The 144,179-nt window shown below is 40.8% G+C and overlaps 4 protein-coding genes and 1 long non-coding RNA gene across 9 annotated transcripts; 2 read left to right on the top strand and 3 right to left on the bottom strand.

Moving 5' to 3' along the window:
* Positions 1-13,678: 13,678 nt before the first annotated feature.
* On the top strand, positions 13,679-69,830 carry LOC307124231 (sialoadhesin-like; the record flags this gene model as incomplete). Its single annotated transcript, XM_079813280.1, has 18 exons — positions 13,679-13,721; positions 13,819-14,169; positions 14,259-14,507; positions 55,891-56,148; positions 56,244-56,501; positions 58,979-59,236; positions 59,365-59,622; positions 59,718-59,975; positions 62,543-62,800; positions 62,895-63,152; positions 63,281-63,538; positions 63,667-63,924; positions 64,020-64,277; positions 64,373-64,630; positions 65,656-65,904; positions 65,987-66,068; positions 66,374-66,419; positions 68,570-69,830. 18 exons carry the CDS (start codon positions 13,679-13,681, stop codon positions 68,579-68,581), a joined length of 3,870 nt encoding a protein of 1,289 aa, XP_079669406.1. The 3' UTR covers positions 68,582-69,830.
* An 8,317-nt stretch (positions 69,831-78,147) lies between these two features.
* Positions 78,148-85,835, bottom strand: LOC307123012 (B-cell receptor CD22-like). The gene is made up of 10 exons (XM_079811383.1): positions 85,819-85,835; positions 82,043-82,111; positions 81,542-81,898; positions 81,204-81,452; positions 80,869-81,117; positions 80,705-80,786; positions 80,488-80,533; positions 80,268-80,339; positions 80,084-80,116; positions 78,148-79,877 (listed from the first exon to the last, which is right to left on the bottom strand). The coding sequence occupies exons 1-10, from the start codon at positions 85,820-85,822 to the stop codon at positions 79,851-79,853; spliced, it is 1,188 nt and encodes a 395-aa protein (XP_079667509.1). The 5' UTR covers positions 85,823-85,835; the 3' UTR covers positions 78,148-79,850.
* Positions 85,836-89,912: 4,077 nt separating this feature from the next.
* On the bottom strand, positions 89,913-102,061 carry LOC307123006 (B-cell receptor CD22-like). 4 transcript variants are annotated; one of them, XM_079811374.1, is made up of 14 exons: positions 101,846-102,061; positions 101,499-101,687; positions 101,380-101,415; positions 101,067-101,144; positions 97,227-97,293; positions 96,784-97,131; positions 96,437-96,685; positions 96,092-96,349; positions 95,722-95,964; positions 95,563-95,635; positions 92,434-92,473; positions 92,214-92,285; positions 92,001-92,059; positions 89,913-91,878 (listed from the first exon to the last, which is right to left on the bottom strand). In XM_079811374.1, exons 1-13 carry the CDS (start codon positions 101,948-101,950, stop codon positions 92,015-92,017), a joined length of 1,803 nt encoding a protein of 600 aa, XP_079667500.1. In that variant the 5' UTR covers positions 101,951-102,061; the 3' UTR covers positions 89,913-91,878; positions 92,001-92,014. The 4 variants fall into 4 exon arrangements, with proteins under 4 accessions (XP_079667500.1, XP_079667502.1, XP_079667501.1 ...); XM_079811376.1 differs by lacking the exon at positions 101,846-102,061 and adding an exon at positions 101,263-101,296 and having other exon boundaries at positions 101,499-101,685; XM_079811375.1 differs by lacking the exon at positions 101,846-102,061 and adding an exon at positions 101,263-101,293 and having other exon boundaries at positions 101,499-101,655.
* Positions 102,062-107,473: 5,412 nt separating this feature from the next.
* On the bottom strand, positions 107,474-126,969 carry LOC307123011 (sialic acid-binding Ig-like lectin 14). The gene is made up of 10 exons (XM_079811382.1): positions 126,710-126,969; positions 126,479-126,548; positions 125,461-125,808; positions 125,114-125,362; positions 124,778-125,026; positions 124,620-124,692; positions 114,058-114,103; positions 113,829-113,900; positions 107,982-108,042; positions 107,474-107,847 (listed from the first exon to the last, which is right to left on the bottom strand). The coding sequence occupies exons 1-10, from the start codon at positions 126,758-126,760 to the stop codon at positions 107,843-107,845; spliced, it is 1,224 nt and encodes a 407-aa protein (XP_079667508.1). The 5' UTR covers positions 126,761-126,969; the 3' UTR covers positions 107,474-107,842.
* Positions 126,970-138,691: 11,722 nt separating this feature from the next.
* Positions 138,692-140,525, top strand: LOC307124297. 2 transcript variants are annotated; one of them, XR_013816247.1, is made up of 4 exons: positions 138,692-138,780; positions 138,895-138,954; positions 140,243-140,365; positions 140,459-140,525. It is a non-coding gene; the product is annotated as an uncharacterized lncRNA (long non-coding RNA). The 2 variants fall into 2 exon arrangements; XR_013816248.1 differs by having other exon boundaries at positions 138,707-138,954.
* Positions 140,526-144,179: the final 3,654 nt, after the last annotated feature.

Here is a 144,179-nt window from a genome sequence, read left to right as displayed (position 1 = left end):
ATAAATATATGTGTGCGTGTCTCTATTGATTCATTCAGCCTGTCAGGTACAATACACATGTATAAATGTGTACATATGAAGACTTCAGATGTAAAAGCCTCTAAATGCCGTCTGAAATTTTCTTCTAAAATGACAATTTTATCAAGCACGTATGTTTAGGTTCAGTAATTTAATTTTAATGGCAATATGTCCTTTTCACTGTCATTACATGATATGAACATGATATCTTCAGGTAAAGCGAGTCCTCATAACTCTTTTATAATATAACTGTTTTTATTTAGAGGATGAAGTTAGAAATATATATTTGTCATTACAGTGAAATAACTGAACGGAAATATACAAGCTCAATAAAAATGATAATTCTATGAGAATTACAGATGGCACCTCAGAAGACATCTAAAGTCTTCATTTTTTATATACATATATACACACATACATATATATATATATATAAAATATACACACACACACACATATATAATACACAAATATACATAAGAAATTGTATCATATACATATAAATTATATTTATAAATAAACCAACACAGGAAACAAGTGTCTTCAAGTGTATTAAAACTCTATTCTAAAATAAAACTATATACACATTTACAGATTGTGAGCCCTACAACCTACTGCCACCTGAATGCTGCTGTGCCAATTCTTTGGCTGTATTTTGAAGATGGAGCTGACCTCCGCCCCAACCTCCGACTTTCACGGCAGTCCATCCAGTCCCTGATTGCGACCACGGCTGGGAAAAGGACATCGAGGTGCTGGTGTTCCTTAACTGGCTGGCCCATGCAGCATTCTGTGAAAGTTACCTTACTGAAACTGTTGAAGTTCATTTTCTTTCCTCATGATGACACTATAATAAAAAGTTTTAATACTTTTTCTTTTGGTGGTGTTGTAAGCTCTATTATACTACTTTATGCCAAAGTTATGTGATTTTGTTTTAAGCTTTGTATCCTGCATCCATTTGAAATTTAAATACACAAAAATAAAGCAAATAGATTTGAATGGTGTCTGGATTTTTCTCTACAGTGCAGCGCTCATATTCAGAGTCAGACAGCATATTTTTCAGTTATAAAACCATCTGGAATCTGCAACAAAATAAGGACATACACAAAACACTTTAAAAATTATATTTTACTCAATGCCACATATTAAGCACTTTAAAACTGACAATCTAGATACTGTAAATCCCTGGGAATTAAGTGTTTTGTAATATAACTTGCTAAAACAGCATGACACTGAACTTACAAACAAATAAATGGAAAGAGAGTGTATCATTTGATTTCTTTATTAACATTATTTTTAGCAATTATTTCTAGTAGCTGAAGGAATCTTTCCTCTCTCTTTTGTCTCCCTTTCTCTCTCTCTCTCACTTCTCCCCTGCAAAATCAACACAGATTTTAACATGTGATGAACAACCATGGTCAATCTATTAATGTTACATGGACAAGCTGAGGTAACTTACACTTGTTAACAGTAGTTTGCTATGTAGCCAACAAATATTTGATAATATCAACACTGTTAAAGGAGAAATAAAATCGTTTTAATTTACTGAAGTTGTGTAACTATCTCATTAAACTGCTAAACAACGAACGTCGTTGTTTAATGAAAACAGTATTAGCTAGCTGATTTACATTAGCTCGGTCTAATAATGATAAAACTATAATTTTTCTGGAAAAGGACACCCTCAATTTACATTATTTAAACTTTTAACAATCAATAGTTTACTTATATGATGTTAAACAAATACAATTTAACAACAAATAAACAAAAAATTGTTTCTAAAGAACTTACACTTGAAAACAGCCGCATCTCCGTTTTCAGCCATTTTCAAATATGACGACAACTCCGCTCTCCCGTGGCATCATGGGATAGTAAAGTGTCCATCGTATGCGCACTTCAGAATCTCGCCGGAAGTAGTAGGCCATCCGGGTACTTTTCGCGTACTGTTTTTCGAATTCTATGAATTCGGACATACTACTCTGCTCGCGTACTGTTTTTCGCATACTATATAGTATGGAAGTACGCGATTTCGGACGCAGCCCAAGTGTCGAGGTGTCCATGAGCAAGACACCTAACCCCAGCTGCTCCAGACGAGCTGGATGGCGCCTTGCATGGCAGACACCGCCGTCGGTGTGTGAATGGGTGAATGTGAGGCAATATGTAAAGCGCTTTGGATGGCCATTAGTCTGTTAAAAGCGCTATATAAATGCAGTCCATTTACCATTTACCATTTAAAATGTTTTAGTTTAAAAAATTCAGAACCTAGATAAAACTCCCCCTGCTGCTAGTCTGATTTGCATGTGTGTAGCTCACAGCATGCTCATTTACATGATAAAGCCTCCCCTAGAATGAAGGGGAGGGGGGGTCATGGGGGGATAACTGCCAAGCAAGGCCCACGTCAATTTCCGACAATTTACGGCAGTTTTCGGGGTTGCCTGCAAATTGCCGTGCACAGTCGTAAACCTGAAGTTTCGCGGCAATCTACAGTGCCACATACTGACGAAAATCCCACTTTTCATGCAGTGATAAGTGCATTGTATCAAATGATTAATTAAAATGTTAGTACATAGTAGTTAAGGCCACCTAATATAAAGTGGGTCCGATTATTCTTCCCACATGTATATTGCAGGTTTTTCCACAAGCAGGACAAGATCATGGCATGTGTGTCCCTCCACATCTGCCGCATTTACTTTTAGGGGTTTTCACCCACTGCTGTCTTTGTTTTGTTGACTGTTTTGTGCGCAGCTCCTCTCTTTTTACAGCATGCACTGCAACATAATCTCTATGCAGTTCCAGGGCTTGTGCACGTGTTATTTCAGCAGCTCTACACATATTGACAGCTTTCTCTAATGTCAGAGCTGGTTCACGTAGCAGTCTTTCACTGAGACCATTATCGGGAATCACACAGACAATTCTGTCTCTCACCAGTGAATCTCTTAAATCTCCAAAGTCACAAGTCTTGCTCAGTTTGTGCAGTTCAGCAAGGTATTGGTCAAAAGTCATTCCTTGTTTCTGATCAGCAGAGAAAAATGTGTATCTCTCAAACGTGACATTCTTGTCCGGCACAAAGTATTCTTTCACGAGTTTGCACTTACATATAATTTATAAAGAGTAATTAAATGCGTATTTGGCGTGCTGTCCGGGGTGAGGGCTTCGAGCTCGGAATTAGGCCCGAACCCAGAGTACCCCCCGTATATGTAAGTGGTTTTAGAGTTAAAAGGTGTGCCAAAGGGGTGGTGGAAGGGTTGCTGATAACTGTCAACAAACGGAGGTAGGACTGCTGCGTGTATATATACCTCTATTATTGATTAGCTGAGTGCTCTCCACCTGTGTCAATTATCTGAACGTGCTTCTCCCGAACCTTGTTAATAAAACATCATGTGTTAAATCTGCCTCATCAAGTTGAAAGCTATTATATACACTGTAAAAAAAATTCAGGTCTCCAATTGAAAATTTTATAGTGAGCGATCACATCTAAATTTTTCAGTAGGTCAAATTGAATTTCTGTGAATTGATGCAATTTAATTCAATTAAAATTCAAGAAATTCAACTGGCCTACTGAAAATTGGCCAACTGAAAATTTTAGATGTGATCGCTCACTGGAAAATGTTCAATTGGAGACCTGATTTTTTTTTTCAGTGTATATCAAGTGCATCCTCACCTATGACATGCAGAAAGATCAATGCGTTTAACTCCGGGATGGTGCACTTTCCAGAACTGCCCAGTCCGCAACACAGTACCGAACCTAAGTTGTTATCAGACATCACAATAACCATACAACATTTGTGTTTTCTTGCCATAACGAACACAGTTACAGCAGCCAGAGAAAAACTAATGTTAAAAAGTCAAGAGTCAAACTACCAAACTAAAGCAAACACTTATCACCATAATGGTGTCTTAACTACAGTATTAGGGGTGTAACAGTTCACAAAACTGACGGTTTGGTACGTACCTCGGTTTTGAAGTCACGGTTCGGTACGAGTTTGGTACAGCAGTTTTACAAAATTGCTTTTTATTTATTTGTATTAAACAGTGGTTTACTGAGAAAAATGTGTCTGTCCTAAAATGTATTCAATTATGACTAAAAGTTTCTTAAAGATATTGCTGTAAACTATATAAGGAGCCCTTACTTACACATTGCTATTAAAGGTTAACAACAGAGCCCAAACCAGAGATGTTCACAAGTCTTTCATCTGGAGTCCGAGTCAAGTCTGAAGTTTTTAAGCTGGAGTACGAGTCAAGTCTGGAGTCTTTATCACTGGAGTCCGAGTCAAGTCTGGAGTCTTTTTTCACGAGTCCGAGTCGAGTCTCAAGTCATTTTATGTCTTACAAAAAAAAAGACATAATATTCAAAAATCAAAAAAAAAAAAAAATGTATAGACAAAATGTGATCTTTCTATAATCTGTTTTGTTTGTAATAAAAGTCCTAAGATGTAAGGGATACATCCAGCCGTACGTTTTAATCCATTATAATGTGAAGAAAAAAAGAAAAAAAAACTAGTCCTGGCAACAAGACAAGTGGTCATTTTCAATACAGTCGCTGAGTGGACACAAGATGGCGCCATTCACGTTTGTTACACAGCGTTGTTATTGACGACAGACATTATCAGAAAATAATCAAACCGAAAGTTTCTAGTTGTTTCAAGTCAATAGAAAACTTTTCAGCATGCTGATTGCGATACGTTAAAATATGCGCTTTAAGCAATAAACGGATTAACATCTTTCTATCTCTCTCTCGTGTCTACATTTAGAGAGAGAAAAGCTGCAAAAAGATTGATAAAAGTAAAACGTAGTGCTAGGTTTAAAGGTTAGATTTGATTCATGTTTTAACAGGCTGGCAACCCAAAAGAGCCACTCGGCTACAACACAGTAAAACAGCTAACGTTACACTGTCAGCTGTGTGAGTTAATGTCACTAACCTTTGTGGATGCGATGTCTAATAAAATTATGTTCCTGCGTCTTGAATTGTTTTCCACACATTCTTTGCATCTGGCAGATCTGACACGGTAACAAATCCATATGTGAGAACATATGGCACGATGGATCCTGTCATGTTTCATAGGACTCTTATGGCGTGCGCAATACACGGACATCCATAATTAAATTCTATTACAAGGGTCCGACCTACCACGTCAAGTACATGTGAAGCAGATATTATAACGTTCAAATAAAGATTTTTTTTTAAAATTTACGATAGATAAGGATTAAAGACTTGAGTTGTTTTTAAAATTTCACGAGTCTTTTTTGTCGACTTGAGTCAAGTCTGAAGTCATTTCAGGTTGAGTCTCATAAAATGCAACTCGAGTGCCCATCTCTGGCCCAAACTATTAGCCTAAATTCAGTTCCTATTTATTTTTAAATATAATAATCAACATTCTTCACATAAGGCAGTTTTTGTATTATCTTCTAAATCTAATTATATTTTTTTCTCCCTCCAATTCGTTGTTGAAATATAATCCTTTATACACAGTGTCAATAATTTTCATGACAGATTTATTTAAACATACATTAAATAAACAAGACATCACTAACAGGTTAAGTAGAATATAATGAATATATAGGCTAATATAGGTCATATATTTAGTGAAAGAGTTTGTTTCTCTAGTGAACTAACAGCTGTGGACTCTGAATGACGCCTGAGGTAACAGTTAAATGATGCTACGTGACATTATTCTCAAGCTGTTTTATTGTCTTTCCGCGGTTGAAACTCAGATTGAGTTGTAATGTATCCTCAACATACCTTAAGAGATGTTATTTTATGTTTATTTTTTAGGAAGAGATGATCGCGTTCACTCGCGTGCCACGCTGCCGCTTGAAGTTGAACTGACACGTCTATACAGCGGCTATACAGCCACATCACATAGTGCCAAAATGGCATTTATCAACACACTTAAAAGCAGTGGCGGATCTAGAAAATTTTACATTGGGAGGGGGGGCAAAGGTGTGGCAAGAGGTCTTGGCAGGGTGGCAGGGGTAGACGGTACATGGAAATCCCTATATGTGAATTGCTTTAACAAAACAAACACAAAACCACTTTTAAACTACAGTACTTATTGTTTAATCATGCCCTTACACACTACAAAGGTTTTTAATACACAACAGGAAAAAGGCCAGTGTTCAAACAAAACAAAACAGTAAACTACTGTATACTTCAGCTACTTTCTTCAACTACTCTTGCCTGCAAAAGTCAATATGTGAAAACCTCTGGTTATCCTTGTATTACATTACACCGTAGGGCCATGTAGGTAAAAAGTAGCCTATATAACAAATATAAAATCAGAAAGATTTATCACATGCACGCACCAGTTATAGACTACTTAATCCTATTGTATTTGTTATTTCTCCAGTTGTAACCTGGTTTCATTGCTGTGATATCTGAGAGGAATTGGATTTAATAGGACTGCTTAGCTAAATCAAATGTAAAAAAGTAAATAATTGCATCACAATAAGTGTATTGTGATTGTCACTAACATTTTAGTAACAACTGAATTTTATTAGGTTTAGTGACAACATGTTACAGTGTTTACATGGTACAATGTCTGGTAAGCTACGCTTTTTTGTTATTTAAATTCAATTAAATTATTGTGATTTGATTTAATATTGACTCATTTGGATAAATATTAGGCACACAAGATGTACCTAATCTCAAGAAAAAACAACTCACCTAATGCTGTAAACATACAGAGAGCCCTATCAGCTGGCAGTGTTTTTTAAGGTTAAAATTAACTCAGATGACATATAATGCGTTTTTTTTTTATTATAATAACAACTTTATTTAATGATATAAATAAAAAACAATAAATATGTAACATGGTACTCTACACATATTTAGCAAAATACTCTCTATAGCTCTTTTTTTCTAGTCAACTAATGTGCTATAGCCTATTATGGTCATTAAATGGCTTTCCTGAGGTAAATGTTATGTGACATAATTGTTCTCCAGTTGTTTTATTGACCCCTTTGTTAGATTGATTGGTCGATATTATGTATGAGGAATATACATTTAGGTAAGTTGTAGGCTACTGTTTCTTTCAATATTGTCCATTCGAGTTTATTTACTATTAGCTAGTAGAGATGATCGGTCCATGTGCAGCTAGGGATCTGTCACGTAACATTTACAAGCGCCAAAACGGCATTTATTGTTTGAATTTCGTAATAAAAGTGACAGAATCTGAGAGCTGAGATTTTTTTTATATCATAAGGCTAACCTGCTCTGTCTAGTCTGTCGGTCTCCGTGTCCTCTTTGCTTCGTGATTTTTCTGTGCGTGAGAAAATGTATGTGTGGCGTGAGCGCGTGAAAAGTGTCAATTGCGTTGCATGTACGAATCACAACCGCTGATTTTGGCTAATAGACTCGCTGTTTTTGCTGATGCTGAGTCGTCTTTAGCATACAATACATTCATTACAAATGTAATTTTAAGTTAAAAGTGTGTTAAAACTACACCTGGGGAAACTAACTTCACCTTCAGGGGCTCTGGGGCAGCTCGGTCTCTCCAGTCGGTTTGTAGGGCCACCGCACTGCAGCAGACTCGCTGTGTGTGAGCCAGACTGAGCGAACGCCGCTCTGCACGTTTGAATCAGGGACGTAGCTAAGTATTTGAGGGGCGGGGTATTTTATGTATTTTAATTTTAATACATTTAATATTACAAATTAAATGGTTTACTTTTGGTAAATGTATTGGACATACTGGCGGGTTGTTTTTACAAGTACAGTTTTTGGATCATCAAAGTTAGGGGGGCAGCTGGGGGGGGCAAGGCTCTACAGTGCCCCCCCCCCCCCCCCCCCCCCCCCCCGCCCCCCTGTTGATCCGCCCGTGCTTTAAAGAGAAGACCAGAGAAAGGCTAAATTGTTCTTCAGTTGTGTGTATGCTCTAAACCTGAATTTGTTTACTAAAAAAAATGCAAGAATGTTGCCTTCAAACTTTAGTTTTGTAAAAAAGTGAAACTGAGATTAGGTTGTATTAACATATAACTTTAACTGTATGCGGTAGAAAAATTGGTTTCCATTAGTAGTCATCCCTCAAGATCTTTAGGTAAAATAACCCAGACTCATTTGATGACATAAAATGTTCTTATCAACTGTGCTAAATCAAACATATGGTGGACAAGTTTAATGTGCTTAAGGAATGTCTTCCCAGCATCTGTCATCTAGTACAGCCTGCAGAACATATGAAGGCCAGCCTTTTCTATTGACAAAATCTTTATAACCATCAGATGGAGGGAGGATTTCATCATTCATCATTCATCATTCCCATTCATCGTTCCCTTGAAGACGATACACACAGACTTTTTTACTGTGCTCTTGTGAACACTGTATTGATTTGCCACAACTTGATATTCCGCACAGCTTCCGAGTTTGTTTAAAACAACCATGACACATAATTAGGGGAATTGGATTTCTCATGGTCTATCTGGGGCCATAAATCACTCTACCAGTCCACACAAGCATGTGAATGACCGGCGACTCATGCTAAAGTTTAGTTTCCATTCCAGGTCACTAAATTCCTAGCCTGGATGCCAGCCGAACTTAGCCCCGCCCACAACATTTGAGTTCGGGAAGTTCGGTCTAGACTTGATCTGTTGTGGAGCAACTATGCTGTGGAACAGAAGCTGTTCGGACCAATGAAATTGTCAGGGCGGGCTTTAGACGATGATGGACAGATGATAAACAATAACGTAAGCATCCACGTCACCAAAGAGCGCTTGGGTTGAATTTGTTCTAATCTTAAACGGAGAACTTGTTCGTATACGCGTTCACCTTCACTATTTCTCTCAAAAATGATGATCGTGTTGGTAAGTACTCTGTGTATTCTTAAATTATTTTTTACAACACCGGCAAACATTGTTTACACTCACTTCTTCCAGCGTGCTGCAGACAGGGTTGCCAAGTTTTCACAACAAAACCCGCCTAATTGCTACTCAAAACTAGCCCAAAACAAGCCCAATAGCTTTCCGGGGGGATTCTCTGGAAAAAATTATGTTTGGGGGGTAAAATATGTGTTTTTTTGGCAGGGTTGCCTGGGTTCCTGGGTCTAAATATCACATAATCGAGGTCGCTTCAACCCGCGGACACTGTGTGCAGTTGAGTTCTGTTGACATTTGACAACTAACGTTATGTGTCGCTCTTTCCTGGTTCGGTTGAAACACGCCCCATAATCACAGCCCAACGGAGAAGTATCAGACTCATATTCTGACTAGAATTGAGGCTATTAAATTCCAGCAATACAAACCGCTCCCACCAGTCCTTACTACGGACCTTCATCCACACGCTTCTGCTTTTCGGAGGAGGGAGGGGTAACACTAGTATTGAGATGCTCCTTTTCCTCATACCTTCCAGCAGTAATATGCCTACAAATTCACAAAATCCCATTCCCTCTTGCAACCAATCCACTCCTTTGTTTTCATGAATTATAAAGTGGTAATGTTGTGGTTCTCTTAAAGGTCCCGTTTTTCGTGTTTTTTTGAAGCTTTGATTGTGTTTACAGTGTGCAATATAACATGTGTTCATGTTTCGTGTGTAAAAAAACACAGTATTTTTCACACAATTTACTTATCTGTATACCGCTGTTTTCACTGTCCTCAAAGCGGCCTGAGAATTTCCTCGTTCTATGAAGTCCCTCCTTCAGAAATACGTAACGAGTTCTGATTGTGCCAGCGGTTCCCGTGTTGTGATTCGACAGCAGCTTAGTGCACGTTGCCCGGAAAGGTCACGCCTCTTACCATAACAGAGATGCATGCGCTCAATGATCTCTAAGTACAGCGTCCCTGGGAAAGCCAAACAAAGGTGATTTGACTCCGGGTTGAAAATAACAGCGTCTCGATGACATGGCGACAAACACACTCTACGAACGCAACCGAACGCAACACTTCCTCTTCTCCATGCGGGAGCAACAAGACCACGCCCCCTTTTTAGGATTTGCATACAAGTTTAATGCAGTTCACAGACCTCTTATAAACACACAAAAGAGGAAGTGAGACTAAGGGTTTTAGTAAAGATGATCTTATATAGTCCCATCAAACTCAAGAAAAACGGTTGCATTTGTTCACTCATTATCTGTGAACAATCCTGTCTGTGAAGAAATAAAAAGTTCCACTGCATGTGAAAATCACACAGGTCTTAAAGAAAAGCTTTGAACGTGAATAACTTTGCATATACTCAACTTTTTTCACTTCCTCTTTCTTACTCCGTTTGGCTCATTCTCTTGCATTGAGGGATGCTGATCATTTGCCCTGTCCATTTTATGATGAGGTTTTTTCTTATGTTACAAAAAGTTTTCTTTATGTTACAGCAAGTTTCAAGAGAAAACATCTTAGTGTTATAAACCTCCGTTCTCACTGCATTGTTTCATCGCTGAAGAATTTCTCTGTTTGTAGTTTAAAAAGTTACGTTTTAAAACTAAAATAGGAATTATCCTTGTTATCTGCATGTGTTTATGTTGCATGTTGGAAGTTTTTATAGATTTTTACTGATTTCTGAGATGGAAACTCTGTCAGTACTTCTCAGTATTTTTTATTGACTATACTGACTAAATAGCATTTTCATAGAATAAAAGCTGTTGTTTACTCAAATTTAAATCGCTAAAAAATGTCAAGTCATGTTTTAGTCGAGAATATTAAAAAATATACAAAATTGCATAATAAATTGTTTTTAAAGACTGTTTTAATTTTACTGTAATAATGACCTGATTTTGTTCTTGATGAATTTCATGAGACTCACCTTCACAGAAGTCAAAGTAAGTGACTGTATATTGATTGTGTTGTAGATGTTCCATTACGGAACAAAATATATGGAAATATACTGCAAAATATTAAGCAATATATTACATTTCCATATATGGAAACTATTGCTTATATTTTTCAATATACTGCAATATATGCATTGACCAGGTATGGCTGTATATTGATACATATAAAATATTTAGAACTGAAGACAAAAATAGCATTACATGTAATATTAATAAAGTTTTATCCACTTTATCAGCCAACTTAAAGTTTTAACCTTTATTGTGTACATATACTGCACAAACATGTTCCCATATTAATGTGAATGTACACACATATTTACTCACATTCACAGAATGAGTTACAGCTAATTTCTAGTTCCCAGCATGCTTTGCTTCTGACTGTTAAAGGAGAGTAAATGTTGAAATTAAGTGTTATTTCACACGATTTGCTCAATATTAATATGGGGGAGATCTGTTAGTGTTTTAAGTTGAATTATTTTGTAATTTAAATGGTTTTCTGGTATGTGTGAGTTTTTGGGTTACCATTGATCTGAAGAGTAGAGCCTGTGGTGATGATGATGATGATGATTGGCTGAACACCATTAAGACGGTACCAACATTCTCAATAAAAGATCAGTTTCCTCAACCTCTGCTTCCTCACTCTCAGCCACCCCTTCATTCGCCAAGGACAGGGAGTCTGCGTTTCGAGGACGCACTGCCTCCTTACACCTCCCTACCCAGTCCCTGGTGCTCAGGCACTTCAGCCATCTGGGGCTTTCGGGTCAGCTGGGAAAAGAGCAAACTCTCCCCAGTGCAGAGCATCTCTTTTTTTTCAGGTGGAGTTGGACTATCACCAACGAGTGTAGTCAGTGCTAATCTGGCTGAATACATACAGGCGGAAGACAGAGGCTCCTGGGGCATATGGCATCCGCGGTAACGGCACTCGGATTGATGCATATGAGAAAGCTACACAGCCACACCCCGAGATGGGCATGGCGCCATGACACGCTTCGTGTGGTGATCACACTGAGCTGTTGCCAAACATACAGTCCGTGGTCTGACATTGCCCTTCTATGGGCTAGAGTGCCAGAGTGTTACAACAGATGCCTCCAGAACTGGTTGGGGTGCTGTGTGCAATGGCCATTTAGCTTCGGGTCCAGGAAGGGACCTCGACTGCACTGGCATATGCCTGGAGTTACTGGCAATGCTGTGTGCCCTGCGCTTGCAAGCACATGTATATGTGTAGCCACCCCATAGTTTCTTCACTTTTGGCAGGGTGTGGTCTCCGTAGCGTCCATCTCCATTGGACTAGACACGCTTCTCCAGAGTTAACAACAGTGGTCATGGCTGAAAAGCAATGGGAATTGAGATCTGAAGCATTCTTCCCTGTGAAATGCCGATATAGGGACAGCAGCTATGATCATCCCCAGAGTAAGCTCTGTCCCTTCCATCCCTTGTGGAATGGAGGATAACCTCCACAGGCTTACATGGGGTGCTGGGTAGGTAATGACTGTGTGAGGGCAGTTGCCAAAAGGGCTCGCCGCGGCTTGCCGGCATCTGCGTCTCTAACACTCGTAATACAGTTCAGTGACTATGGTGCTTTCGTTTGGGATATCCATTGGCTTGTTTAGTTACCACTTGGAGGTGATTGGGCTCCCAGGCAAAACCCCACGACGTCAGTCCAACAAAACATCTCCATTCCCTCCTTCAGGGAATGGGGGTTACCTAAGTGATTCCTATATAATTCTATATGAAGTGGCTTATAAATAGACATAAATACTTATTTTTGAGTTAAGTTGTGGATTTGGATTTATACTTAGACATTATCAAAAACTACTTTTAGTCAAGGTTTAGTAGATTTTTTTATGTTTATTTGAAGCTTTTGCATTTATTTTACTAGAATCAAACTTAAACACAGAGGATGGCATTTTGTTACACATAACGTCAAAATTCATTAAAAATGTAGTTTGAAAAAATCCCAAGTTTGAAAATATTATTACATGAGCATCTGTATGGACTGACGTAAAGTTAATCTCAGTTTAACTTTTATCCTCAGTTTAACTCTGTCAGCCAAAACTCTTCTTTTGCTCGATCTGCACTATAGTTGAGGTGGCATAAGTTCATATTAAAAATATAATGTGTTAATCACGTGTCATTCAGTGTTAAAACGCCCATACTGCTTCCAGCCTGATCATTTGTAGTGCTGTCACTGGTCACGGGTGTTGGTGAAACGGGTAAGAGCATGATTTTATAAATGTTCTGTCAGATATCTTAAGTCTGGGGGATTTATGGGAGATGGGTTTGGGCTAGTTGTGACAGGGCTGTGTCTCAGTAACTAAATGGTAGAAAATAAAAAGTCCAACAGCACAAATACGTTTTCTCTCGCAGTGTTTTGCATGTGGGTGACAAAAATCTACTTTAATATTTTACACAACAGATAACTATATAATGAAGGCTGCTGTCAATTAAAAGGGGGCGGGAAAAAGATGTTGGACAGTTCTGAAACCATGCAATGCAAACATGAGTTTTTCTGTAATTTGATTAGACTTGGATAAAGTATTTATGTGTGCATTAAGCAAATAACTAGAGCTTATTTCTCTTGTGGGTTGTTCTCTGTTCAATCTCAAAATGGATGGTGCTCAATTTACACTGACATGAAAGAGGAAGATAAGGTCACTGATGCTACATTAGACGAACCACACACTAGTAAATGCGCAGCTACAGTCAAGATACAGTGGGTCTATGTGTAGTTGAGCTAGAGTCTTCATCTGTGTGTCCATGAATAGTATAACACATATAGTATATTTGATTTAAAAAATCTAATGCAATGAGGCATGACATTAAATACAAGAATATGTAACAGAAACAGAAATAACAAGATTAAAATTAAAAAATAATCCACTGTAAATTTGTTGTAGGTGTTGATAGTGACGTCAGTCAGAATGGCTCCTCCTCTTCCTCTGATCGTTCTGCTTATGATTCACGGTGAGACAATGCAACACTTCAGAAACACTCAAGAGGAACTGGAATTTTTTTATGCACATGCTGCTGCTAAATGTTCTTGATGAATTCTGTGTTTCAGGGGTTTCTAGTGCTGATATGGGTGTGAGTTACAGTCCTTCACACATCTGTGCACTAAAGGACTCAACAGTGATAATGAGATGCTCTTATACATACCTTACTGGACATCAGATCATGAAAGCGTTCTGGACCAAAGGCCCTTTTAAATTCAATGTAGAGCCTCCAGATCTGTCTGAGGACCCTGAATACAGGCAGAGGCTTCAGTATCTGGGAGATAAACAGCAGAACTGCACCGTCAGACTGAGTCATGTGACAATGAAGGATTCACGCATGTACTATTTCAGATTCATCACTGATAAAGACAAATATTTTGGTAAACCAGGAGTGACTCTTACTGTCACAGATGAGTTTGGTGAGGTTTATCTCTTGTTCTGTGCATTATGTTGAATAATAATCAGTGTATGACAGCAGCACTAGATATAATGTGTGTGTTGTGTTCAGATCTTCAGGTGGAGTCTCCTGAGAGAGTGACAGAGGGAGATTCAGTCCGTCTGACATGTAAAAGCAGCTGCACTCTGACTGACAGAGCAACATTCATCTGGTCCAGAAACTCACAGCCATTAACTGAGAGAAGAGACAGAAACAATGAACTCCTGCTGCAGTCAGTCAGAAGAGAGGATGCAGGCAGATATAGCTGTGCTGTACACGGACACCAATACATCTCTCCTGCTGTTCATCTCAATGTCACGTGTGAGTACTGCATTACTCTTTAAACACAAGCAGTTAGTTTAAGTGCAAATATTAAGTTTATTACATATTGTTATGTACTAATCTGTAATATATTAAATAAGGATGCTTAATGAAGATGTTTACAACTTTGTGATAAGATCCACCAAAGAACGTCTCAGTGTCCATCAGTCCATCTGGTGTAATAGTGGAGGGAGATTCAGTGACTCTGAGCTGCAGCAGTGATTCAAACCCTCCTGCTCTGAACTTCAGCTGGTTCAAAGGAGGAACGTTTGTAAGATCTGAAAGAATCTACAACATCTCAAAGATCAGCTCTGATGACAGTGGAGAATACAAGTGCAAGACCATCAATGAACATGGAGAGAAATACTCTGATGCTGTGATTCTAAACGTCATGTGTGAGTAACTGTCAAGTCAACTTGTCAAGTCAACTTTATTTATATAGCGCTTTTAACAATGCAGATTGTTTCAAAGCAGCTTCACAGTGTTAAACAGGAAAATAATGCAACTGAATTTTATTCAGCCTTATTCTGGAGAAAACGGTGATGTCATCAGCTCATTTCAATTATCATACAGTGACAATGTGGGCATTACAGTAATTAGATCAGTAATTTAGTTTATATGGTTAATTTACTTTAATAATTAGATTTATTTGGATATTTAGTTGAAAAATTGAGTGTCCCCAACTGAGCAAGCCAAGCCAGAGGCGACAGTGGCAAGGAAACCAAAACCCGATTAGGTGACCTAATGGAGAAAAATAAACCTTGGGAGAAACCAGGCTCAGTCGGGGTGCCAGTTCTCCTCTGGCCATTTATTAAACAGCGTATGATTATTATTCTGGCAACTTTACAGGTCAGAGGTCATAATAGATCGGAATATTCGAAAGATCGGTGGCAGCACGCCGGAGACGGGTTTATTGAGGATGATGTGTTGATTAAATAATTATTAAATAGGAATAATCGAAATATCGGAGTCATCACGCCGTACACGGGTTTATTGAGGATGCTGTATTGATTAAACAATTATTAAATTGCAATATTCAAAGGATCGGAGTCATCACGCCGGAGACGGGTTTATTGAGGATGCCGTATAGATGAAACAATTAGTTAAGTGCAATATTCAAAAGATCGGAGGCAATACGCCGGAGACGGGTTTATTGAGGATGACATATCAATTTAACAATTATTAAATTGTAATATTAGAACAATCGGAGTCATCACGCTGGAGACGGGTTTATTGAGGATGCCGTGTCGATGAGGCAATTTTAGGGGGAGTCTAATTGACACGGCCTCTGCAGACACTTCAGGGTCATGCGTTGGTCTTCTCTGGGCGCAGGTCCACCATCTGAACTGGATACGGCCCGGATCCGACTGACTGCAGTAGACCTCGGGATAGAACAGAGAGACTATCATTAGCGTAGATGCCATTCTTCTGATGATGTCACGAATACATCAGGTGTTATGGGAAGTGTTCCCGGTTCCGGCTGACCTAGTTAATGCAGCCTAACAATCATTTAATTGAAAAAGTATTTTATGTGTATGCCATAGTAGAGATGTGTTTTTAGTCTAGATTTAAACTGACAGAGCGTGTCTGTACAATGTTAGGAAAACTGTTCCAGAGTTTAGGTGCTAAATAGGAAAAGGATCGACCGCCTGGAGTTGATTTCGATATTCTCGGTATTATCATCTGGCCATAGTTTAGATCGCAGTAGACGTGATGGAGTATAATGTGTTAAGAGCTTGCTCAAGTACTGGGGAGCTAAACCATTTAGTGCTTTGTAAGTAATAAGCAAGATTTTAAAATGTATGCGATGTTTAAGGCGAGACACGGCAGGTGAAAACATCGTTTTTTCATGCAGTGGTCAATTTTGAGATTTTGGGCCAGTTTGCTCCCTTAACATGTAAGTTTTCATGTCAAAATAAAAAAATTTCAACATTACACATTAAGGTGGCTATTTCATTATATTTTGTCACCGTGCGCCTTTAGATTTCTACCCAAAATCATCAAAAGTTATTCTAGCGCGATCTCTCGTGCCTTCTCCATTCACAGAAATGTGTCATGCTTGGTATCATTGTAAAGCTCTCAGTCTCACACACAGCGCTGGCTAATCCAAATATGGCAATTTCCTTTGTAGAACTGACCAACCGCGAAAGTTTGCAGCCGAAAACCACATCTGATTGGTCGATGTGAATTTCTCACGCGCTGCCGCTTGCTTGTGTATTCTCCACCTCAGAGAAAGTGCAGACAACGCTGAAATCGGCTCATAAACGCTCACAGAAAAGACCTAGTAGCAAGAGCTAGTAAAAAGAAAGTAAACAACAACAGATTAGACGACGAAACCCCGTCAGAAATAGATTCAAATAGTTATAGATGGACCAATACAACAAACAGGGGCAGTTCGTCTGCAGTTTTTGTGACTGGTGTTTGTTAAGATAGTTCTCTTAAGGTAGTTCTCTAATAGCTATTGCTATTAATAATTTATTCATTTATCAATTTCCACGTGTTTTAAATATTATACACTACTGATTTTAATTAACTGAATATATATTTTGTTTGTAGGTTGGGGGTTTTATAGAAATGTATGCAGTTATACAGTATAAAACTTTAAAGGCCGTTTTCTCAAAATTAGTTTTTCCTCACACTCAGAGTCCGATATATCCACTTCAGTAGTACCTACAAGCACCAACTTTTGCAGTCTTATACTGAACTATATTCTGAAGGCTTTTACTGAGGGATTTGTTGATAGATCATTCCTATCCTGAGTTATAGGTCCTTTAACTCCAAAAAACATAGCGAAAATTGATTTTTTAAGGCTATTGTCAGTATTCTCTAATTTACTAAAGCACAAAATAAGATATCCAGAATCCCCTCTGTAAAAGCCCTCTCATCTAACACGTCAACAAATAGAACCAAGAATTTTAAACATGGTCCTTTCCAATTTCCAGATTTTGTTTTTGGAAAAGTATGCAAATGAGCGTATATTTAAGTATATAAGGCCTCATTTGCATATTAAAACATTAATTTACACAAAACTTGTAATACATTTTTTTCTTATGTTTATGCCAGTAATAAACTGGAGAAGTTTCACAGTGATATCTTGTAATTAAAAAAAAATCCCTATTCACCTGTAGTGTCTCGCCTTAATAGGGAGCATGTGCAGTGTTGACAGAACCGGTCTAATATGGTCATACTTCCTGGTTCTAGTAAGAACTTGAGCTGCTGCGTTTTGGACCAGCTGGAGTTTATTTATTATGCGAGCAGGGCAACCACCCAGTAGAGCATTACAATAATCTAGCTTTGAGGTCATGAACGCATGAACTAACTGTTCCGCATTTTGCATTGAGAGCATGTGCCGTAATTTAGATATATTTTTAAGATGGTAGAATGCAGTTTTACAGATGCTAGAAGCGTGGCTTTCAAATGAAAGATTGGTATCAAAGAGCACACCCAGGTTCCTCACTGACGACGAGGACTTGACAGAGCAGCCATCAAGTGTTAGACAGTATTCTAGGTTACTACTTGTGGAGCTTTTTTGTCCAATAATTAAAAATTAATTTTTTTCTGAATTGAGTTGCAGGAAATTACTGGTCATCCAATGTTTTATATCAGCTATGCATTCCGTTAATCTTGTGAATTGGTAAGTTTCGTCAGGGCGTGAAGAAATATAGAGCTGAGTATCGTCAGCATAACAATGAAAACTAACGCCATGCTTCCTAATGATATCTCCCAGTGGTAGCATGTACAGGGTGAAGAGCAACATTCCTCACACTGAGCCCTGCTGTAATCCATACTGAACTTGTGATCGGTGTGACATCTCTTCATTTACTGCTCTAAACTGATAACGGTTACATAGATATGATTTAAAGCATGCCAATGCAATTCCACTAATGCCTACATAATTTTTTTTTTTGTCTATTCTAAGATCGAGTAACACTAATAGAGAGATACAGCCACGACCGGATGATAAGAGTAAATCATTTGTAACTCTGATGAGAGCAGTCTCAGTACTATGATATGGTCTAAATCCTGACTGGAAATCCTCACAGATATCATTTCTTTCTAAAAAAAGGAACATAATTGTGAAGACACTGCCTTTTCAAGTATTTTTGACAGAAAGGGTAGATTTGAGATTGGCCTGTAATTGACTAATTCTGTAGGATCAAGTTGCGTTTTTTTAAATAAGTGGTTTAATAATAGCCAACTTAAAAGTTTTCGGTACATATCCTAATGACAAAGATGAATTAATAATATTAAGAAGAGGATCTATGACCTCTGGTAGCATCTCTTTTAATAGCCTAGTCGGTACAGGGTCAAGCAAACTTGTTGTTGATTTCGATGATTTAAGGAGTTTAGCCAATTCTTCTTCTCCTATAGCAGTGGATGAGTGTAATTTTTTAGTGACACTACAATGCTCTGTTTGATGTGATACTGTAGTAGACGGCTGCATGGTTAAAATTTTCTTCCTAATATTATCAGTCTTACATGTAAAGACGTTCATAAAGTCATTACTGCTGTGCTGTTTACAAACATAAGAAGTTGAAGCTTTATTTTTGGTTAATTTAGCTACTGTATCAAATAAATACCTACGGTTGTGTTTGTTTTCTTCCAAATGAGTCGAGAAATAAGCAGATCTAGCAGGTTTTACGGCCTTTCTGTATGCGATCATGCGCTCTTTCCACGAAATACGAAAGACCTCTAGTTTTGTTTTCTTCCAGCTGCGCTCCTTTTTTCTGGCTGCTGTTTTAAGGGCTCGGGTGTGCTCGTTGTACCACAGTGTTGGACTTTTTTCTTTAATCTTCTTTAAGCGCAGGGGAGCAACCGTGTCTAAAGTACTGGAAAAGAGAGAGTCAATAGTTTCTGTTGCAACATCGAGTTCTTCTAAGCTATCTGGGATGCTGAGGAGATGATACTGATGAGGAAGATTATTTAAAAACTGTGACACGAAAGGCTTTAAAAATAGCCAGTGATTTCAAATGTATTGTGATTTCTAATGATATAGATGTTTTTTTTTTCTGTTTCAGACCCACCCAGGAGCGTCTCAGTGTCCATCAGTCCATCTGGTGTAATAGTGGAGGGAGATTCAGTGACTCTGAGCTGCAGCAGTGATTCAAACCCTCCTGCTCTGAACTTCAGCTGGTTTAAAGGAGGAACGATTGTAGGACCTGGAAGTATCTATAGCCTCTCAAAGATCAGCTCTGATGACAGTGGAGAATACAAGTGCAGATCCATCAATGAACATGGAGAGAAATACTCTGATAATGTGACTCTGAACGTCATGTGTGAGTTCATTATACAACATCAGATGCTGTAAAACATTTCAGCATGTTTAATATTATTTTCATCAATAATTAGTTGTACAAAAATGTTTTATGATTCTTGTCACAATAAGTTTGATGACTGTTTTTAGACCATCCCAGGAGCGTCTCAGTGTCCATCAGTCCATCTGGTGTAATAGTGGAGGGAGATTCAGTGACTCTGAACTGCAGCAGTGATTCAAACCCTCCTGCTCTGAACTTCAGCTGGTTTAAAGAAGGAACGATTGTAAGATCTGGAAGAATCTACAGCCTGTCAAAGATCAGCTCTGCTGACAGTGGAGAATACAAGTGCAAGTCCATCAATGAACATGGAGAGAAATACTCTGATGCTGTGATTCTAAACATCATGTGTGAGTAACTGTGACATTAAAGCATTTAAACATAGCCAGTGATTTCAAATTTATTGTGATTTTTAATGATATTGATTTTTTTTTTCTGTTTCAGACCCTCCCAGGAGCGTCTCAGTGTCCATCAGTCCATCTGGTGTAATAGTGGAGGGAAATTCATTGAGTCTGAGCTGCAGCAGTGATTCAAACCCTCCTGCTCTGAACTTCAACTGGTTTAAAGGAGGAATGTTTGTAAGATCTGGAAGAATCTACAGCATCTCAAAGATCAGCTCTGATGACAGTGGAGAATACAAGTGCAAGTCCATCAATGAACATGGAGCGAAATACTCTGATGCTGTGACTCTAAATGTCATGTGTGAGTAACTGTCAAGTCAACTTTATTTATATAGCGCTTTTAACAATGCAGATTTTTTCAAAGCAGCTTCACAGTGTTAAACAGGAAAATAATGCAACTGAATTTTATTCAGCCGTATAGCCGTTCTGGAGAAAACTGTGATGTCATCAGCTCATTTAAATGATCATACAGTGACAGTGATCTGATCTGGATACAGCCTGGATCCGGCTGACTGCAGTAGACCTCGGGATAGAACAGAGAGACTATCATTAGCGTAGATGCCATTCTTCTGATGATGTCACGAGTACATCAGGGGTTATGGGAAGTGTTCCCGGTTCCGCCTGACCTAGTTAATGCAGCCTAACAATCATTTAATTGAAAAAGTATTTTATGTGTATGCCATAGTGAACACTGCATGAAAAAAGGTGTATCCGGACCAGGATACTCCTGTATACACTGCTGAAATTCGGAAGAATCCAGGAGTATACTGGCCGGATAGGTCAAATTCCATGGATCCGTATATGTCCGTATTCATCCGAAATGGTACCAAATCGGATGTATGTTGTGGCCGTATACTCCCATGCTACAGCCATTTGTTGCCATGGCAAATAATCCCATCAAGTTTTTCCCAGGAGACATTAGGCTTGTTCGACTTCACCCAGCGATGCGCAGACCGATCGGCGGCTGACTTGAAGCAGTGCATGCCGGTTAGAAATTTTGTCCGACTTGAGGCAGCGCCGACGCCACGTGACAGTGACGTATGTCAACAAAGTGCCGCGAGAGCGATTCGATAGCAGCCGGCGATTACAGCCGCTGCAGTTTCTCCAGAGCAGCTGCTCGAGGCTGCACGGGCTCTGATGACGACACAGCCGTTCCACGATTGGCCAGATTCACCGCATGACAGCGATCACGTGTGTTTCGTGTTTATTCTAAAACCTTCAGCTCCACTAATGCGCACAAATCTGTTTTTTATAACAGTAAAACCTCCTTTCATGTAGTCGCGATGTTATATTGTCATGTTTATCAAAATATAACTGATTAAAAACATAGACCCCCACTTCATTGATAGTGTAGGCTTATATGTTGAACTTTATTCTTGTAAAAACACACGCTGTATTAAGCAGTGCATAAAGTATTACATGACAATAATGTCTCTGAAACATCTGTGTATTGCCAAATATTGCATTTATTTCACTTTAGCTGATAAAGTGTGCAAACACAGCGCGAGCGTCACCGCGGGAAGCAGAAAGTGTCCGACTTCACATCTGTGTTTGCAGCTCCTCCCCGCCTGCACGCGGCTACTCTCGCCGATCAGTTGCATCCAGCCGCATCCGATGTCGAACACACCTATTTTCACACCTCTAAACAGCTTTGCCTTCCATCCCCTATTGGTCCTTCATCTCAAACTGGATTGGTTGTTTTTTTTAAAACCACTCCCAAAACCCAGACTGCTATTGGAAGACAGGACGCATTGAAAACCCAGTCAAGTGACTTTATTGGGTACTTCTAAGGCTAAGGGTGGGCTAGGTTTTGTAGCATAGGGACTTGATTGGTTATAGGCCAGCTATGCAGATTTTGCTCATTAATATATAATATATATATAAAAAATAATCCCCTCTCCCCCCCCCAAAAGAAAAATACACACAAAACAATTTGAGAAAGTCTGAAATATTTATTAAAAAGGTATAAAAAAATAAATAAAAAAACATTCTTAACAGCATTATAAACGAACATTAAAACAATGGTGAAACAAAAACAAGTGTACTAAATGTATTTAAAAGGGATGAAAATGTAAAGGAACAAATGTAAAAATATAAACAGTGCAAAGAACATAAATATACGTTAAAATGAATTGGTAAAGAAACAAAAAGGGGAAAAATGAACAAAATGCATTTAAAAGACAGAGATGTAAAGGAATAAAATACACAGTGAACATAAAAAGGAAAAGAATAAATATACAAAGTATACAATATAAAACGAGACAAAGAAATCTATAAATTAAAAAGTGTATATAAAATATATGTAAATGTTCTATATATGGGACCCAATAAAAGTATAAGTATATAAACATAGGAATAAAGAAAATATAAAATGGAACAATTGAATATTAAAATTATAATTTTAAAATAATTGTGACCAACTCTAACACAATGTTGTTTGAGTTTTGAACATTTTTTCAAACTGCCGTGATGGGCTGGTGATGTGATGTGTAGTGTGGGTCAGCCTAGTCTGGTTTGTAGTAGCTAGCCTAACCATCCACACTGGCCTTCCATCAACAACAGCATCATCTTCATCTTCATCAGGTCTATAGTTGCGGTCTTCCACAGGTTCTGTGTTGGTTTGTGCAACCCTGGACCTGGTCTCCAGCAACTGCAAAACATGACAGTAAATTAACCACTAAAACTCAGAGAGGAGTATAGTAACATTCTGGAGGGAAAAAGCTTAACCGGTTTCTTAACTTACCCGTCTCTTTCTCTGACGGTTCTGTGTGATGTTCTTCATAGTGTTTCTTTTCTGGGCCTTTTCAGACTGAGCCAAAGAATACTTCCTCAGCAAAGTCTCACAAAATAAAATACATCTTGCGACCTGCCAAATAATACATTAATAATATATAGTTAATGCCAATAAAAGTAAGTAAAACTGTCACGATTCTATGAGAGAGGACTCAAATGCAGGAATGAGTGATCAGGGGTTTATTGACAAACAGCAGACAAGACAAGAAATGGTGAGGAGGTGAACAGTCCAAACAGTAGGCGGGTTAGGAGCACAATCACAGGCAGGAAGAGCAGCCACAATAACTAGCTCCAGAAGGTGGTAGACGGGAGAGCATTTCTGACAGAGCAGTATGAGACCAGAGGATACCAGCGATGGTCAGGCAGGATTCCTAGGGTAATGCAGTCAGGTCATATCAGGAAACTCAAGCTTTCAGCTAGGCAAGGAGAGCAAGCTGCCAGGGAAGCTCTACTTGCAGGACAGAAACTAGAGACAGAAAACAAGAGGAGACAAGACCAAAAGGCAGCACAAACACTTAGCACTACTAGTATAACACACGTAGGTATAACGTATAACGAACCAGCAACCACATGAGGGAAAGAACACACCTTATAAAGGGAGCAGAGAACAAGAGGAACAGGTGAACACACTCAGACAAAGAAGGAGCAGAAAACATGAGGAATAGGTGAGCACACAATCAGTTAATCAATGAGGACTAGACAAGGGGGCGTGGTAACAGGAAACAAGGAGGCAGGAGACAGGGAGCACATGGCAAACACAAACCAAGACAAAGCCATGTGTTCATGCACAACACAAACAAAGACACATTAAACAAAGACAAAACATACAGAGCTGTCAGAGGAGAACCCTGACAAAAACAATTCAATTAAAATGTATTTGTATAGCGCTTTTCACAATATATATTCAGGGTTTTTCCTGGGTCAAAAATGGTCTTCGGTGGTGGCTGACAGACATGGTCATCCATACACACACACACGCACGGTAAAAAAAAAATACCCTACCCACTTGATCTGCAAGCGCAATACTGACAATAAATTTGAAATAAATTCAAAGAAAGTTTGTAACTTTTGCTTATCTTATTTTGATACCTTGATGTTTGTTTTTGTTCCTCATTTTTACACTATTTACTGATAATTGTTTTGGTAATCATATCAATATTAAAAAATAGTATTAAAAAAATGAACAAATAGCCTAATTTTCTGCCATATACAATTTTCTGCCATATACAATCAGCTAGCTAACAACAAATTTGTTCTGGGTTCACCTCACTCCAGTCTAAACTAAATGATTTTAGGCTATTTATTTTACTACACATTGTCCACATAAATAAGCTGAAAGACTGTTGATAATTAAAAATAATTCTTACTATCCACTCTTGCTAAATTGGGTAAGCAAACTTGTGTTCTCATTTCAGGTGTTCTGAGTAAATGATTAAACTAATTCGTGAGTTCAGTGTTGGACAGATCAGTTCTAACCAGTCGTTAAAATGATTCGGTTCAAAGGAGTCATTAGGTCGCGAATCGGACATTAGCAGACGCGTTGTGTGTGAATCCCGTCTTTAGAACATCGCGAAAGATTTGTCAACACACAGAAAACACTTCATAACCGGATAGGATTTGTTTCCTGTTTATTTAAAGTATGCTTTATGTCAGCTGGTCAGAGAATCAGTCAATGTTTTTTGAGCGCATTTCACACCCAGCAGTAATTAAAGGAAGACGTCTGATAGCGCCACGTGCAACATGGATTCGGTCTTCCGACCTTTTGATTTTGATTAACGTAAAATGTGAAACATTAGAAAGCTAAGAATGCTTATTTTGAAGACAGAGAGAGTGCGAGCGGGGTAGGAGCTCACTGGTCGTTCTCTCTGTCACTCAGTTAACTCAAGTGCAGCACTCATCTGTTCTACATCACTCATAAATCACAATAACTGATCAAATAAGGCTTTGGCGGGACAAAAATTTGTTTTGGCGGCCGGCAAAAAAATTTCAATGTAGGAAAAACCCTGATATTGTTTCAAAGCAACTTCACAGAAAATGCATGAGTCTACATTACAGAAAAAAACAGAGAACATTAAAATAATGACAACATTTTTAAGATTACCTTTTACACATTCAGGGTCAACATCTGTGAAAGTTCTTCAGGATCATGGTTCCAAAACTTCTGGATCATGAGGGGGGAAGAAACATGCACACACACAAATTAATATTAATTTGTTTGATAAAACATTAATATTAATTATCAACTTACGGACATGGACTTCCAAAACATACTCACCAGGCCCATACAAAAACTTCACAGTAGATCCAAAATCCTGGTTTGCATATAATTCTTCAGAGTCCAAGGATGGTGGATTCCTGTCCTCTCTGCTGAATGAGTACATGATCTCAGATTAATCATTCCAAAGCTCCTTTACATTTATGACAAGCTTGATCTTGACGCATGTGGCAGGGCATTCAGGCCATCAGTGACTACAAACCCACCCACTCCACCCCCGCAGCCACTGATGTCAACTTCCTGAACGAGCTAAATTACTTTTATGCTCGTTTTAAAAGAGACAACAGAGAAACTGCCACCAAGCTCAAACCCTCAGCTGACCCACCAATCACACTCTCCTCCACAGATGTCTGCAAGTCACTGAGCCGGATCAGCGCGCACAAGGCTGCTGGACCAGACAACATCCCTGGATGTGTGCTCAGGGCATGTGCGGAGCAGCTCGCTGGGGTTTTTACAGACATTTTCAACCTGTCTCTTGCCCAAGCAGCTGTACCTTCATGCTTTAAACGCACTTCCATTGTGCCAGTGCCGAAAAGCTCTAGCCCGAGGTGCCCTAATGACTACCGCCCTGTAGCACTCACACCCATCGTTATGAAGTGCTTTGAGCGGCTGGTCCTGGAGCACCTAAAAGACTCTCTACCATCCACATTGGACTCGCACCAGTTTGCCTACCGCAGCAATAGGAGCACAGAGGATGCAGTTTCCATGGCACTGCACTCTGTGCTCACCCATCTGGACCATAAGAACACGTATGCACGGATGCTGTTTGTTGACTTCAGCTCAGCATTCAAAACTGTCATCCCATCCAAGTTATTTGCCAAACTTGGAGACCTGGGCATCAACACTTCAATGTGTAACTGGATTTTGGACTTCCTAACTGACAGACCCCAGAATGTTCGATCAGGATCCACCTGCTCCACGTCCATCACACTCAACACTGGTGTACCACAGGGCTGTGTGCTAAGTCCGTTTCTCTACTCCCTCTTCACCTCCGACTGCAAGCCTGTGTATGGATCTAATTCCATCGTCAAGTTTGCGGACGACACTACGGTGATTGGGCTCATCAGCAACAACGATGAGACTGCCTACAGGGAAGAGATCCAGCACCTGGCCACATGGTGCGCTGATAATAACCTGCTCCTCAACACCACCAAAACGAAGGAGCTCATCGTGGACTTCAGGAAAGAGTCAAGAGGCACACACGACACCATCCACATCAATGGAATGGCTGTTGAGCGTGTCTCCAGTTTCAAGTTCCTGGGGATCCACATCTCGGCGGACATGTCGTGGACGACCAACACCTCCAGCCTGGTCAAGAAGGCTCACCAGCGCCTCTTCTTCCTGAGGACACTGAGGAAGAATCAGCTCTCCTCGGCTATCCTGGTGAACTTCTATCGCTGCGCAATAGAAAGCATCCTGACCAACTGTGTCGCAGTATGGTATGGGAGCTGCTCTGTTGCGGAGCGCAAGGCACTGCAGCGGGTGGTGAAAACTGCCCAGCGCATCACAGGGACTCCACTGCCTGCCATCGAGCACATCCAGAGGAAACGCTGCCTGCATCGAGCTCGCAGCATCCTCAAGGACTCCTCTCACCCAGCCCACAGACTGTTTTCTCTCCTGCCCTCCGGCAGGCGTTTCAGGATCCTCCGGACCAGGACCAGCAGACTTAAGAACAGATTTTTCCCCAGAGCTGTCTCTTTATTGAACTCAAACCCCCGTTGATCCACTTCCCTCATAAACTGCTAACTCTCCTACCTCACATCTTCCTTCACTTTGTTATTTGCACTACCGACTGTTTATTACAGTAACAACTGTTTACATATGCATCTTGCACTGCCATATCTTAACTGGATTATGCTCATTTGCACTGCCGACTGTATTTATAGTACCAATGTTTACATTTGCATTTTGCACCGTACTTCTAACTGTAATATGCAACCACTTTCCACTGCACTTTCCACTTTTTTTTTCCGGATAGCTCTGTCCATAATTTATTGCACTACCCTAATCCACTGCTATATTCCTCATATTAGCCTAACATATTATTGTATACCTCTATCTGTAAAATTCTGTTTATAGTAATAGCCATCTGTATATTATATTCATAGTACATATTCACCTGTAAATTCTGTTTATAGTAATAGCCATCTGTATATTATATTCATAGTACATATTCACCTGTAAATTCTGTTTATAGTAATAGCCATCTGTATATTTATTCACTGTACATATTCACCTGTAAATTCAGTTCTGTTTAGAGTAAGAACGTCTCTCTATTTATACATATTTATATATATTCAGTACATATCCATGTCCTGCACTTACGCATCCATTGTATATCCTGCACTTGCTGCTATTGCACTTCTGGTTAGACCTAAACTGCATTTCATTGCCTTGTACTTGTACTTGTGTAATGACAATAAAGTTGAATCTAATCTAATCTAATCTAATCTTAAAACTAGCTGACAGTAGGGATGGGCATTATGACCATATAATTATACATACATGAGAAATTTTATTTTACAATAACGATATCACAATATATTTATTTTGATGGATATTTTATTAAAATGCTACAGAATAATACTGCTTTAAAAGTCTTCACTGTATGATATTCAATTAATTAATATCACTTGATTCTTAAAGAAGCAGAAGGTCTTCTCTATTCTTTTGTTTTATTAAAATTATGACAAAGCTGCAGCCCCTTTAAGAACGGATGCACAGAATGACACACATCCGGGATTCCCCACGTTAACTTGAACTGTTTGACTTTACTTGAGACATAACTGACTAAATCAAGTGAATACCTCACATGACAAGGTTTCTGAGATAATTGTGTGCATTTTACAGAAAGATAATTGATTTCGGGATCGCCTGCTGTCTGAGAGAGGCTTATTTTAACACATGCATGTCCCGTTCATTATTCTACATTCATGCATGTTTCCTTGTCAAAATGTCAAAAAGTTTTAGTACAGTCAGTGCTGCGTTATATACGCTATATTCCCATTCCGCAATATAAAAAGGTAATGTTAACGTTTACAACAAAATCGCTAACAATAGTCAGTATCATCAGATCGCCATAACACCCAGCCCTATCTTAACAATATTACAACACAACAAAACACAGAAACAGAATATGTAAGTTAATCACGATTAGCATATGACTTTAATGCACTAACGATATATCTTGATGAGCAGTAGAAAAAATATAAAGGGATTTACGTTACCTTCTGCCGTCCGCCATTGGAAACTTAGTCTGTTCGTATTCATGTTTTTTCGTTCTCAGTCAACATCCCACAATCAAAATTCGTCCAAAATAAGATTTTAACTGGTTTAAATGGTCCATGCAATGCCATTAATAGACTGACAAAGCAGTCCTGTTGAAGATTAGAAGCTGCGATCGCGTCGCGTCCCCGCGAGCCACGAGCAACTCCAACGACAACGGATGTATAATTCAAACTGAAGGCGCGCACTGTCATTGGCCAGATTTCTGGATGACGTTCAGATTGACCAATCACGCTCAAAAGAACACGGAAAGACAGCAAATAGCCTTGCAAATATAGAAAGTTAGAAAATGTGTATATTTATTTTTATTTGCTGTTATATTTAATTAATTGGTCAAATGGTGTTTTGTGGTGCGGGCAGAGGCCTGGAAGTTTCAACCTGGAGAGCAGTGCAGATTTGTACTCTTTAAAAACAATTATTGTTTTATATTTAGTTTGCTATATATTTTGTTATATTTGTATCCAGAATTGAATGTAAAACCAGTTTGAATGTGAAAATACACCTTCACTGTAAAACAGAAAATTAAAGTAAAATATCTTAATTTAAATAAGGAAAAATCTGTAAACTAATAGTGTTTTCTCTAAAACGTTTAATGTAAATTTCTGTGAAGTTTTTTAACTTTATTTGACTTAAGATATTTGACTTTAATTTTACGGTTTTTGTTTTGCAGCTGTAGCTGCTGTTTTTTTAGGTTTTTATTTTTACAGTGTAAATATAAAACTTATAATATTTACTTTAAAATGACAAAGAATAATGTTAAATTGTTAGTATGGACATAAACATAAACCTTTAATATAATGAGCTAAATATTGTATTACAGTTGTTAATTTACAGATATTGTTTGTAATTTTGCATGAATTTGTTATTTATGAAAACAGAAAAATAATACAGTGATGTTCCTGTATAAAAAAATGAGAATTACTGTAATTTGTCATTAATGATATAATCCTTAAAATAACAGTCAAGTTGTTTATTTAGATATTGTTTGTAATTTTACATCGTTTTAAACATAATTCAAAATTACAAGAAAATACTGTAAAAAACGGAAGTTTTTTTCTGTAAAATTAGGATTATTTTTATTGGTTGCCTTATTTTTATTGGTAACCTTATTGGTTGCACCTACATCTATTGTGAGTGGTGGATTTCAAACCTCAAAACGCCCCTCTTTTGCAGCGTGTTTAAGTTAAGAATCTTGGAGTGACACTTTTTGTTAACAGTTGCAGAGCTGAAAGATCTGCTTGTGTTTCTGTGTTTCTTGAGCAAGTGAATCCCTGCTCTTTTTTATTCCATATTTTTATTTTGAGCATATCAGTTTTTGGTGTTTTTAAAACAAACTTTTTCATTTTCCACATTTCATCTCATTTTTATTTAATTCTATTATTGCCTACAATTTGTAAAACTTTGCAAAAATTGTTTGGGGATAGTCTAAAATGTTTGGTTAATTATCCTTTGTTAATTCCATTACATTTCTTTGTTTATTTCATTACATATTCAGATTATTTTGTGAACGTATATGTTCAGACAGGGTTTTTATTTTGTACTGTTTTTATAAAAAATATTTGATTAAGAGACTCTTTTCATGCAGTGGCTTTATGGCCCTGACACACCATTCTGATGGTTTGGCCCAGACCCAGGCAACGTGAACCCACCCCACAGTCGGCTTTAGTCATTGCTAGTTCAGTTTAGTGTTTCAGGGCCTTAAGAATTCTTTTTTCTGTGCAAAAAGCTTGTTTGCTGTAGCCTACACTAGAGATAATTCTCAATCCTGAAGTCCTCCCCTGCCCCCCCTCCTTCTTAGAACAGCCAGCACAAGTGTCAGTCATTAACATATGAAAGGTCTTCTTCACACCTAACAGTCTTCAGTCCTAGCACACCCAGCAGTGTTTCAGCTGTATATGTCCGTGAAATTTCACGGATTCCTGTATACGTCCGCATACGTGAGGTTTCCGGGTTTTTCTGGAAATATACTGTTCCGTGTTACTCTGATCCGCTTTTTCCCACATACATCCGGTAAACATCAAATTACACAGGAGTATACCATGCCCGGATAGTGCCGGATTTCAGTGTTTTCATGCATTGAAAGAGATGTGTTTTTAGTCTAGAAACTGACAGAGCGTGTCTGTACAATGTTAGGAAGACTGTTCCAGAGCTTAGGTGCTAAATAGGAAAAGGATCGACCGCCTGCAGTTGATTTCGATATTCTCGGTATTATCATCTGGCCATAGTTTAGATCGCAGTAGACGTGATGGAGTATAATGTGTTAAGAGCTCACTCAAGTACTGGGGAGCTAAACCATTTAGTGCTTTGTAAATAATAAGCAAGATTTTAAAATGTATGCAATGTTTAATAGGGAGCATGTGCAGTGTTGAAAGAACCGGTCTAATATGGTCATACTTCCTGGTTCTAGTAAGAACTTGAGCTGCTGCGTTTTGGACCAGCTGGAGTTTATTTATTACATTTACATTTACATTTAGTCATTTAGCAGACGCTTTTATCCAAAGCGACTTACAAATGAGGGCAATAGAAGCAGCTAGAGCAGTCGAAGGGCAACAATATCAGCAATATGCAAGTGCTGTAACAAGTCTCAGTTAGTCTAGCACAGAACAGATTTTTTTTTTTTTTTTTTTTAATAAATTAGTTAGACAGACAATGAATAGAATGATAAGTGCTATTCTCGATCGGTCAGGTGTTGCTGGAAAAGATGTGTCTTTAGACGTTTTTTGAAAATGGCCACAGACTCGGCCGCACAAATTGAGATAGGCAGGTCATTCCACCAGGTGGGAACGGTCCAGGAAAAGGTCCGTGACAGCGATTTCATGCCTCTTTGGTATGGCGCCACAAGGCGTCGTTCACTGGCAGAACGCAAGTTCCTGGAGGGTGTGTAAGTCTGAACGAGCGAGTTTAGGTATATTGTTGCAGAGCCAGTGGATGTTTTGAAGGCGAGCACCAGTGCCTTGAATTTAATGCGAGCGGCTATTGGTAGCCAGTGCAGACTGATGAGGAGAGGCGTGACGTGTGCTCTCTTCGGCTCACCAAAGACCAACCTCGCAGCTGCATTCTGGATCAGTTGCAAGGGTTTGGCAGTGCATGCCGGAAGGCCCGCAAGAAGAGCATTACAGTAGTCCAGTCTGGAGAGAACGAGAGCTTGGACCAGTAGTTGTGTGGCATGATCTGATAGGAAGGGTCTAACCTTCCTAATGTTGAATAGTGCAAATCTGCAGGACCGGGTTGTTGCAGTGATGTGGTCAGTGAATTTTAGCTGATCATCAATCACAACCCCAAGGTTCCTGGCTGTCCTGGACGGAGTTATGGTTGATGAACCTAGCTGAATGGAGAGATTGGGGTGAAGTGCTGGGTTGGCTGAGACCACAATCAGTTCTGTCTTTGCAAGGTTGAGTTGCAGGTGATGTTCCTTCATCCAGGGTGAAATGTCTGTTAGGCAGGCAGCGATACGAACACCAACCGATGGATCATCAGGTTGAAATGAGAAGTAGAGTTGAGTGTCGTCGGCATAGCAGTGATAGGAAAAGCCATGTTTCTGAATGACCGATCCCAATGATGACATGTAGATGGAGAAGAGAAGTGGTCCAAGCACTGAGCCCTGGGGAACTCCAGTAGCTAGATGATGTGACTTAGACACTTCACCTCTCCATGACACCCTAAAGGACCTACCTGAGAGGTAAGACTTGAACCACTGGAGAGCGGTTCCTGAGATGCCCATCTTCATGAGAGTTGCCAGGAGGATCTGGTGATTAACTGTGTCAAAAGTAGCAGACAAATCCAGTAAGATAAGTACTGTGGATTTGGAGGCTGCTCTTGCCCGTCTCAGTGCCTCCGTAACTGAGAGCAGGGCAGTTTCAGTTGAGTGGCCGCTTTTGAAACCGGATTGGTTGATGTCCGGGAGATTGTTCTGTTCAAGAAACGTAGAGAGCTGATTAAACACAGCCCGCTCAAGTGTCTTTGCAATGAAAGGTAGAAGGGATACCGGTCTGTAGTTTTCTAAAAGTGCTGGGTTTAGAGAGGGTTTTTTAAGCAGTGGGGTTACCCGAGCCAGCTTAAATGCTGTGGGGAAAGTCCCGGTGTGAAGAGAGGTGTTGACAATTTGAGTGAGTGCAGGAGTAACAGAAGAAGAAATGGCCTGAAGGAGGTGAGTGGGGATAGGATCAAGCGGACATGTAGTGGGATGATTGGAAAGGATGAGTTTGGAGACATCTGCTTCAGAGAGCAGAGAGAAGGAGGGAAGCGTGGGTGTGATGGTCGTTGAGATCTGTGTGTCGGTTTGTGGTGTGGAGAATTGGCTGCTGATGGAAGAGGTTTTGTTTGTAAAGAATGATGTAAAGTCATCAGCTGTAAGGTTTGACGAAGGAGGGGGGGGAGGAGGACAAAGGAGCGAGGAGAATGTTTTGAAAAGTGCACGAGAGTTGGAGCAATTGTTGATTTTGTTGTGGTAGTATTTAGTTTTAGCAGTGGAGACATTAGTAGAGAAAGAAGCGAGAAGAGACTGATACAGGGTTAGGTCAGTAGCGTTTTTAGTTTTGCGCCACTTCCTCTCTGCCACCCGGAGTCCAGAGCGATGTTCACGAAGAACATCGGACAGCCGGACAGTATTAAGCGAGCAGGGCAACCACCCAGTAGAGCATTACAATAATCTAGCCTTGAGGTCATGAACGCATGAACTAACTGTTCAGCATTTTGCATTGAGAGCATGTGCCGTAATTTAGATATATTTTTAAGATGGTAGAATGCAGTTGTACAGATGCTAGAAACATGGCTTTCAAATTAAACATTGGTATCAAAGAGCACACCCAGGTTCCTCACTGACGACGAGGACTTGACAGAGCAGCCATCAAGTGTTAGACAGTATTCTAGGTTACTACTTGTGGAGCTTTTTTGTCCAATAATTAAAAATTCTTTTTTTTCTGAATTGAGTTGCAGGAAATTATTGGTCATCCAATGTTTTATATCAGCTATGCATTCTGTTAATCTTGTGAATTGGTAAGTTAGCCAATTCTTCTTCTCCTATAGCAGTGAATGAGTGTAATTTTTTAGTGACACTACAATGCTCTGTTTGATGTGATACTGTAGTAGACGGCTGCATGGTTAAAATTTTCTTCCTAATATTATCAGTCTTACATGTAAAGACGTTCATAAAGTCATTACTGCTGTGCTGTTTACAAACATCAGAAGTTGAAGCTTTATTTTTGGTTAATTTAGCTACTGTATCAAATAAATACCTAGGGTTGTGTTTGTTTTCTTCCAAATGAGTCGAGAAATAAGCAGATCTAGCAGGTTTTACGGCCTTTCTGTATGCGATCATGCGCTCTTTCCACGAATTACGAAAGATCTCTAGTTTTGTTTTCTTCCAGATGCGCTCCTTTTTTCTGGCTGCTGTTTTAAGGGCTCGGGTGTGCTCGTTGTACCACGGTGTTGGACTTTTTTCTTTAATCTTCTTTAAGCGCAGGGGAGCAACCGTGTCTAAAGTACTGGAAAAGAGAGAGTCAATAGTTTCTGTTGCAACATCGAGTTCTTCTAAGCTATCTGGGATGCTGAGCAGATGATACTGATGAGGAAGATTATTTAAAAACTGTGACACGAAAGGCTTTAAAAATAGCCAGTGATTTCAAATGTATTGTGATTTCTAATGATATAGATTTTTTTTCTGTTTCAGACCCACCCAGGAGCGTCTCAGTGTCCATCAGTCCATCTGGTGTAATAGTGGAGGGAGATTCAGTGACTCTGAACTGCAGCAGTGATTCAAACCCTCCTGCTCTGAACTTCAGCTGGTTTAAAGGAGGAACGATTGTAGGACCTGGAAGTATCTATAGCCTCTCAAAGATCAGCTCTGATGACAGTGGAGAATACAAGTGCAGATCCATCAATGAAAATGGAGAGAAATACTCTGATAATGTGACTCTGAACGTCATGTGTGAGTTCATTATACAACATCAGATGCTGTAAAACATTTCAGCATGTTTAATATTTTTTCATCAATAATTAGTTGTACAAAAATGTTTTATGATTCTTGTCACAATAAGTTTGATGACTGTTTTTAGACCCTCCCAGGAGCGTCTCAGTGTCCATCAGTCCATCTGGTGTAATAGTGGAGGGAGATTCAGTGACTCTGAACTGCAGCAGTGATTCAAACCCTCCTGCTCTGAACTTCAGCTGGTTTAAAGAAGGAACGATTGTAAGATCTGGAAGAATCTACAGCCTGTCAAAGATCAGCTCTGATGACAGTGGAGAATACAAGTGCAAGACCATCAATGAACATGGAGAGAAATACTCTGATGCTGTGACTCTAAACGTCATGTGTGAGTAACTGTGACATTAAAGCATTTAAACATAGCCAGTGATTTCAAATTTATTGTGATTTTTAATGATATTGAATTTTTTTTTCTGTTTTAGACCCTCCCAGGAATGTCTCAGTGTCCATCAGTCCATCTGGTGTAATAGTGGAGGGAGATTCAGTGAGTCTGAGCTGCAGCAGTGATTCAAACCCTCCTGCTCTGAACTTCAGCTGGTTTAAAGGAGGAATGATTGTAAGATCTGGAAGAATCTACAGCCTGTCAAAGATCAGCTCTGATGACAGTGGAGAATACAAATGCAAGTCCATCAATGAACATGGAGAGAAATACTCTTATGCTGTGACTCTAAACGTCATGTGTGAGTAACTGTGACATTAAAGCATTTAAACATAGCCAGTGATTTCAAATTTATTGTGATTTTTAATGATATTGATTTTTTTTTTCTGTTTTAGACCCTCCCAGGAATGTCTCAGTGTCCATCAGGTCATCTGGTGTAATAGTGGAGGGAAATTCAGTGAGTCTGAGCTGCAGCAGTGATTCAAACCCTCCTGCTCTGAACTTCAACTGGTTTAAAGGAGGAATGTTTGTAAGATCTGGAAGAATCTACAGCATCTCAAAGATCAGCTCTGATGACAGTGGAGAATACAAGTGCAAGTCCATCAATGAACATGGAGAGAAATACTCTGATGCTGTGACTCTAAACGTCATGTGTGAGTAACTGTCAAGTCAACTTTATTTATATAGCGCTTTTAACAATGCAGATTTTTTCAAAGCAGCTTCACAGTGTTAAACAGGAAAATAATGCAACTGAATTTTATTCAGCCGTATAGCCGTTCTGGAGAAAACGTCTCAGGTTACGAATGTAACCATTGTTCCCTGAGAACAGGGAACGAGGCGCTGCGTCAGCTTCGACGCTACGGGGAACGCCTCCAGCGTGACTGGTGCCTGAAATCACATTGAATCACGTCAATCCTATTGACCGGCGACAGCCTATGATGTCATCAAGGTGCGACCAGGAAGTATATAAGGGAGCCTTGCCAACATGACAGTATCTACTCGTATGAAGGGACTGTTTTTCGGCAGGCAGGCCCTGCGGCATGGCAAAGGGACGCAGCGTCTCGTTCCCATTTCTCAGGGAACAATGGTTACATTCGTAACCTGAGACGTTCCCTTTCGAAAGGGAACTCGCGCTGCGTCAGCTTCGACGCTACGGGGAACGATATACCCACGCCGCCATGCCGACGGGAGTGCATGCCCACTGGCAGTGACAAATGGCAGCAAATTCTGCTGAAATGCCTGAACCACTCCCCTTCTGGTCACGTTAGGCTGTCAGTGACAGCGCTCCCTATGGTCATAGCCCAAGCTTATCACCTGAGAAGGAAACCTTCACACACATGAGTTCCTCCCCAGGTCTTGCTCAAAGGCCTGGAACCAACCCATTCGACTTAGAAGGGGTTCCTTTAAGGGAGCGTGGCAAGGGAACTACGAGGGAACCCTATGCCAGCCACTATTCGGGAGGTTTTCACCGAATGCCACCAGGGAGACCTGACCTGGTGACCCAGTCTGCTATAGGACACGTAATACTGTCAACCCTGTCTGTACAGTACAGAGCCTCTGGTACTCGCCTCCGAAGAGACATCCCGCTAGGGTGCTGCAAGAAAGGCAGTCCACCGACTAGCCAGACCTCAGAGACGGGTTATCCCGGAGAGCAGCGCTCAGCGAAGTGCTTTCAAACCCTTACTAGCGAGGGGAGTCAAGCCGCTCGATCCTCGGATCTACCAAGCACTTATTTTAAAACGTGCTTAGGAGGCCAAAAGGCCTTATAGGCTGAATATATCGGGAGGGGCCCCTCGGGACCTACCACCAATAGATCAGCGCCAGGAGGCCGTAAGCTCACAGCAGACCCTCACTTGAGAGGAGCTCATAAGCCTGCCCTGTAGGCAACCATGCCGTAGGCATACTATGAAGGTCCCGTCCTGTCGGGACCGCATAGCCGCAGTGACACCTCGTCATGCTAGGGTAAGAACACCGCCTTCAGGTCTCGCAAACGGCCAGAGACCGGCGCCAGATAGCGGGTGGCCACTAGCTGTCAGCATAAAGCCAGTTGTGTGTTCCCGCCTGGGGAACTCGTCCCCCAGGGAGGCCGAGAGAGGCCTCCACCTGGTAACCTGTACAGACCGCTTGCGCATCCAACAGCAGCGCTCGTTCTCAGGAAGGCCAAACGGGCCTGATACCTGATCGCAGTCGTGCTAGCCCTCGAGGTAGCTGGGAAGACCAGGGACTCGCTTCATCAGGGAGGCCAAGCAGGCCTACCAACTGCAAAAATATTGGGCACTCACAGCCTAGCTGAACGTGCTACTCATAGCACTTCATGCTCACCACAGCGACTGGGGACCGGGAGCTCGCTCTCAGGGAGGTACCATGCCTACCGTCTGACAGCAGAACGTGCCGCTCATGGCACTTTACGCTCACCACAGCGGCCGGGGAGACGGCCTCTGCTCAGTGACTGGACCCCTCCAGAAAATCACGAGACCAGAGCGTGCCCTCAGAGGAGGCCACGTGGGCCTACTACTCCAAGCGAATCCCCTCAGGGAAGCCCGTGCAGCTTTTCCTGATAGCAGCCCATGCTACGCTCCGTTACCGAACCTGGGGACCAGGGAACGATTCCAGGGAGGCGCAATGCCTCCACCTAGTAGCAGAACATGCCGTCCGTAGCGCTTCTCTACGCTTTCTCCCTCCAAGGGGGTCACTCAGGGAGGCCGGATGAGGTCTACTACCTACTAGCACTCGTGCTAGTTAAACAGTGACTGGGGCCCAGGAACGCCCTCCGCAGAGGAGGTCGAGTGAGCCTGCTTCCCCACAGCAGGCCCATAGGGAGGCCCGGTAGGGCCTACCACCTATTTAGCAGCTCGTGCCAACCGTCGAGGGACTTGATGCCTATGGTGCCCCCTCGGGGGAGACCAGGCAGTGCGTGCTGACCACAGCAGGCTCTCAGGGAGGCCAAACAGGGCCTAGCTCCTGAGCGAAGGTAACCCAGACCGGGAGCCTACCCCTCAGGGAGGCCTGGCAGGACCTACCCCCCCTCGAATAGGGGGTCTGCAGATTCCAAGGATCCTGCCGAGATTTTAAGAAGGCTGGCTGCTGCTACCTGGGCTGACGGCAGCTGTCTGCTACTGACGGAGGCCTGGAAATCCAGTTAACACCTGGGGACTCATCCCCAGGGCCAAATGACGGGTCACTGCTGACGTCGACACCGGTGGAGAAGGGTGTCGGGACTCCATGGTGTCGGGACTTTCCTGCAAGGAGGCCGGTTAACGCCTACTACATGTCTTGAAGTCCAACTGCCCAGACCGCTCAAGCTGGCCACTAAAGGCCAGCTGGCTCCTATGCCCACACCTGGGGCTGGCTCCATCCCAGAGGCAGCTAGGTACAACTGCTTCGCCGTGTCCTAGGGCCCCCAGGACGGCGCAGTATCTCGGGCATTGCCTACAAACATGGACCTAATCACATTGCCAACAGCAGTGTACTCAGCGGAAGTGCTTAAACAAAGACCCTCTAAAGCGAGGGGAGTACAACTTACGTCACTTGCATAGGGGCGGCTGCCTACTTTCCATGCAGCGGCCACATAAGTGCGAGGGCGTCAGCCATTGGCAGTGCTCGGGCCTCAGGGGAGCATCCGACCAGAACCGTACAGACAGAAGGATTATCCGATGTTCAGCTCGACCCGGGCCCTAAAGGAGGTGGAGCAGAGACATAAAGCAAGGGAAAATATCACAGAAATATGAAATCCGCCGGCCGAACCATCCTCCAGGAGGAGGCCGGGGGCCGCCAGCAGATGGCGGCCACCAAGCTCCGAAAGGCGGAAACAGCAGATAAAGTCTAGTCGCAAACCGGCGAAAGACGCTTAATTCCACCCCACGACCACTGGCAAAGTCGCTGTCTCCTGCAACACCTCGTCTGCATTACACGTGACCCCAGAACGCAGAGAAGGGGGCGGGCCTTGGCCGGACGACTCTGTAACAAGAGGAGGCTGAAACAAGGATGCATAAACAACGCCATGTTCTCAATAAAGGACAGGCTAGAGGCGACCAACTTCATTAGAAGGGAACGCCCCCATCCTTGACAAAGCCTAGGCCAAGTGGTGCGACATTAGTCCGCACTAGATCTACTCAGGGCCCGGGAGAGAAATATTATCACCTCTAACAATATACAATGAGGCCCCAAAAACCCTTTTCCCAAAGCCCCGCAGAGCTGGGCGCAGATCTCACTACAGCTCGTGCATTAGCGCGTACCCGGTCTTCAGCTACTTTTCACTTTACGCTAGGAAAAACACAGCTCGCCCCCTACGATACATGCCCTCAGGCGAGAGCGCAATACAGTTTCATCATAATGGGGAAACATAGCACGGAGAGGCAGCAAACTCTCTAGCAGAAAGTGAAGTATTTACACACAACCATCATAATGTTGCAAAGAAGATCGTTCTTAGCTTACTCACGGGGAGCTGCAGGCCCTGCGAAGATCCAGCGGCGATCCAAATTTCCCCAGAAAACCTCTCAGGCGAGCGAAGGTATAGGAGTTTTGAAAAACATAGTTTTGAAAATGTTTCACCCTCAGAGAGGGGGACTCACCAATCGCTCCCAGCGGTGCTTCCAGCCAGCCATAAGGCTAGTATCCGCCCGCCATCCTGAGGGGGGCGCTTTCACCAAACAAACCAGGCGAGCCGGCAGAATCTTACATTTTCTGCTCATCATAGGCCACCGGCCTGATGTAAAAGCGCCCGGGGGAAAAACCAGAGGAAGGGAAAAAAGGCAGCGTTCATCTCCGCGCTCCTCGGGGGGTGGAGTCTGCTGCCTGAGCTGGTTCCGGTTACCAGCCCCGGCTTCCTTCCTCTTCCTGTCGCGGGTGTCCCGCCTCCCCTGCGCCCCAGTCCTTCGCGGCGGGGCGCTCGAGAGGCGACGCTGGCTCACTATTCCCGTCTCCAGCCCTCAAACTGGGACGGACCGGGGACACCCGACTGCCTGGGCACGGTCCCGGACCTCAGCGGAATGCATGTCCTGAATGCCGCCGAGCGCGCCTTCGCCTCTCCGAACTTTCCCACCACCGCCTCTACGGAGGTGCCGAAAAGTTCAGATGGCGAAACCGGGGCATCAGGGAGAAAGGATTTTTTCTTTCTCCCCGATGTCCAAACGGTTTAACCACAGATGTCTCTCCGTGGCCACCCTCGCCGCCATCGGCGCTATCTGTACGGTGGCCCGGAGAGCGAAAACCGCGGTCCGGCGCGACTCGACTACCGCCTCAGGGGGTCCCTCCACCCTGATCGAGGTCCCTCAGCAGGTCTGCCTGATAAGCCTGCAACACAGCTGTGGTGTGCAAAGCCGCTGCAGCGCGACCCACTGACATGTACGCCCTGCCATTCAGGCGTTTAGACCGGCAGGGTGGGAGCCACAGTGTCGCCGGCCGCCCAGAGGCGAGATAAACATAACATCTCGTCCACGGGCGGCATCGACACATACCCAGCCAGGCAGTCCCTCGACATCAGCGACATTTAGCTCGCCGATGTCGACAGATGCGGGGCTGAGTATGGTTTCTTCCATCCCCTCGAGATCTGCTGATGGAGATCTGGAAGGAATGGAAGACTCCCAGGAGTTGGGAGGTCATGGGCGGAGAGAAACCGATCGTCCGAACTGTTTGGACGCTCAGCCTTTCTCCTCACGCGCCGCAAAGGCAGCTGCAGTCTACCCAGCCGTTCCCAGATGCTGAAACCTCTCCCCTCGAGAAGAGGTCCCACCGAGAGCGGAGTGTTTCCAGAGGACAACGCTCACAAATACTTTCACAAGAGGTTCGCAAACCTCTCATGCATGCTCTTCTCCCAGACAGTAAACGCAAAGTGTGTGTGTATCCAAAGCGCAAGATACACATTCAAAACACACCTGCAGAAGTGGCGTTCTCAGCACACTTCATTGTTATCCTTCTTGTAGACGTTTCACGTGAAGACAGGCAAAACAGTCCCTGAAGACGAAAAGATACTGTCATGTTGGCAAGGCTCCCTTATATACTTCCTGGTCGCACCTTGATGACATCATAGGCTGTCGCCGGTCAATAGGATTGACGTGATTCAATGTGATTTCAGGCACCAGTCACGCTTTTTTTTTTTTTTTTTATAAATTAGACAGACAGACAATGAATAGAATGATAAGTGCTATTCTCGATCGGTCAGGTGTTGCTGGAAAAGATGTGTCTTTAGATGTTTTTTGAAAATGGCCACAGACTCGGCCGCACGAATTGAGATAGGCAGGTCATTCCACCAGGTGGGAACGGTCCAGGAAAAGGTCTGTGACAGCGATTTCATGCCTCTTTGGTATGGCACCACAAGGCGTCGTTCACTGGCAGAACGCAAGTTCCTGGAGGGTGTGTAAGTCTGAACGAGCGAGTTTAGGTATATTGTTGCAGAGCCAGTGGATGTTTTGAAGGCGAGCACCAGTGCCTTGAATTTAATGCGAGCGGCTATTGGTAGCCAGTGCAGACTGATGAGGAGAGGCGTGACGTGTGCTCTCTTCGGCTCACCAAAGACCAACCTCGCCGCTGCATTCTGGATCAGTTGCAAGGGTTTGGCAGTGCATGCCGGAAGGCCCGCAAGAAGAGCATTACAGTAGTCCAGTCTGGAGAGAACGAGAGCTTGGACCAGTAGTTGTGTGGCATGATCTGATAGGAAGGGTCTAACCTTCCTAATGTTGAATAGTGCAAATCTGCAGGACCGGGTTGTTGCAGTGATGTGGTCGGTGAATTTTAGCTGATCATCAATCACAACCCCAAGGTTCCTGGCTGTCCTGGACGGAGTTATGGTTGATGAACCTAGCTGAATGGAGAGATTGGGGTGAAGTGCTGGGTTGGCTGAGACCACAAGCAGTTCTGTCTTTGCAAGGTTGAGTTGCAGGTGATGTTCCTTCATCCAGGCTGAAATGTCTGTTAGGCAGAAAGCGATACGAACACCAACCGATGGATCATCAGGTTGAAATGAGAAGTAGAGTTGAGTGTCGTCGGCATAGCAGTGATAGGAAAAGCCATGTTTCTGAATGACCGATCCCAATGATGACATGTAGATGGAGAAGAGAAGTGGTCCAAGAACTGAGCCCTGGGGAACTCCAGTAGCTAGATGATGTGACTTAGACACTTCACCTCTCCATGACACCCTAAAGGACCTACCTGAGAGGTAAGACTTGAACCACTGGAGAGCGGTTCCTGAGATGCCCATCTTCATGAGAGTTGCCAAGAGGATCTGGTGATTAACTGTGTCAAAAGCAGCAGACAAATCCAGTAAGATAAGTACTGTGGATTTGGAGGCTGCTCTTGCCCGTCTCAGTGCCTCCGTAACTGAGAGCAGGGCAGTTTCAGTTGAGTGGCCGCTTTTGAAACCGGATTGGTTGATGTCCAGGAGATTGTTCTGTTCAAGAAACGTAGAGAGCTGATTAAACACAGCCCGCTCAAGTGTCTTTGCAATGAAAGGTAGAAGGGATACCGGTCTGTAGTTTTCTAAAAGTGCTGGGTTTAGAGAGGGTTTTTTAAGCAGTGGGGTTACCCGAGCCAGCTTAAATGCTGTGGGGAAAGTCCCGGTGTGAAGAGAGGTGTATAGATGATATAGATGTTTTTTTCTGTTTCAGACCCACCCAGGAGCGTCTCAGTGTCCATCAGTCCATCTGGTGTAATAGTGGAGGGAGATTCAGTGACTCTGAACTGCAGCAGTGATTCAAACCCTCCTGCTCTGAACTTCAGCTGGTTTAAAGGAGGAACGATTGTAGGACCTGGAAGTATCTATAGCCTCTCAAAGATCAGCTCTGATGACAGTGGAGAATACAAGTGCAGATCCATCAATGAACATGGAGAGAAATACTCTGATAATGTGACTCTGAACGTCATGTGTGAGTTCATTATACAACATCAGATGCTGTAAAACATTTCAGCATGTTTAATATTATTTTCATCAATAATTAGTTGTACAAAAATGTTTTATGATTCTTGTCACAATAAGTTTGATGACTGTTTTTAGATCCTCCCAGGAGCGTCTCAGTGTCCATCAGTCCATCTGGTGTAATAGTGGAGGGAGATTCAGTGACTCTGAACTGCAGCAGTGATTCAAACCCTCCTGCTCTGAACTTCAGCTGGTTTAAAGAAGGAACGATTGTAAGATCTGGAAGAATCTACAGCCTGTCAAAGATCAGCTCTGCTGACAGTGGAGAATACAAGTGCAAGTCCATCAATGAACATGGAGAGAAATACTCTGATGCTGTGACTCTAAACGTCATGTGTGAGTAACTGTGACATTAAAGCATTTAAACATAGCCAGTGATTTCAAATTTATTGTAATTTTTAATGATATTGATTTTTTTTTTTCTGTTTTAGACCCTCCCAGGAATGTCTCAGTGTCCATCAGTCCATCTGGTGTAATAGTGGAGGGAAATTCAGTGAGTCTGAGCTGCAGCAGTGATTCAAACCCTCCTGCTCTGAACTTCAACTGGTTTAAAGGAGGAATGTTTGTAAGATCTGGAAGAATCTACAGCATCTCAAAGATCAGCTCTGATGACAGTGGAGAATACAAGTGCAAGTCCATCAATGAACATGGAGAGAAATACTCTGATGCTGTGACTCTAAACGTCATGTGTGAGTAACTGTCAAGTCAACTTTATTTATATAGCGCTTTTAACAATGCAGATTTTTTCAAAGCAGCTTCACAGTGTTAAACAGGAAAATAATGCAACTGAATTTTATTCAGCCGTATAGCCGTTCTGGAGAAAACTGTGATGTCATCAGCTCATTTAAATGATCATACAGTGACAATGTGGGCATTACAGTAATTAGATCAGTAATTTAGTTTATATGGTTAATTTACTTTAATAATTAGATTTATTTGGATATTTAGTTGAAAAATTGAGTGTCCCCAACTGAGCAAGCCAAGCCAGAGGCGACAGTGGCAAGGAAACCAAAACCCCATCAGGTGACCTAATGGAGAAAAATAAACCTTGGGAGAAACCAGGCTCAGTCGGGGTGCCAGTTCTCCTCTGGCCATTTATTAAACAGCGTATGATTATTATTCTGGCAACTTTACAGGTCAGAGGTCATAATAGATCGGAATATTCTAAAGATCGGCGGCAGCACGCCGGAGATGGGTTTATTGAGGATGATGTGTTGATTAAATAATTATTAAATAGGAATAATCAAAAGATCGGAATCACGCTGTAGACGGGTTTATTGAGGATGCTGTATTGATTAAACAATTATTAAATTGCAATATTCAAAGGATCGGAGTCATCACGCCGGAGACGGGTTTATTGAGGATGCCGTATTGATGAAACAATTAGTTAAGTGCAATATTCAAAAGATCGGAGGCAACATGCCGGAGACGGGTTTATTGAGGATGACATATCGATTTAACGATTATTAAATTGTAATATTCGAACAATCGGAGTCATCACGCTGGAGACGGGTTTATTGAGGATGCCGTGTCGATGAGGCAATTTTAGGGGGAGTCTAATTGACACGGCCTCTGCAGACACTTCAGGATCATGCGTTGGTCTTTTCTGGTACACCATCTGATCTGGATACAGCCTGGATCCGGCTGACTGCAGTAGACCTCGGGATAGAACAGAGAGACTATCATTAGCGTAGATGCCATTCTTCTGATGATGTCACGAGTACATCAGGGGTTATGGGAAGTGTTCCTGGTTCCGCCTGACCTAGTTAATGCAGCCTAACAATCATTTAATTGAAAAAGTATTTTATGTGTATGCCATAGTAGAGATGTGTTTTTAGTCTAGATTTAAACTGACAGAGCGTGTCTGTACAATGTTAGGAAGACTGTTCCAGAGCTTAGGTGCTAAATAGGAAAAGGATCGACCGCCTGCAGTTGATTTCGATATTCTCGGTATTATCATCTGGCCATAGTTTAGATCGCAGTAGACGTGATGGAGTATAATGTGTTAAGAGCTCGCTCAAGTACTGGGGAGCTAAACCATTTAGTGCTTTGTAAATAATAAGCAAGATTTTAAAATGTATGCAATGTTTAATAGGGAGCATGTGCAGTGTTGAAAGAACCGGTCTAATATGGTCATACTTCCTGGTTCTAGTAAGAACTTGAGCTGCTGCGTTTTGGACCAGCTGGAGTTTATTTATTACATTTACATTTACATTTAGTCTTTTTGCAGACGCTTTTATCCAAAGCGACTTACAAATGAGGGCAATAGAAGCAGCTAGAGCAGTCGAAGGGCAACAATATCAGCAATATGCAAGTGTTGTAACAAGTCTCAGTTAGTCTAGCACAGAACAGATTTTTTTTTTTTTTTTTAATTTTTTTTTTAAAATAAATTAGACAGACAGACAATGAATAGAATGATAAGTGCTATTCTCGATCGGTCAGGTGTTGCTGGAAAAGATGTGTCTTTAGACGTTTTTTGAAAATGGCCACAGACTCGGCCACACGAATTGAGATAGGCAGGTCATTCCACCAGGTGGGAACGGTCCAGGAAAAGGTCCGTGACAGCGATTTCATGCCTCTTTGGTATGGCACCACAAGGCGTCGTTCACTGGCAGAACGAGGGTGTGTAAGTCTGAACGAGCGAGTTTAGGTATATTGGTGCAGAGCCAGTGGATGTTTTGAAGGCGAGCACCAGTGCCTTGAATTTAATGCGAGCGGCTATTGGTAGCCAGTGCAGACTGATGAGGAGAGGCGTGACGTGTTTTCTCTTCGGCTCACCAAAGACCAACCTCGCCGCTGCATTCTGGATCAGTTGCAAGGGTTTGGCAGTGCATGCCGGAAGGCCCGCAAGAAGAGCATTACAGTAGTCCAGTCTGGAGAGAACGAGAGCTTGGACCAGTAGTTGTGTGGCATGATCTGATAGGAAGGGTCTAACCTTCCTAATGTTGAATAGTGCAAATCTGCAGGACCGGGTTGTTGCAGTGATGTGGTCAGTGAATTTTAGCTGATCATCAATCACAACCCCAAGGTTCCTGGCTGTCCTGGACGGAGTTATGGTTGATGAACCTAGCTGAATGGAGAGATTGGGGTGAAGTGCTGGGTTGGCTGAGACCACAAGCAGTTCTGTCTTTGCAAGGTTGAGTTGCAGGTGATGTTCCTTCATCCAGGCTGAAATGTCTGTTAGGCAGGCAGCGATACGAACACCAACCGATGGATCATCAGGTTGAAATGAGAAGTAGAGTTGAGTGTCGTCGGCATAGCAGTGATAGGAAAAGCCATGTTTCTGAATGACCGATCCCAATGATGACATGTAGATGGAGAAGAGAAGTGGTCCAAGCACTGAGCCCTGGGGAACTCCAGTAGCTAGATGATGTGACTTAGACACTTCACCTCTCCATGACACCCTAAAGGACCTACCTGAGAGGTAAGACTTGAACCACTGGAGAGCGGTTCCTGAGATGCCCATCTTCATGAGAGTTGCCAGGAGGATCTGGTGATTAACTGTGTCAAAAGCAGCAGACAAATCCAGTAAGATAAGTACTGTGGATTTGGAGGCTGCTCTTGGCCGTCTCAGTGCCTCCGTAACTGAGAGCAGGGCAGTTTCAGTTGAGTGGCCGCTTTTGAAACCGGATTGGTTGATGTTCGGGAGATTGTTCTGTTCAAGAAACGTAGAGAGCTGATTAAACACAGCCCGCTCAAGTGTCTTTGCAATGAAAGGTAGAAGGGATACCGGTCTGTAGTTTTCTAAAAGTGCTGGGTTTAGAGAGGGTTTTTTAAGCAGTGGGGTTACCCGAGCCAGCTTAAATGCTGTGGGGAAAGTCCCGGTGTGAAGAGAGGTGTATAGATGATATAGATGTTTTTTTTCTGTTTCAGACCCACCCAGGAGCGTCTCAGTGTCCATCAGTCCATCTGGTGTAATAGTGGAGGGAGATTCAGTGACTCTGAACTGCAGCAGTGATTCAAACCCTCCTGCTCTGAACTTCAGCTGGTTTAAAGGAGGAACGATTGTAGGACCTGGAAGTATCTATAGCCTCTCAAAGATCAGCTCTGATGACAGTGGAGAATACAAGTGTAGATCCATCAATGAACATGGAGAGAAATACTCTGATAATGTGACTCTGAACGTCATGTGTGAGTTCATTATACAACATCAGATGCTGTAAAACATTTCAGCATGTTTAATATTATTTTCATCAATAATTAGTTGTACAAAAATGTTTTATGATTCTTGTCACAATAAGTTTGATGACTGTTTTTAGATCCTCCCAGGAGCGTCTCAGTGTCCATCAGTCCATCTGGTGTAATAGTGGAGGGAGATTCAGTGACTCTGAACTGCAGCAGTGATTCAAACCCTCCTGCTCTGAACTTCAGCTGGTTTAAAGAAGGAACGATTGTAAGATCTGGAAGAATCTACAGCCTGTCAAAGATCAGCTCTGCTGACAGTGGAGAATACAAGTGCAAGTCCATCAATGAACATGGAGAGAAATACTCTGATGCTGTGACTCTAAACGTCATGTGTGAGTAACTGTGACATTAAAGCATTTAAACATAGCCAGTGATTTCAAATTTATTGTAATTTTTAATGATATTGATTTTTTTTTTTCTGTTTTAGACCCTCCCAGGAATGTCTCAGTGTCCATCAGTCCATCTGGTGTAATAGTGGAGGGAAATTCAGTGAGTCTGAGCTGCAGCAGTGATTCAAACCCTCCTGCTCTGAACTTCAACTGGTTTAAAGGAGGAATGTTTGTAAGATCTGGAAGAATCTACAGCATCTCAAAGATCAGCTCTGATGACAGTGGAGAATACAAGTGCAAGTCCATCAATGAACATGGAGAGAAATACTCTGATGCTGTGACTCTAAACGTCATGTGTGAGTAACTGTCAAGTCAACTTTATTTATATAGCGCTTTTAACAATGCAGATTTTTTCAAAGCAGCTTCACAGTGTTAAACAGGAAAATAATGCAACTGAATTTTATTCAGCCGTATAGCCGTTCTGGAGAAAACTGTGATGTCATCAGCTCATTTAAATGATCATACAGTGACAATGTGGGCATTACAGTAATTAGATCAGTAATTTAGTTTATATGGTTAATTTACTTTAATAATTAGATTTATTTGGATATTTAGTTGAAAAATTGAGTGTCCCCAACTGAGCAAGCCAAGCCAGAGGCGACAGTGGCAAGGAAACCAAAACCCCATCAGGTGACCTAATGGAGAAAAATAAACCTTGGGAGAAACCAGGCTCAGTCGGGGTGCCAGTTCTCCTCTGGCCATTTATTAAACAGCGTATGATTATTATTCTGGCAACTTTACAGGTCAGAGGTCATAATAGATCGGAATATTCTAAAGATCGGCGGCAGCACGCCGGAGATGGGTTTATTGAGGATGATGTGTTGATTAAATAATTATTAAATAGGAATAATCAAAAGATCGGAATCACGCTGTAGACGGGTTTATTGAGGATGCTGTATTGATTAAACAATTATTAAATTGCAATATTCAAAGGATCGGAGTCATCACGCCGGAGACGGGTTTATTGAGGATGCCGTATTGATGAAACAATTAGTTAAGTGCAATATTCAAAAGATCGGAGGCAACATGCCGGAGACGGGTTTATTGAGGATGACATATCGATTTAACGATTATTAAATTGTAATATTCGAACAATCGGAGTCATCACGCTGGAGACGGGTTTATTGAGGATGCCGTGTCGATGAGGCAATTTTAGGGGGAGTCTAATTGACACGGCCTCTGCAGACACTTCAGGATCATGCGTTGGTCTTTTCTGGTACACCATCTGATCTGGATACAGCCTGGATCCGGCTGACTGCAGTAGACCTCGGGATAGAACAGAGAGACTATCATTAGCGTAGATGCCATTCTTCTGATGATGTCACGAGTACATCAGGGGTTATGGGAAGTGTTCCCGGTTCCGCCTGACCTAGTTAATGCAGCCTAACAATCATTTAATTGAAAAAGTATTTTATGTGTATGCCATAGTAGAGATGTGTTTTTAGTCTAGATTTAAACTGACAGAGCGTGTCTGTACAATGTTAGGAAGACTGTTCCAGAGCTTAGGTGCTAAATAGGAAAAGGATCGACCGCCTGCAGTTGATTTCGATATTCTCGGTATTATCATCTGGCCATAGTTTAGATCGCAGTAGACGTGATGGAGTATAATGTGTTAAGAGCTCGCTCAAGTACTGGGGAGCTAAACCATTTAGTGCTTTGTAAATAATAAGCAAGATTTTAAAATGTATGCAATGTTTAATAGGGAGCATGTGCAGTGTTGAAAGAACCGGTCTAATATGGTCATACTTCCTGGTTCTAGTAAGAACTTGAGCTGCTGCGTTTTGGACCAGCTGGAGTTTATTTATTACATTTACATTTACATTTAGTCTTTTTGCAGACGCTTTTATCCAAAGCGACTTACAAATGAGGGCAATAGAAGCAGCTAGAGCAGTCGAAGGGCAACAATATCAGCAATATGCAAGTGTTGTAACAAGTCTCAGTTAGTCTAGCACAGAACAGATTTTTTTTTTTTTTTTTTTTTTTTTTTTTTTAAATAAATTAGACAGACAGACAATGAATAGAATGATAAGTGCTATTCTCGATCGGTCAGGTGTTGCTGGAAAAGATGTGTCTTTAGACGTTTTTTGAAAATGGCCACAGACTCGGCCACACGAATTGAGATAGGCAGGTCATTCCACCAGGTGGGAACGGTCCAGGAAAAGGTCCGTGACAGCGATTTCATGCCTCTTTGGTATGGCACCACAAGGCGTCGTTCACTGGCAGAACGAGGGTGTGTAAGTCTGAACGAGCGAGTTTAGGTATATTGGTGCAGAGCCAGTGGATGTTTTGAAGGCGAGCACCAGTGCCTTGAATTTAATGCGAGCGGCTATTGGTAGCCAGTGCAGACTGATGAGGAGAGGCGTGACGTGTTTTCTCTTCGGCTCACCAAAGACCAACCTCGCCGCTGCATTCTGGATCAGTTGCAAGGGTTTGGCAGTGCATGCCGGAAGGCCCGCAAGAAGAGCATTACAGTAGTCCAGTCTGGAGAGAACGAGAGCTTGGACCAGTAGTTGTGTGGCATGATCTGATAGGAAGGGTCTAACCTTCCTAATGTTGAATAGTGCAAATCTGCAGGACCGGGTTGTTGCAGTGATGTGGTCAGTGAATTTTAGCTGATCATCAATCACAACCCCAAGGTTCCTGGCTGTCCTGGACGGAGTTATGGTTGATGAACCTAGCTGAATGGAGAGATTGGGGTGAAGTGCTGGGTTGGCTGAGACCACAAGCAGTTCTGTCTTTGCAAGGTTGAGTTGCAGGTGATGTTCCTTCATCCAGGCTGAAATGTCTGTTAGGCAGGCAGCGATACGAACACCAACCGATGGATCATCAGGTTGAAATGAGAAGTAGAGTTGAGTGTCGTCGGCATAGCAGTGATAGGAAAAGCCATGTTTCTGAATGACCGATCCCAATGATGACATGTAGATGGAGAAGAGAAGTGGTCCAAGCACTGAGCCCTGGGGAACTCCAGTAGCTAGATGATGTGACTTAGACACTTCACCTCTCCATGACACCCTAAAGGACCTACCTGAGAGGTAAGACTTGAACCACTGGAGAGCGGTTCCTGAGATGCCCATCTTCATGAGAGTTGCCAGGAGGATCTGGTGATTAACTGTGTCAAAAGCAGCAGACAAATCCAGTAAGATAAGTACTGTGGATTTGGAGGCTGCTCTTGGCCGTCTCAGTGCCTCCGTAACTGAGAGCAGGGCAGTTTCAGTTGAGTGGCCGCTTTTGAAACCGGATTGGTTGATGTTCGGGAGATTGTTCTGTTCAAGAAACGTAGAGAGCTGATTAAACACAGCCCGCTCAAGTGTCTTTGCAATGAAAGGTAGAAGGGATACCGGTCTGTAGTTTTCTAAAAGTGCTGGGTTTAGAGAGGGTTTTTTAAGCAGTGGGGTTACCCGAGCCAGCTTAAATGCTGTGGGGAAAGTCCCGGTGTGAAGAGAGGTGTATAGATGATATAGATGTTTTTTTTCTGTTTCAGACCCACCCAGGAGCGTCTCAGTGTCCATCAGTCCATCTGGTGTAATAGTGGAGGGAGATTCAGTGACTCTGAACTGCAGCAGTGATTCAAACCCTCCTGCTCTGAACTTCAGCTGGTTTAAAGGAGGAACGATTGTAGGACCTGGAAGTATCTATAGCCTCTCAAAGATCAGCTCTGATGACAGTGGAGAATACAAGTGTAGATCCATCAATGAACATGGAGAGAAATACTCTGATAATGTGACTCTGAACGTCATGTGTGAGTTCATTATACAACATCAGATGCTGTAAAACATTTCAGCATGTTTAATATTATTTTCATCAATAATTAGTTGTACAAAAATGTTTTATGATTCTTGTCACAATAAGTTTGATGACTGTTTTTAGATCCTCCCAGGAGCGTCTCAGTGTCCATCAGTCCATCTGGTGTAATAGTGGAGGGAGATTCAGTGACTCTGAACTGCAGCAGTGATTCAAACCCTCCTGCTCTGAACTTCAGCTGGTTTAAAGAAGGAACGATTGTAAGATCTGGAAGAATCTACAGCCTGTCAAAGATCAGCTCTGCTGACAGTGGAGAATACAAGTGCAAGTCCATCAATGAACATGGAGAGAAATACTCTGATGCTGTGACTCTAAACGTCATGTGTGAGTAACTGTGACATTAAAGCATTTAAACATAGCCAGTGATTTCAAATTTATTGTAATTTTTAATGATATTGATTTTTTTTTTTCTGTTTTAGACCCTCCCAGGAATGTCTCAGTGTCCATCAGTCCATCTGGTGTAATAGTGGAGGGAAATTCAGTGAGTCTGAGCTGCAGCAGTGATTCAAACCCTCCTGCTCTGAACTTCAACTGGTTTAAAGGAGGAATGTTTGTAAGATCTGGAAGAATCTACAGCATCTCAAAGATCAGCTCTGATGACAGTGGAGAATACAAGTGCAAGTCCATCAATGAACATGGAGAGAAATACTCTGATGCTGTGACTCTAAACGTCATGTGTGAGTAACTGTCAAGTCAACTTTATTTATATAGCGCTTTTAACAATGCAGATTTTTTCAAAGCAGCTTCACAGTGTTAAACAGGAAAATAATGCAACTGAATTTTATTCAGCCGTATAGCCGTTCTGGAGAAAACTGTGATGTCATCAGCTCATTTAAATGATCATACAGTGACAATGTGGGCATTACAGTAATTCGATCAGTAATTTAGTTTATATGGTTAATTTACTTTAATAATTAGATTTATTTGGATATTTAGTTGAAAAATTGAGTGTCCCCAACTGAGCAAGCCAAGCCAGAGGCGACAGTGGCAAGGAAACCAAAACCCCATCAGGTGACCTAATGGAGAAAAATAAACCTTGGGAGAAACCAGGCTCAGTCGGGGTGCCAGTTCTCCTCTGGCCATTTATTAAACAGCGTATGATTATTATTCTGGCAACTTTACAGGTCAGAGGTCATAATAGATCGGAATATTCTAAAGATCGGCGGCAGCACGCCGGAGATGGGTTTATTGAGGATGATGTGTTGATTAAATAATTATTAAATAGGAATAATCAAAAGATCGGAATCACGCTGTAGACGGGTTTATTGAGGATGCTGTATTGATTAAACAATTATTAAATTGCAATATTCAAAGGATCGGAGTCATCACGCCGGAGACGGGTTTATTGAGGATGCCGTATTGATGAAACAATTAGTTAAGTGCAATATTCAAAAGATCGGAGGCAACATGCCGGAGACGGGTTTATTGAGGATGACATATCGATTTAACGATTATTAAATTGTAATATTCGAACAATCGGAGTCATCACGCTGGAGACGGGTTTATTGAGGATGCCGTGTCGATGAGGCAATTTTAGGGGGAGTCTAATTGACACGGCCTCTGCAGACACTTCAGGATCATGCGTTGGTCTTTTCTGGTACACCATCTGATCTGGATACAGCCTGGATCCGGCTGACTGCAGTAGACCTCGGGATAAGAACTTGAGCTGCTGCGTTTTGGACCAGCTGGAGTTTATTTATTACATTTACATTTAGTCATTTAGCAGACGCTTTTATCCAAAGCGACTTACAAATGAGGGCAATAGAAGCAGCTAGAGCAGTCGAAGGGCAACAATATCAGCAATATGCAAGTGCTGTAACAAGTCTCAGTTAGTCTAGCACAGAACATAATTTTTTTTTTTTTTTTAAATAAATTAGACAGACAGACAATGAATAGAATGATAAGTGCTATTCTCGATCGGTCAGGTGTTGCTGGAAAATTTGTGTCTTTAGACGTTTTTTGAAAATGGCCACAGACTCGGCCGCACGAATTGAGATAGGATCATCAGGTTGAAATGAGAAGTAGAGTTGAGTGTCGTCGGCATAGCAGTGATAGGAAAAGCCATGTTTCTGAATGACCGATCCCAATGATGACATGTAGATGGAGAAGAGAAGTGGTCCAAGCACTGAGCCCTGGGGAACTCCAGTAGCTAGATGATGTGACTTAGACACTTCACCTCTCCATGACACCCTAAAGGACCTACCTGAGAGGTAAGACTTGAACCACTGGAGAGCGGTTCCTGAGATGCCCATCTTCATGAGAGTTGCCAGGAGGATCTGGTGATTAACTGTGTCAAAAGCAGCAGACAAATCCAGTAAGATAAGTACTGTGGATTTGGAGGCTGCTCTTGCCCGTCTCAGTGCCTCCGTAACTGAGAGCAGGGCAGTTTCAGTTGAGTGGCCGCTTTTGAAACCGGATTGGTTGATGTCCGGGAGATTGTTCTGTTCAAGAAACGTAGAGAGCTGATTAAACACAGCCCGCTCAAGTGTCTTTGCAATGAAAGGTAGAAGGGATACCGGTCTGTAGTTTTCTAAAAGTGCTGGGTTTAGAGAGGGTTTTTTAAGCAGTGGGGTTACCCGAGCCAGCTTAAATGCTGCACAGTAAAATCCCCAGAGTTAAATTAACACTGCTCAGAGAACATTTGGTCCCACTCTACAGAGTGTTAAAGTAACACTGAATCAGTGTTAAAGTTAATGAGATAATTGAGAGATTAATTAAGTGATGATTGGCCATTAGTGATGAAAACCTGATGATAATGAGTAGAATCACTGAAGGAAAGAGAAAAAGAAAAACACAAGAACTACGACTGACTATAAAAAAGACATTAAATCTCTGAAGATCTCAGCAGAGGAGGATTAAACAACTCCACAAACAGCATTACCAGCTTCACACATTACTAACCAGATAGACTTTATTTCTGTCAGACGTCTCTTATTGAGAATTAACAAATGTTTTGTTTGATTTTGTTGTGAAAATTGTTAGTTTTTAATGTGACCATCATGGTGATCAGTGTTTTCTTTAGTTGGGCAGTTTGATGACATTTTAACATTAGTGTTTCTCTGGCTGCTGTAACTGAGTTTGCTATAGCAAGAGTAAACACAATCAGATGCTGTCGGCTGCTCGATGATGAGAATATGATCATTGTATAATGATTTAATTCATTGATTTTATGACTGAGTATGAGCAATATACTATTCACTTTTTTTATTGTGATTTTAGAAAAGATCCAACACTGTTTTAATCAGAAAAGCTGAATAAGTTTTGCAACCGATTGTACACTAATCGTTTCTAACTCCTGCGAGATGAACTCACACACAGACATCAAGAATCTGCCTATGAATCTCAACAATGGTGACATGCTTCATGCCACAATGCATTCTGGGAGCCATAGATGAGTTTTGCGTGATGCACCCAGAATGCATTGTGGCATGAAGCATGTCACCATTGTTGAGATTCATAGGCAGATTCTTGATCTCTGTGTGTGAGTAAAACTCGCAGGAGTTAGAAGTGCTTATTGTGTGATGTGTTATTAAACCGCAGTACAAATCTTACGTAACATTTTTTTGATAATAGTTTAGTTTCTCTGATGATAACATTGCTGGATCTTCTGCCCTAGAATCACAATGCTCCTATAATCAATGACTTTCAGGAGATCAGCAAATAAGGCACTATATGATGATAACAACTGTATCATAAACAACAAGCGTCAAGATTTTCTTGCCATTTTCACCGTAACGAACAGTTACAGCAGCCAGAGAAAAACTTATGTTGGCAAGTCAAGGGTCAAGAGCCCAATTAAAGCAAACACTAATCACAATAATGGTAACTTCAAACAACTTTAATTTTCAATAAAACATCAACATCTAAACCTCAATAAGAGCTTCTGTAGTCATCTGATAGAAATAAAGTCTGTCTGGTTAGTAATGTGTGAAGCTGGTAATGCTGTTTGTGGAGTTGTTTAATCCTCTTCTGCTGAGATCTTCAGAGATTGAATGTCTTTTTAATAGTCAGTCGTAGTTCTTGTGTTTTTCTTTTTCTCTTTCCTTCAGTGATTCTACTCATTATCATCAGGTGTTCACCACTAATGGTCAATTATCACTTAATTAATCTCTTAATTATCTCATTAACTTTAACACTGATTCAGTGTTACTTTAACACTCTGTAGAGTGGGACCAAATGTTCTCTGAGCAGTGTTAATTTAACTCTGGGGATTTTACTGTGTGTGGGGAAAGTCCCGGTGTGAAGAGAGGTGTATAGATGATATAGATGTTTTTTTCTGTTTCAGACCCACCCAGGAGCGTCTCAGTGTCCATCAGTCCATCTGGTGTAATAGTGGAGGGAGATTCAGTGACTCTGAACTGCAGCAGTGATTCAAACCCTCCTGCTCTGAACTTCAGCTGGTTTAAAGGAGGAACGATTGTAGGACCTGGAAGTATCTATAGCCTCTCAAAGATCAGCTCTGATGACAGTGGAGAATACAAGTGCAGATCCATCAATGAACATGGAGAGAAATACTCTGATAATGTGACTCTGAACGTCATGTGTGAGTTCATTATACAACATCAGATGCTGTAAAACATTTCAGCATGTTTAATATTATTTTCATCAATAATTAGTTGTACAAAAATGTTTTATGATTCTTGTCACAATAAGTTTGATGACTGTTTTTAGATCCTCCCAGGAGCGTCTCAGTGTCCATCAGTCCATCTGGTGTAATAGTGGAGGGAGATTCAGTGACTCTGAACTGCAGCAGTGATTCAAACCCTCCTGCTCTGAACTTCAGCTGGTTTAAAGAAGGAACGATTGTAAGATCTGGAAGAATCTACAGCCTGTCAAAGATCAGCTCTGCTGACAGTGGAGAATACAAGTGCAAGTCCATCAATGAACATGGAGAGAAATACTCTGATGCTGTGACTCTAAACGTCATGTGTGAGTAACTGTGACATTAAAGCATTTAAACATAGCCAGTGATTTCAAATTTATTGTGATTTTTAATGATATTGATTTTTTTTTTTCTGTTTTAGACCCTCCCAGGAATGTCTCAGTGTCCATCAGTCCATCTGGTGTAATAGTGGAGGGAAATTCAGTGAGTCTGAGCTGCAGCAGTGATTCAAACCCTCCTGCTCTGAACTTCAACTGGTTTAAAGGAGGAATGTTTGTAAGATCTGGAAGAATCTACAGCATCTCAAAGATCAGCTCTGATGACAGTGGAGAATACAAGTGCAAGTCCATCAATGAACATGGAGAGAAATACTCTGATGCTGTGACTCTAAACGTCATGTGTGAGTAACTGTCAAGTCAACTTTATTTATATAGCGCTTTTAACAATGCAGATTTTTTCAAAGCAGCTTCACAGTGTTAAACAGGAAAATAATGCAACTGAATTTTATTCAGCCGTATAGCCGTTCTGGAGAAAACTGTGATGTCATCAGCTCATTTAAATGATCATACAGTGACAATGTGGGCATTACAGTAATTAGATCAGTAATTTAGTTTATATGGTTAATTTACTTTAATAATTATATTTATTTGGATATTTAGTTGAAAAATTGAGTGTCCCCAACTGAGCAAGCCAAGCCAGAGGCGACAGTGGCAAGGAAACCAAAACCCCATCAGGTGACCTAATGGAGAAAAATAAACCTTGGGAGAAACCAGGCTAAGTCGGGGTGCCAGTTCTCCTCTGGCCATTTATTAAACAGCGTATGATTATTATTCTGGCAACTTTACAGGTCAGAGGTCATAATAGATCGGAATATTCTAAAGATCGGCGGCAGCACGCCGGAGATGGGTTTATTGAGGATGATGTGTTGATTAAATAATTATTAAATAGGAATAATCAAAAGATCGGAATCACGCTGTAGACGGGTTTATTGAGGATGCTGTATTGATTAAACAATTATTAAATTGCAATATTCAAAGGATCGGAGTCATCACGCCGGAGACGGGTTTATTGAGGATGCCGTATTGATGAAACAATTAGTTAAGTGCAATATTCAAAAGATCGGAGGCAACATGCCGGAGACGGGTTTATTGAGGATGACATATCGATTTAACGATTATTAAATTGTAATATTCGAACAATCGGAGTCATCACGCTGGAGACGGGTTTATTGAGGATGCCGTGTCGATGAGGCAATTTTAGGGGGAGTCTAATTGACACGGCCTCTGCAGACACTTCAGGATCATGCGTTGGTCTTTTCTGGTACACCATCTGATCTGGATACAGCCTGGATTCGGCTGACTGCAGTAGACCTCGGGATAGAACAGAGAGACTATCATTAGCGTAGATGCCATTCTTCTGATGATGTCACGAGTACATCAGGGGTTATGGGAAGTGTTCCCGGTTCCGCCTGACCTAGTTAATGCAGCCTAACAATCATTTAATTGAAAAAGTATTTTATGTGTATGCCATAGTAGAGATGTGTTTTTAGTCTAGATTTAAACTGACAGAGCGTGTCTGTACAATGTTAGGAAGACTGTTCCAGAGCTTAGGTGCTAAATAGGAAAAGGATCGACCGCCTGCAGTTGATTTCGATATTCTCGGTATTATCACCTGGCCATAGTTTAGATCGCAGTAGACGTGATGGAGTATAATGTGTTAAGAGCTCGCTCAAGTACTGGGGAGCTAAACCATTTAGTGCTTTGTAAATAATAAGCAAGATTTTAAAATGTATGCAATGTTTAATAGGGAGCATGTGCAGTGTTGAAAGAACCGGTCTAATATGGTCATACTTCCTGGTTCTAGTAAGAACTTGAGCTGCTGCGTTTTGGACCAGCTGGAGTTTATTTATTACATTTACATTTACATTTAGTCTTTTTGCAGACGCTTTTATCCAAAGCGACTTACAAATGAGGGCAATAGAAGCAGCTAGAGCAGTCGAAGGGCAACAATATCAGCAATATGCAAGTGTTGTAACAAGTCTCAGTTAGTCTAGCACAGAACAGAATTGTTTTTTTGTTTTTTTTTAGATAAATTAGACAGACAGACAATGAATAGAATGATAAGTGCTATTCTCGATCGGTCAGGTGTTGCTGGAAAAGATGTGTCTTTAGACGTTTTTTGAAAATGGCCACAGACTCGGCCGCACGAATTGAGATAGGATCATCAGGTTGAAATGAGAAGTAGAGTTGAGTGTCGTCGGCATAGCAGTGATAGGAAAAGCCATGTTTCTGAATGACCGATCCCAATGATGACATGTAGATGGAGAAGAGAAGTGGTCCAAGCACTGAGCCCTGGGGAACTCCAGTAGCTAGATGATGTGACTTAGACACTTCACCTCTCCATGACACCCTAAAGGACCTACCTGAGAGGTAAGACTTGAACCACTGGAGAGCGGTTCCTGAGATGCCCATCTTCATGAGAGTTGCCAGGAGGATCTGGTGATTAACTGTGTCAAAAGCAGCAGACAAATCCAGTAAGATAAGTACTGTGGATTTGGAGGCTGCTCTTGCCCTTCTCAGTGCCTCCGTAACTGAGAGCAGGGCAGTTTCAGTTGAGTGGCCGCTTTTGAAACCGGATTGGTTGATGTTCGGGAGATTGTTCTGTTCAAGAAACGTAGAGAGCTGATTAAACACAGCCCGCTCAAGTGTCTTTGCAATGAAAAGTAGAAGGGATACCGGTCTGTAGTTTTCTAAAAGTGCTGGGTTTAGAGAGGGTTTTTTAAGCAGTGGGGTTACCCGAGCCAGCTTAAATGCTGTGGGGAAAGTCCCGGTGTGAAGAGAGGTGTATAGATGATATAGATGTTTTTTTCTGTTTCAGACCCACCCAGGAGCGTCTCAGTGTCCATCAGTCCATCTGGTGTAATAGTGGAGGGAGATTCAGTGACTCTGAACTGCAGCAGTGATTCAAACCCTCCTGCTCTGAACTTCAGCTGGTTTAAAGGAGGAACGATTGTAGGACCTGGAAGTATCTATAGCCTCTCAAAGATCAGCTCTGATGACAGTGGAGAATACAAGTGCAGATCCATCAATGAACATGGAGAGAAATACTCTGATAATGTGACTCTGAACGTCATGTGTGAGTTCATTATACAACATCAGATGCTGTAAAACATTTCAGCATGTTTAATATTATTTTCATCAATAATTAGTTGTACAAAAATGTTTTATGATTCTTGTCACAATAAGTTTGATGACTGTTTTTAGATCCTCCCAGGAGCGTCTCAGTGTCCATCAGTCCATCTGGTGTAATAGTGGAGGGAGATTCAGTGACTCTGAACTGCAGCAGTGATTCAAACCCTCCTGCTCTGAACTTCAGCTGGTTTAAAGAAGGAACGATTGTAAGATCTGGAAGAATCTACAGCCTGTCAAAGATCAGCTCTGCTGACAGTGGAGAATACAAGTGCAAGTCCATCAATGAACATGGAGAGAAATACTCTGATGCTGTGACTCTAAACGTCATGTGTGAGTAACTGTGACATTAAAGCATTTAAACATAGCCAGTGATTTCAAATTTATTGTGATTTTTAATGATATTGATTTTTTTTTTTCTGTTTTAGACCCTCCCAGGAATGTCTCAGTGTCCATCAGTCCATCTGGTGTAATAGTGGAGGGAAATTCAGTGAGTCTGAGCTGCAGCAGTGATTCAAACCCTCCTGCTCTGAACTTCAACTGGTTTAAAGGAGGAATGTTTGTAAGATCTGGAAGAATCTACAGCATCTCAAAGATCAGCTCTGATGACAGTGGAGAATACAAGTGCAAGTCCATCAATGAACATGGAGAGAAATACTCTGATGCTGTGACTCTAAACGTCATGTGTGAGTCAACTTTATTTATATAGCGCTTTTAACAATGCAGATTTTTTCAAAGCAGCTTCACGGTGTTAAACAGGAAAATAATGCAACTGAATTTTATTCAGCCGTATAGCCGTTCTGGAGAAAACTGTGATGTCATCAGCTCATTTAAATGATCATACAGTGACAATGTGGGCATTACAGTAATTAGATCAGTAATTTAGTTAATATGGTTAATTTACTTTAATAATTATATTTATTTGGATATTTAGTTGAAAAATTGAGTGTCCCCAACTGAGCAAGCCAAGCCAGAGGCGACAGTGGCAAGGAAACCAAAACCCCATCAGGTGACCTAATGGAGAAAAATAAACCTTGGGAGAAACCAGGCTCAGTCGGGGTGCCAGTTCTCCTCTGGCCATTTATTAAACAGCGTATGATTATTATTCTGGCAACTTTACAGGTCAGAGGTCATAATAGATCGGAATATTCTAAAGATCGGCGGCAGCACGCCGGAGATGGGTTTATTGAGGATGATGTGTTGATTAAATAATTATTAAATAGGAATAATCAAAAGATCGGAATCACGCTGTAGACGGGTTTATTGAGGATGCTGTATTGATTAAACAATTATTAAATTGCAATATTCAAAGGATCGGAGTCATCACGCCGGAGACGGGTTTTTTGAGGATGCCGTATTGATGAAACAATTAGTTAAGTGCAATATTCAAAAGATCGGAGGCAACATGCCGGAGACGGGTTTATTGAGGATGACATATCGATTTAACGATTATTAAATTGTAATATTCGAACAATCGGAGTCATCACGCTGGAGACGGGTTTATTGAGGATGCCGTGTCGATGAGGCAATTTTAGGGGGAGTCTAATTGACACGGCCTCTGCAGACACTTCAGGATCATGCGTTGGTCTTTTCTGGTACACCATCTGATCTGGATACAGCCTGGATCCGGCTGACTGCAGTAGACCTCGGGATAGAACAGAGAGACTATCATTAGCGTAGATGCCATTCTTCTGATGATGTCACGAGTACATCAGGGGTTATGGGAAGTGTTCCCGGTTCCGCCTGACCTAGTTAATGCAGCCTATCAATCATTTAATTGAAAAAGTATTTTATGTGTATGCCATAGTAGAGATGTGTTTTTAGTCTAGATTTAAACTGACAGAGCGTGTCTGTACAATGTTAGGAAGACTGTTCCAGAGCTTATTCCTGGTGGAATGCAGGTCATTCCACCAGGTGGGAACGGTCCAGGAAAAGGTCCGTGACAGCGATTTCATGCCTCTTTGGTATGGCACCACAAGGCGTCGTTCACTGGCAGAACGAGGGTGTGTAAGTCTGAACGAGCGAGTTTAGGTATATTGGTGCAGAGCCAGTGGATGTTTTGAAGGCGAGCACCAGTGCCTTGAATTTAATGCGAGCGGCTATTGGTAGCCAGTGCAGACTGATGAGGAGAGGCGTGACGTGTTTTCTCTTCGGCTCACCAAAGACCAACCTCGCCGCTGCATTCTGGATCAGTTGCAAGGGTTTGGCAGTGCATGCCGGAAGGCCCGCAAGAAGAGCATTACAGTAGTCCAGTCTGGAGAGAACGAGAGCTTGGACCAGTAGTTGTGTGGCATGATCTGATAGGAAGGGTCTAACCTTCCTAATGTTGAATAGTGCAAATCTGCAGGACCGGGTTGTTGCAGTGATGTGGTCAGTGAATTTTAGCTGATCATCAATCACAACCCCAAGGTTCCTGGCTGTCCTGGACGGAGTTATGGTTGATGAACCTAGCTGAATGGAGAGATTGGGGTGAAGTGCTGGGTTGGCTGAGACCACAAGCAGTTCTGTCTTTGCAAGGTTGAGTTGCAGGTGATGTTCCTTCATCCAGGCTGAAATGTCTGTTAGGCAAGCAGCGATACGAACACCAACCGATGGATCATCAGGTTGAAATGAGAAGTAGAGTTGAGTGTCGTCGGCATAGCAGTGATAGGAAAAGCCATGTTTCTGAATGACCGATCCCAATGATGACATGTAGATGGAGAAGAGAAGTGGTCCAAGCACTGAGCCCTGGGGAACTCCAGTAGCTAGATGATGTGACTTAGACACTTCACCTCTCCATGACACCCTAAAGGACCTACCTGAGAGGTAAGACTTGAACCACTGGAGAGCGGTTCCTGAGATGCCCATCTTCATGAGAGTTGCCAGGAGGATCTGGTGATTAACTGTGTCAAAAGCAGCAGACAAATCCAGTAAGATAAGTACTGTGGATTTGGAGGCTGCTCTTGCCCGTCTCAGTGCCTCCGTAACTGAGAGCAGGGCAGTTTCAGTTGAGTGGCCGCTTTTGAAACCGGATTGGTTGATGTCCGGGAGATTGTTCTGTTCAAGAAACGTAGAGAGCTGATTAAACACAGCCCGCTCAAGTGTCTTTGCAATGAAAGGTAGAAGGGATACCGGTCTGTAGTTTTCTAAAAGTGCTGGGTTTAGAGAGGGTTTTTTAAGCAGTGGGGTTACCCGAGCCAACTTAAATGCTGTGGGGAAAGTCCCGGTGTTAAGAGAGGTGTATAGATGATATAGATGTTTTTTTCTGTTTCAGACCCACCCAGGAGCGTCTCAGTGTCCATCAGTCCATCTGGTGTAATAGTGGAGGGAGATTCAGTGACTCTGAACTGCAGCAGTGATTCAAACCCTCCTGCTCTGAACTTCAGCTGGTTTAAAGAAGGAACGATTGTAAGATCTGGAAGAATCTACAGCCTGTCAAAGATCAGCTCTGCTGACAGTGGAGAATACAAGTGCAAGTCCATCAATGAACATGGAGAGAAATACTCTGATGCTGTGACTCTAAACGTCATGTGTGAGTAACTGTGACATTAAAGCATTTAAACATAGCCAGTGATTTCAAATTTATTGTGATTTTTAATGATATTGATTTTTTTTTTCTGTTTTAGACCCTCCCAGGAATGTCTCAGTGTCCATCAGTCCATCTGGTGTAATAGTGGAGGGAAATTCAGTGAGTCTGAGCTGCAGCAGTGATTCAAACCCTCCTGCTCTGAACTTTAGCTGGTTTAAAGGAGGAACGATTGTAGGACCTGGAAGTATCTATAGCCTTTCAAAGATCAGCTCTGATGACAGTGGAGAATACAAGTGCAGATCCATCAATGAACATGGAGAGAAATACTCTGATAATGTGACTCTGAACGTCATGTGTGAGTTCATTATACAACATCAGATGCTGTAAAACATTTCAGCATGTTTAATATTATTTTCATCAATAATTAGTTGTACAAAAATGTTTTATAATTCTTGTCACAATAAGTTTGATGACTGTTTTTAGATCCTCCCAGGAGCGTCTCAGTGTCCATCAGTCCATCTGGTGTAATAGTGGAGGGAGATTCAGTGACTCTGAACTGCAGCAGTGATTCAAACCCTCCTGCTCTGAACTTCAGCTGGTTTAAAGAAGGAACGATTGAAAGATCTGGAAGAATCTACAGCCTGTCAAAGATCAGCTCTGCTGACAGTGGAGAATACAAGTGCAAGTCCATCAATGAACATGGAGAGAAATACTCTGATGCTGTGACTCTGAACGTCATGTGTGAGTTCATTATACAACATCAGATGCTGTAAAACATTTCAGCATGTTTAATATTATTTTCATCAATAATTAGTTGTACAAAAATGTTTTATGATTCTTGTCACAATAAGTTTGATGACTGTTTTTAGACCCACCCAGGAGCGTCTCAGTGTCCATCAGTCCATCTGGTGTAATAGTGGAGGGAGATTCAGTGACTCTGAACTGCAGCAGTGATTCAAACCCTCCTGCTCTGAACTTCAGCTGGTTTAAAGGAGGAACGTTTGTAGGATCTGGAAGAATCTACAGCCTGTCAAAGATCAGCTCTGATGACAGTGGAGAATACAAGTGCAAGTCCATCAATGAACATGGAGAGAAATACTCTGATGCTGTGACTCTAAACGTCATGTGTGAGTAACTGTGACATTAAAGCATTTAAACATAGCCAGTGATTTCAAATTTATTGTGATTTTTAATGATATTGATTTTTTTTTTTCTGTTTTAGACCCTCCCAGGAATGTCTCAGTGTCCATCAGTCCATCTGGTGTAATAGTGGAGGGAGATTCAGTGACTCTGAACTGCAGCAGTGATTCAAACCCTCCTGCTCTGAACTTCAGCTGGTTTAAAGGAGGAACGTTTGTAAGATCTGGAAGAATTTACAGCCTCTCAAAGATCAGCTCTGATAACAGTGGAGAATACAAGTGCAGATCCATCAATGAACATGGAGAGAAATACTCTGATGCTGTGACTCTAAACGTCAAGTGTGAGTAACTGTGACAGTAAATCATTTAAACATAGCCAGTGATTTCAAATTTATTGTGATTTTTAATGATATTGATGAATTTGTTTCTGTTTCAGACCCTCCCAGGAGTGTCTCAGTGTCCATCAGTCCATCTGGTGTAATAGTGGAGGGAGATTCAGTGACTCTGAGCTGCAGCAGTAATTCAAACCCTCCTGCTCTGAACTTCAACTGGTTTAAAGGAGGAACGATTGTAGGATCTGGAAGAATCTACAGCATCTCAAAGATCAGCTCTGATGACAGTGGAGAATACAAGTGCAAGTCCATCAATGAACATGGAGAGAAATACTCTGATAATGTGACTCTAAGCGTCATGTGTGAGTAACTGTGACATGAAAGGCTTTAAAGGGGTGGTAAAACACATTCTTTTGAAGGCTTGATTGTGTTTGTGGGGTGCACTGTAACATGTGTTCATGCTTCGTTTAAAAAAAAAATTGCAATATTTTTCATATATTTGACCTTTATTCTACACTGCTCTGTCCCTCCTTGTAAAACGGTCTGATGCTTTCCGGGTTCTATGAAGCCAGTCCCTCAAAAATACGCGATGGGCTCAGATTGGTTAGCTGGCCCAGTGTGTTGTGATTCGCTAACCGCAGTGCACGTTTATCGGAAACGCCACGCCCCTTACCTTTACCGGTAGACTGTGCTTTGGTCAGTATTAGAAACAATGGCGTCAATAAAACCATACCAATCTGAGCCCGAATCAGACCCAGAACATTTCAGTGAAGATGATCGAGCAGAACCTGTTCAGTCTTCAAGAGTAAAGACTGCGGATCTATAGTGTTTTTCAGTCTTCTCCTCTGACCCTGTCTTTCTTGTGCCTTATGATGGGCAGCATATATCTTCGACCTGTTCCCCTCTGTCTCAAACACATGCATATAACATGCTGTATGTTAAACACCCATCCCCAGACCTGCAATCCGGATGAAAATAACAGTGTTTCGTCGGCATTGCAGCAACACCACTCCTGCCTATACCACTATACCACAACAACAGCGATACAAAATGGCCTCACCCCCCCTTATTTAATATTCACGGAGGAGGGGTTTATGTAAATATTGGGGCTGGTGATGTCACCAACCCTGGAGGAATGTCTGTAGACGCCTACTGGCCGTTTGCTGTAGTCCTTAGAAATTGATTTCTTTAAAAGCAAATATCTCCCTTTGCTTTAAACTTTGAACGTTGTAACTTTGCAGATGTAGTTTATGCTCAAGCAGCAACATCACACGCTAGCTAAAGTTAGAATAGTGAAATCGTGGTATACGAACCCTTTAAACATATCCAGTGATTTTAAATTTGTTGTGATTTGTAATGATATTGATGTGGTTTTTTTCTGTTTCAGACCCACCCAGGAGCGTCTCAGTGTTGATGAGTGGATCTGGTGTAATAGTGGAGGGAGATTCAGTGACACTGAGCTGCAGAAGTGATTCAAACCCTCCGGCTCTGAACTTCAGCTGGTTTAAGGAGAATGAAACCTCAGCTGTTGGATCTGGACAGAGTTTCAGTGCACTACAGAGTGGACGCTTCTACTGTCAGGCTCACAATCAATATGGATCTCAGAGATCAGATGATGTAACTGTGACTGTTAAAGGTAGAGCAGCTCATATACTTAGTTTACTCTTTCTATAGTGATGCAAATTAATCTGTTCAGATGTTTTACACTTGTGTCTAAGTTATAGGACATCCGATGATATTATACGTATCCATTGGAGTGGTTTGTGGAGCTGCAGGGATCATCATGATGGCACTGATTTGGTAAGATATGTGTCTTTGGTATGTGTGAACGAATGAGTGACTGTGAATTCAGTGAGACGGCATGATGTCAAAGCTAAATTTCCAGTTTTCCATCTTATCTTTCCACACTGACAGCGATTCAATTAGTAATTGAACGAGGAAGTCTTGAGCTCACATCACTACTGCAGTAAACCCTGAAGATACACCAGATTTCATCACATTCAAAACGGCCCATTCTAAAGAGAAATCTCTTCACTCATAACTGTGTATTAAACATAAAATGCATTCCGATTGGTTGTAATTGTGTCAAATCATTCTCTTTAAAGGGGAAGCAGGTGGATGAAAAAGAGAAATGATGCACATGAGTCTCAGGTGAGAAAAATAATTTGTAATGAGAATCTTGCTAGAGAGAGACCAATCTACTTTGAGTGTAACTAAACGAGCGATATTTAGATCTGTTGGCCTGCCCTGCAGCTTGCATATATAATGAGCAGCAGGTGCTTTTTTCACTCAGAAGCCGTGCTGGTGACCCGGCCGCCCTAGTGGTGGTACAGAAACTGTGGCAACGGGATGTAACGTCTCAGTTCCCTTCATCAGGGAATGAGGGTTACATATACATAACATTCCCTTTCAGTCAGTTGCGTTCGCTGTTATGTTGATGACTGATGTAATGGGAATCCTTCAAAAGTACCACAGATGCTGCCCCTTCCAGTGCCCTGCTGCGGAAGCCACATCCTGCCCACAGGGAGGTAACTGTGGAACTACACACATGGTCTAACCCACTAGGGCCGTACTACATTTGGAATGTCTCAGGGTTGGCTTCAACCTAGTTAGGGAGGAAGCTACACCTGGTAGAGACGACAGAGCGGACTCTGTCAAGGGAAAGACGCATGCTTCCGATTAGGAGCTATACCCTTGCTCTGAGGAAAGACCTGCTTTCACGTCCAGACCTCTGGAATCTCCATGTCTGGTCTCTGGATGGGATGCAGAGGTTCTTGGTGACCTACCCCAGGAGGTAGTGAACACCATCACTTCAGCGCATGCCTGGAAGTGGAACCTGTTTGTCGAGTGGTGTTCTTCTCACCGAGAACACCCCCGTACTTGACTGATCAGGGCCATGCTTTCATTCCTCTGAGAAATGCACCATGGAGGGGCTGTTGCGAGGAGTAAGAGTTCTGGGAACCAGGTCTGGTTGGGCCAGTAATGCACAACTAACAAGACCTGCTCCTCATCCTCCCTGACTATGCACAGTGTCTGTGCGAGTAGGCTCACTGGGCGAAACGCATATCTGCGCAGGCCCCCGGGAGCCAGCTGTGTGCCACTGCATCCGTGCCGTGTGTCCCCTCAGTCAGGGAGTAAAACAGCTGTCAAGGAGACATTAATGGAGAGGCAAACAGGTCTAACTGAGCGACTCCAAAATGTCTCCCGATCAGCTGGACCACCTGGGGATGGAGTTTCCACTCTTCTGGGTGCACAGGCTGTCATGAAAGCTCGTCGGCGGCATACTTGGGCACGCCCAGAATTTAAATGACACAAAGCGACCTCAGATGCATCTGACTCCATAGAAGGAGATGGCAGGCGATTTGCGACATGCAATGGGAGCGCACACCACCTTGTTGGTTGATGTACACAATGCCGTACGGACCAATCTGTCTTTGCCCTGTAGCAGCTTTTTTAGGTTGTGCAGAGCAAGACGTACTGCTAGCAACTCAAGGCTGTTGATGTGCCAAAGAAGATGTCAGCTGGCAGCTCAAAGGGACATGTTTAGGTCCATCCGTGGTTTTCCCGGCGGATAAGCTCTCACGGATATTCTTGGCTCTCTCAGAGTGTCAAGCAGACCCACGGCTAAGCGGCGGCTGGACAACAGCAGAGGGGACTTCGTAGTCTCAGCCTATTTAGGCATGTGAGACATCGTGGCCATCAGATGAGGACAGGAACGATTGCATTGAAAAATGCACGAATGTAATAACATCTTTAAAAAGACACACTTTCAGGAAAATTAACCCTCTTAAAGTGCTGAAGCACGCAGGGGAATGGCCGCACCAACACTAGCAGGGATAAGTGCAGCCTGAAGACGCAACTTCTCTCAGGCTGAGTGAACAGCAGTCTCATTGAAGACGCTCTCACTCAACAGTTGTTTTAAAGTGCTCTTCAGAGATCGCGACCACTGCTGCAGTGCCATCACACCAACACCGATCAAAGAGGCTCGTAGGAAACACTCTAGTAAATTGTAGAGCAGAAACAGTTGAATCGCTTGGCTCCTCTGGTAAAGCAGAAGATGCTAGCTCAATGGCGGGGCAGGTGATGCAAATATCGCCTGCCAATGTGCATTGGCTCGTTTAGTTACACTCAAAGTAGATTGGTCTCTCTAGCGAGATTCCTATTATGTCAGTCATTGAACTAAAAGATTAAAAGAAGGATCTAAAAGAAGATCCTTTCCTCATGAATGTCCTTGATGCTTTTAATTAAATATTTCATCATTAATGTTCTTTCTTTCTTTCTTTTTTTCTTTCTTAATCAAGAAGAGTCTGTAGTGTTTTGAACACACAGGAAATATATGACAGCCCTTATTCATCTCTTTGTGGGTGGAGCCCTGGATGATTGACAGGAGTGCCGTGATGACGTGACAGTAATTTAGGGATCATTTTATAGATGGATGGTGAAAATGGAAGTAATCGGTTAATGAATTGATGTTAGAGTGTGTAATCACTGAAGTGTGTTTTTCTTTAAGCTTTATCAAGTATGAAGCTTATTTAGATTACCAATATTTTTAATTATGAGTATCAGTTTTTATTATGTTTCAAATGAAATGCCAAAACAGTAACACTTTATTTTAAGGGTCCAGAATAATGCATTAGTTAAGCATTAATTAAGGGTTAACTTGTTCACAACTAAGCATTAGTTAAGCACAAACACAATAGTAATTAATTATTAACTTTACATTTTAAGGGTCCGTAATTATGCATGAGTTAAACTAGTAATTAATGATTTGCTTGTTCACAATTATGCATTAGTTAAGCATGGACACAATAGTTATTAATGATTAACTTAACATTACAGTATGGGCAAATTATCCATTATTTACAACTTAATAAGCCATATATTATTTTTCTGTAGCTATGTAATTATATGTCTGTATTTTCTGTTAAGTTAACTGAACAATAAGCTAGTAATTATGTTTAATTACTGCTGATTTTGCCGTTATAAATTGCTAAAATAGTGTAATAAAGACAATTTGAGCCCCTATTCTAAAGTGAAAGTTTTATTCTCATTAATTATGGCACTTTTTGAATGATATTTAAGTTTATTAACCAGAATAAGCCAATAATTAAGCCTAACTACCATTAATACAGTACAAATAAAGGCAATTTTGACCCTCTATTCTAAAGTGAAAGTTTAATCCTCATTAATTATGGCATTTATTGAATTATATTTAAGTTTATTAACCAGAATAAGCCATTAATTAAGCCTAACTACCATTAATACAGTACTAATAAAGGCAATTTGACCCCCTATTCTAAAGTGAAAGTTTAATCCTCATTAATTATGGCACTTATTCAGTGATATTTACGTTTATTAACCAGAATAAGCCATTAATTAAGCCTAACTACCATTAATAAAGTACTAATAAAAGGCAATTTGACCCCCTATTCTAAAGTGAAAGTTGTATCCTCACTAACTATGGCACTTATTGAGTTATCACTAAACATTTCGCTGTTTGTGACTTCTGTTGCAAACTCGGTTCAAAGGATTACATTAAACAAAACTTCACTTTAAAACTCTAAAATGAATAACATTTATGTAATCATTTAACCATTATTTATCATGTAATACTTATTTTGTTTGCCGTGGACACAATGACTATAAAGTACACCAAAACGCAACATAAATTCACAAAATACACCAATTTAATTTGTTCGCTGTAATCCACATCTTTAGAATCCATACGAGGAACTTCTTTATCCAGCGATCTTCATCTTCATGTTCAACAACGACCGTAAACAAATCCCGCGCACGTTATGAATTCAAAAATCTCACTTTACGGCAGTGATATCAAACGCTCATTGGCTCTCGCCTGCTTCGTCATAGATTGCGACATGCCGTGTTTTAGTGTTTGAATGAGAAACACGCGCGCCTTCAAATAGTAGAGTGTCACGACACACACACAGGAAACAGTAAGATCCATTTGCAGTATCTTTATTAGGGTAATCCGTACTCACAAAACCAGTCCAGGCAAGGGTAAAACTGTAGTTTAGGAGTGAATGACATCGTGGGGGAGAAGGACCTTTAGTGGTCACCCGGGGAAACACAAACCCAACACTGTGACATAACCCCCCCTCTACGGAGGTCAGAAACAGAGTGTTCAAGGCGGTCACCCAAAATAACCCAAGTCCCAAAAATCCAAACGCGCCTGGGAGCTCCATGCTCTCAGACCTACCCGGCCAGCCCAGGGAGGGTGCCTCGTCCCGGGCACGGTCAGATTGGTGGGGCCCTCTTGGAGGGTGGTTGCGAGCAAAGACGGGCTCAAAACGACCCATCCGGGTTTTGACAAAAGCGGGGGAAACACTGGCCGGAGAACCACAGGGTTGAAGGCAGTCACCCAAGCCCACAAGGTGCCCTTCTGGGCGGGTAAGAGAAGCTGGAGCGGAGACCCCCTGGAGGAGAGGGAACCAGGGTGTCTGTGGCGGTCACCCAAGCCCACCAGAGGCCTCTCTGGGCGGGTAAGAGAAACTGGAGCAGAGACCCTCTGGAGGAGAGGGAACCAGGGTGTTCGTGGCGGTCACCCAAGCCCACAAGGTGCCCTTCCGGGCGGGTAAGAGAAGCTGGAGCGGAGACCCCCTGGAGGAGAGGGAACCAGGGTGTCTGTGGCGGTGTCTAGATTCGAGCCCACAACGCAAAACACTCGAAAATGTTCATACGAGCCGGAACTTCTCCAGACTGAGCATGCCTCCTCCTCTCCCTCTCGGTGGCTGGGGAAGAGACATGAAAACCCACACTGCTGGACCTATGCATGACGGAGTCCTTCTGTCACGACACACACACAGGAAACAGTAAGATCCATTTGCAGTATCTTTATTAGGGTAATCCGTACTCACAAAACCAGTCCAGGCAAGGGTAAAACTCCAAATAGTCAATCCAAACACAAGAACAAACACAAGAAAACAGGACCCAGACTTCGGCAGTGACATGACATATAACAAGGACTCTGTGACAACACTGAAACAAACAGGGTATATATACACACAGATACTAACAAGGTGACGGGAAACAGCTGTGTGCAATGAGTGACAGAACAGGATGATGGGAAATATAGTTTAGGAGTGAATGACACCGTGGGGGAGGAGGACCTCTAGTGGTCACCCGGGGAAACACAAACCCGACACTCTGACATAGAGTGAAGCTTAAATTAAATGACTTAAATTCTCTATATCGCCAGAGAGGACTCCGACTGCAAAACATCTTCATTTGGACTACTATTGGTACCGCTTTTGACATTTTCACAATAAAGACATTTTTGTGATTACACTTTTGTTATGTTTTTTCTTTATAAGTTCACCCTAACGTTACATACTTTTAAGAAATGGTTATGTGTAGGTTTAGAGGTTTGAGTGAGATTAGTGGCTCATATAATTGTAATGCTATATTGTTACTAAAATGTAAATTTTCCAAAACATTTCTGCTCATTAAGTTGTATTGTCATTTTTTATGTTTGGGTTTAGGGATATAACATCTATCTATAAAATAGTAAAAGGGGAATTGTACATCTTTTTTTATGATATAAAATATATTTTTCAGGTTTTTTTTCTGTAATACATAATACGTTTGTTTCAATGTTAACCTTACCTTAAACCATTTAACCAAATATACAAATATATAACAAAAGTATGTTTTGTGTCCGTAAAAGCTGCTTATTCTGGTCAATAAACTTAAATATCACTCAATAAGTGCCATAATTAATGAGGATAAAACTTTCACTTTAGAATAGGGGGTCAAATTGCCTTTATTAGTACTGTATTAATGGTAGTTAGGCTTAATTATTGGCTTATTCTGGTTAATAAACTTAAATATCATTCAATAAGTGCCATAATTAATGAAAATAAAAAAATTCACTTCAGAATAGGGGCTCAAATTGTCTTTATTACACTATTTTAGCTATTTGTAACGGCAAAATCAGCAGTAATTAAACATAATTACTAGCTTATTGTTCAGTTAACTTAACAGAAAATACACAGACATATAATTACATCGCTACAGAAAAATAATATATGTTAATCATTAATAACTATTGTGTCCATTCTTAACTAATGCATAATTGTGAACAAGCAAATCATTAATTACTAGTTTAACTCATGCATAATTACGGACCCTTTAAATGTAAAGTTAATCATTAATTACTAGTGTGTTTGTGCTTAACTAATGCTTAGTTGTGAACAAGTTAATCCTTAATCAATGCTTAACTAATGCATTATTCTGGACTCTTAAAATAAATTGTTACCCATCATTCATTTTTATTGAAAATGAATGCCTTTCCGATCTGATATGTAATGGGAAAAGGGAGTAGAGTGAGTTCGCTACCCTTTCTGCTACCCGTACACCCCTACATATCTGAGGGCTTGAGACTGCTGTTAGCTAAAACTAACACCAATTCATGTAAACCCGAAAACCAATGCCTGTCACAAGCCGCGTTTCCATTACTGATTTGCGCAAAACTCTTAATATATTTTCTAAAAGTCGATAAAAAAATATAGCGAAATGACGGTGTTTACATTAACTGATGTTATGCGACTAAAACTAATTTTTTCGTCTTGTGATAAGTCATTCCAAAAAGTATGCTACGTATGTTGTTAGGTTTATGTATATCCCAGCCACCACACACCATTATTTTTAATGGAAGGAGACGTGTGTGTTATTCAAGCACTGATGGCAAGGAAAGCACCTTATACTTGAGCGGCACGTATGAGGTGTGTGTTTGTGTGTTTCTCTCTCTTATCTGCGTCAAGCTCTTGTTAAATTGTGGCATTTTCTATTCTATTGTTTTTTATGAGTTTAATAAGGAACTCTGTCTCGTCTTCTGTCCAAACATACCGCGCCATCTGTAAAGATTGATCCACTTTTACGTACGCCAGGTTATGGTGACGCATTGCAGCCACATACAGAGAAGAGCGAAATGTTTGAATTTGCATGGTAGTAACACAAAGTTTTACCACTTCGTTATTTTGGCTTGGAATTTCGTTTGTTGGAAATATGAACTGAATTTAGAAATGCTTTTGAAATGAAAAATATATTTTTGAAATGAAGACAGTGTTTGGAGTGAAGTGCAAAATAATCTGTTCCCTGAATCCACGGCCTTTGCTGTTATTGTGAGTGTACACAAATAAAAGTAGACAGTTTATATAGTTTACAATTATTTCTTGCACTTATCTGAATGGCTAAAAATGACGGAGTATGTGAGTTGTTTCCGCTGTCATAAAAGAAAAAAATCCTTTAGAAGGCGCCGACGACTTCGTTGGACAGAGGGTTAAAGAAAACGTTTCCTATTTAGTTTCATAGTTAGGCAATGTTTAAATATTATAATCTTGTGATTATAATATTAAGTGAGCAGCATGAGTAAGAATCAGATGCGCATATGTCTGGGGACATGGATTTTGAGCACTTTGTTGAATTTTGTTTTCTAGAAAGTCTTTTTTTTAAATTAATTTTGTTTTGTATAAATTGTATTTTAATTTTGATCAATATTTAATCACATATTTGGCTGTATATTTAATAAATAAGAAGCAAACCAAGATCGTCCAGAATGGATTGACGTGCCAAACTGGCCTGTTTCTGCGGCCTTTAAGTAAGACTGAAACTACAGCGTCTTTCTGTTTTAATACATTTCTTGAATATATGTCTTAATTACAGTAGGCCTATAGATAGTTATTATATTTGTGGCTGCACCGGGGTCTGTCATTACTAGCTTAAAGTTACGCCACTGTCCTTATTAGGAGAAAATATATCAACGACATAAGATCTCGTTATTACGACATACTTGAGTGGAAAAATATAGATCCTATGTGGCATTAATGCTTCACCGTACCAGGTGACCTGTAAATGTGGAAAACTTTTTACATTGCAGTTTTGCAATGTTTCCATTACCCTTCTAATTGCACAAATTTAAATTGTGAATTGAAAATACACCCAATGGAAACGCTGCCACATAGGGCCTACATATTTTTTTCTTCCCACTCAAGTATGTCCACTCAAGTATGTCGTAATAACAAGATCTTATGTTGTTGAAACTACATATATTGTCTCCTAATAATCTCCGATGTAGATGGCTCACTGTCCCTTGATTTCTTTAAACTGCATTTTGATGAATGTTTTAAGCGAAAAAATGAATGAATGAATGAATGAATGAATGAATGGTCACTTAGCACCTAATATGAAAAGTGCGGGGTGATGTTGACGTGCTTGTAAAATGAAATGAAAATATGAGTAATTTACTACAGCTTGTAATGTGAAATTTATATGTATCACTAATAATCTGACATGTGAAGTTTACCGTGGTCAGTCTGCGCACGCCTAGGGGTGGAACCGCTTTTGCCCTACACTATAGCCACTCTAAATGATTCTGTGATTTCCGTAATTTTGTCTGGCCCACAGTGATGGAAAGTTCCGTTCTTTTCCATGAACCAGTTCTTTCAGACAGTTAATTTCAATGATCCAGTAAAAAAAAAAAAACGGTTCCCCAGTTCTTTTAAGTCGTCACTTAATTACATAATTTCTATCATCCCGGCAGATGAAAATACATTAAAACACATTTATATAAAGTAATTTGTAATCATAATTTAGTATAATAATAGTATAGTCATCATCATCTTTCATAAGTTCTTACATTTACGTTTTGCAAAAGCACTCAATACACGGATTAAATAAATTTACAATGACATAACATAAACTTACACAAGTCCTCAGTTCACCTGTGATCATATTATCAGCACAGCATCAGCTGTCCGAGAGAAACAGTTTGGTTCAGACGGTGCTATGCATGCTCACTTTGTTGGGGCAACAAAGCACAGGGCCTAATCAAATAGCCAATTGAAATTAAATGAACAAAGGTCTACCAAAAATGGCCCAAGCTAACAGAACAAAACATTAATGTAACACAAATGCAGCTTATTGAAATGAAAATCACTCTTAACATTTTTCTCGAAAACTGTATGGCTACTAAACTGCAACATGGGACCTATTTACATAATCCATCCATCAAAGTTTAGGCTAATCCAGGTTTTTATGCAGAAAAAGGATTGCATCAACAGTGGATGCTTCAAGGCTGTCCTCTGCTCGATGGTCCTGCCAGCAGCGCTGAAGTTGCGCTGCCAGCCACATGTAGGCTAATATACAATATGCACGCACGTATTAAGCGTTGTCACGGCTACATGAACAAATTTCCAATAATAATTATAATATTGTAATATTTTTAATTTATTTTAATCAGAAAAACATACCTTTGCATCAAGTTAAACAGGCCCATTGGCTGCCTACATAATAAGCAGTTTTAAATTTCAAATGTTCAATGCTGACGTGACCGAGCCCGACCTGAACCCGACATCATTTCTAAATATCTGTCCGAACCTGGCCCATCGGTCACCGATGGGTCGGGTCGGGTATCCATCATCTAATGTGAAGATACAGGAGTGTGTTAATAAAAGCTTCACCTGTAACAGTTACAGCGTCTGATCTCTGAGATCCATGTTGATTGTGAGCCTGACAGTAGAAGCGTCCACTCTGTAGTGCACTGAAACTCTGTCCAGATCCAACAGCTGAGGTTTCATTCTCCTTAAACCAGCTGAAGTTCAGAGCAGGAGGGTTTGAATCACTGCTGCAGCTCAGAGTCACTGAATCTCCCTCCACTATTACACCAGATCCACTCATCAACACTGAGACGCTCCTGGGTGGATCTAATCACAAAGTAGTAAACATCTTCATTAAGCATCCTTATTTAATATATTACAGATTAGTACATAACAATATGTAATAAACTTAATAGTTGTAATTAAATTAACTGCTTGTGCTTAAAGAATGATGTAATAGTCACACGTGACATTGAGATGAACATCAGGAGAGATGTGATGGTGTCCGTGTACAGCACATCTATATCTGCCTGCATCCTCTCTTCTGACTGACTGCAGCAGGAGTTCATTGTTTCTGTCTCTTCTCTCAGTTAATGGCTGTGAGTTTCTGGACCAGATGAATGTTGCTCTGTCAGTCAGAGTGCAGCTGCTTTTACATGTCAGACGGACTGAATCTCCCTCTGTCACTCTCTCAGGAGACTCCACCTGAAGATCTGAACACAACACACACATTATATCTAGTGCTGCTGTCATACACTGAGTATTATTCAACATAATGCACAGAACAAGAGATAAACCTCACCAAACTCACCTGTGACAGTAAGATTCACTCCTGGAGCACCAACCCATTTCACACCAGCTTTATCAGTGATGAATCTGAAATAGTACTCGTGTGAATCCTTCAGTGTCACTTGACTCAGTCTGACGGTGCAGTTCTGCTGTTGATCTCCCAGATACTGAAGCCTCTGACTGTATTCAGGGTCCTCAGACAGATCTTAATACTCAACACCATATTGAAAAGGGCCTTTTGTCCAGAATGCTTCCTTGATCTGATGTCCAGTAGGGTATGTATAAGTGCAGTTCATTATCACTGTTGAGTCCTTTAGTGCACAGATGCGTGAAGGACTGTATCTCACACTCCAATCATCAAAATAACTGAAAACCCCTGAAACAAAGAATAACCTTTTTCACTGAAAACATCTGAAATTATTTTCAGTTTTCAAATTAACTGCATCTGTAGTGCAGGAGGATGTTGAAAAGCTCCCGTTGACTTACCCGTAATCATGAGCAGAACGATCAGAGGAAGAGGAGGAGCCATTCTGACTGACGTCACTATCAACACCTACAGTCTCATGAAATTCATCAAGAACAAGTTCAGGTCATTATTCCTATGACAGTAAAATTAAAACAGTCTTTAATGCAAAATATAATATGTATTATTTTCACATTCTTGGGTTAAAACATAATTTTTTTATCGATTCACCCATGAAGGAACAGGTCAAAATTGAGTTTAATTTTTTTTTTATTATTCTATGAAAATGCAATTTAATCTGTATAGTCAACAAATAAAAATAGTAATAATTTAAAGTTTAAAGTTTATAACTATTAGATGTTTTCTCTTGAAGGCTTTATCTTCCTCTTTTCAAGTACATATTAATCTCACTTGCTGCTTCAAAACCAGCTTTGATTAAAACTATTCAAAGAAAACTTTTTGTAACATAAGAAAAAACCTCATCATAAAATGGACAGGGCAAATGATCAGCATCCCTCAGTGCATGAGAATGAGCCAAACGGAGAAAGAAAGAGGAAGTGAAGAGAGTCAAGGCTTTTGTGTGTTTATAAGAGGCCTGCGAACTGGATTAAACCTTTATGCAAATCCTGACCTGACAGACGATGTGTCCTGTACAATACAGACAATCACTTTTCCTCGTTCCACAAAGCTGACACAGATCTACCGCCAGCAGTTGATTTTGATATTCTAGGTTATTATTAACTGGCCAGAAATGAAGCTCTAGCGCAAGTTCTGCCAGGAAGATTCAATGTTACGTCACTCATTACATTCAGACCTAACCAATCATGTTCTAATTCTCAGAGTATAAAAGATGGTCACTTACACATCTCTGAGTTCACAGATGCTGAAGCCAACATTTACCTCCATCCTCCCCACCACCACCAGGATGGTCCCAGCTTATACCGTCCAGGGGGTCGGCTGCGCCCCTGCCTTCAACTCCAGGCAGGAAATGCAGAGTATGTTACCCCCGAGACGAGAGCTACGGACGGGGCCTACGCCAAATAAACTCTAAATATAACACATGCTGGTCTCTTAATACATTTGTTACTTCATTGTACTTCATCTGGCCTCCCGAGTCTTTCTGGTAGAACTAACGCAGAATGCTTGATTTTTGCTATTTTTACTAAATGTAAATTTTTTTGTACACAATTATCATGGCATATTAAATAAAACACCACTACAGTTAGCTGTTCTTGCAATATAAATTTTTATTGGGCAATTGATTTATAGAATATATGAATCTATAGAATCTGGATACAGTTTGACTTCTAAATGACATTTAAATGCATTTAACATGAAAATTACATGTATGTGTCAGAAGAGCCAACAATTTTTGCCATCCTTAATGCAATGTACAGTGAAAAGCAAAAAAAAAGAAGATAAATATGTTTTTTAGGTTAAGTATTGTGTATTTTTAAGTATTTACTAAAAAAAGGTTGTTTTCAGCTTCACAATGGTCTGTTCATCTTATTCTGCACACAACAACACTGTATACAACAAATAAGCAAATAATGTCACGTTTTTGAATGTCATTTGGCCTGTGTTTTCTCTAGCTGGCTGCAGTATCGCTCCGAGTGGGAGATTGAAAACCCGAAGTGGAGCTCGAGCTGTGGATTACATGACGTTTTGAGCGGGAGGGGAATGTGTGTCACTCCGCTCCACTCTTTTATAGTATTGTTCCAGTCAGGTATTTATTCTGATTGCTTTTCCAGTCTTTCAGCCTTGAAGTTGCTTCTGTTGGAACGATTTCCATCGTCGTAGAAGATATACGAACTAACTTCAAGTTGAAATGTAGTTGCTATATATTAAGGACTTTTATTGAAATGTTGTACAGAACAACAACAAGACTGCGAGTGTAATTTTGTTTAGTATTATAATTATGATATTAATAATCTGACTAGATAATTTATTTTTCTCTAGCAATCTGTCAATAGCTGGGTTTCCATTACCCTTCAAATTACACAAATTGAAATTGAGAATAAAAAATACACCCAGAGAAGGGCATCCAGAAGCTGTGGCAATTATTACGCTGCAAATGGAAAGCTCTCAAACGGAAGAACAATACTACTCCTTTGATTAAAAATAATGGCTAGTGCGGTGGCTGGGATATACGTAAACCTACCAACATCTGTTGCCATGATTTTTGGAATGACTTATCATGTTGCCTCTGGCTTGGCGTGCTCAGTTGGGGGCACTAAATTTTTCTAAATTTTTCAACTAAATATTGAAATAAATCTAATTATTAAACTAAATTAACCATATAAACTAAATTACTGATCTAATTACTGATCTAAAGCCCACACTGTCACTGTATGATAATTGAAATGAACTAATGACATCACCGTTTTCTCCAGAATGGCTATACAGCTGAATAAAATGATGCATTATTTTCCTGTTTAACACTGTAAAGCTGCTTTGAAACAATCTGCATTGTTATAAGCGCTATATAAATAAAGTTGACTTGACTTGACTTGACATGACAAGAGAAAACATTTGTTATGCTGTGATTCTGATGTATTTAATGACAGAAAAGTGTGGAATTGCACAACTAGAGCCTTATTTTTCTGCCTTTCATTTGAAAATATGAATCATCTAAATGTGTCTCATGGGTATATTTGTGGCAATAGCCAACAATAAAAAAGCTTATTTATTCAGCTTTCATATGATGTATAAATCTCAATAATAAAAAAACTGACCCTTAAGATTGTTTTGTGGTCCAGAGCCACAAATAAGCTTAATAAAAAAACATAAAGAAAAACACACTTCAGTGAATACAAACTTTTACATTGATTCAATAACCGTTTACTTCCATTTTCTCATCCATCTATAAAATGATCCCCTAATCACTTGTCCACCCACAAAGAGATGCATATGGGCTGTCATATATTTCCTGTGTGTTCAAAACACTACAGACTCATTGTTAGCCTGAAAAAAGAAAGAAAGAAAGAAAGAAAGAAAGAAAGAAAGAAAGAAAGAAAGAAAGAAAGAAAGAAAGAAAGAAAGAAAGAAAGAAAGAAAGAAAGAGAAAACATTAATAATGAAATATTTAATTAGAAACATCAAGAACATTAGCCCTGAGGAAAGGATACTAGTTTGGGTTTTCTCTCTATTTAGTGAGTATTCTTACTTACTGGAAGATTTTCATACACATCAAGTTGATCAGCCTTTATGGATGAAGAGACAAAGGAAAAACAGTGTGTTATTTAAATGTCCATATACTTAGTCAAAAGACATTTGATATTTTCTAACAGATATTGAGAAGCATTTAATTCCTTTTGGCTAAAGGTGTAGGAAATCCTCAGTTAAAACACTTACCATTACATTCTCATACACAGGATCATTCAATTCAACATCACACGCTTGTCGTCTGTCATGATGAAGAACCATCTTTGCCATTAAAGAAAAAAACAGAATAGAGAGAAAATAAATAATGTCTATTAACAACTCACAACCACATTCAGACATATTAATCTTTTAGTTACTAGTTCATTTACCTGATCAGTAAACTACTGAAAACCACAATATTTTTTCTCACCTGAGTCTCCTGTGCATCATTTCTCTTTTTCATCCACCTGCTTCCCCTTTAAAGTCAATGATTTGACACAATTACAACCAATCAGAATGCATTTGATCTTTAATACTCAGTTATGAGTAAAGAGATTTCTCTATAGGATGGGCCGTTTCCTAGTTTAATTAAATTAAGATGGAAAATTGGAAAATTCACACACACACCACATAGTACCACATCTTACCAAATCAGTGCCATCATAATGATCACTGCAGCTCCACAAACCACTCCAATGGATACGTATAATATCACTAGACGTCCTGAAACTGAGACAAAAGAATAAAACATCTGAACAGATTAATTTGCATCACTTTAGAAAGAGTAATGTAAGTATATGATCTGCTCTACCTTTAACAGTCACAGTTACAGCGTCTGATCTCTGAGATCCATGTTGATTGTGAGCCTGACAGTAGAAGCGTCCACTCTGTAGTGCACTGAAACTCTGTCCAGATCCAACAGCTGAGGCTTCATTCTCCTTAAACCAGCTGAAGTTCAGAGCAGGAGGGTTTGAATCACTGCTGCAGCTCAGAGTCACTGAATCTCCCTCCACTATTACACCAGATCCACTCATCAACACTGAGACGCTCCTGGGTGGGTCTGAAAAGGACAAAAATTAAATCCTTAAATCATCACATTCAAACACAATCTACAATTTTAAAAAGAACAAATTAATCTGTACTCACACGTGACATTGAGATGAAGATCAGGAGAGATGTGATGGTGTCCGTGTACAGCACAGCTATATCTGCCTGCATCCTCTCTTCTGACTGACTGCAGCAGGAGTTCATTGTTTCTGTCTCTTCTCTCAGTTAATGGCTGTGAGTTTCTGGACCAGATGAATGTTGCTCTGTCAGTCAGAGTGCAGCTGCTTTTACATGTCAGACGGACTGAATCTCCCTCTGTCACTCTCTCAGGAGACTCCACCTGAAGATCTGAACACAACACACACATTATATCTAGTGCTGCTGTCATACACTGATTATTATTCAACATGATGCACAGAACAAGAGATAAACCTCACCAAACTCATCTGTGACAGTAAGAGTCACTCCTGGTTTACCAATCCATTTCACACCAGCTTTATCAGTGATGAATCTGAAATAGTACTCGTGTGAATCCTTCAGTGTCACATGATTCAGTCTGACGGTGCAGTTCTGCTGTTTATCTCCCAGATACTGAAGCCTCTGGCTGTATTCAGGGTCATTAGACAGATCTGGAAGCTCATCATTAACTTTTACCAGTGTTTTTGTCCAGAACGCTTTCTTGATCTGATGTCTAGTAGGGTATGTATAAGTGCAGTTCATTATCACGGTTGAGTCCTTTAGTGCACAGATGTGTGAAGGACTGTAACTCACACCCCAATTAGCACTAGAAACCCCTGAAACACAGAATTCATCCTGAACAAGTTTTGTGCAAATGTGGAACTTTTTTTTCATCAATTCTCTTTTTTTGTGAATAGTTGTTCGAAGAAAGCATAATGCAAAATCTTGCAAAAAGTGTTGCTGTAAAATTAGTGACTTACCGTGAATCATGAGCAGAAACATCAGAGGAAGAGGAGGAGCCATTCTGACTGATGTCCCCATAGCAACACCTACAACAAATGTACAGTGACTTATCTCAGCCATCGTGATTCAGAAGTATCCTTTATTTAAACCTTGTTTTTATGTCCTTTTGAAATGTTTCATAAGAAGAAATATAAATTATTATAGGAGTTCACTGTCTGTTTAGATGTTGTTGTATATTAAGAAAGTGTTTATTATATGCAATTATGCCTTGTCGGTACATGTTTTACTTATCTGACTATATTACATTTTCCCTTTTGTTTCCCTTTCCCGTTTGTTTGGACTTTTATGTTTTTCTATTTTCCTGTATTGTTGCCCACCCTGGTTCCCTGCTCTGCCGGCTCCACCCTGGTTCTCTGCACTACCGGCTCTGCCCTGGTTCCCTGCTCTACCGGCTTAACCCTGGTTCCCTGCTCTACCGGCTCTGCCCTGGTTCCCTGCTCTACCGGCTTAATCCTGGTTCTCTGCTCTGCCGGCTCCACCCTGGTTCCCTGCTCTACCGGCTCTGCCCTGGTCCCCTGCTCTGCCGGCTCCAACCTGGTTCCCTGCTCTACCGGCTTCACCCTGGTTCTTTGCTCTGCCGGCTTCACCCTGGTTCTCTGCTCTACCGGCTCCACCCTGGTTCTCTGCTCTGCCGACTGCACCCTGGTTCTCTGCTCTACCGGCTCCACCCTGGTTCCCTGCTCTACCGGCTCCACCCTGGTTCCCTGCTCTACCGGCTCTGCCCTGGTTCTCTGCTCTGCCGACTGCAACCTGGCTCCCTGCTCTACCGGCTGCACCCTGGTTCCCTGCTCTACCGGCTCTGCCCTGGTTCCCTGCTCTGCCGGCTCCACCCTGGTTCCCTGCTCTACCGGCTCTGCCCTGGTTCCCTGCTCTACCGGCTCCACCCTGGTTCTCTGCACTACCGGCTTAACCCTGGTTCTCTGCACTACCGGCTCTGCCCTGGTTCCCTGCTCTACCGGCTTAACCCTGGTTCCCTGCTCTACCGGCTCTGCCCTGGTTCCCTGCTCTACCGGCTCTGCCCTGGTCCCCTGCTCTGCCGGCTCCACCCTGGTTCCCTGCTCTACCGGCTTCACCCTGGTTCTCTGCGCTGCCGGCTTCACCCTGGTTCTCTGCTCTACCGGCTCCACCCTGGTTCTCTGCTCTGCCGACTGCACCCTGGTTCTCTGCTCTACCGGCTCCACCCTGGTTCCCTGGTTCTCTGCACTACCGGCTCCACCCTGGTTCTCTGCTCTACCGGCTGCAACCTGGCTCCCTGCTCTACCGGCTGCACCCTGGTTCCCTGCTCTACCGGCTCTGCCCTGGTTCCCTGCTCTACTGGCTGCAACCTGGTTCCCTGCTCTACCGGCTCTGCCCTGGTTCCCTGCTCTACCGGCTCTGCCCTGGTCCCCTGCTCTACCGGCTCTGCCCTGGTTCCCTGCTCTACCGGCTCTGCCCTGGTCCCCTGCTCTACCGGCTCTGCCCTGGTTCCCTGCTCTACTGGCTGCAACCTGGTTCCCTGCTCTGCCGGTTCCACCCTGGTTCCCTGCTCTACCGGCTTCACCCTGGTTCTCTGCTCTGCCGGCTTCACCCTGGTTCTCTGCTCTACCGGCTCCACCCTGGTTCTCTGCTCTGCCGACTGCACCCTGGTTCTCTGCTCTACCGGCTCCACCCTGGTTCCCTGGTTCTCTGCACTACCGGCTCAACCCTGGTTCTCTGCTCTACCGGCTGCAACCTGGCTCCCTGCTCTACCGGCTGCACCCTGGTTCTCTGTTCTACCGGCTCCACCCTGGTTCTCTGCTCTACCGGCTGCACCCTGGTTCTCTGCTCTACCGGCTCCACCCTGGTTCTCTGCTCTACCGGCTGCACCCTGGTTCCCTGCTCTACCGGCTGCACCCTGGTTCTCTGCACTACCAGCTCCACCCTGGTTCTCTGCTCTACCGGCTGCACCCTGTTTCCCTGCTCTACCGGCTGCACCCTGGTTCTCTGCTCTACCGGCTCCACCCTGGTTCTCTGCTCTACCGGCTGCACCCTGGTTCCCTGCTCTACCGGCTCTGCCCTGGTTCTCTGCTCTGCCGACTGACACCTGGTGCTCTGCACTACCGGCTCCACCCTGGTTCCCTGCTCTACCGGCTCTGCCCTGGTTCTCTGCTCTGCCGACTGCAACCTGGTTCTCTGCACTACCGGCTCCACCCTGGTTCTCTGCTCTACCGGCTGCAACCTGGCTCCCTGCTCTACCGGCTGCACCCTGGTTCTCTGCTCTACCGGCTCTGCCCTGGTTTTCTGCTCTACCGGCTGCACCCTGGTTCTCTGCTCTACCGGCTCTGCCCTGGTTCTCTGCTCTACCGGCTGCACCCTGGTTCTCTGCTCTACCGGCTCATCCCTGGTTCCCAGCTCTACCGGCTGCAACCTGGCTCCCTGCTCTACCGGCTGCACCCTGGTTCTCTGCTCTACCGGCTCCACCCTGGTTCTCTGCTCTACCGGCTCTGCCCTGGTACCCTGCTCTACCGGCTGCACCCTGGTTATTTGCTCTACCAGCTCCACCCTGGTTCTCTTCTCTGCCGGCTGCAACCTGGCTCCCTGCTCTACCGGCTCTGCCCTGGTTCTCTGCTCAACCGGCTCTGCCCTGGTTCTCTGCTCTACCAGCTCTGCCCTGGTTCTCTGCACTACCGGCTCTGCCCTGGTTCTCTGCTCAACCGGCTCTGCCCTGGTTCTCTGCTCAACCGGCTCTGCCCTGGTTCTCTGCACTACCGGCTCTGCCCTGGTTCTCTGCTCTACCAGCTCTGCCCTGGTTCTCTGCACTACCGGCTGCAACCTGGCTCCCTGCTCTACCGACTCTGCCCTGGTTCTACCTGTTAGGTCTTATCTTTCTTAAGATGGCATTTTGTTGCTCTCAGTTCTGTTTTCTTGCAATTTTGTTTTGTAGTTTATTGAGTTATTTATATTATCTTATTACTTTAATACAAATTCTGCATTTGGAAGCAACTTTCTCTCTCGCCTCTAAGTTATCCAGCATTACAATAATCATGTTGACATACCTGGGCGGACAGATAAAGACTAATACAGCATCATTGCTACACTTTCTTGTCAGTGCAAATCGAGCACCCTCCGTTCTGAGCAGAGAAATAACTAAAAGAGGAATATGCTTTAGTTCTTTGCTTGATGCACACAGAACAAAATTATATAAAAAGATGTTGTAACATGTTGGGGAAAAAAAGCTGGCAGGCAGAAAGATGGCAGTTGTCTTTCTTTACAGAGTGACATCGCCAACTACTGGCCTGGCAGCAGAATACAGCGTTTTTAATCGTTTTTGCAGATCTGTGTTAACGGGGATCAACTTTTAATTTTTTGTACATCTTTGCTCTGTAAACATACCCTAAAATACAAAAACATCAAACTTATGTTTAATAATGCTAGTTGTCACACTTTTATTCCGGCGAATATTTCTCATGGTAGTTTAATTTTTAGTCACTTTCTGTATAGATACACACTTTAAATTATTGGATATAAGTCTATTAAAATATATAATCTGCCATCATTATATAGTTATCTGTTGTGTAACAGTGTGTAACAAAGAGGATTTTGATCTAGGTGTTTGTATCCAACATAAAAAACACTGCGAAAGAAAACATATTTGTGCTGTTGGACTTTCAACCATACTGAGACACAGGCCTGTGACAACTAGCCCCAGCCAATCTCCCATAAATCCCCCAAACTTAAGATATCTGACAGAACATTTATAAAATCATGCTCTTACCCATTTCACCAACACCCGTGACCAGTGACAGCACTACAAATGATCAGGCTGGAACCAGTATTGGTGTTTTCACACCTAATGTCACGTGATTCACACATTATATTTTAATATGAGCCTATGACACCTCAGCTAGTGCAGATCGAGCGGAAGAAGAGTCTTAGCTGATGACATTAGAGTAAAGGCATTAAAGTTAAACTGAGAGACACTTTACATCAATCCATAAAGATGCTCATGTAATAATGTTTGCAAACTTGGGAATATCTATATTCAATCAGTTTCATACTGATAGCATTGACAAGGAACCTGCTCTTAAGAGATAGATAATAATTGCTTGAATAACTGTGCTTTAATTTGCATATGCAGACCAACTATCCTGGAATGGGAACAGCTGGATCCGGGATTGTAAAACACTGGAAGGTGTTGCAGTGGCAGTGACGTCAAAACACATTTCATCGCCAGCATCACCAACTGTGCTTTTGATACAATTTCAATGCATTGATTGATTAATAGTAATCTGGTGAAGGAAATAATAAGAACGGATCATTTTGTCAGTGGTCTTGTTCTTGGAAGTGTAATTTCTCTAAACACAAATGCAGTTTCCCCTTTAGTGAGGAAGGCGAGAAAACCAAACGTGTAAAACAGCAGCATCACTCTGTGTGATCATCACGTGATTCATGAGCGATGGTGAGGGAAATCAGTCCTGTCAGAGTTAAGCTTGAGGCCTCTTCACAAATCTGCAGTAGAAAAAACATACGGCTGCAGAATCACCAGGTGATGTCAATGAGACTTGTACACTTAACAGTGAAAATCACAAAAATCCACCATAGACTACATTATATACATACACTACACTCTATATTATATCAAAGAATGTATAATGCCAATGGGTCACTCGTATCACTATGATTGGGCGTGGCCTTTGAATTGGGACACAGCTATAACCTGAAATGCTATTTGAGCGTAAGAAACATTATTTATGGGACAGGTTTCAGTTGACAGTATGTCAGTGTTATTCAAATGTGACTTTGGCCCGTCGTACCTTTTCAATGACTTAACTGATTCACGCAACATAAGATTAATACGACAAAAACATAGTTCTTTGCTTAATTCACACAGAACATAATGAAATTAAAAGATTTTGTAACATGTTGGGGGGAAAAAAGATGGCAGGCAGAAACATGGATATAAATACAGAGGGGGTTAATAATAAACAAACAAAGCAGAGAACCAGGAAACTAGGAACACTGGAAACAGAAACATGCACCATTACATTCAACAACTGATGAAAAAAACAAACAAAGAAAACACAAGAGCTAAATACCAAAGGGTTAATAAGACACACTTGGGAACAATCAGGACTAATCAACAAGAAAAACGGCAAAGAACTACAAACATGGCGTCAGGAACAGAACAGGGCAAAAGAAAACTAAGGAGCTTTTTACACAACAATGTTTTAAACCGAAAGCTGGCCATTCATTTAGACAATAGCAGTGTTTTGGGGGCCTGAAAATGGTAACTTTTGAAAGTGCATGTTTTTTCAAAATGTAAGTTTCTGAAAACGATACCATTATTGTGTCTGTGTAAATTACAAAAACGAGAATTTGTGAAAACGGTGACGTCATGCACATGCGTATTACGTGCTCAGTCTATAGGCACGTAGTCTTTCTTTACAGAGTGACATCGCCAACTACTGGCCTGGCAGCAGAATACAGCGTTTTTAATCATTTTTACAGATCTGTGTGAACGGGGATCAACTTTTTTCTTATCTTTGTGTAAACATACCCTAAAAGATCACAATACAAAAACATCAAACTTATGTTTAATAATGCTAGTTGTCACACTTTTACTCTGGTGAATATTTCTCATGGTAGGTTTATTTTAAGTCACTTTCTGTATAGATGCACACTTTAAAGTCTTGGATATAAGTCTATTAAACTATATAATCTGCCATCATTATATAGTTATCTGTTGTGTAACAGTGTGTAACAAAGGATTTTTTTCGAGGTGTTCGTGACCAACATACAAAACACTGCGAGAGAAAACATATTTGTGCCTATTGGACTTTTGATTTTCAACCATATAGTTACTGAGACACAGCCCTGTGACAACTAGCCCCAATCAATCTCCCATAAATCCCTCAAACTTAAGATATCTGACAGAACATTTATAAAATCATGCTCTTACCCGTTTCACCAACACCCGTGACCAGGTGCAGCACTACAAATGATCAGGCTGGAACCAGTATTGGTGTTTTCACACCTAATGTCACGTGATTAACACATTTTATTTTAATATGAGCCTATGACACCTCAGCTAGTGCAGATCGAGCGGAAGAAGAGTCTTAGCTGATGACATTAAACTGAGAGACACTTTACATGGACCCACTTTATATTAGGAGCATGTAATTGAGCAAGGCACTTTTCTCCATGTTGTTCCAGGGGGATTGTCCCTGTAATAAGAGCACTGTAAATCGCTTTAGATAAAAACGTCTGCCAAATGCGTAAATGTAAATTACATCTGTAATTAATTTCTGTAGTTACATTTGTAATTACACTGTTGACATTTCCCTTACTCTTAACCCTACCCTTAAACTTACCCACACCACCACACCTGTCCCTAACCCTACCCTTAAACTTACCCATACCACCACACCTGTCCCTAACCCTACCCTTAAACTTACCCATACCACCACACCTGTCCATAACTTTACCTGTATCCCGCCTCAATATCAGCAAAGGTGTTTTGCAATTCAATTTGAACACCGTAAGTAAATTGTACTTATTTTTTGATGTAAGTACATAGTACTTAAGGCCACCTAATATAAAGTGTAATAATTTTTTCAAACTTGGGAATATCTGTATTCAATCAGTTTCATACTGACAGCATTGACAAGGAACCTGTTCTTAAGAGACAGATAATAATTGCTTGAATAACTGTGCTTTAATTTGCATATGCAGACCAACTATCCTGGCTTGTAAAACACTAGAAGGAATTGCGGTGGCAGTGACGTCAAAAAACACATTTCATCGCCAGCAGTGCATTTGATTCTCCAATTTCCTGATTTATTAAAAGCAATCTGGAAGTTAAATAAACAAAGAACTTATGATGAGATAGGATGAAATTATGAACTCGATGAAGCAGAATTGATTCATATGAATGTTTTTATCATGGGAATTTTTAAGCTTTTTATTGTCACCGGCCCTTTTCTTCTTGAATGTATTATATATCTCTAAAAAATGTCACAAATACAGTTTCCTCTTTAGTAAGTGAGAAAACAAAACGTGTGAATCTCTGACAGCAGCATCACAGCGTGATCATGTGACCTTCACAAACAATGGTGAGACATTGAGGGACGTCACACCCAGGAGGAAGAGGAAATCAGTCCTGTCAGAGTAAAGCTTGAGGCCTTTTTACACATACCCAATATGGCGACTCTATAAACCAAAAACCAAATGTGTAAAACAGGAGCATCACTCTCTGTGATCATCATGTGACCTTCATGAGCGATGGTGAGGGAAATCAGTCCTGTCAGAGTTAAGCTTGAGGCCTCTTCACAAACCTTTATAAAATTGATCTGCAGTAGAAAAACATACAGCTGCAGAATCACCAGGTGATGTCAATGAGACTTGTACAGTTAACAGTGAAAATCACAAAAATCCACCTTAGACTACATTATATACATACACTACACTCTAGATTATATCAAAGAATGTATAATGCCAATGGGTCACTCGTATCACTATGAATGGGCGTGGCTTTTGAATTGGGACACAGCTATAACCTGAAATGCTATTTGAGAGTAAGAAGCAACATTTATTGGACAGGTTTCAGTTGAAAGTATGTCAGTGTTATCCAAATGTGACTTTGGCCCGTCATACCTTTTCAATGACTTAAACCGGTCTGAACCAGCAGGAGAATAAAACCACTGATTCACGCAACATAAGCTTAATACGACAAAAACATAAACTTGTTAAGCTTGCAAACTACTTTAATCACTGTATTAATAGTTCTATTTTTATGAGTTTTACAAAATGTAGGGCATATATTTTTTCTTTGTTTAACTATTATGGTACAGTAAATAATACACCACATTTATAACTGTTCTGGCAATATTCATTTTTATTTGACAATTAATGATTAATATACAGACCATATGTTCACAAATCTCTTGAATCAACAAATCAATCAGTTTGACTTCTACCCAGCAGGCACAGGATGTAGACTCCGTCAGTCAGACGTTGAATTTTGGTTGAAAATGAAAATTGGTTTGACGTCTAAATACGTTTGTTTGACGTCAAGCTCCAACGTTGGGCAGACATTGAATTTTGGTTGGAATAAACATCCCCCCCAAAAATTAAACATATTACAATCTTCGCTTATTACTAACAGATATTTCTGTCAGACGTCTACAGAAGCTCTTACTGAGAATTAAGAGGTTTAGATGTTAATGTTTTGTTGAAAATGTTTAGTTCGTCCCCATTATGGTGATCAGTGTTTGCTTTAGTTGTGAAGTTTGACTCTTGACCTTTTAACATTAGTTTTTCTCTTGCTGCTGTAACGGTGTTTGTTATGGCAAGAACTGCAAGAGGAGCTTGACGTCAAACAAACGTTGAGTTAAGACGTCAACTTGACTTTCATTTTCAACCAAAATATGACGTCTTCCTGGCGTCACATTGACGTACTGTGCTTGCTGGGAAAATGACATTTTTGTTTTGTTCTTTTTTTATGGTAAGTCTTTTGTTTTTGATTGTGGATTGCTAACCCTCATCCTTCCCTCATTTGGACTAGAACTTTAAAAAAAAAAAGAGTGTTCATCACAGTGGTCCAAGGCCCTATAGGACTTTTGTCGCACACTTAAACCACGAATTCACCAAAACAAAAACTGACTGGATTTGTGGTTGTGGTTGAAATTTAAAAAAGTAACAAATCCTTCTGTCACGAATTCTACTAACGAGGCAAGTTGTTGGACCCAAGTGCAGTTTAATCAAAAATATCAAAACATAAAACAAAGACTTGGCAATACTCAAAACAAAAGACGTGGCTAAGCATAACTCTCACCTATACAGCAGGTAACAACATCAATAACAGACAAGGACACACGGCAAACATGAGGGCTTAAATACACAGACTAAATGACAAGACAAGTGACACCTGTGAACAGTGATGAGACAATTAGCCAATGACATGACACAACACACAAGGGCATAGGAATCACATGACAATGAAACACATGACAAAACCAGGAAACTGAAAGGACAAGACAAACTTAGAAACATGACAGTAAACGTGATGAACTAAACACATGAAACATGAACCAACACCAAAACACCATGTGACACCTTCCCTCTTGGGTCAATTTGACCCCCTTAGGAATGAATGGAATGTGAGGAATGCTTCAGTAAATTTTACCCCCAAAAATGATAACGTAAGTTGCTCTATATTGAGGACTTGTTTATTGAAATGTTGTTCAGAAAAACATCAAGATTGTGAGTGTAATTTTGTGTAGTATTATAATTATTATATTAATAATCTAGGCGAAATATTTTGTTTTTCTCTAGCAATCTCTCAATGTAATGCTCTTTAACATTTGTTATGCTGCTATGCTGATGTTTTGAATGTCAGAAAAGTGTCAAATTGTACAACTAGAGCCTTATTTCTCTGCCTTTCATTGGAAACAATACTGATACTATGTACAATATGTAACTTTTTTTTGTTTAAAATTTACAAAATGTTTAATAAGCGAATACATCATGAATCCATCTTCCAAAATGTGTTTTTGTTTAAGTTACATAGTGCACCCTTAAGGGTTAAAACATTAAAAAAAATCTAAATGAAATAAGCTTTATACATGATATAACGCATAAAGAAAAATACACTTCAGTGATTACACAATGCTCCATCAATTCATTAACCTTTTGACAATTCATCTACAAAATTATCTTCAAATGACTTTAGTCATAAACTCCTGTCAATCATTCAGGGCTCCACCCCCAAAGAGATGCAAAAAAGCTATCATATATTTCCTGTGTGTTCAAAACACTACAGCCTCTTCTTGTTAGCCTGATTAAGAAAGAAAGAAAGTGAAAACAGTAATGAAATATGTCAATAAAAGCATCAGGAACATTAGCCCTGAGGAAAGGATAATAGTTTGGGTTTTCTCTCCATCTAGTGAGTATTCTTACGTGCTGGAAGATTTTCATACACAGACGTTCAGTTTGGGATTATACTCAACTTGATCAGCCTTTATGAATGAAGAGACAAATAAAAAATAGAATTGTGTTACTTAAATGTCCATATACTTAGTCAAAAGACATTTGATATTTTCTAACAGATATTGAGAAGCATTTAATTCCTTTTGGCTAAAGGTGTAGGAAATCCTCAGTTAAAACACTTACTGTTACGTTCACATACACAAGATCATTCAATTCAACATCACACGCTTGTCGTCTGTCATGATGAAGAACCATCTTTGCCATTAAAGAAAAATCAGAATGGAAAGAATATAAATAATGTCTATAAACAACTCACTAGATAAAGTCACAACCACATTCAGACTTATTTAATCTTTTAGTTACCAGATCAGTAAACAACTGAAAATCACATTATTTTTCTCACCTGAGTCTCCTGTGCATCATTTCTCTTTTTCATCCACCTGCTTCCCGTTTAAAGACAATGATTTGACACAATTACAACCAATCAGAACTTATTTGATGTTTAATTCACAGTTATGATTTCGAACCAATGAGATTCCCTTTAAAGTGCAGTAATCTCAGATAACTTAATCCAGATATTTTAATCAGATCCACAAATTAGTTTGAAGAACCAGATTAGCCAGAGTTCAAATATCACACTCTAAAAAGAAATGTGTTAAAAATGACATATAGTGTGTGTGTGCTCAGGGACACGAGTTCATACTTACATATAATATATATAGATTAAATTGAAATGCATATTTGGCTTGCTGTCCGGGGGGAGGGCTTCGAGCTCGGAATTTGGCCTGAACCCAGAGTACCCCGTGTGTGTAAGTGATTAGAAATAAAAGTGTGGAGAAGGGGTGGTGGAGGGATGATGATAAACTGTCAGCAAACAGAGGTAAGACTGCTGCGTATTTATATATACATATATACATATATATATATATATATATATATATATATATATATATATATATATATATATATATATATATATATATATACATACACACCTCTATTGTTGATTAGCTGAGTGCTCTCCACTTGTGTCAATCATCTGAACATGCTCCTCCCGAACCTTGTTAATGAAACATAATTTCATAAATTCACACTTACATATCATTTATAGAGATTAAATTTAAATGCGTATTTGGCGTGCTGTCCGGGGGGAGGGCTTTGAGCTCGGAATCTGGCCCGTACTGAGAGCCCCCCCCCTAAAGGCTAAAGAGCATAGGCCAGCTGCCTGGCTAAATCCCCCCCAAAGGAGTGCCGAGCTTGGCAGGTTGGCTGGTTGCTTGACCAGGAGAGCCTGTGAGAACGGCTTGCGGCGCCGGGTGGAATGGCCCGGCTGGCCCGGGAATGGGGAGCAGCTGTAATTTGGAACAACCAGTCAGGAGGGATCACACCGTTTCTTGATGGGAGCAATTTGTAGCATCATACGGGTGAGCTCTGCTGACCGATGGGCAAGGAACGGCGAGACTGGATCGAAAGAGAAAACAGGAAAAGAGAAACATGAGTACTCGACCGGGAGATTCTTCGCTGCGTCCGCTGGGAGACCAATGCTCGCTGGACGGAAGAGAGAAATTTAATTTTTGGGAAATTTTCACTTTCCGTGATTTTTGGAAACTTTCTACTTTCCTGAATTTTTGAAAACTTTCTCAATGCATCTTCTGTGAGACCAATGCTCGCTGGATGGAAGAGAGAAACCTAAGTGCTCTACCGGGAGAGTTCTCACTGCATCTTCTGTGAGACCAATGCTCGCAGGATGGAAAAAGAAAACAGGAAGAGAGAAAACACGAGTGTTCAACATATCAGATTTCTCACTGCGTCCTCTGGGAGACCAATGCTTGCTGGACGGAAAGAGAAAAAAGGAAAAGAGAAAATGTGAGAGCTCAACCGGGAGATTTCTTGATGCGTCCGCTGGGAAACCAATGCTCGCTGGAGAGAAGAGAGAACTACGAGTGCTCTACTGGGATATTTCTCACTGCGTCCGCTGTGAGACCCAATGCTTGCTAGATGGAAGAGAGAGAAACCTAATTGCTCTACCAGGAGAGTTCTCACTGAATCCGCTGGGAGACCAACCCAGAGAGTTTTAATCGATTAGGGTTTGGTGGGCTTTTTTATTGTGGAACCGGTTGGTCCTGATATAGCTTTGAAAAGCATCTGAGGATCATCTTCCGAGAGCTTGGATCTTCTGTTGGGAGAGGCCTTTTTGGGATGCTGAGGTTGCCGCCCGATACGGAAAGAGTGGCTTGAGAAATTCTTTGCTGGGACGCCTGACTGTTGGAGAACGGATTTGAGGTGGTTCTAGAACCAAAAGCATGTCACAGGTTTGTTGGATTCATCTGTGAACAGGGGTTCCAGGGGAGATTCAACCTGAGAACTTCTCCATTGAAGATATGCCAGAACGGACTGGTAATGGTTGGATTGGCGATGAGAGGTTAAAAATGTAGATAAAATTACCTTTCTTACTTTGCTTAATCAAATATGAAACTGTTTCCCCATCTAGTACTGATAAGTCTGAGATGGTGGGGTGGATTTTTGGGTCAAATTTGGAAGTGATAGTGAGTTCTGATCATCTAAGAACTGTGAGGATATGTGGAGGTTTATTACAAATCATCTAGTAGGGAAATGAGGTGGGGAATGGTGTAATTGTTCGACAAAATCCAGCAAACGGCTTCTGATAGCATGTTGAATATTTTAGGGCTGCTTTTGCATCCGAAAGTTAAGAGCACTCCGTAAAGGTGCCATGAATCTGGATGGATAGGCATTACTTTGAAAGCAGATGTGATGTCGATTTTGGCAAACCCAACCTAACCTGCAATTTTAATCATATCGATTGCCTGAACTATGGCGTGGTATTTGAGCGAAAATTAGTCGAGAGGGATCAAGCTGTTTATGCTATTAGGAACAGGGAATTGTGCTGGCTGACAGATTGAATATTAGGCTTTTTTTTTTTTTTTTTTACTATCCGAGAATTTTCTTGTAGCCACTCCAATGGGGCTGATACGAAACACGTTAAATGGAGGATTGTCGAATGGGACGATCATGAGGCCTGACTAAACTTCTTTTTTGATCAGATTGTCTATGCCTTCAGATTCTATGAGGGCGGATTGAAGATTATTACAGATGGTGTTATGGGAGAGCAGGCATTCTACGCCAGGTTTAATTCAAAGTCCAGGCACAAAATATTTACAGGAGTCAATAAGTAAATTAATATCTTTTTTTTTTTTTCATACAATAAGCGCATGGGCGCCTCGACAGAAAATACAAATGGGCATGAACCAGCAGAGCTGTCTGATACATTTACCAGAATTCAAATGTTTGCAGGTAGTGTACGTGTAGAAATGCCCTCCTCCATAGGACAGCGCGAGACTGTGGGGGAAAGCTGAACAGATGACTTCGGTAAAAAAGCAATTGAAAACTCGGAAAATGAAAGAATGCGGGATGAATGTGTGTTTGTGTTTTTAAGGGTAACGTTAGCATGAATTCTCAACCTTCTGACTCAGTCACTCATTCACACACATAGTAGTAAAGACACATATCCTACCAAGTCAGCATCATGATGATCACTGCAGCTCCACAAACCACTCCAATTGATATATATAATATCACCGGACGTCCTAAAACCAATACAAACGATTAAAACATCAGAAAAAAAATGACATGCTTCACTTTAAGAGTAAAGTAAATTTATGAGCTGCTCTACCTTTAACATTGACAGTTACAGCGTCTGATCTCTGAGATCCATGTTGATTGTGAGCCTGACAGTAGAAGCGTCCACTCTGTACTGCACTGAAACTCTGTCCAGATCCAACAGCTGAGGTTTCATTCTCCTTAAACCAGCTGAAGTTCAGAGCAGGAGGGTTTGAATCACTGCTGCAGTTCAGAGTCACTGAATCTCCCTCCACTATTACACCAGATCCACACACTGAGACGCTCCTGGGTGGGTCTGAAAAGGACAAATGAAAATGTATATTTGTTTATATATGTATTTGTATTATATTTTATATATGTTTTGTGATTGTAAATCCATTCATTTGATGGTTACTACATTTACTGAACCATCATTAACTCACACATGACGTTTAGAGTCACAGCATCAGAGTATTTCTCTCCATGTTCATTGATGGATCTGCACTTGTATTCTCCACTGTCATCAGAGCTGATCTTTGAGATGCTGTAGATTCTTCCAGATCCTACAATCGTTCCTCCTTTAAACCAGCTGAAGTTCAGAGCAGGAGGGTTTGAATCACTGCTGCAGTTCAGAGTCACTGAATCTCCCTCCACTTTTACACCAGATGGACTGATGGACACTGAGACGCTCTTTGGAGGGTCTAAAACGGACAACAATTAAAGCCATAAATCATCTCATTCAAACACAATCTCCAATTTTTAAAAATAATAAATGAATCTGTACTCACACATGACATTGAGATGAACATCAGGAGAGATGTGATGGTGTCCGTGTACAGCACAGCTATATCTGCCTGCATCCTCTCTTCTGACTGACTGCAGCAGGAGTTCATTGTTTCTGTCTCTTCTCTCAGTTAATGGCTGTGAGTTTCTGGACCAGATGAATGTTGCTCTGTCAGTCAGAGTGCAGCTGCTTTTACATGTCAGACGGACTGAATCTCCCTCTGTCACTCTCTCAGGAGACTCCACCTGAAGATCTGAACACAACACACACATTATATCTAGTGCTGCTGTCATACACTGATTATTATTCAACATGATGCACAGAACAAGAGATAAACCTCACCAAACTCACCTGTGACAGTAAGAGTCACGCCTGGAGCACCAACCCATTTCACACCAGCTTTATCAGTGATGAATCTGAAATAGTACTCGTGTGAATCCTTCAGTGTCACATGACTCAGTCTGACGGTGCAGTTCTGCTGTTTATCTCCCAGATACTGAAGCCTCTGACTGTATTCAGGGTCCTCAGACAGATCTGGAAACTCATCATTAACTTTTACCAGTGTTTTTGTCCAGAACGCGTTCTTGATCTGATGTCCAGTAGGGTATGTATAAGTGCAGTTCATTATCACTGTTGAGTTCTTTAGTGCACAGATGTGTGAAGGACTGTAAATCACATCCTCTTTCTGACTATAAACCCCTAAAAAGTTCACACTAGACAAATTAGCAGCAGCTTGTGCATAAATGCACTACGCAAAACTTCCTGAGCATTTCTGAAGTGTTGCATTGACTCACCGTGAATCATGAGCAGAACGATCAGAGGAAGAGGAGGAGCCATTCTGGCTGACGTCACTATCAACACCTACAACAAATGTACAGTGGATTATTTTTCAGCTTTAATGTCATCATAAAACATAATAAATACTAATGTATTTATTCAAGAAAATGACAGAAACAGTAATTTTTGCACTACATGAGTTTGTAACTTGTAAGCGTCTTTCCTCGCCCCCTTTTGATTGATAGCACATCATAGGCAGTAGAATGCTGCCAGAATGATGGCCTTTATTTTCATACTGAAAAAAAAAAATATTATAAAGCATTATAATATTAGTTGACTTTTGTATTAGTGCACTGCTAATGTTTATAGTAAATACTGAGGCTAGTTGTTACTCTCTGGTGAATATTTCTCATGGCAGGTTTATTTTTTAAAAGCCACTTCCTGTATGGAGACACACTTTAATATATAAGTTTTGGATATAAGTGGATTTTTATCGAGGTGTTCGTGACCAACATACAAAACACTGCGAAAGAAAACATATTTGTGCTTATTGGACTTTTTATTTCAACCATATAGTCACTGAGACACAGCCCTGTGACAACTAGCCCCAACCAATCTCCCATAAATCCCCCAAACTTAAGATATCTGACAGAACATTTATAAAATCATGCTCTTACCCGTTTCACCAACACCCGTGACCAGTGACAGCACTACAAATTATCAGGCTGGGACCAGTATGGGCATATTCACACTGATTGACATGTGATTAACACATTATATTTTAATATGAGCCTATGACACCTCAGCTAGTGCAGATCGAGCAGAAGAAGAGTCTTAGCTGATGACATTAGAGTAAAGGCATTAAAGTTAAATTGAGAGACACTTTACATCAATCAAAGAGAACACAGGACCCCCACCTGTCCCAACCTTATCTCCCCTCCCTGCTGAGTCCTCACCCCGCTCACCCTCTCTTTCTCAGGGACCACACAATCATGCAAATCTCACAGATTCTGCAAGCTGTTTCTGTAAGGTCAATATAAATACTTTTGGTGCGATTGGTAAAGAGTCTTCATTCCCACACCAATAGAACAGGTCAGAATAAAGAAAACAATGCTTGTTCTTCGGGTGTGGGAGATGCACATAAAGATCTTTTGATAAACATTTGCTGTCATCCCCTTCAGATAGGCATGACCATTTGGGCACAAGAAAAGTTCAACCAAAAGCTGCATAAATATTTGGGTGCTGAATGTTTATTGTTCTTTTGTTCTGGGTGAGTATTTAAAGGGAATTGACAAACCACTCAAGGAAGCATCTGTAATCAGAACTTCCCACACTGTTGCGGTGTGTCTCTATTGCCAGGTATGACTCTTTGAACCTTTTTTTATACTATTATTTAGTAATTGTGATTTGTATTATATGCTAATCAGTTGTGTATGATGGATTATTTTTAATTCCTTTATTTTATGTTTTGCCTGGCTAAAATAAACACTAATCTTGATTTATCTTGTATTATTCCGAAATCATTATTTTAGTAATGCCACATGCGGAGTAAGTAGGAGCTACCGCAAATCTCTCTGTTGGGACAGATCACACTGAGGACTCCATAGTGGGAGCATCGAGCCAAGCATGAGAGAAAATCAGATTTCTGACTGACGCTGTTATTATAAGTTGCAGCTCTCGTGGCTATTAATCAAATTACACTTTTTGTTAGGAGTAAACATTTGGGACTCACTTAAAGTTAAAATAGTTCACTCTGCAATCCCCTGTAATATCAGAACTGACTAATTTGTGTTCGTGATCACTAGTGAATCGCGAAATTAGCTTCTGTGCGGATCCGGGTCCAATGGTGGAACGAATATTTGAAAATAAGAGATACTAAGAAAGTCAGTGATCTAAATTACAATACATCACAACTAATCCTTTGATCAGCTGTTAAATTATCAACGCAACAGATTTGATGAAATCCTATACAATTGGAGTCAGATTAAATGATACATGGAGTCTGATTTGAGAAATTGGATCTTCACATTTTAATGAATTAAAGTGACTTTTCCAGAAGCGCCAGAAAAGACATACACGCAGAAGTCCTTCAACCAGTAGCTGAATTTCGAAATTTTAGCCAGTGGGTGGAGCTTACACTCTTGACAGCGCTTCATAGTGTGTTTGAGTTTTCATGTGGACAGAGATTTTTTATTTAATGGAGGAAAAATGCACATACAAATCTGAACAATTGCTATACACAATGTGGACGTCAATGATTTTAGATCAGATTCCATTCGGATACACAAATAATCGGATTTGGACAGATAGTGTGATATGAGCCTGTCATTGAGATTGTTGAGTATACAAATGTTGTGTTCTCTCATGGAACAAGGGCTGCCTCCACGACTTTCGTGACAGTCAATCGCTGCAAACCATTCTCGGGGACAGATGCATTTGAAAAGGATTTCATATCGGCTGGAGGGGCCGGATTCATTGCATCCTTCGCCAGTAGGACTGAGATTTCTGGCCGTAAGACAGGAGCAACCTTGATCATCACAGAGGTGAACTGAATGCCCCTAAACTTGGTGGGATGCTGGGCAAATGGAATCACATAGACGAGTCTGATGGTACGAATGAGCCAGCGAGGCAGGTTGGGAAGAGTTAGCCAGGCTCCCAGTGACTGTACAAGCGGGCATGGAGGGACCAAAAAAATGTACCTGAAGTGGGGTTGCGAGGTGGAGGGCAGGAACCCGACCTAGAAGGCACAGTGTCCACGGCTGGGCAGGGGGTGTGTGAGAAAGAATATCATCCTCGAACCGCATGCGATAGGAGAGGGGGATGAGAGTGGCAAGGCATAGTGTTGCACACTGCTATCCATGCTCTCGTGGGACCCAGAGATAGTGGAAACTGGTCTTTTATTGATAATTTGGATACCATCTCTGGGTCTCCCATCTCAGGGCCACTTGCTTTTGAGTTTTCTGCATGGTTTGGCGGGGGCCTGGGTGGCCTGCACTGCACTCTTTGGCCACCCCACCATCAAGGGTAGTGAGGGGAAGGAGGCATCAGACCTTTTTCAGGCAGAAACAGATTCCATGATCTGGTAACCTCTTCATGCACTTCTGGGAAGAACAGCACTGGAGCGGGGTGCTGAGAACCAGCACAGGCCGCCCTGAGAGACCAATTATCGATGGGATATGGAACTGTAATGCAGTCAAGACCTGCTGGAACTACTTTAGCCATGTGCTTCCCTGAACATAATTGCACAACTTAGAGCATTCGTCAACCAATTGGATTCAAGCATTCAACAGCCCTGTAGTATAAACTAATTTATTGAATGAAATATTAATTCATAATGTTAAAAATTTAAAGTGCAACATTTGTATTCCTACACTGAGCATAGGTTTACAGTGACACAAACAACAACAACACAAATCTAATTGATAAACAATTAGCATTAATTATAAGCAATTATAATCAAACAAGTCACAATGCATAAAGCAAAAATATAATATTCATGATGGTATTATTTGCCAGCCACAAGCCTTTGACTTCCATTTATCCGTTGTCACATTTTTTCCATTTTTCAAAATACTCCAATAAATCATCATCAGACTCTCCTGTCAATCATCCAAGGCTCCACTCACAGTCACATATGTAGACTGTAAAATATTTTGGTGTGCCATCGTCCACTACAGCATATTTCTATTAGCCTGAGACAAAAATGTGATCCATTTACAAAGTTTAACCATTTCGAAATGTTTAAAAGGCACATATCATAGTCAGTCTCCAGTGATGTCAAGAGAAGACTAACAGAGTTGGACAACAAAACTAGCTTTGAAATTAGGGTAGGCTAGAAGAAAATGAGGAACACTTACCACCACATTCTCATACACATATGAGATCTGCTTATGATCAGAGTTCATGCTTTTGGCGTCAGAATTGTTTGTGGGGGACTGAGAGGAAGGAAAAATAAGGAAATATGAGAAGTCCAGGAGTGCTACGATCAGTTCAGTTCATGTTCAGTTTGGCAAACCCTGTATTTGAGCCCATACTGTAGCGAAACAGACTGACCTTGGACTGCAGTTTCTTCCTGCTCATATAGCTGCTTGAAAATAAATCTTATTACATTAAAACAACATAATATTAAACTTCTTAATTAAACATAAAATATAAATTTTAGACTCTTACCAGGTTATAAGAGCAATGATGACAGCAGCTACAACTCTAAATAATAATTAAAAATAAAGAGAAACTGATTAGTTTACCTCCATTTAAAAAGAGCAATACAAGTACATGAATCGTTCTACCTTTAACAGTGACTGAAAAAGACACTGATCTCTGATCAGTCCACTCTGTAGTGCACTGAAACTCTGTCCAGATCCAACAGCTGAAGTTTCATTCTCCTTAAACCAGCTGAAGTTCAGAGCAGGAGGGTTTGAATCACTGCTGCAGCTCAGAGTCACTGAATCTCCCTCCACTATTACACCAGTAAACATCTGCTGCACATTAAGCATCCTTATTTATTTAATTACAGAACATTACATAATAATCGTAATATTTGAACTTAAATGAACTGCTTGTGTTTAAAGAATGATGCAATACTCACACGTGACATTGAGATGAACATCAGTTTAAAGAATGATGCAATACTCACACGTGACATTGAGATGAACATCAGGAGAGATGTATTGGTGTGCGTGTACAGCACAGCTATATCTGCCTGCATCCTCTCTTCTGACTGACTGCAGCAGGAGTTCATTGTTTCTGTCTCTTCTCTCAGTTAATGGCTGTGAGTTTCTGGACCAGATGAATGTTGCTCTGTCAGTCAGAGTGCAGCTGCTTTTACATGTCAGACGGACTGAAGCTCCCTCTGTCACTCTCTCAGGAGACTCCACCTGAAGATCTGAACACAACACGCACATTATATCTAGTGTTGCTGTCGTACACTGATTATCCTGATTTACCAATCCATCTTCCATCAGGATGATCAGTTGTGAATCTGAAATAGTACTCGTGTGAATCCTTCAGTGTCACATGACTCAGTCTGACGGTGCAGTTCTGCTGTTGATCTCCCAGATACTGAAGCCTCTGACTGTATTCAGTGTCATTAGACAGATCTGGAAACTCTTCTGTGTCCTTTTTATCTTTTGTTTTGGGCCAAAACACGTTCTTGAGCTGATGTCCAGTAGGATATGTATAAGTGCAGTTCATTATCACTGATGAGTCATTTAGTGCACAGATGTGTGAAGGACTGTAACTCACATGCCAATTAGAACTAGAAACCCCTGAAACACAGAATTCATCCTGAACAAGTTTTGTGCTATTGTGGAACTTTTTTTTCATCCATTCCTTTTTAAATGTTTCGTAAGAAGACATATACATTATTAGAGTAGTTTACTGTCTGTTTAGATGCTGTTGTATATTAAAGAAGTGTTTATTATATGCAATTATGCCTTGTCGATAGATGTTTTACTTATCCGACTTTATTACATGTTTCCATTTGTTTCCCTTTCCCGTTTGTTTGGACTTTTATATTTTTCAAGTTTCCTGTATTGTTGTCCACCCTGGTTCCCTGCTCTGCCGGCTTCACCCTGGTTCCCTGCTCTACCAGCTCTGCCCTGGTTCCCTGCTCTGCCGGCTCCACCCTAGTTCCCTGCTCTACCGGCCACGCCCTGGTCCCCTGGTCTACCAGCTCCACCCTAGTTCCCTGCTCTACCAGCTCCACCCTAGTTCCCTGCTCTACCGGCTCTGCCCTGATCCCCTGCTCTGCCGGCTTCACCATGGTTCCCTGCTCTACCAGCTCTGCCCTGGTTCCCTGTTCTACCAGCTCTGCCCTGGTTCCCTGCTCTACCAGCTCTGCCCTGGTTCCCTGCTCTACCGGCTCTGCCCTGGTTCCCTGCTCTGCCGGCTCCACCCTAGTTCCCTGCTCTACCGGCTCTGCCCTGGTCCTCTGCTTTCCCTGCTTCACCCTGGTTCCCTGCTCTGCCGGCTTCACCCTGGCTCCCTGCTCTACTGGCTCTGCCCTAGTTCCCTGCTCTGCCGGCTCTGCCGGCTTCACCCTGGCTCCCTGCTCTACTGGCTCTGCCCTAGTTCCCTGCTCTACCGGCTCTGCCCTGGTCCCCTGCTCTGCCGGCTTCACCCTGGCTCCCTGCTCTACTGGCTCTGCCCTAGTTCCCTGCTCTACCGGCTCTGCCCTGGTCCCCTGCTCTGTCGGCTTCACCCTGGCTCCCTGCTCTACTGGCTCTGACCTAGTTCCCTGCTCTACCAGCTCTGCCCTGGTCCCCTGCTCTGCCGGCTCCACCCTAGTTCCCTGCTCTACCGGCTCTGCCCTGGTCCTCTGCTTTCCCTGCTTCACCCTGGTTCCCTGCTCTGCCGGCTTCACCCTGGCTCCCTGCTCTACTGGCTCTGACCTAGTTCCCTGCTCTACCGGCTCTGCCCTGGTCCTCTGCTCTGCCGGCTTCACCCTGGCTCCCTGCTCTGTCAGCTCTACCCTGGTTCCCTGCTCTGCCCTCATTCTCTGCTCTGCCGGCTGCGCCCTTGTTCCCTTTTCTGCCGGCTCCGCCCTAGCTCCCTGCTCTACCGGCTCTGCCCTGGTTCCCTGCTCTGCAGGCTTCACCCTGGCTCCCTGCCTTGTCTCAGTCTCCAGACACACTTCCACCTCAGGGGTCTGGCTCTTCTCCATCCCCTTGTCCACCTCCACTCCACCATCCTCCTGGACTTTTGTTTTGGTTTTTCGCATCTGGAATCTGCTCTAAGTGGGGGGATCTGTTACATGTTCCTTGTTTGTTTGGACTTTTATGTTGTATTTCTAGTTTCCTGTTTCCTGTGTCTAGTTTTGTAGTCCCTTTGTAGTCCTTTTGTGTCATTGGTTCCCCTTGATTGTATCCACAGGTGTGTCTTGTTACCTTGTTAGCTTATCTGTATCCAAATAGCCCTTGTGTTTCCCATGTGGTTTGTTAGGTCTTGTCTTTCTTAAGCTGGCATGTTGTTGCTCTCAGTTCTGTTTTCTTGCAATTTTGTTTTGTAGTTTCTTGAGTTATTTATATTATCTTATTACTTTAATACACCTTCTGCATTTGGAAGCAACTCTCTCTCTCTTGCCTCTAAGTTCTCCAGCATTACAATAATCATGTTGACATACCTGGGCGGACAGATAAAGACTAATACAGCATCATTGCTACACTTTCTTGTCAGTGCAAATCAAGCTATATCCGTTCTGAGCAGAGAAATAACTAAAAGAGGAATATGCTTTAGTTCTTTGCTGAATGCACACAGAACAAAATTAAATAAAAAGATTTTGTAACATGTTGGGGAAAAAAAGATGGCAGGCAGAAAAATGGCAGTTGTCTTTCTTTACAGAGTGACATCGCCAACTACTGGCCTGGCAGCAGAATACAGCGTTTTTAATAGTTTTTGCAGATCTGTGTTAACGGGGATCAACTTTAAATTTTTTGTACATCTTTGCTGTGTAAACATACCCTAAAATTCAAAAACATCAAACTTATGTTTAATAATGCTAGTTGTCACACTTTTACTCCGGTGAATATTTCTCATGGTAGTTTAATTTTTAGTCACTTTCTGTATAGATACACACTTTAAAGTATTGAATATAAGTCTATTAAACTATATAATCTGCCATGATTATATAGTTATCTGTTGTGTAACAGTGTGTAACAAAGAGGATTTTGATCTAGGTGTTTGTATCCAACATACAAAACACTGTGAAAGAAAACATATTTGTGCTGTTGGACTTTCAACCATACTGAGACACAGCCCTGTGACAACTAGCCCCAACCAATCTCCCATAAATCCCCCAAACTTAAGATATCTGACAGAACATTTATAAAATCATGCTCTTACCCGTTTCACCAACACCCATGACCAGTGACAGCACTACAAATGATCAGGCTGGAACCAGTAAGGGTGTTTTCACACTGATTGACATGTGATTCACACATTATGTTTTAATATGAGCCTATGACACCTCAGCTAGTGCAGATCGAGCGGAAGAAGAGTCTTAGCTGATGACATTAGAGTAAAGGCATTAAAGTTAAACTGAGAGACACTTTACATCAATCCATGTAATAATGTTTTCAAACTTGGGAATATCTATATTCAATCAGTTTCATACTGATAGCATTGACAAGGAACCTGCTCTTAAGAGATAGATAATAATTGCTTGAATAACTGTGCTTTAATTTGCATATGCAGACCAACTATCCTGGAATGGGAACAGCTGGATCCGGGATTGTAAAACACTGGAAGGTGTTGCAGTGGCAGTGACGTCAAAACACATTTCATCGCCAGCATCACCAACTGTGCTTTTGATACAATTTCAATGCATTGATTGATTAATAGAAATCTGGTGAAGGAAAACGGATCATTTTGTCAGTGGTCTTGTTCTTGGAAGTGTAATTTTTCTAAACACAAATGCAGTTTCCCCTTTAGTGAGAAAGGCAAGAAAACCAAACGTGTAAAACAGCAGCATCACTCTGTGTGATCATCACGTGATTCATGAGCGATGGTGAGGGAAATCAGTCCTGTCAGAGTTAAGCTTGAGGCCTCTTCACAAATCTGCAGTAGAAAAAACATACGGCTGCAGAATCACCCGGTGATGTCAATGAGACTTGTACACTTAACAGTGAAAATCACAAAAATCCACCATAGACTACATTAAATACATACACTACACTCTATATTATATCAAAGACTCTATATTATATCAAAGAATGTATAATGCCAATGGGTCACCCGTATCACTATGAATGGGCGTGGCCTTTGAATTAGGACACAGCTATAACCTGAAATGCTATTTGAGCGTAAGAAACATTATTAATGGGACCGGTTTCAGTTGACAGTATGTCAATGTTATTCAAATGTGACTTTGGCCCGTCGTACCTTTTCAATGACTTAATTGATTCACGCAACATAAGCTTAATACGACAAAAACATTAGCTTGTTAAGATTGCAAACTACTTTAAACACTATATTAATAGTTCTATGTTTATGATTTGTACAAAATGTAGGGCCTATAGTTTTTCTTTGTTTAACAATTATGGTACAGTAAATTATACACCACATTTATAACTGTTCTGGCAATATTCATTTTTATTTGACAATTAATGATTAATATACAGACCATATGTTCACAAATCTCTTGAATCAACAAATCAATCAGTTTGACTCCTACCCAGCAGGCACAGGATGTAGACTCCATCAGTCAGACGTTGGAGTTTGGTTGAAAATGAAAATTGGTTTGATGTCTAAATAGGTTTGTTTGACGTCAAGCTCCAACGTTGTGCAGACATTGAATTTTGCCCCCCCCCCACCCCCCCAAAAAAAATTACACATATTACAAGCTTCACTTATTTCTAACCAGATTATTACTAACAGATATTTCTGTCAGACTTCTACAGAAGTTCTTATTGAGAATTAACAGAGGTTTAGATGTTAATGTTTTGTTGAAAGTGTTTAGTTCGTCCCCATTATTGTGATCGGTGTTTGCTTTAGTTGTGAAGTTTGACTCTTGACCTTTTAACATTAGTTTTTCTCTTGCTGCTGTAACTGTGTTTGTCATGGCAAGAACTGCAAGAGGAGCTTGACGTCAAACAAATGTTGGGTTTAGATGTCAACTCGACTTTCATTTTCAACCAAAATATGACGCCTGACTGACGTTGGATTAGTTGGAGTCCAACGTCTTCCTGGCGTCACATTGACGTGCTGTGCCTGCTGGGAAAATTACATTTTTGTTTTGTTCTTTTTTTATGGTAAGTCTTTTGCTTGTGATTGTGGCTTGTTAACCCTCATCCTTTCCTCATTTGGACTAGAACCTCATTTTTTAAAACAAATAAAAAAATTAGTGTTCATCATAGTGGTCCAAGACCCTATAGGACTTTTGTCGCACACTTAAACCACGAATTCACCAAAACAAAAACTGACTGGATTTTAGGAGTTTTGTGGTTGAAATTTAAAAAAGTAACAAATACACAGAAAAACTTCAAAAAATGCTAAAAAATCAAACTAGAAATGCCAAAATTTTACCCCCAAAAAATTATAACGTAATTTGCAATATATTAAGGACTTGTTTATTGAAATGTTGTTCAGAAAAACATCAAGATTGCGAGTGCAATTTTGTGTAGTATAATAATCATTATATTAATAATCTAGGCTAAATATTTCATTTTTCTCTAGCAATCTCTCAATGTAATGCTCTTTAATATTTGTTTTGCTGCTATGCTGATGTTTTGAATGTCAGAAAACAATCATTGGAAACAATACTGATACTATGTACAATATGTAACTTTATTTGTTTAAAATGTACAAAATGTATAATAAGCGAGTACATCATGAATCCATCTTCCAAAATGTGTTTTTGTTTAAGTTACATAGCGCACCCTTAAGGGTTAAAACATTTTTAAAAATCTAAATGAAATAAGCTTTATACATGATATAACGCATAAAGAAAAATACACTTCAGTGATTACACAATGCTCCATCAATTCATTAACCTTTTGACAATTCATCTATAAAATTATCTTCAAATGACTTTAGTCATAAACTCCTGTCAATCATCCAGGGCTCCACCCACAAAGAGATGCATAATGGCTATCATATATTTCCTGTGTGTTCAAAACACTACAGACTCTTCTTGTTAGCCTGATTAAGAAAGAAAGAAAGAAAGAAAGAAAGTGAAAACAGTAATGAAATATGTCAATAAAAGCATCCAGAACATTAGCCCTGAGGAAATGATAATAGTTTGGGTTTTCTCTCCATCTAGTGAGTATTCTTACGTGCTGGAAGATTTTCATACACAGACGAGTTCAGTTCAGGTTTATAATCAAGTTGATCAGCCTTTATGGATGAAGATACAAAGGAAAAACAGTGTGTTATTTAAATGTCCATATACTTAGTCAAAAGACATTTGATATTTTCTAACTGATATTGAGAAGCGTTTAATTCCTTTTGGCTAAAGGTCAGTGGCGGAGCCAGAGGAGTGTCCAGGGTGGCACTGGACGGTCACCGTGATTTTGCCTAGTAAGATGTGTTCCTGGATCAACATCCTTTTGTTGATATTGGATCAACATGCTTTTGTTGATCCTGGATCAACATTTAATCAACCAATCACAAGCCTCTGATGTCATCAGTGTGTGCCGACCAAATGCCATTAGTCCATTTTGAACGTTCCCTCCACCCTCACCTCAACTGACCGACAGGTAAGTTATTTTTAGAGATGCACCGATTGCAATTTTCGTGGCCGATTTCCGATTTTTTGTTAATGAGATCGGCCGATAGCGATTTTTGTCAATTCCGATTTTCTTTCTAAGAACTATAATTGACAGCATATACAAACAAAAGGTCCGTGTACTTTTTCGTTCATTTGATTTTCCTCATAGAAACGGGTATTAAAAAACAAAAAATGGCTCCTTTTTCGTTTTTAAACAAAACGAAAAACCTAAATTCAGCTTGATTTTTCGTTTTTCGTTCAGAGATGGAAAATTAATAAACGGCTTTAATATTCGATTTCTTGACGTGGGCGGGAATCATACGCCCCTTTCTGCTGATTGGTCAGACGAAGATCAAATTATCCGTCATCAGTTCTTCCTCAGTTCCGCACAGCAGAATAATAGTCCTGCGCTGCTATGAGCGCGTTTATTGCAGCTACATTTCATCTTTTATTCATAAAACAATCAGATTAACGAATGGCCCGACACAACCCGTCCCGCGGCAGAGCCTAGACAGGGCTTTCTCCTGTGTAGATATAAACTCACATACACTTCGCATCAGCTGGGTCTGGCAGGATATATGATGGCTGTCATAGCCTACCCTGGTTGCCCAGTAAATTAAGATTTAAATTAATGTAATGAGTTGTAAATTAAATAAACACTAATACAAATAAATATATTAAGATATAAATTAATATCAATAGTTTTAAATTAAATATTTTAAACTTTAGACTTGGGTATATTGGGCCTATTCACGCAAGAACTGTCATTCTGACTAACTGAAAACCGGAGAACAACAGTTCACAGTTTCAATAGCCTAAATTGCGATGGGTTAATTAAACTGAATGAACTAAATAAGCAGATAAACGCCAACATTCAAGCACAGACCAGTAGGCCTATTGAAGTGTTCAGGAGATACGCAGCAGTTATAGCTACCTTTTGGTTTTGAGTTTATTTCATTAATAGTGAGAATTAATTGATGTCAAACAAAACGGCGCGTGTTATTTTCTCTAACAATCAAACTTCCAAAGCACATCATGTGCGTTCTCTCCGCGCTGTCCTGTGTCCCACAGCTTTTCCACAGCAGATTGTGAGAGTTGGTCATCCAAACAAAACAGGCCAAATATGTAGCTAATGTAGTCATATAGATTTTAAATGGTTATATAAAGTCATATATATATATATTTATATTGTTATATAAATTAGTTGTATGTATTGTCATTATTAGTTATCATTTATTTAGTATACTGATGTCTTTTGTTCAACATCACTTATATCTGCCTATACTGGCGGGTGACGTTAGGGGGCAGTAGTGAACCGCAGGGAGTTTCACTTTTGCTAAAGAATAAGTCACACTGCCAGCCATATCAACATACTGTTAACCTGAACTGATGTCTTTGTTGATTCTGCAGGTAAAATGAGTGATGGGACATCGCAACTGATGTTTTATAATGTTTAGATGTGTTTGTTAAAAAAATAACCGCATTGACGCACCCGCGGCTAGAATGCGGCCTACTCTGCCGCGACCGGCGGGTGCCGTGCGAGAGATCGCCGCGGCTGGAATGCGCCTACTCGGAAGATCGCGATTCATAATGATTATAAAGTTAATGCACTCAAAGTCGTCTTTAAACATAGTTAAGTGGTAGTTGATCTTTAATGTGTCTGTTTCATTACATTTAGTCATTGTGGGTGACTGATGATGCTAGTGAGAGAGTTTGTAGTCATTCGGATTTAAATGGCCTAATGTTGTTTAAAGAACAGTGTTTACAGTCACATACAGTTAAATATAGTTAGTTACTTTAAGTGCTTGTATACAGTCTGTGTAAATTGAGAATTAGTGTATGATTACTGAAAGATTAATATAAGTCAGTTGGTGAAATACAAATGTTCTTATTTTCTGACATGCTGTATATCAGAGTAATGAGTGTAAATGTGAGTTTATTGAACAGAGTTTCACTTTTGCTAAAGAATAAGTCACACTGCCAGCCATATCAACATACTGTTAACCTGAACTGTTGTCTTTGTTGATTCTGCAGATACAGTGTGACAGAAATGAAAAAACTATATGTGCCTCCAGAAAACCCTGCCTCTTCTGTGTGTGCAACACTAACAGTTATTCAGGCTAAAATTAATGTGGTGGGGTTTGTATGTGTGTCTGTGTGCAAAAAAAAAACCTAATTGTATTAATTGCCTCCATCCTATGATTTTTATAATCGACCGTTGCTATTTGCCAGAAAATAAGTCGCACCTGAATGTCATGTTGAGAGAGACGCGCGCGTCGCATCGTTGTTAAAACTGCATTTTATTATTAGCCTACATTCAGAACTAGTATAAAATACAGGTAAATAAAATACAACAACTCTATGTGCGTTCTACTTGCCCAACAAATCAATTGCAACGATTGACCATTGTACAAAAGACCAAGCAGAGTATATTTTTAAAAAAAAATTATTGAACATTATTACTGAAGTTTTATTTCGATAATAATGTACTACGCGTGAGTCGCCGGCGCCAACGTGATTTTTTTTCCTCAGCAGAGGAAATAACTTAATTTATCATCATAGGCTACTGATGAGTAGGACATAATCATCTTCGTAAAATGTATACTTTTATTTGTGTACATTCAAAATGACTACAATATGTCATGCCTTTGAAAAATAAAGAAAACATCAGGATGCGCTGCGCGTCTCTGTCTCCTTGAACATCTGGCGCACACAACAACATTAACCAAAATACAACGAATACTTGACGAAATTACTTTTAAAAGTTTAGATTATTTTACGTTAAATGCATTATTTAAGTCACTTTGGAATAAATCACAGCATGTTTCATGATAATCTATATTTTAATTGTTATTGCATATTCTGATTTGTACCACAATGTCTTATTTCTGTTTTGTACTTTGTAATTGACCTAATAAAAAAAAAAAAAAAAATTTTTTTTAAATCACGATAATAAAATAAAACGTGACGGAAAATACTGTATGATATAGCAAATTCGCGGACCCCCTGGCACTTTGCGCAGCACTGAAGCCGCTGGTCTACACAGAAGAAAGCCCTGTCCAGGCTCTGCCCCGGTACGGGTTGGGTCGAGCCATTCGTTAGTCTGGTTGTTTGATGAGAAAGAGATGAAATAGGCAAGTTGCAATAGGCTAAACGCGCCAGTCCGCATTTGCCCATTTATTTTTTTCAAGCGAATTAAAATTTGTTAAATAATCCTTTGCAACTCATGCCGTATATTCCAAGCGTTCTGAAGGTATAGTTACTGTAGGGTTTGCTGGTGAGAAACAAATCGAAATGGCAAGTGAAAATGTTGCAGTCCTTTGTGCGTGCGCAGCAGCTCGCTCCGAATATTAAAATCGAATATTAAAGCCGTTTATTAATTTTCCACCTCTGAACGAAAAATGAAGCTGAATTCTTGTTTTTCGTTTTGTTTTAAAAACCCGTTTCTATAAGGAAAATCGAATGAACGAAAAAGTACACGGACCACAAAAATCCACTTTTTCTTCAAAGCTAAACTTTTTTTTTATTCTAAAATAAATTATTAAACATTACAACAGGATCTTCTCTCACTTAAACAACTCTCAGAAAATAAGTGTTCTGTGCCTGGAAAGAAGTCGAAATAACAAATAACTGAAAATCAGTTGCTTTATGAAACAAAACAATATAAATTGACCTTTTCCTCTTTTTTACTAAAGTACAAAAGATCCTATGAATGAACAAACCTGAAGTGTACAATACTCCTCCAAATAATAGTTCAGTAATTTGGGTAATAAATGTTGCCAGCTAGGGATGTCAAAGTACCAAAATTCCAGTAGTCGGTACCAATACCATAAATGTTATGGAACCAATTTTGGAACCACAGCTAAATATTACCACAGCTATATATAAATATTATTATTATTATTATTATTTTATTTATTTAATTATTTATTTATTTATTTAACCATTTAAAATGTTGTATTAAGTTTATTATTTATGATGATAATCATTATAAGTAAATAATACATAAACATTTAAAGGCTGTATGCTGTTTAAAAGTAAACATTGTAAAAAATAAAATAAAAAAAAGATCAAGTGAAAAATAATGAACTATTTAAGCATAATGATTATTAGTAGTAAAGACATATTATTATTACATAGAGCCGGCGCCAAATCTACAGTAGGCTTCAACAGTAGCCTGATATATTCTGTCAATTACATTTCATTTTATTTTGAAACACTTGCGTGTCTGTGTTCATGATATGACAGTTCTCTCAAATGAAATGGTAAATTCTCATGAAGTGACGGTTTATGCGTTTGGTGTAATTGCTTTGGTCTTTTGGCTGCTTCTACCAAGGAAAGATAGGAGAGGCTGCAGACCTGTGGCTCTGAGCTCTGGCCAGCTTTAGCCGTTTTACCTTTACTAACGTTACCTTCTTCAAGCGGGGCATGTTCTGCGGGCTGATGGAGTTTTAAGTGTCTAATTAGGTTTGTTGTGTTGTGGGCTTTCCTGGTGGTTCCCCGTGGTTTATTTTAACCTTACAAGTTTTACAAATGGCATAATTCGTGTCTTCTAGTGTTTGCATGCGGCTGTGAGCGCGACTGTGACTCTGACGTCAACATTGCGGGCGCGCTCGGGTTCACAGCCGCGTGTAGACGGATCGGCTCAAAATCAGAGACACGTGAGACTGAAAATCGGCCACCCACATGGAAAGAACCTATATGAGGATATATGCACATATATGAAACCTATATGCAGTTTATATGCACATATATGAAACCTATATGCAGTTTATATGCACATATATGATAATATATATGCTGCACATATGCGTATATATGCCACATATAGGCAAAATTGAGGTGCATATATGTGCATATACAGGCAATATAGGTCTCCTGTATTGCTAATAATTGCTTTAATTAAAGAACAAAAGAAAAAAATAACACCCACTGATATCTTTACTGAATAACTTTTGTAGTTTAACATGCATTCATCTATATTGAATTCATATAAAGTGAAGATTATGAAGTTATTTTACGTTTGAATATTCAATTTCTGTACCTGAAATAGGGCCTACTGTTAGACCTCAACCTTCATTTGAAGCACTTCGTTCTCAGCACTGTTCTCACTTTATGGCTGATTGTTCACTTGTATTCAATAATGTTTAAAATTGATGTAACCTACTAGCCACTTGTAGTTTTTGCTGCAGAATATTCGTTGGAATCAAGAATTGTGAAATATCTACAATGTTGGTTGTTTATTTATTAGAATACAATGTTACATCGGTCAAAACAATGAAAACAAATAAACATTTCCCATTGTATTCTTTCACGGATATGGACCCCCTTTAGTAGCCTTGGCCACCCCATGTATAAAAGCCTAGTTCCGCCACTGCTAAAGGTGAAGGAAATCCTCAGTTAAAACACTTACCGTTATGTTCCCATACACAGCTTCATTCAATTCAACATCACACGCTTGTCGTCTGTCAGGGTGAAGAACCATCTTTGCCATTAAAGAAAAAAACAGAATAGAGAAGAAAAAAAATTATATTACAACTCACTAGATAAAGTCACAACCACATTCAGACTTTTTTAATCTTTAAGTTACTAGTTCATTTAGCTGATCAGTAAACTACTGAAAATCACATTATTTTTCTCACCTGAGTCTCCTGTGCATCATTTCTCTTTTTCATCCACCTGCTTCCCCTTTAAAGACAATGATTTGACACAATTACAACCAATCAGAATGCATTTGATGTTTAATTCACAGTTATGATTTTGAACCAATGAGATTCCCTTTAAAGGGAACTCGCGCTGCATCGATTGACACTCTGCGTGATTGCGTCGTGAAGCACGAGTGAAATCAGACCAATGGTGAGATGAGACGTCAGAGGTGAATGATGTCATGAACCAGGAACTATAAAGCCAGTCCAAATAGAGAAGCGCTAGCTTTATAGTGAGTTGCTCCCGCCTGACGCTATCGTGTAACAAATCTGCTTCAAATGTAAAATTAAATGAATTGCTAATTACAACATTGAAATAAAAATGTAAAGCCTGTTCATCAGGTGTCTTTTTCGATTGCATGATGTCATTATGTTGTCTTGCCACCAGACAATCGATGCATTGCTGCTCAGGGTTTCGAGTATCCATGCATCTGTGCAGTAATCTCAGATAACTTAATCCAGATATTTTAATCACATCCACAAATTTGTTTGAAGAACCAGATTAGCCTGAGTTCAAGTATCACACTCTAAAAAGAAATGTGTTAAAAATGACACACATAGTGTGTGTGTGCTCAGGGAAACACATGTTGTGTAGATTTTAACACATTCCATGAGTTCACACTTACATATAATATATAGAGATTAAATTTAAATGCGTATTTGGCTGTCCGGGGGGAGGGCTTCGAGCTCGGAATCTGGCCTGAACCCAGAGTACCCCGTGTGTGTAAGTGGTTAGAAATAAAAGTGTGGAGAAGGGGTGGTGGAGGGATGATGATAAACTGTCAGAAAACAGAGGTAAGACTGCTGCGTATATATATTTATATATATATATATATACACACTTCGACCGATACATGGAGCCGATATTTGCATTTTTACGTGTATCGGCATCGGCCGATACAAGGCTGCTGCGTTCGGCAATATTTTTTTCCCGGCATTATTTACAGACAGGCGTCCACAGGGCAGCTCTGAGCTGCTGGAGCTGCAGTTCATGCACTGCCCCTCCCTCACTAGCAGTGCTGGAATCTGCTCTTCAAGACAACGATAAGTTTTAAACTTTCAAAGCATCTTGTAACGGTTTGACTTCGTTGAAATATTGCCAAACACTTTGAAAGTGGAAACACATTGCTCTATATGTGCTTGCAACTATAGCTAAGCAAGTGTGTGCGTCCAAATGGAAAACGCAAATGCTGAATGCCTCGTCTATAAAACTGCTTGCCATTGTATTTAGGGAGCTGCAAATAGCTAAGTTGTAGGCTATCCGTATACATACTAGGGATGCCACAATTCTCAATATAATATTGAACCGTTCGGTAAGGCCTTCACGGTTCAATACGTGCTTGTGAATTGCGGTTTTTCGGTTTTGCATTTAATTAAGTATTTTTCTAAAATTCTATCATTTGCCTCCATCCCAATATACTGAACAACGCAACATACATTCTCATCACATGTTAGTGGTAGAGTTATACTCACGGAACACTATAGTTATTCACAATCACGAAAGTTCATTATTTGCATGCGTTTTAAAGTCTTGCCGGCGTGTGCGCGGTTTTAACATGCACTTTTCCGAGCGCGCGCACTAAACGCTTGTCAAACACGTGATTACTGGACTAATCGTCTTACTGCGCTAATACTGTCAAATACACACAAGGTTAACATAAACACAGTTGGTTATGTCTAAAGTGAAAGTAAAATCGGCGTGTGTCTGCACGATGCACGGAGGTCTTACATTGACTGCAGGCAGCCTGAACACGCGGTCCTTAAAGGGACAGTTCACCTCTAAAATTATGTCATTATTTACTCACTCTAATACTGTTCCAAACCTGTATTCATTTCTCATTTTTGAGTGAACTATCCATTTTATGTTAATACAACAACAAAAGACAAAGAGAAAATCCCTCACTGCTCTTGACTGAAAAACTTTAATACAGTAGCTTTAATAAGAATCAGTGTATATTTTATAGTGAAGTCTATGTAGTTTTATTTTTACATTTATTCATTCAATTTCATACTTAAATCTGAGCAGCTCTGAGCTGCCAGTGTAAATATATATATATATATATTATATTATATTATATTATATTATACAATACACTAGGAATGTGTACAAGGGTTGTTTTTTTTAAGTAAAGTTTTAAGTTTAAGTAAGGTTTTTCAATTCTTTTAAGTAAAATAAACAAAGAGTATTGCAATTAAAAAATTGTCTTTTTTCTCCTTAACCTTTTGCTGTTCCTGTCGCTTAAGAATAGAATAGCAAAAAACTGATGTGACAAGCCATCAGAACCAAACCGAACCGAAAACCGTGGTTAAAAACCGAGGTATGTATTGAACCGTGGACTAACTGTATTGTTGCATCCCTAATACATACGGTACACTGTAAACCCTAATGTTGTCTTTACTTAAACAATCAAGTAATCTTGACTAAATATTTCTAGTTTAGTCAAGAAACTCATAAATATAAGTTAGTATAACTTGTTAACTTACAAAATACATAAACTTAAGATTTCAAGTTTAATTAACTCAAAATCATAATTAATTAAAATAGCTCACTCTGTTCTTGCTTTGATGTGATTGGCCATGCAAGGAGTTCTGCCTGGCAATAACTAAACTAATGCACTGATTGGAGGATATTTAAAAAAGGCAGTCCTTTTCGCCTCGTCTGTTGCTTGCTGCTGATTCAAATCAAGATGGAGACCTTTTCATCGGGTGCAATCTTACATTTGGTATAAGTAAAAATATTTAAAGTTAATTTTGTTTGATTTTTAATGGCAAGAAGAAGTCAATATTGTTTGGTTAAATCGTACGTGTTTTTGAGGTGGGGCAATTTTTTATAGACTTATCACTCATTTCCTCCACTTCCTCTCACCATAATTGTGATTAGTGTTCCCTTTGGTTGGACACTTGGAACTTCATTCATATTATAGTAATTAACTTCCTATTAAACAGCAATGCAACAAGAAATCATAGTTGTATGATTTCAAAAAAAGGGAAGTAATATATACATATATATATAGCAATTGATTTATTCATGCCACAATGCACTCTGGGAGTACACTTCCTCAGATCCCAGATAAATTAAGTTGACTAAACTTAAACGGTTTAAGTAAGAACAACTTAACACCAAGTTTAATGGACTGAATTGTTTAAGTACATTTTATAAACACCAAGTTTGGTGAACTTAACAATTTAAGTACAGTCAACATGAGCATCAAGTTGAGTGAACTTAAATATACAAGTTTTGGGAGACTCCATTACTCAAATAAATTGAGGCAACGAGTTTACTCAAATCAAATGAGTTCAATCAACTTATTAGGGTTTTCAGTGTAGCTGTTACGAACACTGGTCATTAACTAATGCCGACGTTGTTCTGTGGTATTTGTGGGAGTTTTATTCAGCGACCACCTGGCTGTGGTTTTGACGCATGTGGTGTGTGTGTGTCTCCAGTGTTTCCCACACATAGACTAAGTCTGCGGTAGTGCGCCACAGAATCAACACCGGCCACCACATATTGCGTTTTTTGTATCAGCAAATTTTTATCCCGCTAAAGCCTTATTTGATGTGTGAGTGATGTAGAGAGACTGACTGCTGCGCTTGTGACAGGTCGCATGTGTTACTGAGAGAACGAGCAGAGAGAGCCGCTCCTCCGGCCGCGCGTGCACTCACCGTCTTCAAACTGTCTTGCTCTCCCTCCCTTGCGCATATTAATCAAAATCAATTAAGAATTGACTCAATGGTAAAAGGTCGGAAGGCCGAAGTTTCACATGGAGCATTGGGAGATTTTTTTTCCTGAACTACCGCTGGTGTTGCTCTACAAGAGATTAAGTTAAGTGCACCTAAACATTAAATGACTGGGTTGTAAATAGTTGGTTACTTTTAAAATTAAGTATAATACAGTCAGTGTGCACTTTATTATGCTGCTTGTTGCTACTGTGTGCAATAGTGTAATTATTTTATTTATGCTTAAATATTTTCAGAATTTTAATTATGCTTAAATATTTATCATCATAATTTATTTTAAGCACTGAACTCTTTTTTTACTTTTTTTTGTTCTACCTTACCTGTTTTTACTATTTTTTTTTTGTGATAATTAACCTGTTAGCCTGCACCCCCGCTTTTGAAAAAATCCTAAGAAATGGCATAATCAGACTAAAACCGTTACAGTTAATGATTCCTTTGCACTAAAATCATAAATATGGCGTCATTTGAAAGCAGACACTTGGCAGTTTACTGTAAATTCAAAATTATAATTATTTTCATAATCAAAAATAGCCATAATAAGCTTCAAAGTTTTGTAAAGTTATTAGAAATATATTTGTATGAAATTGAAAAATAAAATTGAAGTTGGCATTTTAGCAATCTAGAAGTGCACTACAGCTGAAGCCACATGTTTGACCATGTTATATTTCAAATCTGAAGATGATAAGTCTAAAACTCTGAATTGTATTAAATGTTTTCAAGATCATGTCATATGATTTTATTTTGAGATTTCTCTAAAATGTTAACTGATGTTTATTGCCATCTCTTCTGAGCTACCATTCAGTTTATTGTCTCTATTGTTTTGAGGTGCAAACTGCCCATTCAGTTTCAGTCTCCCCAGAACACTTTCACACCTCTCTGGCCTGGTTATGGCTCTAGTTATCTTATTCATTTGTCTTCATTGTAATCACTGACGACTCTCTATTCAAACTGTTCTATTCAAACCTCATTTATGATCAAACTTCTCACTTCACCTTCTAAAGTGCCTCAAATGCCGTTGGTGACAATAGAAACATTTCAGTTGGTTTTTCATTTCAGTCTATTCAAAATTATTAATAAAAATAACGTATTTGCCCAGGTGGCAGGGGCATTGGCTAGCTAGCATGTTAGCTTAGCACACAATCAAAATACAAAAAAGATTAAAAACATGTTTTTTCTCCAAAATTACTAAGTGGGATGTTTTAAATAACCTTCTGTGGTCTCATTTGGCTTCGGATCAAAAAAATCAGACAGAAAATATATCATTTTACAATATTCTGCATATTGGTAAAAGCTATGTCGAATAGCATTGCATTATAAATATAAGAGTTATATGAGAATATATGAGTTCATACTTACATATAATTTCTAGAGATTAAATTTAAATGCGTATTTGGGAGGGCTTCGAGCTCAGAATTTGGCCCGAACCTAGAGTACCACCCCTTACACTTTCCAATTTACTGAATTTTTGGAAACTTTCCACTTTCTCACTGCATCCGCTGGGAGACCAATGCTCGATGGACGGAAGAGAGAAACCTAAGTGCTCTACCGGGAGAGTTCTCATTGCATCCTTTGTGAGACCAATGCTCACTGGATGGAAAGAGAAAAAAGGAAAAGAGAAAATGTGAGAGCTCAACAGGGAGAATTCTTGATGCGTCCGCTGGGAAACCAATGCTCGCTGGAGAGAAGAGAGAACTACGAGTGCTCTACTGGGATATTTCTCACTGCATCCGCTGTGAGACCCAATGCTTATTAGATGGAAGAGAGAAACCTAATTGCTCTACTGGGAGAGTTCTCACTGAATCCGCTGGGAGACCAACCCAGAGGGTTTTAATCGATTAGGGTTTAGTGGGCTTTTTTAATGTGGAACCGGTTGGTCCTGATATAGCTTTGAAAGGCATCTGAGGATCATCTCCCGAGAGCTTGGATCTGCTGTTGGGAGATGCCTTTTTGGGATGCTGAGGTTGCCGCTCGATACGGAAAGAGTGGCTTGAGAAATTCTTTGTTGGGACGCCTGACTGTTGGAGAACGGATTTGAGGTGGTTCTAGAACCAAAAGCGTGTCACAGGTTTGTTGGATTCATCTGTGAACAGGGGTTCCAGGGGAGATTCAACCTGAGAACTTCTCCACTGAAGATATGCCAGAACGGACTGGTTGGATTGGCGATGAGAGGTTAAAAATGTAGATAAAATTACCTTTCTTACTTTGCTTAATCAAATATGAAACTGTTTCCCCATCTAGTACTGATAAGTCTGAGATGGTGGGGTGGATTTATGGGTCAAATTTGGAAGTGATAGTGAGTTCTGATCATCTAAGAACTGTGAGGATATGTGGAGGTTTATTACAAATCATCTAGTAGGGGAGTGAGGTGGGGAATGGTGTAATTGTTCGACAAAATCCAGTAAACGGCTTCTGATAGCATGTTGAATATTTTAGGGCTGCTTTTGCATCCGAAAGTTAAGAGCACTGTGAAATAGTATTTCCCGAGCCAGCGAACTCCGAAAAGGTGCCATGAATCTGGATGGATTGGCATTCATTTGAAAGCAGATGTAATGTCGATTTTGGCAAGCCAAGCGCCCTAACCTAGCCTGGTTAAAACCAGACCATTCTCAGTAGTAACTGAGTTATGGTCTGGCAAAGCTTCATTGACAAATCATTTCCAAAGGGGCGTCACCAACGGGCGTCGCTCAAATGCCTCTCGGCACAATTGGATAGACCTAAAACCAATCAGAGCGATGAGGGAGATGACGTATGCAGAGCGACGGAGAAACATCTGACTGGCCGTTTCTCAATATGCGTTCTTGTCTGTAATTGTGTTCTCAAATAGGAAATGTCCCCGGTTTCCATTTCAGAAATCTGGTCACCTTACCTAAACCACATATTAATATTTAATATATTGTTTTTAAAATGTAAACGAAAAGAGGCGGGTGTTTTATACTTCGTTTTATTATAAATCTATAAGATAATCAATGTAGGCCTAGCTACGCATTGCCTGAACCACATTCGTGTGGCTATTATGTTTAAGATTTTTATTTTTTATGAAATGAGGCAGTGGTGTTTTATGACATATTTCGTACGCGAACTTCTGACTTGCGTCCGTGACTTGCCAAGTTTGACTCCGGAGAACGAACTCCCGAGGACGGGAGGACACTAGTCCGCCTACAATGCTGACAGTATCACTCAGTATATATTTGTATATGTAGTGCAGGCAATGCATATTATCTTCAATGCATGTTTATTACAAAACGAAATATAAAAAAACCCAGCCTCTTTTTGTTTACATTTAAAAAAAAACACACACATAATATAGGCTATGATTATCACTGTAATAAATTAAATATTACATAAAACACAACCCAGTCTCTTTTTGTTAAATGTCAGTTTATGTGTGATCATCAATAGCAAATATAAAAGTAAGTAAAAGGTATAAGAAGCTATACAATAAATAAAGCAATTCAGTCAAAGTCAGCGCTAGGAGACTACAACGGTAAAGTTTAATAGCTTAAAAATATAAAGTTATGAAACTTCATTTTGCCCTCAGACAAAACGATCTGTCTGGGAACAAATGATAGATTAATGAGAGCAAAGATCAGCCGTTAGATCTACACAAGACGAGACGAATCATATCTTATGTTTAACCACTACAGAGACATCAGAGCCAGCGGCAGATGGCAGAAGGACCGGCCGAGGAAAGGTTCCTCTCGTTGGGGTTGAGCGATTGAGCGCCGCTGAACCACTGGAGCTCACAATTCCGAAAACGGCAGATCAAATTTTAAAGGTCCCATGGCATGGCATTTTTCTATTATTTTATAATGTTTTCTGAGGTGTACTTATATTGTTAGTATGACTTTTACATCATAAAATGTCATAATTTAGAAATAAAAGGCATTTTTTATATACTGCTGTTTGCCCTGTGGCTGAATGCCCTGCTTCAAGAGGCGTGTCTGCTGAGACTTCAGTAAAAACGCCCACTGTTGTGATTGGCTGACATCTTTGCATTTTAAATGAGCGGAGGGGGCGTGGTTTAACGAGGTCTACGAGGCAGGAGCTGGCACGAGCTGCTGCCAGAGAGACGGATGGACCTGAGTTCACTTCACATCAGTTCTCAGCATGTCTGAACTGTTGTAGTTGAGACTTCAGTAAAAACGCCCACTGTTGTGATTGGCTGACATCTTTGCATTTTAAATGAGCGGAGGGGGCGTGGTTTAACGAGGTCTACGAGGCAGGAGCAGGCACGAGCTGCTGCCAGAGAGACGGATGGACCTGAGTTCACTTCACATCAGTTCTCAGCATGTCTGAGCTGTTGTAGTTACAGCATATACTTCAGGTTATTAGTCTATTTCTAGTCGGAGGGACTGTCACTCATGTCAGAAAGTTAGTAACTTTAGTAAATTATGGATCAGCGCTGACAGGAGACGCGAACCGTTTAGAACAATTCAGTCCGATTTGGTGAACTGATTCGGTTCACTAAAAAGAACTGGTTCAAAAGAAAGATCGTTCGCGAACCGGACATCACTAATGTAACAGAGATGGAGCGATTGCTAACAAAATTATTTATAGTAACTACTGAGTTATGAGAGCGCTGTCAGTCAGCGCGAGTTTATTGTGTTTGTATCTGAGAGTTCTGAATAAACACGAGTCCCAGTCACACCGAGTCCGTCTTCATCCTTATTACCAACTTTGTAACACACGCAATGTACCATTACAGCTGTCGAGATGAACGAGTTAAAAGTAAGTGTTGATAATAGCATTATTTTTAAAATAAAATAAAAGCGTCAGTGATGCGCATTGAGTATACAGCGCAAACAAAGACACAACAGCAATAATCGAATGTAATCCAGTTTATTGTGGGGAAAGCTGGCTAGCCCTGATATGCTCACGCTTACCCTCCTTCTGCTTAATCTCACGCCGCGTTTGGTGCCTCCGCTGTGGGCCAGATGCAGTACTGGGGGTCGGGGATGTTGAAGGCCACCGGCCAGTGCAGCCCGAGCTTCGGCGTGTGTGAGGTTTATCTATAAAGATCTGACTCTGCCATGTTGAGCAGAAACTCATGACTGTATGCACATTTTAGAACCGATAGACGCGACGAGGACGTACAAAAACACTGACTCACAAGAGCTGCGTGTGCGCGAATAATAAATAATTAGCTACACATCAGATATCACTGATCACAGATCAGAAGGAACTGAAAAAAGACTTCTGTTTTCATTTGTACATCCAAACACTGAGAAACTGCCAGCATTCACTCGTTCACAACCCATGATCTCTCGAGCGTTTGCATGGGCGTGCCAGATTCTCTGGGCGGAGGAAAGGGAGGAAACCGTTCCTGCTTGGACGTCAAACCAGGAGACTTCAGGATTGGCTCATCTGGGCTGTCATTTTCTCAAAGGCAGAGAAAGACAGCCAGAACTCGGTTTTACACCGATCAACATTTCTATCCACTTGGGGACAATATTCAGGCTAGGGGAACTCATATTAATGTTGAAAAACCTCATAAAATGAACATTTCATGCCATGGAACCTTTAAAAAAGGCGCTCTCTTTATAAATAAACCACAGATTTGAGCTTTAAACAACTTCATTCACTCATGAAAAGGACTTAAATCTATATTTTGTAAAACATTAACACTACCAGAGGGCTCTCGCTAAGACCCATTCGTTTAACCACCAAAGGGCCAAGCTTGTATATCAGACTTTTGCCGAATCCAGTCGGTAAGACAGCGATAACATCTTTTTTAGATATGAAGGCTTCGAGTGTTGTTCTTTGCTCGGGTTTTAACGAAAAGGAAAAGTTTAAATCGCTTAAAACAGACGCGATAGCTGATTCGAACGAGTGATGCTCCACAGCGGCAAATCTGCTAACGTCGCTGCGCTGTCGTCATCGTCTAAAGCCCGCCCCAACGTTTCTAATTGGTGCCGCGATTTCTAGGGTTTAGAAATGGGTTTGAATGGGGTCTTTGCCAGACTACTTGCAGAGCAAATCTAAATTTGCCGGAAGTTGTCTGGGTTTTCCCAGGCTAGCCCTAACCTGCAATTTTAATCATATCGTTTACCTGAACTATGTTGTGGTATTTGAGCGAAAATTCGTAGGGATCAAGCTGTTTATGCTATTGGGAACAGGGAATTGTGCGGGGCTGACAGATTGATTATTTATTTTTGTTTTTAAAAATGTTCTTGTAGCCACTCCAATGGGGCTGATACGAAACACGTTAAATGGAGGATTGTCGAACGGGACGATCATGAGGCCTGACTCAACTTCTTTTTTGATCAGGTTGTCTATGACTTCAGGTTCTATGAGGGCGGATTGAAGATTATTACAGATGGTGTTATGCGAGAGCGGGCATTCTACGCCAGGTTTAAAGCCGTTTTAGTTCAAAGTCCCGGCATAAAATATTTACAGCAGTCGATAAGTAAATTATTATCTTTTTTTTTTTTTTTTTTTTCATACAATATGCGCATGGGCACCTCGACAGAAAATACAAATGTGCATGAACCAGCAGCGCTGTCTGATACATTTACCAGAATTCAAATGTTTGCAGGTAGTGTACGTGTAGAAATGCCCTCCTCCATAGGACAGCGCGAGACTGTGGGAGAAAGCTGTGGAGGAGTGCTTTACTTCTGTAAAAAAGCAATTGAAAACTCGGAAAATGAAAGAACACGGGATGAATGTGTGTTTGTGTTTTTAAGGGTAACGTTAGCATGAATTCTCAACCTTCTGACTCAGTCACTCATTCACACACATAGTAGTAAAGACACATATCCTACCAAATCAGCATCATGATGATCACTGCAGCTCCACAAACCACTCCAATTGATATATATAATATCACCGGACGTCCTAAAACCAATACAAACGAATAAAACATCAGAAAAAAATTACTTGCTTCACTTTAAGAGTAAAGTAAATTTATGAGCTGCTATACCTTTAACAGTGACTGAAACAGACGCTGATTTCTGAGATCCATGTTGATTGTGAGCCTGACAGTAGAAGCGTCCACTCTGTAGTGCACTGAAACTCTGTCCAGATCCAACAGCTGAGGTTTCATTCTCCTTAAACCAGCTGAAGTTCAGAGCAGGAGGGTTTGAATCACTGCTGCAGCTCAGAGTCACTGAATCTCCCTCCACTATTACACCAGATCCACTCATCAACACTGAGACATTCTTTGGAGGGTCTAAAAGGGACAAAAATGAAAGCCATAAATCATCTCATTCAAACACAATCTCCAATTTTTAAAAAGAAAAAGTGAATCTGTACTCACACATGACATTGAGATGAACATCAGGAGAGATGTGATGGTGTCCGTGTACAGCACAGCTATATCTGCCTGCATCCTCTCTTCTGACTGACTGCAGCAGGAGTTCATTGTTTCTGTCTCTTCTCTCAATTAATGGCTGTGAGTTTCTGGACCAGATGAATGTTGCTCTGTCAGTCAGAGTGCAGCTGCTTTTACATGTCAGACGGACTGAATCTCCCTCTGTCACTCTCTCAGGAGACTCCACCTGAAGATCTGAACACAACACACACATTATATCTAGTGCTGCTGTCATACACTGATTATTATTCAACATAATGCACAGAAGAAGAGATAAACCTCACCAAACTCACCTGTGACATTAAGAGTCACTCCTGGATAACCAGTATATTTTCCTACTGTTATATTAGTGAAGAATCTGAAATAGTACTCGTGTGAATCCTTCAGTGTCACATGACTCAGTCTGACGGTGCAGTTCTGCTGTTTATCTCCCAGATACTGAAGCCTCTGACTGTATTCAGTGTCATTAGACAGATCTGGAAGCTCTTCACCCTTTGTTTCAGTGCCCTTACTCCAGTACACTTTCTTTATCTGATATCCAGTAGGGTATGTATAAGAGCAGTTCATTATCACTGTTGAGTCCTTTAGTGCACAGATGTGTGAAGGACTGTAACTCACACCCCAATCATCACTAGAAACCCCTGAAACACAGAATTCATCCTGATGAACATGATTTATCAGGTACAATGAACCATTGAAAACATGATATTTTTTTACTACTTGAAAACAGCAACTGTTTTCCAGAATCTTCTCAGAATTGAGTGATAAATGAAGTGTGATTTACTTCATCAGTTTTGATGGAGGGTGTTGCAGAAAAGCAGAAGTAAATGTACAGAGACAGAGTGAAGAGAGAAGCACAAAATCAGCAAAAAACAACACAATGCACTCTCAGATAATGAAATATATAAAAAAACAAGAATAGGAACATAATCAAAGTTGATTTATTACATACAAAATGACATCAAAATATTTATATGCATGTGAACTAAAACACATTTAACATTTACACATTCACTTCTGAGAACTTGAGCCAAAAATATTCAGGATCTGTTGCTACAGTGATTTCTGTCCAATCAAACGCTCTGAACAATGAGAAAGTCCCTCCCCCTAAACCACATGACACTGACTAGCAAGAAGCAAAAGACTATTGGACATTTCTAAAAGGGACAAGCGTTTGACACGTTCAACCCAAACTTCCTGTTTCAAAGGGAAATATGTGAGTACAGGACAGAAGAAAGTGTTGATCAGCCGCTCATGAGGCCTTCAATAAAACATCAGAGTGTTTCTAATGTGAATGTGCCAGAGACTCACCGTGAATCATGAGCAGAAAGACCAGAGGAAGAGCAGGAGCCGTTCTGACCCACATCAGCATAAAATACATCTATAATACAGCATTAAACATCACTCATAATCATCACTTGTGCTCAAACAAGTATATGTGCTGTATATCACCCTATTCTTTACATTTCTCATGTTAAGACACGTGTGTTATATGAGCAATAATCATCAGTGTTCATTTAAGTAAGAGTGTGTTTGTCTTACCGTGTTGTAGCTCATCAGATCAACAGCAACTGAACTGACTGAGTAACACATGCACTTTTAGCTTCACAGTGAAGGACTGTGTGAGATTAACACTGTTTATTAATGCCCAGCGGCGGAATTATCACTGTCCCTCCCTTAACAAGAGAACAACATCACTGAACTAAACCTGACTGAAGAACAATAATCATCCTTTCATTAAACGGAGCGGTGCGGAGCAAAGTGAGTGTTTCAACTTCAAGTTGAGCTTCCACATGCGATCTGATAATGCCAGACTGGACAGTGAATGACAGCCGCTCTTACCTCAGCTCTTCTCGTGATGAATGAGATCTGACTCCTGCTGCGTCTGTGACGTGACTCTCGTTCGGCTCACACACACTTTATTGAAAAGACACGTTCAGTTTTTAATTGTAGTGTCTGTTCTCTAACTGAACAAAATGATTTTATTTCTATGAATATCAAAACGAAATGTGGGCAAGTGATAACCAGAATAATAATAATAAAAAATATTTAATTACTATTAATATTAAAACGACGTTGGGAGCGGTGTAATGGTGGGCAAGTGATAACCAATAGCCGTGACTTTGGGAGTGGCCTCGTAGGGCAGCGAAGCAAGTGCATTCTGGGAGATGTTGTCTTTCATCCACATGAGACAAAAATACATTTTCTGTCTTTTCTCAGTCTAGAAGGCACCAAATTCAAAAATAATTTCACATTTCTACTTCATAAATGATCCAGTTTAAATACACATTGATCTTCCCAGCGCTGAAGTGCCCCTTTAAGCTGAAGATGAATGATTGTGATTTACAGGTGACCCTGGGGGTGTAACGATTGACTCTTTTCTCAATGCTTTGATTACAAATCCTGACGATGCATATGCATCGATTTTGAAACATGTATTTTTGAATCGTGAATCGACGATTTCGGTCAATAATCGATTTAAAATTCTAAGAATCATAGACGAGAGATTGAGCGAAGAGCTTAGAAAGTGCCTTCATTTCTACAACTCTAGCATGAAAGAATACAAAGATATTTACATGGGTTGTAACTCGTGGTGAGAGATTGCTCAAAACTGTTGAATGCCTGCGTACACGTGCGAGTCAAAAGAAGTATACTTTGCCATAAATGGGCCTCATTCATGAAACTTAGTAATTTGCGCGTAAAATGGAACTATTATGTGGCGAGCAGCGACTAACAGACGGCAGATAAACGACAATCCACCTGTCACTCAAAGTGGCCACGAAGAACTTTAAGGCTTTATATAATGTAAACGAATGAGTTATAAAATAATTCACCCCTCTCACAGTCGTCATGAAGGGCAAAATTAGCCATACAGACCAAAACCACAGTTTGTCCCAGACTGTGAACATGTGTTCTTCTGCTGTAAAGTTGGGCATTTTAACATGAGCTCAATGAGATTCTGCTCTTCTGGAGTCTGTCTCTAGTGGCCAGTCCATGAACTGCAGTTTAACCCCTTAACTGTCACTTGCCCGTATACGGGCATTCTACATTTACTTCACTATATTACTATTAAATCCTAATCTAGTCATGACAAACTATATATCATTGGAAAGGTCTAAGGTTCAAGAATACATATTTGTTGATGATTTTGCAGAAAATATATATTTTGGAAGAGTAATGGATTAATATATGACAAGAGTGACAAGAGTGTGCATCAAAAAATCTGTATCATTACAGGAGTTTTCACCTTTGTAACAAAAAGTCAACAACCACACTTTTAATCATTCAAACTTTGATTTTCATGCTAAAAGTTCATAACATAAACATTGATTCTAGTATTTAGCCAAAAATATTCAGAAAATAATATTATATATAGATAATATCTGCCAGATCAATCTTTAGGAATCACCAATATGGTGTGTCTAACCCCTAGTGGATTTTTGGAGGTTATGCAGCTAAAAGTCTTACAGAAAATGTCTCAGGTTACGTATGTAACCATGGTTCCCTGAGAAGGAACTCGCGCTGCGTCAAGCGCTGCGGGAACGCCCCTGCGTGATGCGTCATGAAGCACTCGTAAAATCAGTCCAATGGTGTGTCTGGACGTCGTAGGCGGGTGACGTCATAGACCAGGAAGCTATAAAGCAGCCCTGAACCAGACAATGTCAGCTTCTGAAAAAGTCGAACAAGTCAGTCACAGGCGTGCCGGGAGTATGGCTAAGCGACGCAGCGTCTAGTTCCCTCTCAGGGAACCGTGGTTACATACGTAACCTGAGACGTTCCCTTTCAAGGGAACTCGCGCTGCGTCAAGCGCTGCGGGAACACAATACCAACGCCGCCATAACTCTCAAGTGCCTGTACATGTGAAATTCATAGCATACATTAAGCTACAAGCACCCGAGAACCTGGAGTAGAGGCTACGTCAAGGTTGTAAAATCTCACAAAGGTGTGCGGAGAGGACCACCCTGCCGCATCACATACCTCCTGCAGGGAGACTCCTGACAGAAGAGCCAAAGAGGCCGCCATACTCCTAGTAGAGTGGGCTCGGACCTTTAGTGGTGAAGGTTGGCCGGCCGACTCATATGCGAGTGAGATAGCCTCGACTATCCACTTACTTAGTGTCTGCTTGGATGCAGGTTTCCCTTTGTTTGGGGACCCGAAACAGATGAACAGTTGCTCAGATTTCCTCCACAGGGCAGCTCTGATCTAGTGCCCTTACTGGGCAGAGCAGATTTAACTTCTCCTGGTCTGGATTCTCAAAGGGAGGCGGAGAGAAGGCCTGCAGCATTATAGGACCCGCCACGTTCGTAGGAACTTTCGGGACATATCCTTCTTTTGGATATAAAAAAGCTTTCACCATTCCTGGCGCAAACTCAAGACAGGAGGGGGAAACAGATAGTGCTTGCAAATCCCCCACTCTCTTTAGAGAGGAAATAACCAAGAGAAACACAGTTTTCAACATGAGGAACGTCTCTGGCACCTCCTCAATAGGCTCAAATGGGGCCAAAGCTAGACCTTCCAGCACCACGGCCAGATCCCAGGTCGGCACCCTTGAGCGTGCCGCAGGCCTTAGCCTCAGAGTACCACGAAGGAAGCGAATAACCCATGGGTGTTTCCCCACCGATGCACCGTCCAGATGGACGTGATAGGCCGATATTGCCGTCACGCATACCTTTAAGGTGGAAGGGGATAAACCTGAAGCAAACTTTTCTTGTAGAAAATCCAGTACTGAGTTGACTTGGCAGTTGACTGGGTTTAGAGAATGGTTAGAACACCATGATACAAAGACTCTCCATTTAAGGGCATACAGCCTCCTCGTTGAAGGGGCTCTGGAGTGCAACATGGTCTGAACTACCTCGGCAGAAAGACCTGAGTCTACGAGCTGGACCCCTCAGGGGCCAAGCCCACAGTTTCCACAGCTCCGGCCTCGGGTGCAGGATTGCCCCCGACGCCTGGGAGAGAAGGTCCCTCCTGATCAGAATCTCCCACAGGGGACCTTCAAGGAGATATATAATGTCTGACAGCCAAACTTGTGTCGGCCAAAACGGGGCTATTAGCAACAGACGAACCCCGTTCCGGCGTACTCTCTCCAGCACTCCTGGTATCAATGCCAGAGGGGGAAAGGCGTACAGACGCAGCCTTGGCCACGTCTGCACCATGGCATCCAACCCCAGCGGGGCTGGATGTGTGAGGGAGTAAAATAGGGGACAGTGCGTTGTCTCTTGAGACGCAAACAGATCCACCTGAGCCTGACCAAACCGGTTCCATATGAGCTCCACCACCTCGGGGTGGAGTCTCCAACTCCCCGGCACCACTCCCTGCCTCGACAGGGAGTCTGCCGTCGTGTTCAGGTACCCCGGGATGTACACTGCTCGGATCGATAGCATTTTGCCCTGGGCCCAAACTAGGACTCGATGTGCCAGCTTCCATAGCCGGCGCGAGCGTAACCCCCCCTGGCGATTTATGTATGAGACCACCGATGTGTTGTCCGTGCGAACCAACACATGATGGCCCCTCAGGTCCGGGAGAAAGTGCCTGAGTGCCAGGAACACTGCCATCAGCTCTAGCTGGTTTATGTGCCAGGAGAGCTGCTGGTCGCTCCACAGACCCTGAGCTGAGCGACCACTCATGGTCGCCCCCCAGCCGGTGAGGGATGCATCCGTCGTTAGGACAGGAACCAAGGATCCTTCCACATGACTAAGGCACGTAGGCATCGCCGCGTGACCTTGATCATGCGAAAAGGATTTCCCCTCGGGGAGAATCCCTTGGTCTTGAGCCACCACTGTAAGGGCCTCATGTACAACAGGCCAAAAGGTATCACGTTGGACGCTGCTGCCATCAGACCCAGAAGTCTTTGAAAATGCTTCACAGTGAGTGACTGACCTAGCTTTATCTTGGATACGGTTTGTAGAATCGAATTCACCTGAGCAGGCGTCAGCCGAGCCCTCATGGTTTTCGTATCCCATAGCACACACAGAAAAGTGACGTTCTGCTGTGGAGATAACATGCTTTTCTTTGTGTTTAGCCTTAACCCCAGCCTCTTCATGTGAGCGATCACAGCATCTCGATGCTGAGCCGCTAGATGTTCCGACTCTGCTAAGATCAGCCAGTCGTCTATATAATTCAATACGCGGATGCCCTAGAGTCTCAGCGGAGCCAAAGCTGCATCCACGCATTTTGTGAAGGTGCGGGGTGATAATGCTAGGCCGAATGGAAGTACCCGATATTGGAATGCTTCGCCCCCGAAAGCAAACCTGAGGAACTTCCTGTGTTGAGGAAGGATGGAGACGTGAAAGTATGCGTCTTTCAGGTCTATTGTGACACACCAGTCCTCGGACCTGATGTGACACATGATCTGTTTTAGCATGAGCATTTTGAAATTTAGTTTCTTTACTGCCCGATTTAGCTGGCGCAGATCTAGAATAGGACGCAGTCCTCAAACCTTCTTCGGAACTATGAAGTACCGGCTGTAAAACCCTGACTCTCTGCAGTGGGGAGGGACCCGCTCTATAGCCTCTTTTTGCAGAAGAGTCTGTACCTCTTGCTCCATTACCAGAGCCTGCTCGGGGTTTACCACTGTGGATAATACCCCGTTGAACATGGGCGGGTGTGACCCGAATTGTATTCTGTACCCATTTTCTATTGTGCGCAGGACCCAATCTGATTTTGAAGTGTGAGCAGCCCGGTGTCCTGAAACGTCGCGCCGGCAGGAAGCAACCACACTGACCGACTTTTGACCCTTCTTGGAGGGAGCGAGCATCCCCGCGCCGCTACGTTTCCGGGCGGACGTGGAGATTTGCGCTCGCTGAGGACCGCTGCGCCCTGAAGCACCCGAGGTGGCAGGGTTGGCAGAACAGCCCCCTGATGGCACCGAGAGGAGACGGGTGCCTCGACACACCGCTTCCCCCCGGAGGGGACTGCCATCCGAAGTCTGACGCCTCTGGCCGAGGCCTTCCTAGAGATAATAACAGTCCTCAGATCTGCTCTACCTCGGGAAGACCTCGGCTGAGAGTGCTGATCCCGCCCCCAGTCTCTCTGTGGGGGAGCGCGGGTCGCAACACTCTCTCGCTGTTGCGCTCTGTGAGAGGAGGACGTACTCGGTTGGGGCTGCTCCCGCCCAGCAGCCCCAAAGACATGAGATTTGCGGGGGAGAAATCTTTGGAAACGCAGCCGCTTGCTTTTTAGACTCTTGAAACCTCTCGACGACTGTGTTGACTGAGTCGCCGAAGAGGCCAGCAGGGGAGATAGGAGAGTCGAGAAGGAACTTTTTATCTCTATCTTTTATCTCTGAAAGATTTAGCCAGAGATGTCTCTCCGTGGCCACCAGGGCTGCCATAGAACGGCCGATGGATCTAGCCGTCTCCTTGGTGGCCCGAAGAGACAAATCATCAGCTCTCCTAATCTCCGCTATCGTTTCCCTCCCCACTTCTTCACACTCATCGTCAATGTCTTTCAGCAGGTCAGCCTGATAAGCTTGAAGTACCACCATCGTGTGGAGACATGTGGCTGCCTGACCTGCTGCTGAGTACGCCCTACCCACTAACGCCGATGTTGTTCTGACCGGCTTAGTGGGCAGCTGCGGGGCTTTTAACGACGATGATGACTCGGGAGAGAGATAGCTTGCGAGCGTCTCTTCTACCCGAGGCATCACCGCGTAACCGTGCTGTTTCAACCCCACTATGTTTGAATAAGCGGCTGTATTGGGGTTGAATGGTCTGAATGATGCCGGTTTTTTCCATGATTTCGACACCTCGGTGTGGAGATCAGGAAAAAATAACAAGCCCCGCTTTGGAGGTTGTGATATAGATGGAAGAAAACGTTCATCTAGCTTGCTGGGCTGATGCACTTTGTGCGTCTCGGCTGGCCAGTCTATTTGCAACCTGGCAACAGCGCGAGTCACAACCTCCAAAAGCTCCTCTTGAGCGTGTGAATGAGGCGGCGAAACCTCATCTAAATAGTCCAGGCTTACAACATCCAATTCCTCAGAACCGGAGTGTTGCTGCACCTGCGCTTCAGCGCGAGCAGAAGAAACCGCAGAACGTGCTTCTAGCTCGGCAACTGAAGCGTCGGGTCTGACGGGTAAAGGCAGAGAAAGGGGATCACCCGTCTCTAACCCCGCCGTCAGATCCATTTGCGAACCCCAAGATGAAAGCCTTCGCTGTGCCTCAGCAGCAGCGGGACCTGCACCCTGGGGAACACGAGCCGAAGCGCCCTCCTCGAAGAGCAAACGGCGGGACCGGAGAGTTCTCATGGATAACTTTTCGCAATGCTCGCAGCCAGTCCCAAACACATCACACAGAGCAAGTGAGTATCCCCACCCGTGATGAAACGAGGGCAGGGAGTAACACACTGTCTGTACTGTTGATTCGCCTTTTTTTCTTATTTTTTGAGAGACACACACACTTTCTTTCATACAAGGACAAACGATTTCACATGGAGCGCTTGTGAAGACACAGAAGCTGACATTGTCTGGTTCAGGGCTGCTTTATAGCTTCCTGGTCTATGACGTCACCCGCCTACGACGTCCAGACACACCATTGGACTGATTTTACGAGTGCTTCATGACGCATCATGCAGGGGCGTTCCCGCAGCGCTTGACGCAGCGCGAGTTCCCTTGAAAGGGAACTAATTTTTTGAGTTTTTGACCTAAAATTTTGAACACAACTTGGTTAGAATTTTGACTTTGACTTTCTGTCTTTTTTAGGCTGAAACCTATATTAATTTATATATTTTTTAATAAAATAAATATTTATTTTATTATATTTTTATAACAATAAACTTAAATTTCAATAACTTTTATATAATTTAATTCTATATTTTTTTCCACTTCAGCAATAATTTGCCAAGTGTCTTCTTTTAAAAGAGACCAACCATAAGTCTTTAGTCCAAAGGGTTCATGAATTACAACCATTTAAGTTTGAGTAGTGCATTTTCACGAAATGCTCAAAAAGGGGGGTGACAGGTAAAGGGTTAAGGCACTTCCGTATCGGCTTCAAGAGAAACTGCGGGAGGAACCGCTTGATGGTAACGCGAAAACCGTTGTGGAAATGGCGGCTTTAATAAGCAGCAGTGGTTTGCAAAGCCTTCATTAGCTGTGCTTCCATCCAAAGATGCGAATGTAACTTATGTGCAAAAATGCAATATCGTATAAAACATTTGTGAATAAAGCACCGTTTCCATCCAGTCGAAGAGAACATAATCGCCTCTTCCTGATAAACTACCGCTAAACAATCTCTGAGAAACATAGAAGCCACCATATATAATCCTGTTCGTATATAATCAATGATTTGCGTCTCAATAAACGTGTTGTGTTGCTCTCAGAGGCAGATGTGCTGTTGGGAACACATGTAAGACAGTTCTAGAGCTCTAGGAGGGGAATACACAGAGCATCTTTCACAACAGATTAATGAATGACCAAAACACATGTCAGACGCGAGTGTGTGTGTGTGTGTGTGTGCAGGGCTCAGTGGCGGCGCCAGGCGGGGGCTAGGTGGTGCTGCAGCTCCCCCTATAATAGCCATAGCACCTGCCCAGCACTCCCAAGAAATGTCTGTAATTTTTTTATATTTATATTTTAATGTCATGTTTGAATATTCTTTTTCATGTTTTTAAAATAGGAATTAAATAATAATTTAAAATTATATATATTTTAGTCTAAAATAACATGAGGCCCAAACAGGTGATCTTCTTTGGCCAATGGGCTCGGCGCCCGCGAACCTCTGACATTAACTCATTTCAGCTTGTTTTTGATAGCGAGTTTTAGCAAAGTAAAATAACGTCACACCAAAATGGATCGTTTTTTGCTCCCTAAACGTCCACGTTCTGAGTCACATCCTGAAACGAGAAACTGGATAACAAACGTAATATTGCACTTTTGTCACACAGAAATGCACTTGACAGTAAACCACTGATTTTGAGCTAGGATACATTAAAGTGAATTTACTGCTTTTAAAATCTGTCATCATTTACTCACTCTCATGTCGTTCCAAACCTGTATGACTTTCTCTCTTCCGTGAAACATAAAAGAAGATATTTTGAAGAATGTTTGTAACAAAGCAGATAGAGCAACTATTGACTACCATAGTATTTTTTTTCCTACTATGCTAGTCAATGGTTGCTCTCTCTGCTTTGTTACAAACATTCTTCAAAATATCTTCTTTTGTGTTCAGCAGAACAAAGAAACTCATACAGGTTTGGAACAACTTGAGGGTGAGTAAATGATGACAGAATTTTCATTTTTGGGTGAACTATCCCCTTAATGCATGGGATCCAGGCTTTAAAGCTGTTTTGTTTAATTATAATTTAATTACTCTACACTCTAAAAAAAAAAAAAAGGTTCTATATGGCACCAAAAATGGTTCTTGGCTCGTAATCATAAGGGAACCTTTTTTAGTGCTATAGCACCAATTTTGGTGCTTCAGTGGTTCTTCAGCGGTTCTTCAGAGGTTCTATATAGCACCTTAGTCAAAGAACCGCTGAAGAACTTCTGAAGAACCACTCACTGCATGAAAACACTGAAATCCGGCACTATCCGGGCATGGTATACTCCTGTGTAATTTGATGTTTACCGGATGTATGTGGGAAAAAGCGGATCAGAGTAACACGGAACAGTATATTTCCAGAAAAACCCGGAAACCTTACGTATGCGGACGTATACAGGAATCCGTGAAATTTCACGGACATATACAGCTGAAACACTGCTGGGTGTGCTAGGACTGAAGACTGTTAGGTGTGAAGAAGACCTTTCTTATGTTAATGACTGACACTTGTGCTGGCTGTTCTCAGAAGGAGGGGGGCAGGGGAGCACTTCAGGATTGAGAATTATCTCTGGTCTACTGTAGGCTACAGCAAACAAGCTTTTTACACAGAAAAAATAATTCTTAAGGCCCTGAAACACTAAACTGAACTAGCAATGACTAAAGCCGACTGTGGGGTTGGTTCACGTTGCCTGGGTCTGGGCCAAACCATCAGAATGGTGTGTCAGGGCCTTAAAACCACTGCATGAAAAGAGTCTCTAAATCAAATATTTTTTATAAAAACAGTACAAAATAAAAACCCTGTCTGAACATATACGTTCACAAAAAAATCTGAATATGTAATGAAATAAACAAAGAAATGTAATGGAATTAACAAAGGATAATTAACCAAACATTTTAGACTATCCCCAAACAATTTTTGCAAAGTTTTACAAATTGTAGGCAATAATAGAATTAAATAAAAAGGAGATGAAATGTGGAAAATGAAAAAGTTTGTTTTAAAAACACCAAAAACTGATATGCTCAAAATAAAAATATGGAATAAAAAAGAGCAGGGATTCACTTGCTCAAGAAACACAGAAACACAAGCAGATCTTTCAGCTCTGCAACTATTAACAAAAAGTGTCACTCCAAGATTCTTAACTTTAACACGCTGCAAAAGAGGGGCGTTTTGAGGTTTGAAATCCACCACTCACAATAGATGTAGGTGCAACCAATAAGGTTACCAATAAAAATAAGGCAACCAATAAAAATAATCCTAATTTTACAGAAAAAAACGTCAGTTTTTTACAGTATTTTCTTGTAATTTTGAATTATGTTTAAAACAATGTAAAATTACAAACAATATCTAAATAAACAACTTGACTGTTATTTTAAGGATTATATCATTAATGACAAATTACAGTAATTCTCATTTTTTTATACAGGAACATCACTGTATTATTTTTCTGTTTTCATAAATAACAAATTCATGCAAAATTACAAACAATATCTGTAAATTAACAACTGTAATACAATATTTAGCTCATTATATTAAAGGTTTATGTTTATGTCCATACTAACAATTTAACATTATTCTTTGTCATTTTAAAGTAAATCTTATTAGTTTTATATTTACACTGTAAGAATAAAAACCTAAAAAAAAAACGCAGCTACAGCTGCAAAACAAAAACCGTAAAATAAGTCAAATATCTTAAGTCAAATAAAGTTAAAAAACTTCACAGAAATTTACATTAAACGTTTTAGAGAAAACACTATTAGTTTACAGATTTTTCCTTATTTAAATTAAGATATTTTACTTTAATTTTCTGTTTTACAGTGAAGGTGTATTTTTACATTCAAACTGGTTTTACATTCAATTCTGGATACAAATATAACAAAATATATAGCAAACTAAATATCAAACAATAATTGTTTTTAAAGAGTACAAATCTGCACTGCAAATCTGCACAGGTTGAAACTTCCAGGCCTCTGCCCACACCACAAAACAACATTTGACCAATTCATTAAATATAACAGCAAATAAAAATAAATATACACATTTTCTAACTGTTGTTTTAAACAAGTTTTTTTCTATATTTGCAAGGCTACTTGCTGTCTTTCCGTGTTCTTTTGAGCGTGATTGGTCAATCTGAACGTCATCCAGAAATCTGACCAATGACAGTGCGCGCCTTCAGTTTGAATTATACACCCGTTGCCGTTGGAGTTGCTCGTTGCTCGTGGCTCGCGGGGACGCGACGCGATCGCGCGGCTTCTAATCTTCAACAGGACGGCTTCTTCTGTCCATTAATGGCATTGCATGGATCATTTTAAACCTGTTAAAATCTTATTTTGGACGAATTTTGATTGTGGGATGTCGACTGAGAACGAAAAAACATGAATACGAACAGACTAAGTTTCCAATGGCGGACAGCAGACGGCAGAAGGTAACGTAAACCCCTTTATATTTTTTCTACTGCTTATCAAGATATATAACGTTAGTGCATTAAAGTCATATGCTAATCGTGATTAACTTACATATTCTGTTTCTGTGTTTTGTTGTAATATTGTTAAGATAGGGCTGGGTGTTATGGCGATCTGATGATACTGACTATTGTTAGTGATTTTGCTGTAAACGTTAACATTACCGTTTTATATTGCGGAATGGGAATATAGCGTATATAACGCAGCACTGACTGTACTAAAACTTTTTGACATTTTGACAAGGAAACATGCATGAATGTAGAATAATGAACGGGACATGCATGTGTTAAAATAAGCCTCTCTCAGACAGCAGGCGATCCCGAAATCAATTATCTTTCTGTAAAATGCACACAATTATCTCAGAAACCTTGTCATGTGAGGTATTCACTTGATTTAAACAGTCAGTTATGTCTTAAGTACGTTAAACAGTTCAAGTTAACGTGGGGAAACCCGGATGCGTGTCATTATGTGCATCCGTTCTTAAAGGGGCTGCAGCTTTGTCATCATTTTAATAAAACAAAAGAATAGAGAAGACCTTCTGCTTCTTTAAGAATCATGTGATATTAATTAATTGAATATCATACAGTGAAGACTTTTAAAGCAGTATTATTCTGTAGCATTTTAATAAAATATCCATCAAAATAAATATATTGTGATATCGTTATTGTAAAATATAATTTCTCATGTATGTATAATTATATGGTCATAATGCCCATCCCTACTGTCAGCTAGTTTTAAGATCAAGCTTGTCATAAAATGTAACAGAGCTTTGGAATGAATAATCTGAGATCATGTACACTTGTTCTGCAGAGAGGACAGGAAAACACCATACTTGGACTGAAGAATTATAGGCAAACCAGGATTTTGGATCTACTGTAAAGTTTTTGTATGGGCCTGGTGAGTATGTTTTGCAAGTCCATGTCCGTAAGTTGATAATTAATATTAATGTTTTATCAAACAAATTAATATTCATTTGTGTGTGTGCATGTTTCTTCCCCCCTCATGATCCAGAAGTTTTGGATCCATGATCCTGAAGAACTTTTACAGATGTTGACCCTGAATGTGTAAAAGGTAATCTTAAAAATGTTGTCATTATTTTAATGTTCTCTGTTTTTTTCTGTAATGTAGACGCATGCATTTTCTGTGAAGTTGCTTTGAAACAATATCAGGGTTTTTCCTACATTGAACATTTTTTGCCGGCCGCCAAAACAAATTTTTGTCCCGCCAAAGCCTTATTTGTTGAGTTATTGTGATTTATGAGTGATGTAGAACAGATGACTGCTGCACTTGAGTTAACTGAGTGACAGAGAGAACGACCAGTGAGCTCCTACCCCGCTCGCACGCTCTCTGTCTTCAAAATAAGCATTCTTAGCTTTCTAATGTTTCACATATTACGTTAATCAAAATCAAAAGGTCGGAAGACCGAATCCATGTTGCATGTGGCGCTATCAGACGTCTTCCTTTAATTACCGCTGGGTGTGAAATGCGCTCAAAAAACATTGACTGATTCTCTGACCAGCTGACATAAAGCATACTTTAAATAAACAGGAAACAAATCCTATCCGGTTATGAAGTGTTTTCTGTGTCTTGACAAATCTTTCGCGATTTTCTAAAGACGGGATTCACACACAACGCGTCTGCTAATGTCCGATTCGCCACCTAATGACTCCTTTGAACAGAATCATTTTAACGACTGGTTAGAATTTATCTGTCCAACACTGAACTCACGAATTAGTTTAATCATTTACTCAGAACAACACCTGAAATGAGAACACAAGTGTGCTTACCCACTTTAGCAAGAGTGGATGGTAAGAATTAGTTTTAATTATCAACAGTCTTTCAGCTTATTTATGTGGACAATGTGTAGTAAAATAAATAGCCTAAAATCATTTAGTTTAGACTGGAGTGAGGTGAACCCAGAACAAATTTGTTGTTAGCTAGCTGATTGTATATGGCAGAAAATTAGGCTATTTGTTCATTTTTTTTTAATACTATTTTTTTAATATTGATATGATTACCGAAACAATTATCAGTAAATAGTGTAAAAATGAGGAACAAAAACAAACATCAAGGTATCAAAATAAGATAAGCAAAAGTTACAAACTTTCTTTGAATTTATTTCAAATTTATTGTCAGTATTGCGCTTGCAGATCATGTGGGTAGGGTATTTTTTTTTTACCGTGCGTATGTGTGTGTGTATGGATGACCATGTCTGTCAGCCACCACCGAAGACCATTTTTGACCCAGGAAAAACCCTGAATATGTATTGTGAAAAGCGCTATACAAATACATTTTAATTGAATTGTTTTACTTACTTTTATTGGCATTAACTATATATTATTAATGTATTATTTGGCAGGTCTCAAGATGTATTTTATTTTGTGAGACTTTGCTGAGGAAGTATTCTTTGGCTCAGTCTGAAAAGGCCCAGAAAAGAAACACTATGAAGAACATCACACAGAACCGTCAGAGAAAGAGACGGGTAAGTTAAGAAACCGGTTAAGCTTTTTCCCTCCAGAATGTTACTATACTCCTCTCTGAGTTTTAGTGGTTAATTTACTGTCATGTTTTGCAGTTGCTGGAGACCAGGTCCAGGGTTGCACAAACCAACACAGAACCTGTGGAAGACCGCAACTATAGACAAGATGTCTGATGAAGATGCTGCTGTTGTTGATGGAAGGCTTGGTTAGGCTAGCTACTACAAACCAGACTAGACTGACCCACACTACATGTCACATCACCAGCCCATCATGCCAGTTTGAAAAAATGTTCAAAACTCAAACAACATTGTGTTAGAGTTGGTCACAATTATTTTATAATTATAATTTTAATATTCAATTGTTCCATTTTATATTTTCTTTATTCCTATGTTTATATACTTATACTTTTATTGGTTCCCATATATAGAACATTTACATATATTTTATATACACTTTTTAATTTATAGATTTCTTTGTCTCGTTTTATATTGTATACTTTGTATGTTTGTTCCTTTTTAGATGTCCATGTTGCTTTTGATCTCCACGTTTTGTATTGTTGTTCATCTTACGTCGCCTTCCTTTAGAAACATTTTGTTCACTTATCTTTTCCCCCATTCATTTTAATGTATGTTTATAATGCTCTTTGTTCTTTTTATTTGGTTATATTGTTTACTTGGAATATTTATATGTATTTTAATATATTTTATATATACTTTTTTTGTCTTATAAATGTATTGTTCTCATTTTATATTGTTTAATTTGTATATTTATTCTTTTCCTTTTTATGTTCACTGTGTATTTTATTCCTTTACATCTCTGTCTTTTAAATTCATTTTTTTCCCCTTTTTGTTTCTTTACCAATTCATTTTAACGTATATTTATGTTCTTTGGACTGTTTATATTTTTACATTTGTTCCTTTACATTTTCATCCCTTTTAAATACATTTAGTTAACTTGTTTTTGTTTCACCATTGTTTTAATGTTCTTTTATAATGCTGTTAAGAATGTGTTTTTTTTTTATACCTTTTTAATAAATATTTCAGACTTGCTCAAATTGTTTTGTGTGTGTTTTTCTTTTGGGAGGGAGAGGGGATTATTTTTATATATATATATATATATATATATATATATATATATATATATATATATATATATATATATATATATATTAATGAGCAAAATCTGCATAGCTGGCCTATAACCAATCAAGTCCCTATGCTACAAAACCTAGCCCACCCTTAGCCTTAGAAGTAACCAATAAAGTCACTTGACTGGGTTTTCAATGCGTCCTGTCATCCAATAGCAGTCTGGGTTTTGGGAGTGGTTTTAAAAAAAACAACCAATCCAGTTTGAGATGAAGGACCAATAGGGGGTGGAAGGCAAAGCTGTTTAGAGGTGTGAAAATGTCTCCTGGGAAAAACTTGATGGGATTATTTGCCATGGCAACAAATGGCTGTAGCATGGGAGTATACGGCCACAACATACATCCGATTTGGTACCATTTCGGATGAATACGGACATATACGGATCCATGGAATTTGACCTATCCGGCCAGTATACTCCTGGATTCTTCCGAATTTCAGCAGTGTATACAGGAGTATCCTGGTCCGGATACACCTTTTTTCATGCAGTGACTGAAGCACCAAAATTGGTGCTATAGCACTTAAAAAGGTTCCCTTATGATTACGAGCCAAGAACCATTTTTGGTGCCACATAGAACCTTTTTTTTTTTAGCGTGTAATGACATTTTAACTGAGTTTAACTGTAGGTCAGTTTCATTTAACTGTATGGGCATGGTAGTCACAGGTAAAACCATGCTCCTCATTGCCATAGGTATAATATGGTTTCGAAAATAAATTAATAAATGATAAAAAACTATTGAATTTGGTTGTGCTAGAGTGACAAGTTTGTAGTTGTGTGTATTGCTGTTTTCCAATTTACCTCGTGATGTATTTTCATGGTCGAGGCTGTTTTCAGCTGATTCACCACAGAACCTTTAATGTTCCCATATCACACGATTGTATAAAACAACATTCGGAGTCAAAGTGCCGGTTCATCACTTCATAGAGCAGCAGAAACGCAGCGCACGTTCGTCGGCAGCAGCGCTGTTGCGCGGATATTCGCCTTTTGCAGTTTCATGCGCCCAAATTTTTAAACAGCGCCTAATATGGACACAGTCTATGGAGGAGGGAAGGTCTCTCTCGCTTTGGCCTGTCAATTCAGAAGACAAACCAATGGGCCGCTGTCCCTGCATGATGGGCCAGTCCGTGGCAAAAAATTAAATAAATAAATAACCTTGTAGGCTATCGGCCCCAAAGTGCGTCGGCCCACCGGGAAAATGCCCGGTATGCCAGATTACCAGTCCAGCCCTGTGTGTGTGTGTGTGAGAGTAGGTGAACATCTTCTCAATGAAAACAAATCTCTGAACTAATGTTGTAAACTATGGGAGTCAGTTGATACTACATTAGCCTACTAATATTGAACTGATTTGTAAACAAACACTTAAATGACACTAGATTATGTTTTTTTTTTTAATAATAATAAAGTTATAACATTAACTTTACAATTACATAATCATAATTCTTCCCCAATTAGTTTTTTGAAATATAAACATTTAAATGGTGGCTGTAATGTAAGAGTGGACTCCTGCAAATGGTTCAATCTACAGGGTTGCCAAAGACTAAAGAAACGTTATCAGAAAGATGGAAGAAAACTGTACATTTCTCGTCTATTTCCACCCACTGCAACTCATACCAACGAGGGAGATAAGCGCAGTTACAATAGCAAAATATGTAGGAGAGCGTTGCTATAAGGTGACTATATTGTATTACAATAGGGAGCACTTCAAAGTCAATACTAAATCAAAACTGGTTAACACAGTATTCGTAATAGAAAGGATTTAATGACAAAATCTGGTTATGGTTACACTTAAAATAGTTTCAAAATGGATGAATGAGATGATAAACTCATACCATTAATCGTACACAGCATGAATACAATGGAGAGAGAGAGAGAGAGAGAGAAGAGAAGCCCCAAATGACCTCAAGAGTCAGAGAGCCAGAGGAAAAAGAGAGAGAGCCACAGTTCCAATCTTCTTTTATCTATACCTTGATCATGTGACTGAAACCAAATGTATTTCTTTCAAACTGACCAATCAGACCAAACTTCCCCATCTGTAAAGGTGTGGCACCCCATGTGGCCTTCAGGCCTGTCTTTTGTCTTCCAATACCCCTTTTCCACCAAGGCAGTGCTAGAGCTAATTCAGAGCCAGAGCTAGTCCCAGTTCATAGTTGGTTCGACTGAGGAGCCTTCTTAAACCGGTTTATTTTTCCACGGGCTGAGAGTCACAACAGAGCCAGGTCTTACGACACTGTATACGTCTCATCTCTCTCAGCAACGCTAGCAAGGCAGCAGCAATGTTGCCAAGTCTGTGGTTTTGCCGCGGGCTGTTTTTTCATGTCCGCGGGATGAAGCGACCCCAATTATGTGATATTAAGCCCCGGGAATGCGAATTTTAGTAGTCAACCATGCCAAAAAAACACATATTTTATCCCCAAATGTGATTTTTACTGTGATTTTTACTGGGGAATCCCCCCCTGGAACGCGATTGGGCTTGTTTTGAGTAGCAATTGGGCGGGTTTTGTTGTGAAAACCTGGCAACCCTGGGCAGCGGGAAACATAAACGCACCAGGCTTGTTCGAGATGCATCGTCACTGCGCAGACCGATCCACGTATGATATATATTAAAAAAACGCATGAGTGAATCAAAAGCATAAGGAGTCATATGCTCTCGCTGGACTCGTTATCATACGGCGA

The sequence above is a fragment of the Gobio gobio genome, assembly GCF_949357685.1.
Source record: "Gobio gobio genome assembly, chromosome: 3".
Lineage (NCBI taxonomy): Eukaryota > Metazoa > Chordata > Actinopteri > Cypriniformes > Gobionidae > Gobio > Gobio gobio.
This window is presented reverse-complemented; position numbering and strand designations above follow the sequence as displayed.

What these genes read in the sequence shown, in the direction of transcription:
- LOC307123012 (XM_079811383.1), bottom strand. An exon ending in TACTGTCACAGATGAGTTTG is followed by an intron (nt 81,453 to 81,541) that starts GTGAGGTTTATC and finishes TGTTGTGTTCAG; the next exon opens with ATCTTCAGGTGGAGTCTCCT. An exon ending in ATTATGATGGCACTGATTTG is followed by an intron (nt 80,534 to 80,704) that starts GTAAGATGTGGT and finishes TTGACTTTAAAG; the next exon opens with GGGAAGCAGGTGGATGAAAA.
- LOC307123006 (XM_079811374.1), bottom strand. Translation starts at nt 101,950, where the DNA reads ATGAACTCCTGCTGCAGTCAGTCAGAAGAGAGGATGCAGGCAGATATA. An exon ending in TGTGACTCTAAACGTCATGT is followed by an intron (nt 95,965 to 96,091) that starts GTGAGTTAATGA and finishes TGTCCTTTTCAG; the next exon opens with ACCCACCCAGGAGCGTCTCA. An exon ending in TTGTGTATGTGAACGTAACA is followed by an intron (nt 92,060 to 92,213) that starts GTAAGTGTTTTA and finishes TCATTCATAAAG; the next exon opens with GCTGATCAAGTTGAGTATAA.
- LOC307123011 (XM_079811382.1), bottom strand. Translation starts at nt 126,760, where the DNA reads ATGTGTTACTCAGTCAGTTCAGTTGCTGTTGATCTGATGAGCTACAAC. An exon ending in CTTTCTGCTCATGATTCACG is followed by an intron (nt 125,809 to 126,478) that starts GTGAGTCTCTGG and finishes TCTGTGTTTCAG; the next exon opens with GGGTTTCTAGTGATGATTGG. An exon ending in AGTGACTCTTAATGTCACAG is followed by an intron (nt 125,363 to 125,460) that starts GTGAGTTTGGTG and finishes TGTTGTGTTCAG; the next exon opens with ATCTTCAGGTGGAGTCTCCT.